The following is a 128,546-nucleotide window of genomic DNA, read 5'->3' as shown; positions in this document are numbered from 1 at the left end:
GAATAACTAGTACAAAAAAGGACTGATTAGATCACTACATTGCTTAAAGAATTTTGCCGGGATACCATCAATACTGGGGACTTGTTATTTTTAAGAAAATTAATACTTTGTCTAACTTCTTCCTCTGAATTGAAATTATTGAGAACTTGACAAAATACTGATCACACCTATAATTATTGACAATTGTTTATGTCATGGGTGGTGCCTTTTGTACGTCCTTCACGAGCGATGCAATATTTGCTGATCAATGGTTTCACAGACGGTCGGTAGTATAAAGTAAAATTATGTCAAGTCCACATGTCCGTGCAACAAAATCGCCTAATAACATAAACTGACATTCATCATACTGGTTTCGAAAATGTGACATATCACTTTCAATGTGAATAAATATATCGTCGTTGGAATATCTTGACGAGCCCTGGGGCGTGACATAAATCGTACCCAATATAATTGGCTGATTGGAAAGGTCTAATCTCAGTCATAAAACTTCATTTAAATCTAAACCACTATTAAGTTGTTTGACATGTTAACACAGCTCTTGTTTTACGAAACATGCAATTCAACCACTTGGCCTGCCCCTGCCGGGTAGACTTGAACGAATTACTTCAAAACAAACATAACCATCTAAGGAAAAAGCTCCCTTTTCAGTTGTCCAATTTTCAACTAGACTACTAATATCATACCTTCTAATAAATGAAATAAAATTGTCATCCCGCCATTGGTATTTGAGTCCTCTAACGTTCCAAGCAACATGGGATATTAAGTTCGTGTAAACAACAGGCTGTAAAATCGTTGACGTGCAATCAGCTCGTTGTTCTCTATGCTCGTTCTGTAAAGGGCCTTGGCCAGTCTCCTATAGGCGGAGTGAATGGGATTCTTAACGATAGTGCTGTCTTGGTGAAGTTTCAACTACTTTTCAAGTGAGATCATCGTAGGCAAACATCTGGCGGAATTTAGGGATATTGCCACTGCAGATTCAAAGTTCATATCCTCAGTCAAGTGATGTACGCATTTGCGAGTTGGCAGTTTATCGGCACGGCACGGGGATGGCACCGTCGTTTGCAGTAGCCTAGTCATGGCTAGTAGTGAGTTCGTCCGCGCGTGTTTCTTTTCGACTGTTCTTTCCGGGGGTAACCAAGATTGACATTTCGAGATTTTTGAAAGTCAAATCAACCTAGAATGAGAAAGGCGCAGAGACAGCTGAACGCGATTAACTTTGATTAAAGTGGCACTCCCACTTGGTAACATTTTTAAAACACATTTTTTTAGTGCCAACGGTCGATATTTGACGTGGCGACTGCGCGCGGATCGTGAGATATCTATAAAAACATGTCTTCAAAAAAATAAAAGTTTGAATTCCGGTGGCCCACCTAAATTCAGCTTCCGAACATCGTACGTTCGGCACTGGGGCCATTGTCAGCTAAGCTATGGAGTATGGGTCTACGCTTACGCTGCTGCACGCCACAGTACCACTTGCGTCGGTGATCGGTCATGCCCCGTGGGAGAAAAGTGAGTCTTACTGACTTGGCGAAAACAATTTTTGCTGATTCCACCAGAATTCGCATAGGTGACTAGCCCAGTTACGTGCGGTTGATACATAGCGGCCGCCGCGTGGTATGCATAGACGCATGCAACGCGCGCGGCGAACCACATGTACTGTGTGGCAGACGAAAAATTGTGGTCATCGGAGGCGGCTAATATTTAACAAGTAAAAACTGATGTTTATGTGGTATTGGTTAAAAATATAATACAACTGATTTAGAATAATGAAAACAAAAAAAACTAAAGAGAAGTTTTAAAAACTTACCTGAGGTAAAGGCATAATGTTGTACATAAAGTCTTTGCAGTGGGAAGTAAATTAATTGGGTCGTTCGAACTTATTGTAGACTCCCTAGAATATCGTCAATCAGCACAACAACAAACCTTCGGGGGATTTCGGGTCAAAATCAGAAACGATCGTAAAACTTCGGGATGGGAAAAATACGCTCGGGAAAAGACATGTTTTTATCGATATCTCGCGATCCGCGCGCAGTCGCCACGTCAAATATCGACCGTTGGCATTAAAAAATGTGTTTTAAAAATGTTACCAAGTGGGAGTGCGTCTTTAAGGGACACGTTTTTTCGTTTTTTTATCTGATTTGATTGACTAACCCTTTGCACCCTGCGGCCCTGGGGTGAAATATAGTGACCCTTAACTTGAAAGTGTTTGCAAGAAAAAAAGTTGCTTCTCCCGAATTTTCATAAGCAAAACCGTGAACCTCCCCTGCGTATCACTGTCCGTGTAATATTATGTTAATTGATATGTAATTTCTCATTTGACGTTTGAACTTTCAAAGAATAATTTTTAACCTTTACAAATAATCACTTATGTGAAATTCCAATATTAGATTTGTTGTTCACATCTAGCTCCTCTTTCAAACAACTTATTGTCATCAGGAACATTTTGTAAATTGTCAAACATTTATAAAAGCACAGGTTTAGCTAGGTTTGTATTGGACAAAACTATTCTTAGTTTCCTCATGGACTACAGTGTATAGTGAATCAACATTTCGGTGAAATTCCAAAATCAATTTTCTTGCACATACATGCACTTGTAATTACCCTAGTCTAATCAAGTACATTAATATCAATAATCAAGCATCTATAAATACACAGATTTAGCTAATTTTGTATTGGAAAAATATTCATAGTTCCTCATAGAGTAGAATGTATTGTGAATCAATATTTCAATATAATTAAAAAATCAAATTTCTTGTACACATATGCACTTGTAACCACACTATTCCGATAAGTACATTAAACGTCTATAAATGCACAGATGTTGCCAGTTTGACATTTGGAAAAATCGTTTATTGTTTTCTCATAGGCTTACATGTGTAGTGTGTCAACGGTTTTCGTGAAATTCCAAATTGAATTTGTTTTTACCCGTATATACTTGTAACCACTCTATTCTTGCTGGTAGATTTATATCAATTATCAAACATCTATAAATGCACACATATTGCTAGTATTAAATTTGAAAAAAAAATGTTCGTAGTTTTCTTATACTCCCAGAGACAGAAATAAGAGCATATCTACATGGTTCCAATATCTTATCTTATACTGATGCACAGTAGTCACTGGCAGACCATTGTCCTCCAACTTGTAAATGAGCAGTCATCGGTCAAAGTGACTCATAAGAACAGAGTAGTACTTCTATGAACTTGACAGTCAGTCAAAGTGACTTGTCGAAATAAGTGATTACAAAAGCGCTTGTCCCATTGGTATTCTTATTTATATTTGTTAATCCAGATTGTTTAAACGCATGTAATTACAAAGTCCAAAAACATTTGCAAGCACTTCATATAGCACCATATTTTTAAAAGTTGGAGATATTTTTCCATGTATTCAAATTGTTACAAAAGTTATATCGTGAACATGGCATGACACTTATTTCTCTTGGTCAACTAAAAAAAATTATTTTTTTTAAACAAAAGTGCTTTCCTCTTGTTATCACCTATTCATACAGAATAAGCCATGTTCTAGTCTGTTTTGTATACTTTGTTGTCGATTCTGTTCGATTTTTTTTTATAATCCTATACAAACCTTCATAAAATTTGACCCCCATCAAATTATTGATTGTAAAATTTGACCCCCGCTGAAGGTTTTTGTAAAGTCAATACCCTGATTTCCACTGACCCCCACTGCCCTTAAAAACGTTTTATCCCCAACTTTACGTGACTGATTCCGTAGGTATGAATGGCATATTGTGTATCAAAATTACAACTATATAGGATTTATGAGTCAGAGTATTCTCTAATTCATTGGCGTATCGCCTGGTAATCCAGGTAAATAAAACACGGACCGCCGGTGTATTGTGCAATCTGCTCAAATGTTTTCATCCCTGCACACCTAATGAAAAGTAAATAGAACGTCCATGGTATAATCCTATGAATACATAATAATCCCATAACATTTTCATTCGCTTGACACTATCCTATACTTTGTTTTTTCGGACAGTAATATAACTTCTTGCCTTCTGCTTGTAGTTATGTGGTTCCTCGAAAAACAACCGTATCATGTAATGTCAAGAAATGAAAAAAGCATGGGATTATTTATAAGTATCCATGCCTTCGTTCAACAGAATAATGTTCACGAACTGCTTTGTATATGTCGGTCTGTGAAGAAGATGCCATAATCTCCCCTTTCATGGGCAGATATTCATCTGAGTTTGACTGAATATTTTTGCTCTAAAAAGTTGTCGCTTAGCGGCTCATAGCAAATGTCGCGCATTGAATTAAACTTCGTTTATCCATCGCTGGTGAGTTTTATTTATTTTGAAGTCTTGTTGGATGTGGATAAATCTATATCTTCACATTTTGACGATGGATTCCAATTGATTCCATTTGATGAAAATTTTTATTTCAGTATGGACAGTTACAGACGCATTATGGAGAAAGCAATCAACTTTGTAGCTGACAAAATTGCGCGGCCAGATGTAATAACACTCGTCAGGAAGTTGGCTGCTGGTGACGAAAATATAACAAACATCGATACTTACATCAAAAACATCCAAGGCGAGAAAGAATCGGCAAGAGAACAAAGTTTCCAAATGCTTTCAAAATGGTGGAATATGACTGGAAATGAGGCGACGATCGCGACATTGATAGAAGGTCTAATGGAATGCAACGAAAGATTAACCGCTCAGGAGCTTGAACGGAAATTTTGTGGCAGTCATACCCACACAGGTAGTGTTACAGTAGATTGTATTATTCCCTAAAATAGTTCAATATAAAAAAAAACAATCACCAATGTATTTAAAGAACTACGCGGTAATGCGCATTTGAATGAGCAATTATCTACAATAAACCAAAGGTACCATAAGTTAACGCACTCAGGGTTCTCTACCTGATATGTAAGGCCTGATAAAAGTTGTGTGGTTCCGATTCCAAAAATGTACTTAAAAATGGTAGGTAAGAAACTGTGTGCTGTTTCATTTTAAATATCCATTCTAGTTTTGCAGTGTCCAAAACACTGTAGCCGTGTAAGGTTTTTCATAACACGTTTCCAAATTCGATGCGGTGTTTTTATGTCAAACATAAGAGGATGTCTGTTTGAGTGCCTCAAAAGCTGAACTAACTTCAGAAATCTAAACTGTTTATCTACTACCATAGTCTCGGTTTTATTACATTAAATTAGTATTCACTCACATAGTTAAATTTGTTGACATACAGCTAAATAAGACGACCAAATGACATGTGCTTATTATCGTTCTAGTAGCTTTTACACAGAAGGTTCATGTCATATGGGTTGATATTACCAAAAGTAGGTTGCTATCAAAAATATGAGCAGCATCCAACAAAATGATTTGGTCTCCAAGATAGCATTTGCCTAATGAAATCGAGTACACGCTTTGTTCATTGTCTGCGGTGTCAAAAAAAGATTTCCGTTAAGTTAGTGCGAGTCGTAGTTTTTCAAACTTCATTATCCTTATTTTTTTTTCGTTTCTGCATTTATGCATGGCCTTAATAAGTTTCGGATCAGTGGGTAAATTCAGGATAGCTCCGGAAACAGGAACTACACGATTTTCCCAGGATATTGGCGCAGCAGTAACCGGTATTCAATGAAGCTTCCCATATGTGATTGAAATGTTACTTATTGCCAGCAGCGCTTTTTCATTGCGTGCGCAAATGCACTGCTCACAGAGTTCAAGAAGATATACGTTTTCCATATCATAAAAATTAGAGAAGACGGCGTGAATCGTTCAGCTGTCATCAAATCGTTTCACTAAAAGTCAGTTATAATCTACTGAAAATTCTTCATTTTATATCACTGCCTTGCACCAACTCTAATTATAATTACTAAACAAAATTAAGGTGGAGGGCGAAGAATTTGGACGCGCACACGCTTTAGAACGTTTCTGCGCAGATTTAACTCCAGCCTGCCCCAAATGAGTTATTTTGCAGCGCATGTATTTAACATCGCCTGTCATTGTTGAAATTGCGCTTTTACCTAATTTTTTGACCCAGTGTCTTAGAAATACATGTGACCTATAACCTTGTCATATTTTGACCCCCTAGGAAGCTGGTTTTTATTCAATATGAGCGAAAAATTGGCATTTCTCTCCCATTTATATGGCGCAAATTACCCATTCACCTAGAGATATTGTAAAAAGTAGCGTGGTGACACCCTTTTATTAAAAATGTAAACTAAATGGTATTATGTCAGGAGTTTATTCGCCAAGTTTGGTCAAAATGACACCATTCAAAGCGACAGGAAGAAAGTTCGAAAATTATGTAGTGATATAATTTCGATATCGTCATTTTGTAATCGATACTTATGTTAAAATTTCTTCACAAACATCATGAAAACTATACATTCGATAGATATGGATCTTAAGTCTGGGCAATTATTAAAATTAACTAATTTGCTAAGCGTTTTATAATTGCTTTCTTTAGTTTAAGTGAATTATATCATTTTTATTTATTTCTAACGACGCCATTTTAACGTCCGTTTCCATGGAAACGAGCGTGGTGACCCCCATTTTTTATTTCATTTTTGCACTTGCACAACTCCCAAGGATATTTGTGTAAAGTTTCAAGAAATGACACCACAACTTAATTTTGACGTAATTCGTAGTACTTCACCTTAAGTCGTGAGTAAAGTCATTTGTATAGGTACACCGATTGACATCGAAATATGTCAAATATAAGAAAAAATATCAAAATCGTTTGTGGTGTCCCCTCCGAAAGTTATGTTACCAACTTTGGACAGAGCGAAAAACAAAGCATTTACTAAGACACATTTATCGACGGCAGTAGTTGACTTTTATTTACACATGTGCAACATTTTGCTTGATTTTTCCGAAGGTGATTTCAGGTCCATACTTGAATAAAGTCAGTTAATATGAATATGGTTTGTAGCACATTTAATTTTGTACAATTTTCTCATCAACTAATCGAGGAGTCTCCGACTGCTATCACTGGTCTCGGTCGCAGAGAACATCACGGTCCAAAATTTTCGCATGAAGAGAGGGCACTACATAACTTTTGAACTGTAATGAAATCTTTGCATCCAAAATAAGTAGTACCATGTGACCTTGAATTGACGAAACACGACGGAAAGTTAGCACGAGGTCATATAAATAGTTAACATCATGACAGAGGAGGCTTGGAAAAAAGTTCTTTAGTGCTTAAATATGAATAAACATATAATATGTTATATTTCCGTGAAGGTAACGTGGATAAAGCTGCGTCAGACATTCAATCTGCGAAATTGGAGAGTCTTTCTTCGTTCGCTCATCAAGAAGCTCAAGAGAGCATCCCTGAGCAAGAGTCAGGTAAATATTTACATGACATGTGAAAATTAACCTACAGCGTAAAGATTTTACTACATATATATAGATTTTTTAAGTTTCAGAACAGTTTGAAAAGTTAAATCCATAGAGTCTGATGCATTTCATAATAAAAATAGTTTATATGTGCATTCACTTCCTGAATGCTAGGGAATTCAGAAAGTTCAATTATGTATTTATACAATACTCAATGCATTTACATGCACAGATCTGCGGAGTTTCGACGTAGACGGTGTATGTGCTTGGCTGAGACGTTGTTCAATTGGTGACCAGACAATTTCAGTTTTTCGAGAAAATGATGTCAGTGGTAGGGACATGGTGGAAATAATCACCGAGGAGAGGTTGGTCGGTAATGATTTCAAGCTAAAGAGATTCACAGCGGCGAAGATCATAAAATATCGTGACCAGAAAATGAATACTGACCATACATCATGTAAGTATATGTACAGTGTTTGAACAATTAGACTTTTGCTTTTCTAGATCTTCCCTTCTCTTTCATTTTTCACTTTCTACATTTTTTGCATGATTTCCCATGATAAGTCAAATTTTCATAAAGCATGTTAAAGAAATGCTATATTTTGACGTAAGAATTATAGAAAAGCGCGACAAGTTATCGAATAGCTACGTTCATGTTAAGTCACTTCAGTCGACGTCAATTTTTCTCGATTAAGTCTGATACGCATGGACAAGCCTGTTGTTTCTGTGATTACCATAGACATGTCTGAAAAACTTCAGTGAAATCGATGTTTTCAACCACGGCAACCTTTAATTAAAGGCAAAGGTGGTAAAAGAGTAGATTCCATGTATTATTTTGTGGCAAAACATTATAATCAAAGCATAATTCATTATACGTTATACAAACTGACACCGAAATAAGTGTCAAACATCGAACCAACTGTCGAATTATTCTATATCCCATGTGATTCAAGTTATGTTACGAACGGTGGACCTTGCAGGAAACAAAATATTTACCCTGCAACAAGTGTTGATTGCAGTATTTCACTTTTGTTTATAAATGATAAAAGTATCAAGCTACATTTTCCGAAGGTGGTATCAAGTCCTTATGCTCACATCTGGCCAATGAATATGAATGTAGTTTATAACATACCTCATCCAATTTTCCAACAACTATTTTAATCAAATTTTCTCACCGACAGCTAGTTTCCTCTGCTCTTACCGGTCGCAAAAGTTGTCGCAATCTTCTTTAGGCGTTGTAGAGGTTCAGACAGGGTTCTCGATAATGTTCAAAATCCACAATTTTACCGGACTGAACACTTACAATTACCTGGTTTGGAAACTTTTGAACGGTTACGGTATCTTTGCATTTATCAGCGGCAAAACGATTAACATCACGTGAACTGAATTTATAAATGACGGTAGAAGGTTCAGACGATGTCAAACAAATGCTTTTGTAACATCATACATAAGTTTACAAAGGATGTTTGAAGCAGCTGTCTGCTGTTTGTAAATATGAATAAAACTTATATTGTATTTCCGTTAAGGCAACGAAAATAAAGCTTCATCACACATGCAACCTGCGAAACCAGATGAATGTGCATCAATAACAGAAGGAGGTCAAGAGAGAGTACCAGAGCAAGAATCCGGTAAATATATCAGAATATGTAAAAAATCACCTACAGCATACATACTTTACGAGAGAGAGAGAGAGAGAGAGAGAGAGAGAGAGAGAGAGAGAGAGAGAGAGAGAGGGAGGGAGGGAGAGAGAGAGAGAGAGAGAGAGAGAGAGAGAGAAGAAGAGAGAGAGAGAGAGAGAGAGAGAGAGAGAGAGAGAGAGAGAGAGAGGGAGGTAGGGAGAGAGGTTTTACTGGCGTTGATGATGGCAGCTGCAACCAGTAATGAGATGCTGTTCTTAACGACCATTTGGGACAGAAACGATTATTTAGGGAGTTTTTTAACACAACTTTGAGATGGGCTGTAAATTATCAAGTGAAAAATACCACCCCCAAAAATATTTTCCTGAAAGACGAAAGCGAAAAAATTGGTCGTTTTATGAAAAACGGAATTTTGAATGCTCTTTTAAATATTAAGCCTTTTAATGCATACGATGGATACTGGATACATACATTAAAATGTATGTATCCAGTTGTTTGATTCTTTTGAAAACACAGGTACAGATTGGTCCCTTTTTCTGTTAAGTGTAAAATAGAAATTTTAACGCAAATTTTCTTAATCATTAATATAAGGTGAAACCGGAGGTAGATAGATAGACAGATAGACATAATCTACTGAATGAAACTTTAAAAAGCAAGCATGTTTACATGCAGATTATTCTGACACTCACTTTGTGTCACACTTTTATAAGAATAGATGTGAAGAGGCCCAGAAAGCTAGTATACTTGAAATTACGTCTGGAAAGTAATCAAAAGGGTAACACACTTAAAAAGGTGAAGCATAAACTATAAATGAATTAGTATAAGTAGGTATTACTAGGTCCAGTGTAGATAATATGACTGAAAGACGAGTAAACACTTAAAAAATGCATTGGAGAACAGTTACTTTGACTGTTTAAACCAATATATACGAAGTGAGCATCAGTCTGAAAATGATAATGAAGGGCGGAAACTCTCTAATTGGGAAACTAAAATGCAAAATGAAACTCTCGCATTAACAAAAACAACAATTCGGTATACATTCATTGAAGAATTACATATTGTTAACTTTGAAAGAAAAATAAAACACTTATTCAAGGTTTGATAATATTTGGACATTGAAACAGGTGCAACGCACATGTCATTTAAGTATGTCCTTTACATTCAAAGGTATAAAAAACATTTGTTTCATTATCAATTCAGAAATACCTTTACCTTTTGAGACAACTACACAAAAGAAGTAAAAAATGCTGATCACTATGCAAAAAAGGAACGAAAAAAGCATTGCTCTTGATTCAATGGAAAAAAGAAAATTCAGAAATACTGAGAAATGATAAACAAACAAAGTTTAGGATTGGCATTCACTGTGACACGTGTGAAACTAGTAAACATCGGTCTAGAATTCAAGGTGTATGCATTGTTCACAGGTATTGCAACCACATGAAACACACAGCTTTTCAACAAACAATTCAGTCAAAATTGTCTGAGGCAAACATTTAACAAAATAGGTTGTTTTTTGAGAATTTAGACGTCAGATTTTTTTTATGAAGACTCAACAAATTGTTAATAACTCTTTCATACTACTTATGAAATAGAACAATAGCAAACCTGAGGAGGACCACCACAGTTTAGTATGTATTAATCACAAGTATTACAGAAAATTAGGGGAAAAAACCATAAAAATGGAAAGATTACACATTAAAAAATAGAAGTAATTCGCATTTCAACCCTGATACAGAAGGAGCAACAAAGAATGGCAGGGAGGGGATATTTCATGGAGATAGAAAATGCAAAACTCTGAATTAAATTTTAGGAATGAATTTTAATATTACCACAATGGTAATAGGTTTAATACCAGCAAGCCCAAAAACTACTAACTGCGCATGTATCAGTTATTGGCATAAAAACAATATACAACCTAATATATGTCATCGGTTTAACATTGAGCTAATCTGCAACACGATGACTTAACTCGGACGACTGAACACTTTATTTCCATGAAATAGAACCAAGTTGCTATAAAAACATGTGAGTTACACTATATTTTTGAAAGTTCGTCTTGTAAGTGCCCCGTATGTTCGTGTAAATTTAAAGGCTTGCATTCAGTGATATCTTCTGAGACAATAACATGTTTGTTTATCTATTTGTTTTGTAGCTATGATCAACAGATCAACAAGTGTCCAAGAAGTGTGCGGGCCTGGATCAATGCGGGCGACTTTTTGTGAGGCCATGGAAATATATATTAATAAAAAGGGTCAATGGGTTATATGTGATAATGAGAATCATAGGGTTCTGGTTATTGATCCAGTCAAACTCTATTGTGATTTAATCCTACAATTTGATGGATTCCAGATGCCATTTGATCCATTCGATGTACAAGTGGATGAAGATAATGACACGTACTTTATGAGTGATCACAATAATGGCCAAATTGTTGTAAGTTCAGATCAAAGCGAGATATTATACTGTTTTGGAAGCAATGAAGGAATCAAACCAACCGCCCTGTGCTTGGGTAGTGATGCCCTTGTATTCATTGGTGATGAAAATGGGTACATAAGAAAATATAAGCAATCTGGTGAACACATTGCAAGAACTGAAATGGGACAAGTCAGAGAGCCCTTTGGTCTGATTGTGAATGAGCAATGTATTTTTGTATCAGATGCTGATAGGAAATGTGTTCATGTTTTGAATCACCACATGCAAAGTATAAGAGACATCGGAAAGGGATTCATAATGAACCCATACGGTTTGTGTTTTGATCGCAAACAAGATGGCATATATGTTTGTGATTTCTGGGGGAAGAGAATAGTTCACTTCAATTGTGATGGTGAATTCCTCAGCTATAAAGGTGAAAATCAGTTAGAGGCACCGCGTCACATTGCATTGTGTAAGGATGATCCATACAGATTAGTTGTAACACAGTATGACCTTATTACACTGCTGTACATTAAGCAGACATAAATTTAACCACATCATGTCAACTCTACGGGAATATCCGTACTAAAATTATACAAATTTTTGACAAGTTTACATACAACACAACTGCAACTGTCAAGCTGTAAATGTTTATTTTAATAAAGATAATAATTTTGGTATTTTATGAAACAAATGCTTTTGGAGAAACAATTCAGTTTTCCTTGTCATTTTCTGAACGTCAAAGCAGTAAGAAAGCATTGTTCCTGCATATATTTTCCAGGATTTACCTAAATATCCTTATTTTCAAGCCTTTCAGCATATTAATTTGGACATCTGTGACCTACTAACAGTGCCTGATGCCTTTTCAGGGTGCAAAATTGCATCTTACAATATATAATATTCCCTGCAACCCATCAAAGTTGCTAGACTATTTAACGGTCGATCACTCACTTTTATACTATGATGTCACTGCAAGAGAGTACAAGGCACGGGAATTATATGGTTTTATTCCAGTACAGAACCCTAGACTGTAGTTAATCAGAATTCCACTGCATTTGAAAATCACACCACTCGGGGTAATAGTAGACACACAAACCAGTTGCAGAGATGGACAAACAGTGGCGATGGCATTGCAGTGATAGCATCCATACCAGCCAGGCTCCTTACCTTTATTGGCAATCGATAAAACGTTAACGTTGTGGGCCTACAAGTTGATAATAAACTGAGTGTTCTTACGTTATCAACATTCAACATTCAAAAATGGGTACACTCCTGCAGACAATAAAACTAATCATGGTTCAGTGGTTTTCAAATGTACAAAGTTAAGAACTGAGGATGATAGAATTAGTATAAGGATTAAGAAGGCTGTAACAGGTTTCATACTCATTGATGTTAATTAGGGACAAAGTGACATAGATATTAGTCCTTGGAGAAAACAATGACCATTAATTTGTCACTCAGCCACAACTGAGGAAAAATCTTGACATCTCTGCCATCTATCTCAAATACATCATTGCTTTGAAATCGTGCATTTTCCTGATATCATATATCCTAAATAATGAAGAAAGTGAATGGACAAGCTCTCAAATATTTGTTGCGCTTATTGTTTTGAGGTCAACTACGGGCGTGTAATTAAAAGAAATGCATAACTAGCTATAGTGAACCAGTTTCATCAATATACTGATAAGATCCCCTGGAATGCCTTTTGTGATCCCTTTCCTAATTTGTCATATATATTTTATATGCCAATGATGAGCTCAAACAACAACTATGGAGAGATATATTAAAACCCAAAGATAGGTTTCGTGGAGCTAAAACGTCTACAGAAAAGTGAAAGAACATTGTCTCGTGTTTACTCTTTAGTGTGCAAAGTATTGGCTTTAGACTCAGCTGACATATACATCGTAGAGACCCATTCACCATTGTACTATCATTGAAACCTTTCTTGACAATGATAGTATGAACAGAATTCGAGATGCAGGATTTTGCCATCAACAATCATTGTTGGATCCGATATCTACTAACATTAATTGATGTCCTCAGCAAATGTACCTTGGCTGTGCCGATTCAGACAAGGACCGTTGATGACACTTTGATTGCATTCAAGGGCATACTTCACACAACTAGTTGGCAATCATAAAATTTACAAACTGATCAAAGTTGGGAATTTACAAACAAAAAGATACAAAATTGGCTCTTGCATGAGAATATTCATTGGTTTCACATGTAAAGTGGTAAGATGGCCATTGTTGTTGAACAACTGGACATTGAAAGGACTGATATATGGAAGTATTTTGCTCAGAAACAAACAACACATCACACCAATGTGTTACCTGAATTTCTTGAAAACTACAACTGTACCAAGTATATGCATGAAAATATTCATGTAAAACCGCGATATAAGACGCCCCAGAATGACCATCAAGCACTTGAAGCACTTTATGGATATGCCCTGACTAGTCAGGGAAGAAAGCCAAAGTTAAACATTGGTGAGAATGTTCTAATAACAACGTACACAAGCATTTCAAGAAAGGGTACCTTCCGAACGAGTCAGAAGAACTTTTATAATTTCACTAATAATTTACTGAATGCGGCCAGTATGCAAATTAAAGGGCTTGCATGATGAATAAGTGTTCGGCAGCTTTTATGAACATGAACTGCCAAGTGTGACTGCTGCACCTGATACCTTGTACATGATATACATGGAATTGGGTAGAAATATATCGAAATGGTGCCGGTATACACACATATTGTCGAACTCGAGTATACCAGATCAATTTACATCAGGGCGACATAATTGGAACTTAATAAGCTGCTGATGTATGAAAAGAGTTCATGCCCGTATTTTGCTAGGTTTTTCACTCTGAGCCGCCCGTCCATGATGCTGCTACCATATAGACGCGGATAGCTTTATCTCCGAACTTCGATTTCTCATTACACGTTTGTGTTTGAATGTGTGTCTGGGCATGGAAGATTATTAGTCTGTGAGACACTTCTGAGTTTTCAGATGAGGTCTGAGTTATTTATAACATTCTCAGCCTGAATAAGAAAGTATTTGGCAAAATTAAGGATGAGACACGAAACATGGCCGTAGCCACCCTAATCGGAGAAATTCCCCATTCATCTGGCATATTTTCTAAAGTATATTCCCTGCAACCGAGGCTATCTCTCTTGGTGGATCTCACAAGCTGCAAGAACAAAGTCACGAAACTGATTCAACATGTTTTATGGAACTTTACTGTCATTTGTGATTATAGAACATGCTGTCAGAAACAGGAATTCGGAAACAACCATAAGATCCCCAGGTCTCCCACCTAGTACTTGTGTGACAACTTTGTTCTTTAACCAGCCAGAAAGTGCAACTGTTACAGTGGATGCATTCTTGGACGGGCCTGCTTCAGACGGTGCACATCTTTAAAATATTGTTACTCTGATTGGTGACGCAAATTCTGGTCCTGACCCCTGTCCTGCACATCATACTTCAATACTACGTACTCTAAACGTCCTGCACAATATTCGTTAGGATGCGGATTGAGTCAATTATTTGGCTAAGTTGGCGTTCATCAAAAGATATTCTTATTTCCGCCGCCTACTCTGAAAATTATACTAGGGGGGGAGAGGTTGATTTCCTGAAATGTTCCGTCAATATTATCCCAGACTGTTCCATCCCAGAGGCAGTATTCCTGAATTATGTCGCAGAGGCTGCCGTGGATCTGAGCCCTGCTAAAAGGGGTATAATTTGCCAATGTACTCTAGACTGATTACCTACGGAATGTCTAACAAAATGTGTCATTCTGTATAATATAAACTCCAAACGAATTAAATCAAAACAATTAAGCATAATCGTCTTGATACAAAGCAAGATTGGCAAATCTTTTATATGGTTTACTTCAATCCAAGCACTGGCGAGCATTTGAGTTTCGTCTTATACAATAATTATTACTCTGTGTATCTCATGTTTAAATATAACCCTAATGATGATGGTATGATGGACCGGACCTTAGACAAGAGTGTGCCAGCGTCTCCTGTAGCCAGGCAATCGAAAATTAGCATCCAAGTCGCCTGTTTTCTAAAATTCCGCTCTCTGCACCCACGCGCCACACAAGTCGATGGGGCGCGTAGGCGCAGAGCGGAATTTTAGAAAATTGGCGACTGTAATAACAGGCAGCCTACATGTGGGGACTTATGGTTGCGCTTCAGTGTGCTGGTCTCATTACTGCCAGATATGTGAAATGGGGAGGAAAGAATCAATAGTTAATATGGAAGAAGACAATGGAGACAGTGTCAGTGACTTGGACAGCGAATGAATTAGAGACATACCAGGTTACCGTGACTCGCTCTGGACTACTGAGACTACGTAAATGACTGGGACAGTTCCGAAGGAGAATACAAAATGAAGACCCTGCCAGGATGCCTGCAAATAACTTCACGTCACTGGACCTTTGACATCAACAACAGTTCACACACATGTGCAACCAATCAGCACAGCATAGCTAAACGCACGCATGACACCCACTGTCCTATCAGGTACCCATCACTCCATGGTGGGGAGAAGCAATGAGGAATACAATGCCTTGTCTAAGGACACATCACCATCCTGTGATCGTGCGTCCACTGCTCTAGCCACTGGCCCATGATGGCTCTCCAAGGAAGAATTTCAAAGTTAAGAATTATCACCCAATGGTATGAACATTAATTGTGCTCAAGCTCCGCTCCATCTAATTTACATTCAAATATGAATTGCTCACAGCACCTCGGACCGGTAATATGAATGAACATTTGCATCAATTTTCAATTGCCATTTTCCATTGCGCCACACATAAACGGTAAGAGTTTTCACACTCCATAGCTATTGTAATTTTATTTACCCTGACAAATTTATTTAAAACTTTGTTTACGACAAACACAAGTCTTATTCCGCTCTGATTTTTGTCTGTATCTTCTTTTGAAGACATCTTTTCACCTATGAAGTTCTATTTTTAGGACGAAACGTTGTGTCAACATTACCGACGGAATAGACAGAAAATTCACAACCAGACCAGTAGACGGTTTACCAAAGCCACGCTACGAATTCCGTCTACTGCAACTCAGCAAGTCTGTCTTTTTGCCAATCATACAACATTTTTCTGTCGTTAACGTTAGGCCTATTTCTCAGGCACTTTAATATTTGCACAGGTTCATTCGCTCCTTTATTTTTGAGTTTGGAGAATATCAGCCGGCTCCTCTCAGGATTGAATTCAAACGACAACATTTCATTTCACTGCAATACAGCCCAATGGCTTTGGTTTTAAAAATCGACAAAATATCTTTGAAGAATATAACTTTGCCATCTCTAATAATTTCTGTGGATTTTCCACATGTACACATATCAACTACAAATCGATCTCTAAGAATAGAAATTGGGTTAGAAACTGGTAGACAATAATTTACTAATATGTATTACCTCCAACTTGTCGCATAGGAACAAATGGGGTTGTCCGAAAGTTGAATAAGCAATGAAGGTGGGCAGCATCTGGCAACAATATCACCTGCTTTATTCAACAGCTTTATTTATCATATTAAAAGCGAAATATAATGTATTCATCCATGAAGAAAGGCAACATTCGAGTGATAGCTTCAATCCTATCTGGAGTAGCAGAACTTCTAATATTCAAAACTGTGAATTTTACAAAGGAAGTGATAAAGTACAGATATGCCTATTGCATCGCTATCATTTTCAATTCCTGCATTTGCTAATCTTATGATATTTGTATCGTTTTCAATATTATGTCTTCCGACAAAAAAAGAAAGAAATGCAATTCTACCAATTCTTTTTTATAGTTACACTCAAAGAAGATGTGTTCCAGGGTTTCTTCTTGGCAAACGCTGTGTATGGTATGCCCTGCACTGCACTGCACTGCACTACTTAGCAAAATTCTTCATCGTGTAACAGCGCCACTTGCGGCAGGGTACCTTAATATTACCCACAAGGCATTGTATGACCCGGAAAAAGTTCTGGTAGCTCTTACAACATGAAATGCAACGAGCGTTCGCAATCAAAGTAACTCCGTTGAGTGTCATACGAAGACAGCTGGCGAAGTAAAGGTACGTTTTATGAATTCTGCGTGATTTTTTTCCAGAAGGGCTGAGAAGCAGTGTTTGTTCTTCTGTAGTTGTAAAGGATTTTTTTCTCATTCGCAACAAGTAGCGTACATGAAGTAAGCCCTGCTACCTGTTCGTACAGCAAGGCTCACTCGACCACGGTCCGTACAGCCATGGAGGTAGGAAGAGACTACCTCCATGGTACACCTGATAGCTGCAGTACAGCAGCTCGAGGTTTTGCCTGGGTATTTGGGTCGGACGGCAAAACCAGAAAATCTGGCAAAACATCGAGAAGCTGTGGGACCACAGCTATGGGTTTTCAGACGGGATTCCTGCCTTACGCCGGCTGGTTTTGACTTTGACGATTTTTAACTCCGGGTTTAAAATCGTAAAAGTCAAAACCAGCCGGCGTAAAAGGCAGGAATCCCACCTGAAATACCATAGCTATGCACCCACACAGCTAAACCTCGGGCTTACCGTACTGCAGCTGTGGACCGAAAGAAATCTCCGAGGAGTTCCCAGTAGTGTAGTTTGCTGTCGTATGATGACTTTGTTGTGCCGTCAGACCGAATATCTGAAAGCAAAACAGTCGTCAATTTGAAGTTGCCAAAGATGCGAACGAATTTATCGATGCCCACTAGGTTTCTTGTGAAATTGACCCTCATCAGTCCGAATTTTACCGTGTTCTGTACTGGTTAATTTCAAGTGGGAAAATTTAAAGTGTGCATCAAGGCAAATGCGTGAGACAGAGTTGTGCTTGGATTTGCAAAAGAAGATCAATGGAAAATGGGCTTGTGGTTACTAATTCCACCACCTCTTTAGCACTTTATGCTTGATGTAAGTTGCTACATTGGAATATAACTAAATTACATACTTGCAAAGGCCGCACTTGACCCGGGTAGTCCTCGCGCAGTCACAGGCAGTAGGTCGCCACCAAGTTTAAGATGGCAAAAATCATAGCAGTGAATTTGCTGGTTCATGACAATCCATGTAATAAGTATAATTACTACATTATATACTTTATGGAGCTAAGACGTGATAAATGTATCTGATAGAAGAAGTAGACACTCACAAAGGATTAGTACTGTATGCAGAATAATACTTGAAAGCTATATCATAGGTTTATTTTTAACGTGTTTGATATACCGTACATGTAGGTCTGTTAACCCTTTTCCTGCCGAGCGCCCTTGTCCGTTATTTTGCCAAGTCAGTAGAAAACCGCCCCATAATATGTGCCTGCAAAAGATTGGCTCTCCTGCATGTTATCCTGCCAGGCATTTGGCAGAAATCGCCCATTTTCAGGGTAGTTTTAGCCGTATTTATACGTGTTAGACTTCGATAATTTCAACATGCCCGTAGACAGGGGAAGGAGCTCAAGGGTTACTGCAGAAAAAAATTGAGGTCACCGGCTTTGTTTGCCCCTGGGAGTGCGTCATTTTATTGCCGTTTCATGTTTATTTTTTCGGAAATAAACTCCTTCAGTATTACGCACGTCCGCTAGGCACAAACATCACCTCACTCGTCTGTTAGTCAGAGACCCTGAGGGTCGTGCTAGGGGTGGAGCACCACCGGCAAACCTGTCCTGTTTCCCCAGGGTAGGGTCAATTGAATACGTACCTGCAACGACTTGGCAGTGTAGCACAAAAACTACGTTTTTGCCGTTGTATTAACGACATGGCTGAGCCATTGAAGCACAGCTTCACGTAGTTTAGCCAGCTCAGTTGGGAGTTGGTTTACGAGTGTTACCGTTCATTACTGACTTAATCGAGTGGTCCTCAGTCAGGTACCGGTTTGTACCGACAAGGCTTGGGCTGCAGCTAACCAGTGATAACCAGTCACTACACCCAAGTCTTCAGTTCACTTTTGCGATGCACGGGTGCAACGCAATATGCTTCCATTGTTCTAGCCATCGACGTGTCCACATGCCTGGCAGCCATATTGTACTGCTAGCTGGTTTGCATAACAAAAGCAGTCCTTGCTAAATGCAGGCGGTATCCCCGTAGCAGACTACACATTGACCTTATTGACCTTATGAATTCTCTGTACGCAAACAGCGTACGTAGTTACCAATGCGTCGGCAAGAGGATACGTTTGCCTGCAAACCAGAGCCAATACTTCGGACGATGGAATAAATAAAAAATCCAAAGCTACGTCCATTGAATGGCACGGCCAAGGCGGTGAAGGACGTTGCCTGGCTTGAACTTGCAGAGCTGAAGCCCAGCTTAGTACGTCGGACACCAGTTTGTAATGGTATTTCCGAGTCGTTCACATCCGTTCCATCGGAGGAACAAGTCGAGCCGTCCCGTCAAAAATACGTTCTCATTTTCAGTCACGCACAACTGAATAAGTGACTTTCGTCTCGCACCATCGGCATATCTGCCAAGTCGTTTACAAGAGGTAGCCTTCCAGATTAGCATTGCCGAGTTGGTCAAGTTCGGCAGCAATCTCTATAGTGCCAGGCAGCCAAGTACGTCCAACTCCGCCAGAAAACGTCACCATGCTATCCTGCCAAGTCCGCTAAAAAGCGGTAAAAAAAACCCAGCCCCCCCGGGTGTGGGGGACTGGCGGACAGGTTTCTGCACCTTTCCCTGTCTATCGACTCCCTGCGAACCCATTTCGAGGGGAAAAGGCGTTCCTTGTCAGAAAACCTCTCCTCGGATGACCCCTAAAGGCACAGGGGATAGCAAACGTAGTGCCGTCGACTTGGCAGGAAAGGGGGTACCCAAAAGGGTCCGATTTCCACCGGGTTGGGAGAATAACGGTCACCAGCTGCTTAGATTCTGGCTACACCGAATTTCAAGCGGATTTGGGATTGATTGCATGATATACGCGGACGATACGCAAATTTATGTCATCTGCAATAGACCTGACGATATCCGGAATAACATTGAACTCTGTGTTTGACGACGTCCGCAGCTGGATGAAATCTAACATGCTTGCACTAAATGACAACAAAACTGAAGTTATTCACTTCTCATCAAGTCTAAAATCTGATGTGACAAAGCTAGACAGTCTGAGAATTGGTCAATGCGACATAATCCCTTCAGTTTCAGTCAGAAATCTTGGCATTACTTTAAGTCGGGACGGTAGCATGTCTGACCATATCAATATGTTGTGCAGAAATGGTTTCTTCTCTTTGCATAGAATAGCTAAAATTCGTAAACTTCTTGACAGATCTACAACTGAAAAACTAGTCCATGCATTTGTGACGTCCCACTTAGACTATTGTAACAGTCTTTTGTTTGGTATCCCTAGAGGACAACTTGCACGACTACAGTGTCTGCAGAATGCCGCGGCGAGGTTAGTTCTCGTACGCGCAAATTCGATCATGTCACACCCGTTCTCAAAGATTTACATTGGTTACCGGTAGAAGCTCGCATCAGATTTAAAATTTTGTTGCTAACATTCAAAATTATCCATGGAAATGCACCTATTTATCTGAGAGATTTATTAGAATTATATGTACCAGCTAGAGACCTGCGATCACGTGACAAATTATGTTTAACCCAGCCCCGTGGCAATTTTAACAAGACATATGGACAGAGAGCGTTTTCAGTATGTTCACCCTTACTGTGGAATGATTTGCCATTTGAAATTAAGACTGCCAGAAGTGTAGATAGTTTTAAGCGCAATTTGAAAACCCATCTTTTTACTCAGTTTTATGTGTAATTTTCTGTTTTATTTTTCTTGTGTGGTTGTACTTTTAAATTATTTTATCCAGCTATGTACAATGCACTGAGACGTACGTGTAGTGCATTTTAAACAATTTTAATAATAATAATAATTTTCACCGACTTGGCAGGAAAAGGGTTAATCATATTTGAGGTTTTATCAGCAGCTTCCTAAAAATGTTACAAGGTGCCAAGAAGCCAGGTAACCAAATTCTTGATTAATAGAAACTGACAACAACAACAAAAAGGTATAGTTTTTGACTTTGTTAACATTACTTTATCACCAGGTTTCACAGTTGCTGGACTCTGCTTCCTTCCTTGATTGACAAAGATGGCCAGTAACATAGCAACAATCAGCACACCAGCCACACCTCTGGATAAACAATACATCACCATAGAAACAAAGAAAGGTGGCAGAGTTGAGGAGGTGGAGGCTCTGGTAAGTTTTGCTGGTTACCATGGTGATAGACACAGTTCAGGGAAAATACAGATAAGATTGTAGGCAGTGTTACAATTGTTCTCTGAAACAAATATTGCAAAGTAAATATTTTTTTTTCAAACCTGCCCGAGAAATTTTGAATTCAAGAAAGCAGATATACATGCACATCTAGATATCACATTACTCGTCACAGTCTATCTTTTATTGATTTCATTTTGTCAGAACAACCATCAACAAGACAAGCTAGATCTTTATTTTATGTTTTAACCCATATTCTGCCACTATCAGTTCAAATTGGCCAAACCAGTGTAGCGTAGCATATCCCATGGGTGACTAATATTTCATTTGTAAACAGAGACTTTACAGCCCCAGTGCTGCTAACTTTCGATGATTTTTTCATTATTTTTATTTTATAAATCAATTGCAACTTCTTATTCTACTCCCCAAAGAATGTTGAAACACCCACTATTTAGCTTGTCAACTCAGCATCTATATGTGTAAAATGCATTGTTATTGTTGTCATTTGAATTCTAGTCCGGACCAGAAGTCCCTTTTCAACAATAACAATGTAGTTTACACACATATGGGCTGAGTTTACAAGCTTGATACTCTGTATATCAACATTCTTTAGGGAGAAGAACAAAGAATTATGGTTCACTTTCAAAATAAAAATGTTGAAATTATCATCAAAAGTTAGCATTACTGGGGCTTTAAACATTTGAAGGTTTCTCAAAACATAGGTACTGTAAACATATTTTTTGATATGACCCACCATGACATATATGCCAAGTAAGTAATTAGGTTAATATATACAATATGTTTTCACTCAATGCTGCACTTTACTGACTTATCAGATGGTAGGTTACACACCTGACAGGATAAAGGGGTTTACATGAGTGTTCAGAGTGAAAAAACAACAGCAACTCAGTGATGCTCTTTACAGTGAACCTCTTTTCAATGTTCATTGCAATATTGAAAACAATGTTAATTTTTTCCATTTAACCAACAAAACTCAATGTGCCGCAGTAGGGTTCTCCTAGACTTTTTCGAGAGGTGAAGTAAGAATTACTAATATGCATGATCATTAATATATGAACTAAAATTGACTTTACATTTTTGTAGATATAGGAGGCAATATATGAATTTACATAATTCAGTATGGTCTAAAACTTCCCCTTTGTACTTTTCACTTTTCTCAGGGCGTGTAGTAAATTCACAGTAAGTATATTTGACAATTAACTCACCTCATTATCTTCTTTCCTTCGTAGAATCCCAAATTTATTGAAGAGGTCGACTTCCTCAAGTACAAGCCGCCCCCTGATGATATTAATGATGCAGCATCATTGGAGGAATGGATTGACATACTATCAAACATTGAGGAAGATCTCCACTGGCTGCTTCACCAATCGCATCAGAAATTTTGGTGTCAGGTGAGTTTTTGAAGAAATGTGAACTTTGACCTCTGTGATGTACCCTGTGTAAGCCATGTCATGAACCCTTCCAAGGCCTGTGGACATGTCATTGAAATATATCTTGCACATGCATTTCATTACGGTAGAAAGTGCCTCGGGGAAAGATACGGAAAGCTCCTAAATAATACAATTCTTTTCTGATCTACCATTTGTGGGGATTCATTTTAAAGCTCTTGGAGTAAGACAAATTTTCACCCTCTTAGTCTTTTGAAAATTGAAACTTTTATTTTTTCCCCATACATGGATGGCGGCCATTTTGAATTATAAATATAGGTAAATGTTGGATAATTTGTTTCTCTACTTAGCATGGTGACCCCGGATTTTATTCTTGATTTGGTAAGAGTATGGCTGAAAGTTTAATTGAGGCTAGTTTGAACAAAAGCTTTAAATCTTTTGCTTTCACAGTGCATATACTACCTAAGGTCCAATGTACCATCACACTGGCTCTGATTATAAGTATAAACCACAAATAGCTTCTAGGAGAGGAATAAATCCAACTGACAATATGCGCCCTCAAACAAACTGTAACATATTTCTTTCTTTTAGGTTCTCTTTGATGATTCACTACATCAGTGTTTAGATTCCTACTTACGCTATGCTCCAAGGATGTTTGATCACGTGACTAGGTTGCCACAGTCTGCCATGGAGCAACAAAAATCTGTTCACAGGCTGGTTTTTATGACCTTCCTCAGAATGTCCACACATAAAGAATCCCAGGTAAGTTACATCATAGAAATTGTACACTTGTAGTACAGGGAGCAGTTTTAAACTGGGTTGATGTGGTAAGGACAGGCTGTCAGGATCAATGATGATGTCTTCCTTGTTCGTCATACAATCACACATTTCCATGGCACCAGTGCAACTGTACTATTCTAATCATTGCCAAAATAAAGTGTGTAAGTACGTATGGATAATATTTAGGAGCATTGTTGACCAGATACTATATGCATCAAAGAAATTCATAGCACTGTTGCCCATATACATCAATGACATTGAAGAGGCTGCTGCCAATTTACCATAGACTCGTACATCAATGACATTTGGGGCACTGTTGTTCATATCAATGACATTGGAGTGGCTGCTGCCCAATTACCATAGATTGGTACATCAATGTCTTTTGGGGTGCTGTTACCCATATATAGTCTAGATCAATGACATTGGGGCACCATTGCTAAAATATACATCAGTGACACATGGACACTTTTGCCTCTACATAACATCTTACACTTACACACTACACTACATCTTAAATATATTCCACCCGTCACACTCCAACATGTTAATCCAATGTCATCCATGAAAATCATGCTCCAAGCCTTTTATTTTTTTCTGCACTTTGTTCAGGAACATCACATCACTCCGAGTGCCTTTGGTGAGATCATCTACGAAAACTTCCTCTTTGATATTCCAAAATTGTTTGATCTCTGTGTACTCTACGGAGGCAACCACGCCCTCTTGAACAAGATGCTGACAAACATCTTCACGCAGCAACCCAAGTACAAAGATGACCTTGGCGACATTGTACCCACCTTCCTTCAGGTAGGCAGTGTCCATTTGGTGTTGAAATTTGTGACCGTCAGCGAATTTTTTGCTTTTGTGACGGTGAATGCAGAGAGAATGGTGATTGTACACGCACTTGAGAGAGATTTCCACTGCAGATGTTGTACATCACATGATGGCGATTAGATAGTGGCATTTTGTAAATCATTGTCAACTATGGTTTCTTGTTCTACTTTCCAAAGCATCTCTACATACACAGTATTAAGTTTGTCAGCTGAGACAGTACATTTGTAGACTGTATTGCTATACAAGTGATTTCTGGTCCTGACTGGAATTCAAATGTGAGCAATAACGGTGCATTTTACACATTTACATACTTTGTTGACAAGCATAATAGTTTTTGGGTGTCAACTTGGTCTTGAGAGTAGAACAAGAACTTGCAATAGACATAAAAAATAAAATTTACAAAAAACCATCAAAAGTTAGAGCTGTGCGTCCTTTAAATGTAAAGATACTGTAGAGTTCTGCTGCAATTTGTGTCGTTAACCAAAAACACATCTCATTGTACATGTCGATATCTTTGACTTGCTTGTTACAGGTATTTGATGGTATTAAGACCAAGTGTGGGCTATCAGACACTGGGACAGAGCCTCAGAAAATAACATCCAAACCTAAGCAGTGAGTACAAAGTTACCTCTAACGTCATTTCAACAAAGCAAATCACACTGTCACATAAAATATTAATATCATTTCTGTACTTTGCAATGACAAAGGTTAAAACTTGTTGGGAATCGAGTTTCCTTCCCCAAATTATTTAATTTCATAGACTGTTTTTCCATTTAGATCAAAAAACGCAATTTTGTGGCAAAAAATTGGGGAGGTCACAAGCTGCAGAGGATAGAAAATTTTTGCATTGTTAATTCTTATCATTGTGAGTATATTGATTTTCATCATAACATCCACGCCATTCTGCTTTTTGCAAGGTTTTGTTCATCTGCATCATAACATCAACTCAACAATATAACAGCTTGTAGAGATTCCTATCCTACTAGCTTTTGAATCAACAACGTGACAGCTTCAAGGCAAATATGCCACACTCGACTGACCGAATTTTCGTTTTTCTGATCAGAACTGTGGATTCTCTGAGCACAGAAGAGTTTCGCGACATCGTATTCTACCTGTGTGACATCGGTTTGACCCTGCTTGCATTCCTAGAGATCTACCCACCAGCGTGTAGGGTACTGCATCAACACACACTGGTCTCCAGGTAATGATTCATTTCCAGAGACAAAGTCTGTTGAAGACATGTACAAACATGTATATTTTTTGTCAGATTTGATAATGATAAATGTTGTATGTTTGCATATCAAACTTATGGATCACTGCAATTATCACAAACATTTTATATTATTGATGGTACGTCATCCTTTGTGTTGGTGGTACATACCGTATATGTTCGCTAATGTCATGGCGTTAGATTCATGTCCATAAAGATGATATTTTGGTATCTACTCATCAGCCCCAGTGATTGAATCACCTGTAAACTTTGTGTAGGGCTTTCAAACACAAATTTACATATCTGTAGTACATGTTACTGCCAAAAATCCAGACATTGAGGTATGACTGAGTGTTGGTGTGGACTGTGTATCCATCGATACAGTTAAAAGTATCTTTGGCAAGAACAGAAGCTGATAACCTTGACGGTTTATTTTATTTCCTCTTTTCATTCTACCTTTTTTGATTTCTGTTCTTAATTTTTTATTTTTTTTCCCACAGAATTGCAAATTTCTATGAAATCATAATACCCGAGGTTGAAAAATCTCTGAAAAAGAGGAAAGCAGATCATCCAAGGTAAATATCACAGCAACCAACAACAATTAATGTCCTGTTTACCAGCATGCCCCTCCAGTCCTGATGAAAAACATAAAAGTACAATAATGGTGACTGTTTGTACTGCATTGCTTACCCTTTCACCACCATGGTTTGTCCCAAATCCATTGTGTTCTGTGGTAAAGTTGGACCTGTATACAGGAAACGGGGGGTGAAAGGGCTGTTACTCTGTGATAAAAGTATTCTGACTTGACTATAGTAGAAACCCTCGCGAGCAGCAACAAAGATTTCAATAATGAGGTTCTGTGTGGTAATAACTTTGACTTTCAGAAGTATCATGATCAAACACAAAAGATAGCCACAAGTACGAGTTTTGGTAAACTTGGCTTTCAATTTTTGGTCTTTTTACGGAATTTCTCTTGTGTTTTCTCCTGTAAAGTAGTGTAGGAAAGCACTGAAATGTCCATTCAAGTGTTACCGCAATGGTGTTGCTCTGACATGAATGCTTTGTCCTTGCAGTCTGTACACTACATTGAAATCTAAACTATCTCAAGCCAAGAAATCCCTGGCCAAGCTCTGTCACCTGATTGTATCTACATGCTGCTTGCAACCAATGCTGGATAACAGGTAAGACATGAAGAGCATGTTTCCATCACAGGGGTGTGCAAAAAGTGAACTTCTATTGCATCAATGTCATAGGTAAAACCACGGTCAATTGTGGAGTGACCTTGGTAAAACTTCGTTATACTCTGTTGTTCATTGCATTACTGTATAGATGGTTTTCATTCAGAATTTGGTAAGGCTAAAAAAAAATTGTGCTTTTCCGATAACCCGACCTACCTTATTTTTTTACCTGCCTAAAAATATTTTTGAAAAAAAATTCCTGCCGACCTACCTACCTACCCTATTTTTGACAACCATGTTATCGGAACAGCACATTTTTTTTTTTTTCGGCCTAATGCAGTAAACATTACAACTTCGCCGATGCTAACTAGCCATGTATGCAACCCCGAAATTTCGGGGTTAGTTAATATGCTAAGCCGGTCGGAAGGTGTGAATCACGTACACATCGATAATACCAAAATCAAACGACTCGAACAGCATTTGCATGCAAGGCAGTGTATGGAAACGGCGACTATTTCTCCTGTAAAGTTTGATTGAATATTATTTTCGTCACAGTCCCTCTACAAGGGACTATGGTTTCGTGGTATTTTCGAATTCTGATACCACATGGCAATTGCGATGCGACATCGGTACAAAAGAACTGAAAAGACGCTTCATTATAGCACAAAAGCTGAAAATGGTCGAACGACGTAAGCACGGTCATCCACAAAAGCGAGTGGAATGACCATGGCGTGCAGACTTCGCTCAACTTCTATAGCTTGTAGACTTGACTGCTTCTAAAGTTTATATTTTACAAGTATAACTCCTATTTTCTTTCGGTCCGTACTTATGACGACATAGCGGCAGCTGTATACCTTACCTCACCCCACCTCACAAGAAAAAACAGAGACATTGTCTATGTTCTATTCGACTCGAGTGCATTGCATCCTGATGTAGCCTCGCCAGTCACAATCGTTTTATCAAACGTTTTGAATCAGACAAGGACTTCCGTCAGGAGAAAATCAAATGAAAATTTGTACCATTCTTGAGGTTGCTAATTCAGCAAACAACACTGGCGATAATTGTGATTGTCTCAGTTTTCAAACACTCCCAGCAGAACATTTACATCAAGCAGTGGAGACCGAATTCAATTTTTAAATAATCAAGTGTATGTAAAAATTGTAAAATTGAGAATCCCTTGATGACGCCGATTTTTTTATGCCGGTGATAATGAGGGGGCCGCGGGCCTCGAACGGAATGATGTTAAGTTTCAGTCGTAGATAAAGGTTTTCGGTTCGGACTTTGATTTACTTGAATTTTTGGTGATTCGGACTCAGTATTTGCTGCATCAAAGGGTGTAAAGTGTAAGATGAACGCTCATGACTACGGTATTTACGAGCTGGTCATTAAACCACGGTGACTTCACCATAATTTTGAATCCTATCTGCGGACGGCAGTGGATCACGTGGTCCATGCTGCTTATCTCTCGCCAAATGCCCTTGGCGAAAGGTTAGATCATGTTTTGTCTAAATAATGCATCAAAACATTGCAAAATTTGTTGAAACAACATTTGATGGACATTCATGATGGAGTCATGGAGCATGAAGAGGTGTCGAAATTATTCCTCTGGTAGTGATTCGCATGCTTTTTACAGAACTCGCTATTCAAATTAGATAAACATAATTATGCCAGCATAAGCCGCATAGACGCTAGAAGCGAGGACTGCGTTCATTTTTTGAACAGTGCTTACAAACTGCAATTTACCGGTGGTACACATTACGTTTGAAAAGTCCCCCTAAGATAAAAACACAGTGAGAGTGACAGTCACTGAAGGAAGACAATTTTCACGAAAACAAGGATATCTCTCAATGGGAGTTAAAGGCAACCAATTCCAATATCGTAATCCCCATCCTATGTTACTGCAGACATGCCTTCAAAATGACAAAGCTGAAACAGTTTTGTGACCATCACTGTAAGGGATATAATATATATATATTATATATATATATATATATATATATATATATATATATATAAATTTCCATTTCCACATAAATGTTGGTATTTTAGTCCTGTTTGTGAAGCGTAGCCTCCGTCGATTTTAAATTTCACTGAACGAACGCGGCGAACAATGATTGCTTCCTTGCTCCCTGTTTCTCTTCGTCTCTTTGTCTATCTACATGTATCTTCTCTGTCTTATCTTCATACACAGTCGCTGTCACAAAGAGAATCTATTTATCCACCCACATGATCTATGTATCTAGCTATTTGTCTGTCTGTTTTTTTATTTATGCTGTACTGGTCGAGAAGTTTTATAGCTTGTTCCTTTGTGAAAAAAACACTTCGAATCACTGGAAGAAACTGGATTGCGAAATGAATTGCCCGGTCAACTTCCGTACGGTTGTCGGACAAAGACGATCTCGTTTGTGTGAAACAGAGGACAAGGCGACATTTCACTTTTATATGATATCCGATATTTACGGCTACTAGACTATACAATATCGAAATTAGATTGGCTTAGCCAGATCTATAAAGGGCTGAAATCTCCGATATATATCGGATATTTACGCTCGATTTGACTGAATCTAGTAACGTCTAGTATCGAAGCTAGAGTCAGTCCTTGGAAGTCGGGTTTGGCCAGAACTGTGAGGCGGTGAAATCTCCGATATATATCGGATATTTACGCGCCATTTCACTGAATCTAGTATCGTCTAGTATCGAAGCTAGAGTCAGCCCTTGGAAGTCGGGTTTGACCAGAACTGTAAGGTGGTGAAATCTCCGATATATATCGGATATTTACTTGCGATTTGACTGAATCTAGTATCGTCTAGTATCGAAGCAAGAGTCAGTCCTTGGAAGTCGGGTTTGACCAGAACTCTGAGGTGGTGAAATATCCGATATATATCGGATATTTACTTGCGATTTGACTGAATCTAGTATCGTCTAGTATCGATATTAGAGTCCCGAAATCGCCGATAAATATCGTGTAAATATCGGAGATTTCACAGATCCGGCGTGCTGAGACACAAGGCAAGTAGTTCTAGTATTGTCTAGTATCGATATTAGAGTCAACAAATCGCCGATCAATATCGGGTACATATCAGAGATTTCACAGATCCGGCGTGCCGAGGCACGAGGCAAGTCATTCTATTATCGTCTGGTATCGATGTTAGAGTCCCCAAATCGCCGAAAAATATCGGAGATTTCACAGATCCGGCGTGCCGAGGCACAAGGCAAGTCATGCAAGTATCATCTAGTATCGATATTAGAGTCCCCAAATCGCCGATAAATATCGGGTAAATATCGGAGATTTCACAGATCCAGCGTGCCGAGTCACAGGGCAAGTAATTCTAGTATCTTCTAGTATCGATATTAGAGTCCCCAAATCGCCGAAAAAATATCGGGTATCCTAAATATCGTCGATTTCACAGACGTGGCTTCCCATGGAACAACCGCAGTTCATTCTAGTATCGTCTAGTATCGATACTTGTCCCGAAATCGTCAAACTTCGATACTAGATAGTAAATATCCGATATTTAAAAATTGTGCAAAGTCGTGCCTTAATGGTTAAACACTGCCGCTCTAAAGATACCAAACGTTTTATTCAGATCAGAAGGCATCCATGACCCACTGGGTTTAATCTCCGCTCCTGCTAAACAATAGCATCTCGTTGGCGTGTACACATGGCAAAAATAATAGATCTTTATTTCTAAGTTTCTCAAAAGAAGTTCAGCATTGTAATAAAGTGAAACTTTGATCATGACACACTAAATTAATATCAAGAGATCGTTAGGAAAACGGGTAATGATTGGATGAGGTGATCATAGCCTGGTAGTTCCAGAAAATTATCTGATTACATCCACTCTCTCACATGGAAATTTGAAAAATTGACATAATCTGCCTCGTAGTCGTTTTCGGGGCAAGGATATGGTGAACAGTAGGACGCTCGTTAGCTTCATTGCTTGTCAACAAGCAGAGGGTATGCAGGATCAAAATGTCAGAAAATAAAATCTTCCGGGGATGTTACTTTACTCATGGAGGTAGGAAGAGACATTGCAAGTTATTGATGCTATGCTCGGACATAGCATTCACAGAAGGACGATTGACACTCTTTAGCAACAGTAAAATTGCGCACATGCACACGTCACTGATATGAAAACCTAGCTTTAACTAATGTTTTACGGCTGAGAAGTGAGCCTTCAGTGCAGGTGTAATGTGATTTCAAAAAAAAATGGAAAAGAGTCCATGGAAATTTGCGGTGTAAATTTTCTTCTGTAGTACTGTTTGATGCGGACCATCGCTGGTGCAGTCAGTCAAAAATAAAGTCGTAGTCTTACACCATGGAGCTAGAAACGGATCTGATGATTTATACACGTCTAGGTACACATAATCAGGTGCCAATGTACTCTTGCTTTGCACGGCCAAAACCGGTATCGATTTATCACTGTGACATCCTCCAAGAAGAGACGTCCTTTTCTAGCTCCATGGGTCAACCCATGGAGGTAAGGGTCAGCCATAAGCTTAGTCCGTATCGTGTTGAAGACTTGAGGGTGAGCATATCAAGGTCCGCATTGCATAATGCTGGCCAGAAAATTCATCGTCAATAATCCCCTCATTAACTAATACTGTGAGCAAACTAACTTCATTTACACTTCGCCGCGAAATGCATACAGGTGGCGCTTTTCGCATCTGATTAACAGGCGTTAATAGGTGTCAAGTTAGCATCGGGGAAGTTGTAATGGTATTCTAACTGATACCAGTTTTCAATATTTTGTATGTGGGTACCAAAAGGTAATATTCTCTATCGATATCTCATACTCTTCAGTCCATTTGTCAAGGTAGACTACAAGAATCATAAGATGCGCACTTTCGAAGTGCGCCCTCAAGTGATCACTCAGTTGCACAATTTATGTACTGTTGCTTTCCCTGTCCTGCATTGCAGTGGCCAGCAGGAAGTCATTGCAGTGTATGTGGAAGACTACCTACAGGTGATGAGTTCATTGCTGTCAGAGAAACACTTCCTATGTCAGTACAACACAATGCACAGTGTACAGGAAGACGTTGAAATGATCCAACAACTCACTGGTGATATGTATCCTTTATAACACAAAGCTGACCTTTGACCTTATTTGTCATAATGATGTGGTATTTAAAAGTATGCCCTCCATCAACCATTGCAATAGTAATCGATTGATTGATTGATTGATTGATTGATAGGTTGTATGATTATTTTCATCATCCAACCTGAAGAACCCAATTAAAATGCAGGACTCGATAACCATTATTTTTCAAGTAATTATCAAGGGAGAATTCAGTAATTTGTCTATCAGATTCAAACTCACAGTGTCTGGCAGCAAGTCACCTAGTGGAGACACCACAGTGAAAAGCGCTCAACTAAATCCCAACCATGAAAGTAGAGTGGATGAATAACTGAGCTAAGTAGTTACAATTTCCTGACTGCATTCCCTCCACATGCTGTATAGTTCATGAAGCATTTGCGCACATAGTGTAACACTCCTTACACAAACTCAATCACAGCAGTGAATACATTGCTAGACTGTGTTTCAGAAGAAATGAAAAGTAAATTACTGGGCTTGTTGTTGGCTCAAACAACAAGTTACGGTACGCATGAGTCTCAAAATCAATTAAATACCTCCATTCTTGGTTATGGTACATTTTCATGCAGAATGTATCCCTAGTATCCTTTGATAGTGACTCTGGTACCCATGTTGATACCCAGGTCTTGAACTTACCACTCTCCAATCACAAGTAATACCTTGGTTTCAGTATTTTTCAGCATTCAGTCATCAGTTAGGTGATCTTACTACTTCATTACATCATATCCGCTACAGCCAGTGCTTAAGACATCTTGCATAGTTCCATATTCTCACTGACATTGCTTCACTTCATGAAAACCTATAACTTCCTAAGCTCATCAATGCAGAGATGAAACTCGCATACGTTTCATCTTGGAGGCAGTGAACTCAGCCACAGCTATGTTTAAGAAGAGGAAAGGCCCAGCCAAGGAACAACCCACCGTACAGAACGCGGTGATCTCCAACCCTACCAGCGCACAACAAAACACAATTCCTGAAGATTTTGAATGCGAAACCACCTACCATGCTGAATATGTAAGTTGAAAGTACCAAAGTAAAATTATTTGTTGACAACTTTAATAGTGGTTTTAATAATCACCCGGTGTGCCTGTAATGCCAAATGAAAATATACAGTGTGTACCATTACAATTGTCAAAAATGATAACCCTTTTCCTGCCAAGTTTATATTTGATCATAAGGTCAAGTTGGTTAAAGCTAGTGAAGCACAAATGTCCCATTTGGTGCATTTTAACAAAAATTTAACAGTTGAAGGCCCCTGAAATCACAGATACTATAAACATGATTTTTATGGGCTAAAGCTACTGGAACAGATCGAGCCAAATGGGTGAAAATACGTATGGTTTTGGCTCAATACCGCTTTTACTGACTTAGCTGATTTGGAAGTGATACTATCTGGCAGGGAAAGGGTTAAAGGCCCAGTAACTCATCCCTTACAATGTTTTTAGTGTTTATCAAGTTTCTGTATATGTCTGCCCTCTAAAGAAGTGTAAAATACCCTGTATTTGGCTTTCCAACTAACAATATTAATGCTTTACATGCATTGGTATTGTTAACAACTTACTTTGTGTCTGGATACACATTAAGTTATGAACATGGACATTTTCAGATATTACTTCTGAACGTCAACATTTCATGTTCATTTTGGACACAAGCATTCTGCAGTGACTAGCCAGAGACCGTGTGTTTCACCATGTTGTAGACCAATAAACATATCTTTGATATAGCGAAAAAATAGCAATGGAGAAAAGAAGTTAAAATGTCTTTTTTGCTGTCTTACTTTGCTAGAAAAAACCATGGAAACGTAGTCAAAGAGTTATGAATTGACCAGTGTAACTACAGTGTGGTACACATAGATCGCACATGTCTACTTGCGATTTTTTATTGCTCAAAATGAATGTTTACTACCAAAGTGTTTTATTCTGAAAGGAGTCTTTTTTGTTGTTTCTCTGTTCTTTCAATATCTGACCAATCAGGGTGGAGGAGCGTGTGCAGCCACAGTGTCTGGTGTGGAGCTAGAGTCTCTGGTCTCATCAGTCAAAGATTTACTGCCAGACTTGGGAGAAGGCTTCATAATTGTGAGTAGCAGATGTTGCATTCAAACCACTGACTTTGATTGGAATCTTTCACTTTTGTCAGATGTTACTCCACTTTAAATGTTTTGTTAGTCTTCGTGGATGAATTCAGGGGGACGTATAGATTGGGCTCCATATGTTCGTGTTTCTGTGTATCCGTGCAGGTATCTCAAACATGCCTGCTGAGCCAATTCCTGTCAAACTCGGCACAGTACACCATGGCAATAATACAAGGCATCTGATTTCACTCCACGTTCTGTGTTTCATTCTGGCTTATTTTGTTCCTGACTGTATAACATTCCAAACTTTAGTGACACAACTGTCATAGTTCTTCATGTAGCAGTATGGCGGGGAAGTTTGTCTTCCTTCCGATATTTTCAGAAACAGTGGTTTTTCTTGGCACATTGTTCATGCTTATGTTTCAACTCTTTTTTTCGCCTTATATTTTGTTTATACCTTGCTCTGTACATATGCTGTAGTATCAGCTTGTCCTTTCAATAAAATGATAACAAATTCAGATAGTAGGGCACACTTCTGTTAGGCACAACCATTAATGTCTGTGTCTCTCTTTTGAAGACGTGCCTGGAAGAATACAACTTCGACACAGAGAAAGTCATCAATAGTTTACTAGAAGATAATTTGACACCAGCACTTCAGAAACTTGACAGACAAATGACAAGGTGAGCAGAATTCTGCATCTTCTGAATATAATGTCACCACAGAATGGGACTTCTACATTTTGTATCAATATGTACAGATGGACTACAGATCTAATTGATGTTTACTGTCTGGTACCAAAGTCACCCTATGGGCTACACACGAAAATGAACATTCTCAAGTATAACTGTTCAGTTAACCCTTTTCCTGCCAAGTCCATATTTCACCACCAGGTCAAGATGGTTAAAATTAATGAAACACAACGTATTCCATATGATGTATTTTAACATAATACTGTACATTTGAAGGCTGTTGAAAACATAATGCTGTAAAGTTGATTTTTTTTGGACAAAAGATGCTATAACATACCAAGCCAAGTGGGTGAAAATACGTCATGTTTTGGCTCAATACCGCTTTTTACTGACTTGGCTGATGGGGAAGTGATACAGTTATTACTGTCTGGCAGGAAAAGGGTTAAAGTCATACATACCTGTATGTATGTTTAATCTATACATTTTGTCCCCGGGATGAAAAGGTATGCCCTTGAAATGCCCTATCCAGATTACACAAATAGAACCAACATCAGTGCTTTCAGGGACAAGGGGACATGCTAATTGCGTGACAGGGGTTCTGAATTTTGAAAAGCATGATGATTTGAACTTTTTATTTTCAATGCCAATCACTGTATATGCTTTCAAGCTAAGTTTGTATGGTTCTGTATAAAATGCAGGGCAGTATCACACTGCACCGCCAGAAAAGACAACATTTCCACAATGTTACACTTCATATGAATATTCACGTCTACAGTATGTACTGAGTATAACATTCAGAAAGAACCTCAGTTAAAACACAAATTAAGCCAGTATTGCCCAAAGGTCTTATGCAGGATCTCCACGCTCATTGAAAGCCCATGAATTTTGTAGCCTTCTTGAAAGTCCTGGAAAAGTCCTTTAAAATGATGATGGGTTCTGGAATCTTCTTGAAATTTGATAATCCAACCACAATTTTCAAAAATGACAAGATGATCAGTAGTGATATCATGAAAATTATTTGTAAAATGATATATAACGATAAATCATAAAAATGATATCTAGAAAGTGTTTTTTTTACCTCTAAATGTTCTAGAAAATTGCTAAATCAAGTCTTTGAAAGTCCTTTAATTTTAAATGACTTTGAGTGTATGGACAGAGTATATACCTGGTATGGCATCGTTACTTGTGTTGCATGAGTGCATACTAATGCACACATGTAGTAACACACAGTCACAAGCGTGACTAAATGCATACATACCCCACACATACTACATCACTTGCCACTACAAGAACTGCAAGATGTCACCACCTTGTCCGTGTTTCCATCCAACAGAGATGCCATTGAGGAGAAACTACAGACAGCTGATCACACTCTCCTGTCACAGAGACAGAACATCTACGACAACGATGACTTTGATGTCTTCAACAAAGATGCAATCGACAAAAGCAAGATTCACCAGGGAAAAAAGTAAGTGTTAAGATGTATAGCTTTTCTGTGATGATTCCGTCCTCAGTACAGACATATAGATGAACCATTCTTTTATGTTCACCAGTACATGTATGGTGTTGATGTGTTGGTCAATATGTAAATGAATCTCATCTCAGCATTCAGTGCAAGCTGGAATGTCAACTGTTAACAAAAGACAAACCTTTTCATGCTTAACCCCTTGAGCGCCAAAGTCAATTTCTCACCCTTATCAAATGTACCTAAGTCAATTTTTGTCAGATTTTTGCCAAAATTTTGATAAAAAACCATGGCCAATCAAATGCTGTGTTCATTGGGTCCAAAATTATCAGAAAAATTACAGAAAAGTTCATAAAAATTGGTTAAATGTTCCACTGAAATTTTGGTGGGAAAAAATACAGCACTCAGAGGGTTAAACCCACGTTTATAGCCATGTATACCCACAATTATACATGAGGCTATGAATGTGTGTTTATGTGCACAGACACACACACACTCACACACACATACACACACACAGAGACAGAAACACACATTCTCTCTCTACACTTTCTGTTTCTCACACACTATAGCTTGATAGAGTCTTCCCAGGACGGTAAGTGCTAGATGCAAATAAATTCTTCCTAACTAATAATGTGTGAAACTCGGCAGAGCAAAATTTGGGTGAAAATATGAAACCTTCACCTTGCAAACATAAATCAGTGTGTATGATCTACAATTTTATCCAGGCCAAATGAATTCAAATGCACATTGATATTTGGTTCCCAATGGTAACATCAGACACTGCACATGTACAGGTTGTCTTAACAATTTCAAGATTAGGCATTTCGACATAATTTTGGATTCCAAAGAAGACATTGTTTGACAGACAGAACAAAAATGATTGAAAATGTATGAAGAGTGCAAGTTACAGGAGATAGAGGGAAAAATTGTTTGTGGAAAATGCTCTAGACATGTATGCCTATCTGTACACATGTGATAGAACTCTGTGTTGCTGTTTTGTTCAGGAATAAAAACTACAAGTCAGTGCTTGAAGATAAGAGTGACATAAAGGCCATGAAATCCCGGGTTATTGAGGAATATGACGTCATCTATGATACCATGTATGATGACGAATACGATGACACATACGATGACAATGATATCGGTGCCAATGATAACGACTCGGCTGATGAACTGTCTACAAGAAGGCAAGTACTGTTTCCAGAATTTCTGATGTATTGTCTCATTAAGGAAGTTGTCTTCGTCCTACACAAAATACTATGTTGTACTGTTTAACAGAATAGTTGAATGTAGTCCTTCACTTCACCAAGACCAAGCCAATTCTAGCAAACACATCATACCAGTTTAATGATGGCGCTAATGCAGCAATCATTGGTTAAGATGTGAAAATAACAGTGCTATTTTCGCGGTATAGCATAGTTGGAACGTCCCAGCTCTCAGTTAAAACTTTTCCTTACATCACACCAGATTTTCAATATACTTTTAAACCTCCATAGCCATTGTTATACCACTGGGCTTTGACCAGTACTTTACATATATGCACTTGTTTTAAATATAGAAAGATTTTAACAAAATAAAATAACGAAATGTTTGACTATTTTACTACAGACCATTTACAACTCCCAGAATTCTCTCTGATGGCAAGAATGACAGATGGTCAGAAGAAGAGGTAATGCTTTATTTTCAAATGGAGTGGTTCCCCCCACCCTAACCCCATCCCCACCTCCTTAGGGAGCGTTCAGTTTTTACGGCCTGGGGGGGGGGGGCGGCAAAATCTTGTCGCCGGTATTCAAAAAAATATAGACCCCCCTGCATTTTTTGTGAAAAAAAGATGACCCCCCCCCCCCCCTTTGTCAGACGAAAAAAATTGATGACCCCCCCCCCCCTGAAAAATAACCAAAACCCATATGTCAAATTTACCCGCATGGTTTGGATTTGAACTCCGGTACGCGGCGCACTTTATTCGATGCCAGTGCACAAACTTCTCAGCCACATCCATTGAACGTCTGTTAATTAGGACGACTGTAAGGCAATTTTTAACTTCAATTCCATAGACAACTCATGTCCATGGACATTGTATAAAGTAAACTTTATTGGAGTGGTTTGCCAAAGGCAGCCCTCCGGTTAAGAGGGTCATGGGCCATTACGTAAAGTCAACTTTATTCTAGTGGGCCACCAAAGGTGGCACGCCGGTAAAGAGGGTCGATCATGGCTATTGCATAAAGTAGACTTTACTTGACAGGGCCGCTGAAGATGCGCGGCCATTACCATTATTCAGTGCGTGATCCCAGGGGTCCCTCAAAAATGTTTCTAATACAAGCCGCGGCTTCAATTGGGAATTTTACGGTAAGATTGCCGTGGGTATTACATAAAGTCAATTTATTGTAGTGGGCCGCCGCAGGCGGCCCGCCAGTAAAGAGGGTCAATCATGGCCATTGCATGAAGTAAACCTAATTGGAGTGGGCCGCCAAAGGCGTTTGCCCGTTAAGAGGGTCATGGGTAATACATAATGTATATTTATTGTAGTGGGCCGCCAAGGCAGCCCGCCGGTAAGAGGGTCGATCATGGCCATGGCATAAAGTGAACTTTATTGTTGGTATTATGTTTTTGAAAATGTGGTGACCCCCCTTTCCTACCAGTGAAAAAGCAATGACCCCCCCTTTGTGGATTCCAAAATTATGATGACCCCCCCTGGATTTTGCCCCCCCTCCCCCCGGCCGTAAAAACTGAACGGTACCTTACCCTTTGAACATTCAAAAGCCAGTGGTTCAGGCTGGGGTTAGGAATACGTTTAGAGAATATGTCCATTGGATATTTTTCCATTGTTACTGTTATAGACTACAGTGTATCTGTTATAGACTACAGTGTAACTATTATAGACTACAGTGTAACTATTATAGACTATAGTGTAACTATTATAGACTACGTGTAACTATTATAGACTACAGTGTAACTGTTATAGACTACAGTGTAACTATTATAGACTACAGTGTAACAGTTATAGAATACCACTAGCTAACCTTTATCCCATGTACAGTATCAGTATAGATCTGTCTACTATACACATAGCCACTGGACATCGCCAACCATATAGTTTGTGCTAGGATTGGTGGGTAGGGCTTGAGTGAGTTTAACTAATAAATTTTGTGCCTCAAAATTAAAAAGTTTATGCTTTAGCTCGAACTGCCCTCAAGTAGACTTTCAATTATTCTCTTTCAAAGTGAAGAATAAAAATCGGGAGTCACCATGCAACTTTTGGTACAAGAGACACAAAAACTCAATTTTTACTGATATTTGAAATTCAAAAATGGCCATCATCACTACAGCGTCTGCTTGTAAAAAAAATGCATGATTATTGTTTACCCTTGTATTTTACTGTGATGTAGTCTATACATGTACGGACTGAGTTGGCAGGGTAAATACTGGGTATCTCATCGTGCTTTTTGGAGTTGAACAAGGAACATACCTAGGTTGACATTAAAGGGACAAAATCGGCCATTTTTTCATGAGATTTGTTTGATACGAGATACTACTTATATTGTTTGACATGTTGAAAGATACTGAGTGAATGGGTGAACATTCATATATTCGGCCCAGGTTTTAGACTCGATACATGAAACCATCGCGAAAATGAATTAATGGTCATGACCATTATTTCATTTTCGCAATGGTTTCATTTAATTTGTCTAAAACCGGGGTCAAATATATGCATGGTCACCCATTTGTTCAGTATCTTTCAACAGGTCAAACAATATAAGTGGTATCTTGCATCAAATAAAATTAATGAAAAATGGCTGACTTTGTCCCTTTAAACACAAAATAGTGAACAAATCATCAAACGTATCGGCTATTGGCCCTTAAATCCATATTATTTCAGTATGGATGATACAGTGTGTTCATTTGCAGTTTAATTTTTGCTTTTTAGCTTTATTGATTGGACGGTTGACTCAAATCTATTCTGTATCTCCTACTTTTGCATTTCTTCAGGATCCTGATGAAACACCCATAACAAGAGCGCCCCCACGAGACCAATTTGTACCAAACCCAGCGGAGCTTCGAGAAAAGCAGCAGGACAGAATGCATAGGTCAAAGTACAAAGGTCACGACAAGAAGCAGTCTCTGGTTGGCCAGCCTAAGGGCAAGGGTCAAAGTACAGAGACGGAACGAAACAGACGACAGAAAGAAAAGAATAAATCAGCCAGAGCAAATCACAATAGAAAGATGATGTCAGACAGGAAAATGAATAAAGGAATGTTTTAGTTTTTGGAATCTAAATAATGATTTTTCAATTCATACAGTTATTATTATGGACAGATCATCATCCATACCGGTCAGTGGTTATAAAGGAATTGTTATGAATGGTGACATTTTGCATTTGGTAATCTGGACGAGGACATCAAGCATCTCAGATTAAGTTATTTAATGTGAGTTGCAATTCAAAAACGACAAGCTATTTCTCTTGTTGGTTAGGCTCCAGTGGCTAGATGTCTTCCCATGTCTGATAATTGCATCAAACATTTCATGAGCTCAGCCTAAAATGTGGGGTAAAAAGAGACAAACCACTCATACTTCAAAGTGTGAATCAAACCATGAATGATAATTACATTAGTTTTCTTGCCAAACACAGATTCAAAGTCATGGACTGTTTGTTCAACACTGATTCACATAAGGCTAAAGTTACTTGTAGACAGCTCTACTTGAAAACTAATAATATTGAGATACGGAACAAGACTATAATTTTGCTGAATAAAAGTCACTCAATACTGTTTAAGTCCATGAGAACTGTTTGTGTTGCCTATTTCACAGTATGTATGTTTGATTCAAAAGGGTTGAAATAAACCTGGAGTACAAATTCGGACCCAATACTCAAATCACTATATTTAAGTATTCATGTATGAAAATGTTTTACAAACATGAATAGGTAGGTAGTTCACACCTCAAAAATGAAAAACCTTTAATTCTGCTCCAACTTTTCTCGAGCAAACTATCAACAACTCTCTTTCAAAAGCAAGAATAGAGCTTTTGGGTCACCAGGCGAAGTTAGGTACTAGAGAAACAATTGCCCAAAATAATATATATATATATATATATATATATATATATATATATATATATATATATATATATATATATATATATATATATATATATAAATTTGCAAACTGCCACTATCCCTGTGTTTATCTCTACGGGGGGAAAATAGAATTCCTGATTTTCACAAAACTAAGCTGGTGAAAACTTTATTTGCTCCATCAGGTTAAAAATGAACCTCCACAACTGGTAGGCCAAAATACATGTAAAAGTTTGAGAGTCAGAATATGTGTCTCAAGGGCGTATTCTATCTGAAACAGGCAGATACAGCGATAATTACAAACTGTTAATGAAAAATATTTAATCATGTACCTCCAATTGGGCTCTCTGTATGTGTTTGTGTTCTCTGTGACACTAAACCAGAAATCAAAAGACAAATTGAAAATGTGCCGAATGCATGCATCAAAATAAAACCCATCAAAATGAAATACTGGAAACTGCTCTGCTATCTTACATAGCACTGATACACATGTTACATATATTAGGCTAAAACAAAAATCACCGCTATTCTAAACGTTCAAAATTGTAACACCAGAACAGTACTGATCAAGTATTTCAGCATTCATTTGTGCATGAGAACAGACAGGGAGGATAAGAGGGTTTCTGGTCATTACTTCCTACCGAAAATTGGGTAATGGCATGCATTTTTATTTTCATTTTTGGGGGCTCCAGTCAGTCACTTTCCTTTCAAAACAGTGAACTCAATGTCCGTTTACTACGGTATATGATATAATTATGGAATAAATCACACCCAGTGACTGTATCCTGTTCCCACGAGATTTTGACTAATTCACAACATATTAAGTGGTCAAAAACGAGTCGTATACCCATTGCTGATGTTGTTTATTGCTATTTTTAATATTAAATTGAAATTCGAGCGTGAAATTTCCAGCTGAGAGCTTTGGCTGTACCAAACATGCTATATTTTGAATATATTACGGTATCTTTCATGTCTCGACCAATCAGATCGCAGTGCTTGCGAGATCAATATATTTGTGTGATATTATGTATATTAGACCTTTGGTTTAACCATTGGTAAATCTAATACGTCTAATCCTATGGTAATTTTTCATCTGTTGTGACAATAGTAGCTCTATTGACGATAGAATTGCACTTTGTGCGCCCGACACAAATTACCATCGAACCACAGGACTCTGTGTCTGAATCAGCTGAAGCCATAGCTTTACACATGACATAATGGCAATGTTAAGCTGAGAAAGATTATGCGTTCATAACTAATTTAAGTAAAAATCCATGAGTATGCTGATTATAATCAGTTTATTATATTTTACCAAATATTCTAAATGACCTTTAAAGCTGTGGAAGAGTCGATGTGTTCCCCCATATATTCCATTTTTGTGTGCTTAGAGAGATACCACAGTAGTATGGACACTCCTCTTTCATGATGTCACAGTCATTTAGGGTGTCGGGAGATAGATAATTCGCACAGCACTGCCACTGGCGGTTTCGGTCAATTGTGTCATACACTTCAAATTGGAACAACATTTTGATTTAGGCATAGAATGTTATATGATACATATATTTCTAAACAAAATCTGCATGTCAAAACCGACAGCTATTTGTGATCAGTATCTTCAGAAAATTACGAATACAAGAGCATTTAACTTGAGAATGTATGATCACAAATTGGCAGTGGCGCTTTTGACAGATAAAAGGGTGGTGTGTGACTGGTCATGATTTTAGAAAGACTGGTCGAGATTCGAAAAGGAACGGACAGGCTGAAGACAACACGACATGGTGAACATTTCTTCAAGAAAGAAGTATTTGCACAGCTATCATATCTTCATCGGAGCTTCGTTTTTGGCTACGGTCAATGAACTTTCATGTAACACCTTTAATTGGAGTTTGACGATCATCAGCTAATTTCATTGCGTTGTAATTTGACTTGTGAATTCTTTGATTGCGCAATTTCGGAATTTCAGATAACAAACTCATCGGAGCAACCGTAATGACAGCACCTGTATCAACAATTTGATTCATTATACTAACATTGATAACATTAATACCTTATACACAACTATCATCAATATTCATATTACATTCACTCTTAACTTTATCATTTATTCCCTTATCTGGCCGTTCACAGGTACCATCCCCTTGATTCTTTATCCAAACACCTGCCGGCTTTATTTTTTTTCTTGCTATATTCGCCCCTCTGCCAGACAGTTACGAGCAATATGGCCAGGCTGACCGCAATTGTAACATACTTTAACACTTTGCCCAACATTATTATTATTATTACTTGGACATGAAGAGCTAATTTGCCCGACCCCTCCGCAATCATAACAATTTAAACTACATTTTGATTTATTTGCCGATTTTGGAAAGTCTGTTGTCTCCCATTGTTCCTGAAATGTTGTCCATTGTTCCATTGATACGAGTAAGTGTTCTGTCTAAGAATCATCGTCCTCGTATTATTGGCAGTTCTGGTTGTCTGATGAGCTGGTGTAAAATCGTCAACTTTATCGTTGACACTGTTTTTGGGGTTTTTTTTGTTTTGTTTTTTCCTAAAGCTTATCAGGTTGGTCATCTCAAAAACAGAATAAATGCTTGCTAACAAAACAAGTAGCCTAATATGATCCGTAGTCTCCCGCTTCATTGTCGGTAAAGATGGAAAAGAGAAACAGTGAACATTATTGCCTGAAATATCACTACGCCTTACCTCAAAAGTTTCAGTTTGCTTATGTACGTATACTCTTTATTGATCAATATCATACATGGTCGGAATAACAGACCGTATTGACCTTCCAACAAAAAATTTACTGCCTGAATTCATCGTTTATAGGTCACCATGGCAGGAGTGTATTTGCCTACCGTGTACCTGACGTAGGGCAAATGGTCACATTCTCTCAGGTCTTAAACTCATATTTCCAGGCAACATCAGACTGGGGTCACTAGACTGACACCTGAGTTTGCTTTGTAATCAACATTGTGGCCCATATTTGACAGAAGACTATTGTTGCCTGAATACTGCGGTTATAGGTCATCGTGACTGTAGCCCACGTGCGTACCTGTCATTAAACAAGTGGCCACCTGCTCTCGAGTCATAAACCTAGACGGTTTCAGGCAACAGTAGACTGCTGTCAAATATGTACCGCAACTGTTCGTGAAGAAAGATACTCAGAAGATTTCTTTTTTTACTTACGAGCGTTCAGCAGGACATCGTTCGCCAATAGGGAGTCTCGTAGGCAAACACCATTGTACTGAGTAGCAGGCAACTTTAAATAAGTCCAAACTGGCTTACAGCGAATATGATTCAGCTGTTTTGAGGCGGCGTTTACACTTGCCATGAGAAATGGAAAAGCGTACAGCAAAGAGATAGCAGTGGAGACTTGACAGGAGGTACTTTGGCATTATTTTGGCAGGAAAGTGGGAAGCGATGAAATTTCCTGACAGGCCTTTGGTAGAGGAGAAAACGAGTATCAAGGGTAAATTAAATTCGTAGCAGAAGGAGATTATAATGAGATTTGTTCAGAGGAAATTAAAGAGTATGATCTCAAAAACAATTGCGCATGCATCCGCCATGTTTCCAAATCGAAAGCTGCATATTTGTTATATCTAATAACAATAGTGCCAGTTAGGAAATGCAATTTGTAAAAAAAAACATGCACGTATACTCCAGTAGGCATCAATAACAGTTGTAATTTGAAACCGCATCAATCAAGAGCGAATTGAAAGCATTATGCGCATGCGTCGCATACAAATTCAAAAACCTATTCAGCATAAATCCAGATTATATTCAAGAAAGACCTAGGTCGTTTTCACTGAAGCCGTAGAAAGCCCTTTTATGGAACAAAAGATTGTCTTGTATCAATTCCCAATTTGTCCATTCCCTATTTTGATAAGTCTATTCAATATCCAATGATCTCCTTCGAGTCTTTCTCGAAGGATAGGCTCTAACCTTGTATAATTATTGGTATCTATGAACTCAGGCGAGGGGATCAGTGGATGGGACTCCGTCCGTCCAGTGTCATTTCTCTGTAAATGTCGTTGAATATATGTGACAGTGATGTCGCACAATGATTTTGTAAGACCATTGGGCGACCATTATGTTGATATTTCTGCGAACACATTCATTACTACGGTATATTTGAACTGTACTCACTCAAAGTTTTTGTAGGCCTACAGACACACGGACATAACTTGCAGGGTCCCAAGGAGTTACTTCTGCATGGGTTCGATATTATAATACACGTAGTGGTAAATTGTAGTGGTTTAGGGTAATATATATATATATATATATATATATATATATATATATATATAATATATATATATATATATATATATATATATATATATATATATATATATATATATATATATATATCTTTTGGCATGACAACCCTTTTGGCATGACAACCCTTCATGACATTCATGTCTTTAACTCGTTTAATGCTGGTCAGTACGACAGCTCACACTGTTTGCAATTAACATCATTAGAGATGAGCAAAATTTGTAAAGACAGCACAACACTGCATACATACACCCCAATACTCTATCATAAAGAGTTCAAGGTAGACACTCAAGAGTTTATCAAAGACACCGTATACGATTCTCAATACTAGATTGGCGTCTGATTTGCACAGTTCTTAAGGCTGCACAAGTAATTTTTTAGCTCCATAGCCATATGTATATATGGCAATGGAAGCTATTCTTATAGGCTAGGGAAATGTCTGTATGTATGTATGTCTGTATGTCTGTATGTCTGTATGTCTGTATGTCTGTATGTCTGTCCGTCAACATCAAAAACTCCAAAACCGCTGTACATTTCATCTTGATATTTGGTGTGTACATGGATGATGGGCTGTAGATGAGATTTTGTTCAAATGAAGTTGTCATTGCCAAAAATATGCAAATTAAGTGAAAAAATGTAAAAACAGTCAAAATTGAAAAAACTCAAGAACCACTGAGCAGATTACATGAAAAATTAGCATGTAAGTACTTTGGGCTGACATGAAATGATTGTGCACATCTTGGGTCAGTATCTTGGACTTGCTATTTTTCATGAATTTTTTTGGTAATTTTCTCCCATTTTTGGGTCAAAAAATCTCCTGCTCTGAAACCACAAGTCCGATTGATTTGAAACTTGGTATGGAAGTGCATAGGAGTGACCTTTCCCAAATTTGGGCAAATCGTGGTGAAATTTGCATATTTTTAGTTTACACGTCCATAGACTCCCATGTATAAGGCAGATCTCCATAGACTCCCATGTATAAGGCCACGAAAAATAAAAAAATAGTTTCTCATCGTATTCATATTGCAAAAAGGATGCAGTGACACAATTTTAGTCCCCACGGATGAAGTCCAGTGAGCTTATAGATTGGGTCATGTCCGTCTGTTCGTCCATCCGTGAGTCCATCCGTTCACGCATATATCTCGGATATTTTGACAAAATGTCATGTGACCTTGATGACCTTTGATCTCAATATACATATTTGTCCATAACTCAGTAACCACAAGTGCTACCACCCTTCATATATGGTATGATAGGACAGCTTATGACGCCACATATTGTACCTCATTAATTATGCACATATCTAATTTTGAGCGAGCCAATAGAGCTAGAGGTCTGATTTTTGGTATATAGGGATAACTTAGCAAAACAATTTTTTTGACAAAATGTCACGTGACCTCGGTGACCTTTGACCTCAATTATACATATTTGTCCATAACTCAGTAACCACAAGTGCTACAGCCTTCATGTATGGTATGATGGGACACCTTATGACGCCACATATTGTACCTCATTAATTATGCACATATCTAATTTTGAGTGAGCCAATAGAGCTGGAGGTCTGATTTTTGGTATATAGGGATAACTTAGCAATACAATTTTTTTGACAAAATGTCACATGACCTCGGTGACCTTTGACCTCAAATATACATATTTGTCCATAACTCAGTAACCACAAGTGCTACAGCCTTCATGTATGGTATGATGGGACACCTTATGACGCCACATATTGTACCTCATTAATTATGTGCATATCTAATTTTGAGCGAGCCAATACAGCTAGAGGTCTGATTTTTGGTATATAGGGATAACTTAGCAATACAATTTTTTTGACAAAATGTCACGTGACCTCGGTGACCTTTGACCTCAAATATACATATTTGTCCATAACTCAGTAACCACAAGTGCTACACCCTTCATATATGGTATGATGGGACAGCTTATGACGCCACATATTGTACCTCATTAATTATGCACATATCTAATTTTGAGCGAGCCAATAGAGCTAGAGGTCTGATTTTAGGTATATAGGGATAACTTAGCAAAACAATTTTTTTGACAAAATGTCACGTGACCTCAGTGACTTTTGACCTCAAATATACATATTTTTCCATAACTCGGTAACCACAAGTGCTACACCCTTCATGTTTGGTATGATTGGACACCTTATGACGCCACATACTGTACCTCAATAATTATGCGCATATCTCATTCTGAGCGAGCCAATAGAGCTGGATGTCTGATTTTTGGTATATAGGGATAACTATAGGAGAGAAATTTTTTGACCAAATGTCATGTGACCTCGATGACCTTTTACCTAAAATATATGTTTATGTCAATAAATAAGTAACCACAAGTGCTGTCCTTTGTATTTAGTAGGATGGGAGACCTTATGACAACACACGCTTTACCTCATTAATTATGTACACATCTAATTCTGGGCAAGCGAATAGATCTAGAGATCTGATTTTTGGCATATAGGGATTAATTAGCAATATAATTTTTTTTTCAAAATGTCATGTGACCTCGATGACCTTTGACCTTGATTATACATATATATGCATATTTCAGTAACCACAAGTTCTATACCCTCCAATTTTGATAGGATATTAGACCTTAAGATGTCACATCTTGTACCTCATTTATAATGCGCATATGTATTTCTTGGCTGGCCAATACTGCTAGAGGTCTGATCTTTTTTCCCAATTTAGAACCATAACTTAGACATGCCTCATGTGTTTCAAATTGGGAACAATGACATAGACCTATGTGCCCATAGATCTCAACATATACACTCCAGTGATACTTCTTAATGACCACATTTTCCTGCCTCATCAAGACTAATACTCCTATTGCAAGTGGGGACTATGTCATTGTAAATGACTTGTTGAGTTAATGGTTGTATCACAGTATTCGATATATCTAATTCTGTATTTTTTCCATTTTATATTCTGAATAATTACATTAACATATTTCACTGTCTCCAGTACATTTCATTTAAGTATTTTCACTTCATGCACTTTATCCCTTTCACACATGTTCAAATATCTGACCAGAGAACAAACACTAAATAGTCCAGGATGGGAGCTACAGTGTCATTGACGCTATTTTTCATACATACATACATACGTACGTACGTACGTGCGTGCGTGCGTGCGTGCGTGCGTGCATGCATGCATGCATGCATGCATGCATACATACATACATACATACATACATACATACATACATACATACATACATACATACATACATACATACATACATACATACATACATACATACATACATACATACATACATACATACATACATACATACATACATACATACATACATACATACATACATACATACATACATACATACATACATACATACATACATACATTTTTCTCTGTCGAAGACATACATTCCGGCTTTGAAGGGCGAAGAGTCTTTCTGTGTCTCTGTTGCGGTATTAGGGTCACCTACTATACACATATATTTATCATCATGGCAAACACCAAACTACAAGAAAACTGCTAACAGTTGTTTTTTTCAATCTTTTATTACTTATTTGAATTTAACAAACGAATCTTTATGAGCTACTATCGGACTTTACTTTAAAAATCTGGCTATTGCATAAAATAGTTTTCTCAAAACGTAGTACCATAGATAATGACACACATCAAACATCTGACTTGTCAAATCTGTGAAAGGCAAGCATTAATATTCATTATACAGTCACGTGAAATATATCATGAAAATCAAGAAATATTTTGGAATGCGAAACACATTTATTTTTTTCTGAAATGCAGATTATTCGGGATTCAGTCAAGAAATTAATCTACTGGATGTGTTTGCTAAAATGCACAACTTGTGTAAAAAACATCATGAACGTGAAACTCCTGACAGGAAGAAAAGAATTCGATAACACTCAATACTGACACCAAGTAAAATGTTTCTATGCGTATTGAGGGCTGATCTGATACGACGTACGCGTTCTGTGCTGTATAAAACAATTAAATGAGTTCAAATCCAGAAAGTTACAACAGTACATTGTTTTAAAGAAGATATAGCTTTGAAATATCTGACGATCATAAAAAAATATATAACTGTTGGTTTCACTGTCATGCTTTTGAATACCTAACCGCATTCCGAAGTCACGAGTAATACTATGAATAGAAAATGCTTTTGACTTGTGAGACATATAACCCACAACCACGTATTACCATAATTAAAAGTACAATACAACGAAAAATTAAATGCCAGATTCAAAAACGTCTTAACACGATAGATAACACTTCATCAAATCATTTACGATAGCAACGTGGCCGAGGAATTCATAGAGGGCTGGCTTTAGAATACAGCCCAGAAAAAAATTAATGCAAGTCAAAAACTATAATATTCGGAAATAACATACTATTTTTTTGGAAAGTGTCGTTATATTTGGACAATTCTGAATACTTTGTATAATTTTTAAACTAATCCTACAATAATCATGATCTGAAAATATCTATATATATGATAAGAGTGACCAGAAATAGTGTGAAAAAAGGCATTAGGTATACGGCTAAGTAGTGGGAAAGAAAAGAGTAAACAAAAAATCACAAAAGTCTTCAATATTTCTTGAGTTAACATAGCAAAGTAAAGGACTGGTATAAACATGCAGCTATACTGTTTCGGGTACACACGTGATAACAAATGCTAATTCCTGCACGCATCAGTGAATGATAATCTTGTATGCATATAAGCTTACTGTGATCAAAACAATGAACACAGCTAGCTTGCAACACAATAGTCTTACTTAGCAACCGTATACAAGGAAAAAGTAAATTAAAAAACAAGCGAAAACATCTACAATCCAATTAAATGTCTAAATATATACTCTTGTCACGGTATCGTTTAAAAATAAACTGCGATAAAAATGTCAAACTCTAAGAAATACAGTCCATTACAGATACCAATATGCTACGTGCACTTCTGCGCTGAATAAAGCCAACCTGACCAGCCTGACGGCAGAAATTGAAATAGCGCCACCTATCATGGGCTAATGAACTAGCGTAAGAATTTTACACTAATGTGAGTCGGTATGTTGTACATCTCATAAAAACAGACCCTTTTCAAAAACGGAAATAATTACAAAGGTACTGAGGTCTCTTTTCTGTTTCTGAATCAATAACATAACACCCAGCTGTGTTATGTTTGCAAATTCGAACTTTGATATTTTTTCTGGGACTACTTTTTACTGTGGAAGCTATCTAATGAGTAAAGCGTTCGCCTTCAGTCAAAACATTAACAGCTGACAGGTTGCCAGCTGAAGTCATGTGTGGATTTACTCCTGGAATTTTATAAATCTGACGATGTTACAAGAAATCGGAAGGCATTATTCTGACTAGGATGAGTCTCAGAGTGTGTGGACATTGTTCAGGTAAGATCTGATGAGTGTCTTTCTTGAAATCAAAACAAATATGAGAAGATTTCACAGCGATGCTTTGATGAATGTTTACAGTGAATACAACTGTCATTGCAATGCTGTACAGAATTAACAAATGTATTCTGTAAAAAAATATGAAAATTTCAACCGATCACTTTGATTGCCACGTCATAAACTTAATTACATCAAGACGTGAAATTCTAACCCAAACATGACCAGGAAAATCTGGACATTAACTCAGAAATCTAGAAATCATGTTGAAATTTGATTGAATGTTGAATGGAAGTCATGTCAATACTGGACATTCTGCAGAAATATCAAAATATCTCTTCATAAAAAAACATGAAAATTTCAACTGATGACTTTAATATTATGATTTTCAAATTCTTCACATCAAGAGGTAAAATTCTAACCCCAACATGGCCAGGAAATTATGAACATTTCTCTGAAAATAGAAATTATTTGTATTCTCTGTGTCAACATGTACAAATCAAAGCAAACCTGAGCGCAATTTCTCTACAGTATTCAAAATATCACTCTGAAAAAATTATAGAAATTCAGCTGATGTCTTAAATTTTATGATTTTCAAATCCTTCACATCAAGAGGTAAAATTCTAACCCCAACATGGCCAGGAAAATATGAACATTTCTCAGAAAAATGAAATTATTTGTATTTTCTACATGTCAAAACAGTTGCGTTAAGTAAACTTGATCACAATTTCTCTACAGTGTTGTCAAAATATCACTCTGAAAAATTTATAAAATTTCAACTGATGACTTTAATATTATGATTTTCAAATTCTTCACATCAAGAGGTAAAATTCTAACCCCAACATGGCCAGGAAATTATGAACATTTCTCAGAAAAATGAAATTATTTGTATTCTCTGTGTCAAAACAATTGCATCAAACAAACCTGATCACAATTTCTTCACATTTTACAAAAAGTTGACTCTGAAAATAATACAAAATTTCAACCAATGACTTTAATTTTTACATTATTGGATTCCTTACATCAAGATGAGAAATTCTAACCCCAACATGACTAGGAAATTATGAATAGTTTCTGAGAAAAATGAAATTATTGACATTGTTCATGGCATCAAAACAAAGCGGATTACAATTTCTTCACATTTTACAGAAAATTCACTCTGAAAAAAATACAAAATTTCATCCAAGGGTTTCAATTCCACTTGGAGTCATTTCCTGACATCATAACGAGAAATTCTAACCCAAACTTGGCTGAGAAAATATTGAGTTTTGATGAGAAAATCAGGAAAATTGTGTCAGTCATGGTGATGATGTGTTTGTAGGTTGTTCAGTTGTACAATTGTATTTGCTGCAATATTTGCATTGACTGTCTTCTCAGATTTCTTACTTGTAAATGACCTTGACAGTGGAATCACTGACATCTGAATAAACTATTCTACCGTCTGTAAACACTGCAATGTAGTAAGGGTATCCATCTACAGTTACAGTTTCCTGGTATTCACCCTGTCTATCAAATTTCACTATCTTCCTCCAATCTGCCACATAAATATTGTCTGCATTGTCAACTGTAACTCCACATGGATTCTCTAAGTGATCACTTCCAAATTGATTCAATATTTCAAGATTACTGTCCAAAACATAGATACAATTTACATCACCACGACATGACACTATGAGTTGATATTTGCTATTCATGGTCAGAGAGTAGGGCCCACTGAGTTGTTGACTTGAAATAATGTCCCCATCTCCATTACATTTGATTACACAGTCTGCAATGTAGTCTGCTATGAAAACATTTCTGTCTTTATCAACAAATACACCAGTGGGGTGTTCCAGTTTACCCATTGCTATTATTTGTTTCACTTCACTCTTTGCATCACTCACTACAATGCATTTGTTGCCATCATCCGCTGTGTAATAGTCACCATTGTCTGCCATTGCTGTGTCTTGTGGACTGAAATAGTTAGGTAAGCCATGAACTGTGACAGATGTTAGAATCTGTGCAGTGTCTGCTGTTACTGTCTTCACACTGCCAGGCCGGTCCCCAGTTCCATAGTCACAGACAAGTACATGTCCATTGTGGTTTATTGTCAATCCCTCTGGGTAAAAGTATTCTCCTGATGATTCCATGCCATCTCTGGACAATAAAACCCTGACAGTGTTGGACAGTGGTGTACCTTTGGGTGTAAGGTAACAATTTGTAAATGTAGGTCAAAGGTCAACAGCTGATAAAACAATAGTACTGCCATTGAAACATGGTTTTTTGACATGAAGGTGGCAATTTCTTGAAAAAATCTTATCAATTAAAAATTAAATATGGTAAAAATTTTACTAATTTGCATAATTAATTATATTTCACCGATAAACAAATCGTTCAGGCTGGTAATTGTACTTTTTCACCAATTTTTAAATGGTAGTAATTGTTGAATTGAGAAACGACAATGAGTTTTGACATTCTTGAGATTTTGGTAATAATTAAAATTGCTCTGATCAAGTAATTTGAATAATTAATGAATTTAGGCAATTAGGCTTTATCTCCATTGCAGATTGGTGTAATATGCTAGAATTGTGTGGAATTGTTACTGAAGTCATGGCAGTGCCATTGTGTTTCTGTTCAGTGAATTTTATCTCTGTAGTAATTACCAATTTGCATAATTAATGAATTTAGGTAATTAGGCTGTATCTCCATAACGGATTTGTGTAATATGCTAGAATTTTGTGGAATTGTCACTGAAGTCATGGCAGTGTCATTGTGTTTCTGTTCAGTGAATTTTATCTCTGTAGTAATTACCAATTTGCATAATTAACGAACTTGGGTAATTAGGTTGTAACTTGATAATACTTTGGTGTAATAGGCTACAATTTCATGGAAATGCAGCTTACATCATTGCACTTTCATTGCATTTTGTCTTGTAACTTTTATTTCTACTATATTACACATTTGCATAATTACATTTGCATAATTTCTACTATATTTGCACATTTGCATTATTGTATCTCAATAATGGTTCAGTGTCAAATGCTATAATTTTGTGGAGTTGTTTCTTTGGTCATGGCAATGTCATTGCCTTTGGTCCAGTGAATTTTATCTCTATGGTAATGACTTAATTGCATAATTAATGAATTTAGGTAATTAGGCTGTAGCTCAGTAAAGGTTCACTGTAATATGCTACAAATTTGTGAAATTGTTTTTGAAGTGATGACAATACCATTGCCTTTGTTCCAGTGAATTTTATTTCTGTAGTAATTAGTAATTTGCATAATTAATGAATTTAGGTAATTAGGCTGTAGCTCAATTATGGTTTGCAGTGTTTCATCCATGATGGCATCAAAAGGGGGGATTTTTTACCAGAAAATTTAAGGGGAATTTCACCAGTTAATGTGTTCTACTTGTATATCTAAGTCAGAAACCATTGTATGGGCGGTGCGGGGGCAGGGGCGGGAATCCCCCATCCCTCTCTCTTGATGAAACACTGGGTTCGGTGTAATAACAATGTTGTTACCCTGTCACTGAAGCTATAGCAGTGTCATTGTGTTTGTCTAGTGAATTTTATCTCTGTAGTAATGACTAATTTGCATAATTAATGATTTTATGTAATTTGGCTGTAACTCAATTATGGCTTGGTGTAATATGTTACAATGTTGTAACCTGTCACTGAAGCTATAGCAGTGTCATTGTGTTTGTCTAGTGAATTTTATCTCTGTAGTAATGACTAATTTGCACAATTAATGAATTTAGGTAATTAGACTGTATCTCAATAACGGTTCAGTGTAATATGGTAGAATTTTGTGAAATTGTCACTGAAGCTTTTGCTGTGCCATCACATTTTATCCTGTGAATTGTATTAATAATTATTAATTTCCATAATGACTATATACCAAATAGGCAATAGTTTGAATGTTTTTGGTAATTGTTGATGTTGGTTGCAGTAGTATTGTCTTTCTTTATTTTCTGTCCATGGTGTTTACTAATTTACATGTAGCTAGTTAGACAATAACTCAAGAACAGTACGGTCAATGTTGGATACCACAAATTAAATCATTGTACACTCCATATTTTAAATTTTGTTTGTATCTGTATCATGATGTATGGATGTATGTTTGCATAAATGGCCAGTTTTCAGCCTGTTTACTCTCCAAATACACATGACCACATTTAATTCGATTGTCAAAAATAATAAAGCAATTTGCATATCACAAAAAGCAGCTAGTAAGTATGGTTTTTGGCAAGAAACAAGAGGATATGAAATTCTGTAGAATGTCAGAGCTATTACAAAGTGTACAGCTGTTGTCACTTTCACTTCCTGATGGTTTTAGTTCTTCATTTTGATTCCATGTTTTGATTTATTCCAGTGTTTTCACATATTTTACACAACAATCTGACATCACTGCACTGTGACCTGACACATAAACACAGATATCATCATGGAGAGTGCTTTTCACTCTAAACCAGATACAGCATTCTGAAAAATGATATGAGTCAAGCTACACAAAAAGATAACTTAATAGTTAAAATGATCAATTTTGACATTTTGATATATTATGAAATTGTACTTTATCAGCTATCATTTATTGTGCTTCTTTGTAAAAATAGGGCTCCCTAACTTTGCAAAAATGTACTTCAAATTTGACTCCATAAGTTAAACCTTTAGAATGACCAATGTCCTTTCATCAAAAGTGAAAAGACAATAAACTGTACAATGGTAAGCTGTGGGAATGTATAAGTGATTACTCTGAAAATCCTTTGACATAGATTTCCTTTAATTTTTAATTCCTGTGTTTACAGTGATAAGAAACTTGTGCATATTATCAGGCCAAAAAAAATAATAAATAAATTATCCTGTTCCGATAACAAAAATAGGGTAGGTAGGTTGCAAAAATTTTTTTCCAAAATATTTTTATTTTTAAATATGCATTTTTCAGGGGTTCAGGGCGGTCAAACACTGGCCACAACATTTCCAGAAAAATGTATCATACATATAAAAGGAGCAAATAAATAAAGACATCATTGTTCAAGCAAAAATCAAATGCCAAGTAATAAACACGTGATTTTATGGGTTTTGTCTTTCTTCGTTTTACTTAAGTGTTTACGTAGCTCTAAAAAGTTTCGGGTCAGCAGGTAAAAAATAGGGTAGGTCAGGTTATCAGAACAGCACAATTTTTTTTGTTCGGCCTCATCACAGAGGTACAGGGCCACTTTTTTGTGGGGAGGGGGGAGGGTGTGGGCATACAACTTCACTTTGCCAGATCTTTCTAATTGACCTTTTAATTTGTATCAGTTATGAGAAAGGGAATTATATGGAAAATCCCTAAATACAATGCTGAGTTATGTCAACAGGGTATCAACGCTGTTCACATTAACAATACCTTGTAATTGCTGGCTGCTGTCAATTGAATGTGTGAATTAAATCTAAAGTCAAGCCTGTTTTTAACTCTTGATTTTCACAGGTGCTTCATTAATTGATTTTGAATATATAAATTTAATATGTACCAGAGTTTAGGTGTTTGAAATGTATTTAATACACTCTCGGTCTCTGGTGTACATAATTGTGTTGATGGCCTATACCAAATGTAGCCTTCAGCAAAGGGCTTTTCACCTATAGAGGGCGCTGTGCAAATGACACCACGCTCAAAATCAAAGTCAATGTCTGCTGTACACAAGTTGTGTTTATGTTAAACTGAGTAGGGTATCTTTATTTCATAAACTATCAGCATTTGAGAAACATTGAGAATTAAGAAATTATCATCATTGATAAAAATTTCATTTTTAAGATCAAAAACATAATTTGCCAAAGGCTAAGCTGGCTGATTAGTTTTTCATATGATTCAATTGCAGCAGAAATAGTTTTCAGCAAAATAAAAACGAGGAGGAGTTTGAGTTTAGGAATCAATGAGAAACTGAGACATGAATGAACATGTTCAAATTGTAATGAAAGATTTATAAGGGCCATTTTAACTAGGGCTTTTTTCTGATTTTTGGTCAAAAAAAATTTAAAACACTCATATATTAGCATAGAAATTTGTATACCACTTCCATCATGATTCATTAAATGGCCCAAATATGGTGTGTTCATACAATACTGTGTAGATGTACTTTGTTGAAAATATTAAAAATTGTGCAATAGAACTGAAAAAGCCATAATAGCTGCAAATTTTATGCAATATTTTCATAATTTTATTGTCAAACTAAAGTTGGTCATATAACTGTGCTAACTGAAGGACGTGCATAGAAGTATCACTGCTCACTGATTTGCACCATGCCTACATATTTGAACAGGTCAAATAATAAACAGGTGTCACATTCATAAAATGGTGCCCCCAATGGAAAAGTACAAAAAGTACAGTATTTCCTGCACATACCCATTGTGATCATCCAAGAAACAAGCATGATGCCATTTACTTGAATGCACAACACAGGATTGCTGGCATTTTGTTGTTGTAATCTTTGTTTCTCTGTCACGTGATTAGTTTTGGCAGGAAATCTAAAATGATTTTAAAAGTTTTAAATTTCCATGCCACTTTCAACACTGTGTTTCTGTTTTTATGGGTCTTATTCAAAGAAAACTCTTTGAAAACTAAAGATATTTTTAGATCAGTTTATTTCACATTCACAGCTATCGTCACTTTGATTACTAAAAGTATTATGAAATACCGGTAATGTGCGAGTGAAATAATCTTTTATTTTTAAGCCTTTCATTGGATTTTTAAGGAAGTTAAATAGATATTTCCATTTCTGTACAAAAGTATTTGTAGCACAGTTTTCAAATGTGTAGTGTAGACTGTCAGGGATACACACTGCATTGTAATGGAATGACGTGACATTGACACATTTCAATGTCATTTTTGGACAATATTTTCTTATAAAAAGACTTCTTTGAAGAAATGGAGAACAATAGTTTACTGCTTGAAGACTTTGAATTTTACATTAATAAAAGTACATGTACTGTGTTTAGGTAGCTTTTATGTAAACTACATTTTCATTGATATCTTTCAGGAAGTGATAAGGACTGAAGGCTGGACTGATAGATACAGAGAAGATGACTCCAGTGAGATAATCGATCACAGTAATACTTGTAATGCTGAATCTGCAGTGGAATTCTACTTGGACTGTGAGGGCAGTATTGATGATGGTGACAACAGAATGAATCACAGCTGTCACAGTTTGAAACTGATGGTGATGGATATTCTGATTGACTTGTAATGATGAATCTGCAGTGGAATTCTACTTGGACTGTGAGGGCAGTATTGATGATGGTGACTACAAAATGAATCACAGCTGTCACAGTTTGAAACTGATGGTGATGGATATTCTGATTGACTTGTAATGATGAATCTGCAGTGGAATTCTACTTGGACTGTGAGGGCAGTATTGATGATGGTGACAACAGAATGAATCACAGCTGTCACAGTTTGAAACTGATGGTGATGGATATTCTGATTGACTTGTAATGATGAATCTGCAGTGGAATTGTACTTGGACTGTGAGGGCAGTATTGATGATGGTGACAACAGGGGCGCGTTCGATTTGCCCAATCGTGATTGTGATTACTATGACGTCACTGATCAAAGCGAGGCTGTAAACAAAACGGGATAGCACGATCATGTTTACATGTCATGGCTGCCCTCAGCACCGCCGCTTATTTCTACTTTCGTAGTGTAAGGGAAATTTTTAATTTTCAGGCTTACTTTTTGTTTTCCGAAGAAGATGATGATGATGACAGTTTGTTCTTGCTATGTCGTGCAAAAGAAAGGAAGGCGAGAGTGAAAATTACTGGTTATGCCGAAAATGTAGTTCCGCAATATCGCCTGGACGATTTCAAGCGACATTTTCGTCTGCATCGGGAAACATTCGATATCGTACAACGCTTGCTAGCAACCAACTGTCTCGTACAACATCGCCGGGGAAGACCGCCTGTTGACCTAAGCAAGCAGTTGCTAATAACTCTTTGGGTTAATGGCAATCCAGAATGCCTGAGGTCCGTAGCTGACAGATTCGGAGTGAGTGCGTCCACTGCATACGTTACTTACCCAAGAGTTTGCGTGGACATCGTAACTCATCTGGCACCACTTGTGATCGTCTGGCCAACTGAATCCCAACAACGGTTACGGCAAATAATGGAGAAGTTTGAGCAACATCAAGGCCTTCCACAATGCATAGGTTGCATCGACGGGACACACATCCCGATTAAAGCTCCAAGCGAACGGGTATAAGTGTAGGATTCATAAATAACCCATGAATAATGTAGTTTTGCGTTTATTTTTTTGGTTTCGATCAGTCTTCAGAATGAGTTGGTCTGAATATTTAGCTGAAAAATTTCGATCATGGAAGTTCATGAAAATATATTATGCACTTTTGCAACCTTTGAAACTACACACCTGAACAGAAATATTTGCAACTAGAAAACAAAAATGCGTCTTGAACTATTTGATTAAAAGGCAAAACAGAAAGCGAATGGTTGACAATGATATGACTTGTTTTAGTAAGCGACCAGCAATGTGACGTCTCTATCTTTACCCCCATAGGAAGAAGATTACTTGAATCGCAAGGGTTTTCATTCCATTGTTCTTCAAGGTGTTTGCGATGCAGATTATCAGTTTACTGATATCTACTGTGGATGGCCTGGCTCCGTTCATGACGCCAGAGTGTTGAGAAATTCTCCCCTCTGTAACGAAGCCCAGACAACCGAGGAGGAGTGTTTTCCAGGAGGTGCATATTTAATCGGCGATCAAGCATATCCACTGAAAACATGGCTCATGGCTCCCTTTCGTGATACAGGTACATTGAATCACGCACAAAGATCGTTCAACAAAAGGCTCAGTGCGAAAAGACAGCGAATTGAACAAACATTTGGATTGTTGAAAGGACGGTTCAGAAAACTTCGTGTCACTATGGATGTCGATGTCATCGAAGACATTCCAACCATTGTCAGTGCCAGTTGTGTATTGCACAACATATGTTGTATGGGTGAGGAGGATTTCCTGGAGTACTTGGATGGGCCACACGATGAGGAAGTTAACAACTTCGAGAATATTTTCCAACATGATGCAGAGGCTTTGGGAAAAAGAAACGAACTAGTCGCGTTATTGTAAAAGGAGGAATGAACGAGTTGAACGAACGAACGAACGAACGAATGAATAAATGAATGAATGAATCGAGGGGGAAAGTATGGGGTTACAAGGAAAATGTTACGGAGGAAGGAAGGGATACTTGATTATATATGAACATTGAATGTGTATTTGCAGCTGTCATAGAATACATCACTGAGCAGCAATCATTTCACAGACAAATGTCCATTTAAAACGTTAACAATTATTTATCAAAAGTATTTTAAGTAGTAAGATTTAGCTTATGAATCATAATCATCACCTTTTTCCTTTTTTAACAAATCTCACTTGACAACTATGGTTATAAATATATTCACGCGCGATTGTTTTATGTATTAAAATTTTGTGTTGATAAATTAGAAGCATTTCTGGCAATTTTAATATTAAATGTTGGTAAACTGTTTAAATAACTTTGTTATAACTTTGGTTTTGAATATAATGTTATAGAACAATGCAAACATTATTGGTAATTTTAGTATAAAGAATCTGTAAATAAATTGGCTGACAGCTTTCTATACTGATTTTAAATCAAAAATATTTATTTTGCTTATAGAATAGCGCTAACATTTTTTAACTAATTTATATTAAATGTATAAGGAATCTGTAAATGAGTAAATTAGCTGACAATTTTCTTGTAGAAATAAAGTTATCGAAATTGATTTTAATGTGATGCACTTCTTATCCCCCCATCCCGAACCAAAAAAACAAACAACAACAAATTTAAACAGACCCGCCATATTTGAAATTCATATAGGCCCTAAAGATGTACCAGTAATCCAGCCGAACTTAAAGCAGAAAATGGAGAAAGAAAATGTATTCCCGGTAACCCGACCAACTCTAGAAAATCGCTTGCCCCAGACTTTGTTTTCGGATTTTGAAAACCTTCTGTAAAATATTGCTAAATTTTACTAAATTGTAGCGTTTTTGGGGGGTCCTGATAAAAATGGGAAAAATAAATTGACCGACCTACAACCCAAATTTTCGAAAGTACGTTTCATGAAACACGCAACTTTTTAGACTTGAACAACTAGCTGAAACTAGATTTTTTTTCATTTTAATCTTCAAATTACGCGTGAATTTTTCAAAATTTTACTACATATTTTGGGTCGCATCCTATACATACCCTTCTCGGTGACATGTTACATAAAACCCAATGTTTTACTGTAATGAACGGCCTTAATCAATACCAGGTAGATGTTATTCTTTTTCCCCTTCTATTTATACATCTCCGATCCGGGTAATTGATTGTACTCTGTTGTCCCTCAGTTATAAGCTTTAGAATTTGCATAAGTGTCAAGCAAAAATGCTGTCAATTGGCCAAACAATTAAGTTAATCGCACCAGTTATCAGAGTTTCAATCACAGTGTTCTGTTTTAAACGCTATCTCATAAATAAAACAACTACACCAGTCGAGTAATAATGTACAATAACAAAACAATTTAATGCACCGTATAGAACTGAGTACATTGATTTTCATTGAAAATTTAACGTTAACAAAAATTTGAAATTTTACGTATTACAAAAGATCATCAATGACAAGCAGATACGCAGTACTGACTTGTCTCCTGAGTACATTCAAACACAGCATGGAATATTTTAATTAACATTGAGTCACATGAACTCCATTGTCTCGAATATTAAAATCCAAACGATAAAAACAATTCCAGGATTAAAATATGAAACTTCTCTTTCTTAGTGATTCGTTTTTCTGACATAGTCGGAATTATGTTTCATGAAAATCACGTAGGCCTCTCGCCTACTCATATTATAATGTATTAATTTAAAATCAAACAAAAGTTAACAACGAGAAAACGCATATGAAGAATTGATATATCTTTAACTTTGAAAATGTGTTCAAACTGTTCAAATCAGTTCAATTCTTCTCTGCCATCTTCGAGAATATATCAAGGAATCGATTCATTGATCATAGTATTGTCTCTGTGCCACCTTTCCATCATCTCTTTCTTTTCTGTCTCTCTCTCTTGTTTCTCTTTTCTGTAATCCTCAAATGCGGCAAGAAATGAGTCCGAAGCGGATGTCCGTCGTTTTTTCTTCCTCATCCTTGGTTCGCGTTGATCACTTCCAGCTCCATCCGCAGTGCCATCCACTGATTCTGCCTGAGGCAAGTCACCCTGCCCTTCCTCCCTACGTTCGAATCCTTTGATATTCGAATATACAGTAGGAGGATGGACAGAATGACTCATGCCATAAATACGAGCAAACTCCTCGTAAAATGGGCAGCTTTTTCTGTTGTTGCCGGTGGTGTTATTGTGGTCTGTCGTAGCTGTAAAAGCCGCCTTGAGGTTCAGAAATTTGCGTTCACAGGAGTCGGCCGAATAATTGTGATTCCGTTCGATAAGTTTGTCCGATATCTCTTTCCATACAGCCTTATTTTTGATGCGAGGATCTTTCATTTTTGGTACCTTACCTTCATATAAGTCGAGCAGAAGCAACACAGCTTCGCGGGTCCACACGGTTCGTGGCGATAAACCTGCGGCCGCGGACTCAGGCTCGTGATCAACCAAGCTCGTCGATGGTGTATTAGGTGATTTGGTTGGTCTGACTGTAGATTTCGTTGGCAGTGGGTCTGGCTGTGGGCATGCAGAACTAGACAGTGCTGGCGGTGTTACTGAGTCAGCGTGATGACTGGTTGGATCACCCTCCGCCTCCGGCATTATTTTCACAACTTTACTGCTGGCAACATGGGGATATTTTAGTTTTATCACAGCAATGGCTGTATCTCTATCTGTAAAATACATACAAAAACACGATGATGAAATTACCATTCACATAATGAAAGTTTTGAAAATGCACGATCCTTGATTCCCAAAAATGATATCCATTTATGATTTACCAAAATGACAGAGCAGACGATATTTGCGTTGCCGCAAAAAGAAATAGCTGGAGCGTACACATATAGGAGGCCTTTCGCCGCCTCGAGCACTTGCATTTTGTTCATTTACGAAGAAAAATTACTTTTTCTATTCACGAAAAAGTAGAGTAAATTAAATATACGTCTCACAACTTACCTCGCTTAAAAAGATCACTGTACAAGTCAAATTCTACTTTAGAAAGCTTCAAATTTACCGCCGATCCAGCGCCACCAGTGTCGTCTGCCATCTTGTAATCACAACAATCACGCTCCGGAGCGTGATTGTTGTGATTGTCAATCATGATTGTTATTGGGCGTATTCGAACGCACGATCACGATCATGATTGGCCAATCACAATCATGATCGCAATAATCGAACGCGCCCCTGAATGAATCACAGCTGCCACAGTTTGAAACTGATGGTGATGGATATTCTGATTGACTTGTAATGATGAATCTGCAGTGGGAATTCTCCTTGGACTGTGAGGGCAGTATTGATGATGGTGACAACAGAATGAATCACAGCTGTCACAGTTTGAAACTGATGGTGATGGATATTCTGATTGACTTGTAATGATGAATCTGCAGTGGAATTGTACTTGGACTGTGAGGGCAGTATTGATGATGGTGACAACAGAATGAATCACAGCTGTCACAGTTTGAAACTGATGGTGATAGATATTCTGATTGACTTGTAATGATGAATCTGCAGTGGAATTCTACTTGGACTGTGAGGGCAGTATTGATGATGGTGACAACAGAATGAATCACAGCTGTCACAGTTTGAAACTGATGGTGATGGATATTCTGATTGACTTGTAATGATGAATCTGCAGTGGAATTCTACTTGGACTGTGAGGGCAGTATTGATGATGGTGACAACAGAATGAATCACAGCTGTCACAGTTTGAAACTGATGGTGATGGATATTCTGATTGACTTGTAATAATATATCCGGAGTTGAAATTATAACGGACTGTGAGGGCAGTATTGATGATGGTAACCAAATGCCAGTTAAGAAACTGATAGGGATGGAAGTTCTGATCAAGACACTGACAAGCATAAACATTCCACTCTTGATGGCTGTAATGGTGACATTTGTGTACTACAGAATGAATGACAGCTGCCAGTTTTGACACTTATAACAATGGATAATCTGATATAGACACTCACACTCACAACATCAGAGATGCCACTCTTCATGACTTTAATGATAGTGACATTTGTGACCAAAACCACAGTTTTACAGAAAATAAAATTACATGGTCAAGTGGGATTGATAACTTCTCCATTTCAAAGAGACTGTGTATGCCATGAAGTGAACACATGTAAACATACAGGATGTAGAAATGATGTGACTGGTACAGTACTGTGATCATGAAGTGATATAGTTCAGTGTGTAATGTATGCCAGTTGTACTGTCATTTACAGCACATTTTGGATTTCCTTGTTTCTCCATTTTCTAGATGTTTTTTATTCTGCTTTCTGCTTTAAGCCTTACTGAGTCAAAGCTTCTTTCAGTGTAAATCATTTGCAGTACACGATTACATGTCAGAAAATACAGATTTCTCTATGTTGAATGTAAGATTAACCGTTATCAGGACTCATGAACACTCTCAAACTTAATGAAGATATACTGGCGCATGTAAATATATGTCAAATGCATTATATCGTTTGTTAGGGTTAGGATTAGAATTAGAGTCTCAGGGATGCAGTTAAGAAAATATATTGCATATTTATTGTGCAGTGTTTCCCTCAATTTCAAAATTTCCTGTAAAGATAGAGATCTGAACTATTCTGATAAGTTAAAATATGTATGTATAAATTTACATGTAATAAATTCTGTTATCCTTTCAATGTTGGTAATAAGGTAATATGGTACTGAATATTTCATCTTTTATAAAAAATAAATTTTTATGCTTAAGGGGTTTGTATATCTCAATTATGATACAAAAAACTCATAGCATTGTAATAATATGGTACATAAGTATATATATATATATATATATATATATACATATATATATATATATATATATATATATATATATAACTACTAATATATATATATATATATATTAGTAGATAGAGCACTCTGAGATTGTTGGGCAGCCTCTTGCGTAATATAAGGGGCGTTCACTGTTGGCACTATGCTTCGCTCATGGAACGTATTGCCGTTGGAGCACTCTGGTGAGTCAATATTTTCAATCCTCAACAATGTGTAACCGTACTCTCTGTGCCCAAGTTCAGAGGTTGCCATAAAGCCATTATGGTGATAACCGGGAGGGCACATTGTATACATTTTTGTGTATATATACATATACATATACATATACATATATATATATATATATATATATATATATATATATATATATATATATATATGTATGTATATATGTATATGTATGTATTATGTACAATATATATATATATATATATATATATATATATATATATATATATATATGTATGTATTATGTACATGTATTTATGTATGTATCTATGCTTGCATGCATGTGGGTATGCATGTAGGTATGCATGCATGTGTGTATGTATGTATGTATGTATGTATGTATGTATGTATGTTTGTATGTGTGTATGTATGTATGCTTGTATGTTTGTATGTATGTATGTATGTATGTATGTATGTATGTATGTATGTGTAAGTGTATATATGTATGTATGTTCCGGTATGTATGTATGTATGTATGTATGTATGTATGTGTGGATGTATTTATACAATTATGCGTGCCCGGGTAAAGGTGTGTCTGTCTGTTTGTATGATTATGTTTGTCTGTGTACAGTAAAAAGTTTAGAATCATCTGACTTATAAAAAGGGGGAATGAAGATTCACATCTCGCTGAATGTGGAGTTTGGTGCTACTGAACATGTCAATCCCAAGTTTGAAGTTTAATAATGTGGAAGTGGTAGAAAAAATTTTTGAACAATAGTTAATCTGAGTTTTAATATCAAATTAATATGTATCTTACAGGGTAACTTTCTTTCGTTTTTTCATTTTGATATCTTGTTTTATTTAGTTTCAGTGAATTTTTTTTCACGAAACTTAACATAAAATTAAGTGGAAATATAAATTTGCAGGATCTCACAGGTATTTTCATTTACAGAGAGTCCTGTTTACTGTTAAATTTGAGAAAATACTGCAAATTTTATGGCTTGGATTTCCAACTTTTACTTAACATATGAGCCATGCTTATCAAAGCACTGAGTGTAGTGATCCCAAGTACAAATGTTTCTATGATAAATTAAGATTTAAAACCAAGGAAACGATTTTATATCCTTGCAATTTCGCTTCTTTGCAAAGAAATAGTATCTCTACAAATGATGTTTCGAAATCACCTAATAAACATTTTATTGGGTTCAGTTGCAGTAAGCTTTTTGAAACACGTTAATATGATATCAGCATTTATTGTACTGCATAATATACAAACTGATTTGCTCCGTAGGATAACTTAAAGTACAATTAAATTTTGACTAAATTAACTAGCTACAAGCAAAATATCAATGTATTTTTGATAAACTTAAGACTCCTGAGCCACAGGCTTCATGACCCCATTAACTGACAATTTTTCTCCAACCCGCTGTTCTCCACATGTCCGTATTAATTTTTTTTGCGCTTTTCCGTATTGAAGGAATAGAGCGAGATACAGTGGTTCACCTTTCCAAACATGTCATTGCTACATAGATCTACCTACCTCTTCCGACCTGCCTCAACTGATGATAGACTTCCTTCTGTTCATCAGGAATATCAGCGTCATCAACGATTGCCTGGATACGCTCCTGTAGATCCTCTTGTTTTGCAGTCAAACAGGCTTGGCGGTCGCCTTCCCTGACCTCTTCTGAACCAACTTGCTGAAACGCTCTATTATGTCTTGTTTGCATTTGGTAGGAATGTCAAAGTCATGAACAATGTTCTCAACATACTCCATGAGTACATCGCCCTCTATCACCAGCTTTTGATCAGGCTTGCCGGTCTTGTCTGGACCCAAAGGCAGGAACTTCTGGAAAGCCATCATCAATTCTTGCTTTATTTCTACAGGAATATCTACTTCATCGATTATGGCCCCTGTGTTTCGGACGAACTCTTGTCGCTCAAAAACCAATTCAGAATGAGAGGCATTCAGTTGTTGTAATTCAGTCCGTATCTTGATCCATTCATTCATAAGTTCATCAAGTTCAGTTTGTCTATCTCTCTCTTGTTTCACTGACATTGCTTGTAGGACATCTCTGTCTGTAGCTTTCCGTCTTGTTGTTTGTTGTCTCATTGTAACAGTGGGCTGTTCTCTCAGAATGTCTGATTTGATTTCCTCATTCATCTCTTCGATGACTTCAATAGGCAGATGGTAGATGTCCTTACCTGAATACAGATGTTAATTACAATCGTACACGATAACTGAATTCATGCTATGTCATAATGAACTCTTAAAATCTCCAAAGTCAAAAGTGGGGATTGCAAGGGCTAATCATATCGCTTTTAATATTCACAACTTTGACAAAACCAGAAGGCCTACATCCGGACGAAAGGAAGGATCAACACAATAATGTTTGCAGACAAAGTTATTACTGGTTTGGAGTCGTAAATCAGTAACGATCGATTGAGATATTTTCAACATTTTAGATGTCACATGTATTTAAGTCACTTCACCTTAAGTTTTATGTATACAGTAAATCACAAGATTACATATATGCACTTGCACACTACCTAAAACCCCTGACCCGAGGTTTTTCTACACAGTGTAGGCAAGATGGGATGGAAGTTGTCTATGGTCGACCATTTTTTACATGTAGACATCTTTCAATAAGTCGAACGACATCAACAACAGCTCGTTTGCAATAATATTGGTGAAAAAGGGTCAAAAGATAGCGATAATGTCCCTTTAAATACTGCAGTAACATTTATCTACGGATCCAATTACCAAACAACATTATGCCCCACGCGTAATGGTGGAGAAAGACACGACGTATCTATCCACGCACCTAATCGTTCATCTGCATCACAAATGTTTTATCCGTCTTTCCCATACTTATGATTTATAATCGCCATTTGAACATACCTTCCAATTCCTCCTGACATAGCAGATACTCTTCATAGTCTATCGATGTTCCTAAGGACAGATAGAGGGCTCCAATTTCATCCAGCAGACTCTCAGACAGGAATGTACTCTTCACCATCCTGTAGAGACTTCCACTTGAATAGTCATCCATCAAAGACTCCAGGGCTTCCGATGACTGGCAATCCATGATATAGGAAATGCTTCCTTCGCCTATATCATGTAACTCCATATGTTTATGGCGTTGGTCTAGTTGTTTCCCAACCAGTACAGCGTTTTCTTTTGTTTGTTTGTTGGAGTAGAAGGCGGCAGCAACTTCCCTCACACTTTTACCTCTCTTTGGAATGATACCGTCTGGTCTCACTTTTATTTCAATTTGACCTGAAGTGACCAATAAGAGTATACTTACATTTTATTGTCCTATTTTGAGCACGGTTCTAAGAGGAGTATTCCATTTAATGGCACTCCACGAATTGTTGAATCGAGAAAGTTATTTCGCAGCCATTACTACAATACTCAGCAAATGTTTTGTTGAGACTAGCTCAGTGCTAGTGAATTCACTGATTTTACTTTGCATAGTATGCAGATACGTTGTACGATATACGTTCTCGTCTTTTGCAACCATAACGTAGCTTCGTTATAAAGAAGATCTTCACACTGTAATTTCCAGTTTCTAGGCTAACCAGGTGATATATTGCAAATTCGTTGCGTATCACTTACTGACTTGCCAAAGTCCATGAAATAATGAACTTTATTTTGTATGAAGCCTCAAAGACTATGAAATCTTATATTATTATTATATATTATTCGAAATGCTTCGTATATCATATTATTGATTTTGTTTCGTAGATGAAATTTTCCCTTATTTTTCCCAAAAGCATACGTAAAGGATAAATCTCTCGACCTTCGTTTGGTTCAATAGACATTCGGTAAAAGCCCATCAAAGACTTTTTCATTGCAAGTGAAAAGAGGCGAAGTAATTTGTTTTAAAAATATTGTAAATTAATCGTTAATGCAATCTTTGAAAATGAAATTAGTAGAAAGCAGATATCAATATTCATCAAGCCATAACTAACAGTGCGTGTACGTGCTTTGCCTCGTCATGACAAACCGGCGTATTCAAAACGAATAAGCCAATGCATAGTAGGCGCATATGTCATTTGTCATTTATATGCTTCCCAATCGGTGGAATATTGTCACGATATTGATTATATTCCACAAAAGGGGCGCTGTAATTGGTCTTTGGCGACGGAAAAGTAAAAGATGCTAAGACCAGAATTCATCATTGAGCACATCAGCATTACTCAGCTACCCTCATATGGAGTTCATTCAGCCTTCAGTGATTACAGGGAGGGTTGGGCGGGGATTCACGTTTTTTTATTGTCTAAACTGTGACCCCAATGCCCTGTAGACTTTTCTAAAGTTTGAACACCCTCCCGATTCTAAGTTGGAAGTTTGAAATGTTGGCATGACCATGCCAAATCAACTTCAATGTAGACTTCCATGTTTACCCTGTATTCTCACCCTTCTTTGTTTTCCACTATATTTTCACTTTTAACTACAGTCATATATTAAATAATCAAATATGCATTAATGCACCGATATAATTAGTTTTGTATTGAAAAGAAGTGTTACGGGTTTCCCAACAGACACTCCATATATAGAGAATTGACAATTTTTTGTGAAATACAATCTGTTGCACACATATGAACGTCTAACAACCCAATCTGGTAAAGTACATTCATATAGTCAAAAATATATTAACACACTAGTTAGGCCTAAGCTAATTGAGCAAGAAGTTAACAATATTCACTTCCGTTTATCTAATCGAACCAAGTGTATCGACATTTGGAATTATTGTGAATCAGCTATGCATTTTAGCTAACGTCGTAATTTTGAATGTTTATCCTATAAATAAGAAACTAAATGAGAGAATAGGGCTATCTGCCCCCCCTCTCTCTCTCTCTCTCTCTCTCTCTCTCTCTCTCTCTCTCTCTCTCTCTCTCTCTCTCTCTCTCTCTCTCTCTCTCTCTCCTCTCTCTCTCTCTCTCACTTGAAGTACAATGATCTCTGTCGCTTAAGTTTAATGCATCTCTAGCAATCTTCAGACTGATGGATGAGACGTAACATTATATTGTGGTCTTAGGTTGTGATTAATGTCATAAATCTTCGCTGTTAAACAAAGCCTCGAAGATGCTTTCAAATTTCGCCTCCAAATAAGATTAATCTATTAATTTCCTTACCTTCCCGTCGTATACTTCCGGTACTTAATTTCTTTTCCATGGAAATGTCGACTCCCTTTCCATCACCAAGTGCTTTGGATTTCAATAGTAATTGCTCTCTATCTCGTGGTTCAACTGCTCATCAAGCAAAGGTGATTAAATTTAATATATTGGCATTTGAAATCTATATATTTATAACTTACAGATACCTCAATCCCAAGCAGCTGACTATTAATGACAATACGTAGGTCCGTACGTACAGTACACAGTACAGTACACAGACAAACATAGTCATACAAACAGACAGACACACCTTTACCCAGGCACGCATAATTGTATAAATACATCCACACATACCTACCTACCTACCTACCTACCTACCTACCTACCTACCTACCTACCTACCTACCTACCTACCTACCTACCTACCTACCTACCTACCTACCTACCTACCTACCTACATACATACATACATACATACATACATACATACATACATACATACATACATACATACATACATACATACATACATACATACATACATACATACATACATACATACATACATACATACATACATACATACATACATACATACATACATACATACATCATACATACATACATACATACATACATACATACATACATACATACATACATACATACATACATACATCAGGTGCCGCCAACTGGTAAATTTCATGAATTTCGCAAAATCATCACAAAACATGTTTTGAAGGCTGATATACCGATTTTTCGTATTTTTGACCTTGACCCAAAATTTGGAGGGGAAAGTAGAGCTGTTCGTAACTGCCCTCCCACTGGCATACACGGAAAATATGCCCTCCCACTGAATTTTGATGCCCGCTGCCCTCCAGTATCTATAGTCTGCCCGGTCCCCACACCCAACAACGTTTCATGCTCCCCTCTGCCCTCTTCCCACTACTGAAATTTCCCATTGCCAACTAGATGCCTACTAGGCAACCCAGATCAACGCAAACCGTGGGAGCAGCTGGCAGTATAGCTTGGAACATTGCTCCCCTCTAAGTAAGGCGCTAATCTCCCCTCAAGTTCAATCAACCACGCCGCTTTCCCCTCCCTCTATGTATCTTCCGGTGCCCACTGTCAAAAATTTTCTCCCCGCCCACTGAAAATAGTGAAATTTCTTCCCCGCCCACAGTAAATATAATTTTTTTTCTCCCCGCCCGCTATTAGTTTTGAAATTTGCCCGCCCGCTGAAAAACAACGCACAGACACCTTTTTGCACGAACAGCTTAGTTGGCGCACCTGATACATACATACATACATACATACATACATACATACATACATACATACATACATACATACATACATACATACATACATACATACATACATACATACATACATACATACATACATACATACATACATACATACATACATACATACATACATACATACATACATACATACATACATACATACATACATACATACATACATACATACATACATACATACATACATACATACATACATGCGTACATACATACGTACGTACATACATACATACTTAAGATGATAATGTGTACATTGAATCACAGATAAACCATAAATTAATAGTATGAGATCTTAATACGAATATATTATTCATACAATTACTGAATAAAAGAATTTGTTATTTTCTTACCTCCACGAAACTGGTAGAAATAAAATATCATTACGAATGCCGTAAAGAACGATGCTAGAAGAAATCCCTTGACCTCACCAACTAATGCTGTGATGGCCTCCAAAACAGGTAAGATTTGTCTACACGGAGTATGTCGTGTAACGCCGAACCTTGAAGACGTTCTTATCCTATGACCTTCGTCAGGTAATGAAACTTGGATAGGTTCATCTTCCGTTGAAGGAGGTAGATTTCCTGCAAAGGAAAGTATATTAGTTAATGTGTAGAGTATCCGTAATCTGAACTTAAAGGGACATTAGCTGTAACTTTTGACTAATTTTTCACTACTCTGTTTCAATGTATCAACTACAGAATTTTACTATAATCCGATCATCATGACCAATGCCCGGTGTCCTGCTTGCCAACACAGCCTGTATACGTGAAATGACCATTGTTATTGTTGATAAATGTATTCTAGTCCGGACCTGAATACAAAATTTAAACAATAACAATGCAGATTACACTCATATAGGGTATATTTATGAGCTAAATATTAGGAATTTCTCCATGGTTCAGGGATTCAAACCAGAAACTGCAGATGATACACAGAACAAACAAAATTTAAAAATGACCAAAGTTACAGCTAATGGATCTTTAAGTTTTATGCCTCTTGCAAACTTAAGAGAACAGTCACGGGTTTCCCTTTCTCTCAGAACGTTTTTCAAAGGAAATCTGCTATATGAGGTCAGAGAGCTACAGTCTGCCAACTTAAATTGTCTCAATATGTAGCCTCAAAAACAAACACTGATTTTGGACATTAAACACTTCTTAAGACAGGAGTGTAAAGGTACGCCTAAACAAGGAATATTACAGTGCTCGATGCTAAAAGCCGAGCGTTGTAAATAATAACTCAAATTACTTCAAGTGGAAATAACATCTGTTACCCAAATTTTATGCATCAAGCAGTATTCAGACAGACTGTCAGAACTAAACGGATCCTTAGCTCTGCAATCTCATTTATACAGACATAGGACGTGCTATTATATTTTGTTCAAGATTGTGTTAAAAATTGATTGATAATAATAGTTTTTGATATCAACTCTGAGTATTTGTTAGACATCGTAGATGTGTCAGCATGGAAAATCTCTAGCATTTCCGATATACAAAGATATAAAGTAAGTAATTAAGTAATAAATAAAGACATAGTAATTCGATGCTTTGTTAATCAATGACCTTGAAACGTCGAAGGCTTTTGCGTTCTTCAGAGACCATAGTATCAGTAACAGATATTATTAATTTGTACTTGATGTAATTTGTGTTATTTTTATAAGGCTAAAGTAAGTAATTTCTTTGTTTGGGTCCGTGCGGGTAGGTTTTTGGAGATATTTTGGAAAAAACCACAAACTTTCCTTTCGAAATTTCGCCGTTGATGGCGCTGTTTGTCGCAAAAACAAGTCGTGACTTTTAACTTTAAAGTCAAACATTCCTTTACGGCAGTCAATTTCACTAAAACACCAGGCGTAACGTAAAACGGTATCCTCTACACATTTACCTCTGTCGATAGTCGCTGCCTCACGTTCTCGCTGTCTGTTGTGGCTTTGCCTTCCCGATGAAAAAATTGATGAAAGCAGAGAAATTGTCGAAGTTACAAAACAGGAAAGCTTTGCACAGCTACTTAAAGGCATTGTCACTGTGAGCCATCGGGACTTGAACAGACAGAGATTCAGTCGGCCGACTTAAATTAACTTGGGTGCCACGATGGTACAGGTGACTCTGAGAGTAAAAAGCTAACGGCAGACTGAAAAATCGGAAGGTGTTGAAGCCAATTCTAGTTTATCTGTCTTTCAGTTTTGCCAAACATTTGGTTCATTTGTCCATTTTAACTTGGAACAAAAAGCATAGACTCTCAAAGAAGGGTCTTATAGTATGTAAAACAAACCGGTCAGTCCTGTAAACAAAATGCCTTTGACGTGCTGTTTGAAAGTGCAAGGAAAAAAGATATGAGGAGACTGGCGATTATGAAATGATTTCATTGACTCGATTTGGTTTAAAGGAAAGGTGCTGGTTTTACGGATGGTCAGGAGGAAACTATTGGTAGGACTTTGGTCAGGAGGAACATAGGGAAGACTTTTGTCGATGTCACCAGTGTCTTGTTCTCTCTGATGCACCATCTTTCAAACATTACACGCAGAGGCCCTAGGTTACCCGATCTGTTTGGTGTTTTCTTTCTGAACTTGGGCACATAAGATAGCTACAGTATACTTTTGTAGTGCACCATTCCTCAAACTGCCCAGATTTAAGTAATTTGATAAGGCCGTCAAGGTGCTGTGCAATGGTACTGACATGAGGACACATTCAACGCACAATAAAGAAATCTAAAAATAATAAGAGAAAAGCAAATCTTGACGAATGACTGTGTATTTTGACCCATTTATCATGAAAATGCGTAAAGCAATAATACAGTGTGTCACACTATGGCAGGACTATTCATATTCTTTGTGAAAAACTGTCCAATGGACCCTTTTCATAAGTCTAGCGGCCTCATGTGGGCACTGTGAATTTGAAGTCAAAATGGCCACAGGAGGGCGCTAGACTTATGTAAAGAGTCGATAAAGGCAAACTAATTTTGTGTTAAATTTTCTCTATGTGTTTTATGACCGCTTACCAGCGTACCTTTTACGATTTTGAGTAGACGCAAAGCAAAAAAATACTCGCTTTGGCCTAACACTCTGCTATGACCATCGGAAACTGTAATCTACCTATCAACCTATTATCTATCTATCTATCTATCTATCTATCTATCTATAAATTGATAGATAGACAGATAGATAGATAGATTGATAGATAGATAGATAGATAGATAGATAGATAGATAGATAGATAGACAGATAGATAGATAGATTGATTGATAGATAGATACTGTTGTTATTCGTAGTATGCTACTCCTATTTTGTCATAAAAACTCCCACCTGTACTTGCTTGATCAACGAACTCGTCAGATAAATTGTCTTCTTCGTCTGCGCTCAGTGCTGCTGCTGCTTCAGTAGGTAGCTCAGGCACAGCTTGAAAGCAAATGATACGTTTAAAGATAATACAATTTATCGTTCTTTATATATATATATATATATATATATATATATATATATATATATATATATATATATATATATATATATATCGATGAAGTCCATCGGTATTATCAAGAGACGAACAAAAACAGTTATTGCTTATTGCTTGTGACAGTATGTTTTTCACACAAGACGATGATTGCTTTATCGAGCAAAGGTTTATAAACATCATGGAATGAATTATACAGCTATTTTACGCCTTCTACTGGAATCAACAGGCAACCGAAGATCTTTGCAGGAAGATAGTCTGCAGAAAGATTGTGTAATTTAGATATTCCAGTGCACCACAGTGTTTTACCTTTCCTGAAATATTACCTGTACTGTCTCCATCCTCTTCCACACCAGTTTCATCCTCTCTGTCAGAGATCGTTGAGTCGCTGTCATTAACTGAAATCTCGTCGTCGTTGCCTACAGACGAAAGTAACATTTGAAGAATATGTGAACGTTCAAAATGAAAAAAATGCAGTTGATTATATAGTGTAATAGTCACATTGCTACTATGATTCTCATGCAGTGATACGTTATCTTAAATTCAGTTTACAAGTCCCTTTATGTTAACGGTGAACGTATTATATAGATTCAGGAAAATTGGCTCGGGTAAAGTGAACAGTTTAAGCGTTCTGGTATTCAACATTAACGGGCGACATCAAGATTCACGCACGAGTACACATTCACCCCCGCAAATACAAAATAGAAAAGCAAATCTTGACAAATGTCTGGGTTTTTTTGTACTCATTTGTCATGAAAATGCGAAAAGCTATAATACAGTGTGTCACACTACGGCAGGAGTATTCATGTTCTCTGTGAAAAACTGTCCAGTAGACCCTTTTTATAAGTCTCGCGCCCTCCTGTTGCCACTGTGAATTTGAAGTCAAAGAGAGGCCACTGGGAAAAATCTGGGCAGCGGCTAGAGGGTTCCCCCCAGTGGCCACGCTTTGACTTCAAATTCAAAGTGGCCACAGGAGGGCACTAGACTTATGTAAGAGTCAATAAAGGCAAACTAATTTTGTGTTAAATTTTCTGTATGTGTTTTTTGAGCGCTTACAAGCGTGCCTTTTAGGATTTTGAGTAGACGCAAAATAATAGAATACTCACTATGGCCTAACACTCTGCTATGAGCATCAGAAACTGAAATCTATCTACCTACCATCTATCTGTCTATCTATCTATCTATCTATCTATCTATCTATCTATCTATCTATCTATCTATCTATCTATCTATCTATCTATCTATCTATCTATCTATCTATCTATCTATCGATCTATCTATCGATCTATCTATCGATCTATCGTCTATCTATCTAGTTATCTATCTATCAATCCATCCATCCATCCATCTATCTCTCCATCCATCTATCTATATTATATGTAGATAGATAGATAGATAGATAGATAGATAGATAGATAGATAGATAGATAGATAGATAGATAGATAGATAGATAGATAGATAGATAGATAGATAGATAGATAGATAGATAGATAGATAGATAGATAGATAGATAGATAGATAGATAGATAGATAGATAGATACTGTTGTTATTCGTAGTATGCTACTCCTATTTTGTCATAAAAACTCCCACCTGTACTTGCTTGATCAACGAACTCGTCAGATAAATTGCCATCATGTTCTGCGCTCAGTGCTGCTGCTGCTTCAGTAGGTAGCTCAGGCACAGCTTGAAAGCAAATGATACGTTTAAAGATAAATACAATTTATCGTTCTTTATATATATATAATATATATATTATATATATATATATATATATATATAGGCCTATATATAGGCCTATATATAGGCCTATATATATATATATATATATATATATTATATATATATATATATATATATATATATATATATATATTGTTATGTAGGTCATTTTCCCCTGCACTCCTTCTGACCTGAGTTTAATTACTCCAGAACATTATCAAGGTCACTGCCCTTAATGACCTCACAACCTTGAGTAGAATTAGTCATTTTTGGAATGTTCTGGAAATTTAGTTACCTGTGTAAGCGAGATAATCTTAGAACAGTAATTAACATGTCAATAAAAGTTCTACATTGTTCTTATATGCTCTTATGAAAGCACATGGGTATAAATAGGACGTGCACAGGCTGCAGGCAGACATTTTGGGATCGTGTGTCTTGCGTGTTACTTCAAGACTTTGGAAACTCCAGCGTATTATTTTCAAGACTTTTCAAGACCTTCACTGCCAACGCTTGTGCAATTTCAAGCCTGTAAGCCAAAGGACTGTTCATTCATCAGACTGACCGTTATAACTCTGAGACTGGAGCTTTGCCGTCCCAGCTGAGATAAGTAATCTGTGCACTTTTACAGTTTGTAATGTATCGTTTTATTCGGAAACCGCTGAGTTCAACCTTTTGTTCGTAACAATATATATATATATATATATATATATATATATATATATATATATATATATATATATATATATATATATATATATATATATATATATATATATATATATATATATATATATATATATATATATATATAACTCTGAGACTGAAGTTTTGCCGTCCCAGCTGAGATAAGTAATCTGTGCACTTTTACAGTTTGTAATGTATCGTTTTATTCGAAACCGCTGAGTTCAACCTTTTGTTCGTAACAATATATATATATATATATATATATATATATATATATATATATATATATATATATATATATATATATATATATACGGTTATTTTATGCCTTCTACTGGAATTAACAGGAAACCGAAGCAGGTTGCAGGAAGACAGTCTGCAGAAAGATTCTGTAACTTAGATATTCCAGTACACCTCAGTGTTTTACCTTTCCTGAAATATTACCTGTACTGTCTCCATCCTCTTCCACACCATTTTCATCCTCTCCGTCAGAGATCGTTGAGTCGCTGTCATTAACTGAAATCTCGTCGTCGTTGCCTACGGACGAAAGTAACATTTGAAGAATATATGAACGTTCATAAAATGAACTGAATGCAGTTGATTTAATAATGTAATAGTCACATTTTCCGCAATGATTCTCATGTAGCGATACGTTATCTTAAATTCAGTTCACAATTTCCATTTATGTTAACAGTGAGCGTATTCTTCAGAATCAGGGATTGACGTCGCGCATATTTAACAGTTTAAGCATTCTTGTATTCAACATTATTGGGCGACATCAAGTTTCACGCACGAGCACACATTTCCTCCCGCAAATACACACACACTTCCCAATTCAATCAAAAGACAACAGACCGTGTATTGATACCTTTGTTTTCAACAGTGGGGTCTTTTTTTGTATCCTGGTCATTTCTGTATGCAGAGGTTTCTTGCAGATCGGCAGTTATAGATGTAACAAAGCATTCATTGCTACCCTGTGTATCCCGGGCGACTTTTTTCTTTATGTGCTCTCTTATTATCTTTGCACGCTGAAATACTGTCGCCTTCTTCGTTATGACCGACACGATTTTGGCTTTCAGATCCTGTGGGTCTTCACCCATATCTATCGCACATTCTGTCGCTTCGAGCATATCTATGTGTTTACTGACAATCTCATCACTGTGCGACCCTTCAGGATAGACTACGGGTATCGCTGCGCACATAGCTGCCAGAGTCAGGTTACCATAACTTGTCGTAGATGGCGGAATTAATACAAGATGAGATGACATCAGTTCACTGTTAAGTTCTTCAGTAGTTGTCACGATTTTAGGCGTGATCTTCAATCTTGAGCTCCGTGTCAGCTTCTTTGCTATCTCTTTTCCCTTATTTGGTGGCATTCCTATTATTTTCCATACAGTCGATGTTTTGTTGAAGTCATATACGAGATCAGCAGCATCGTTTACCGCCCTTATAGCAATATCAAGCTTTTGGGGGTCTTCAAACTCGTATTCCTGGACAACGGATATAATTTTGAATTTTTCGCCTTTGAGTACCGGCAGTATATCTGATCCGGAAGCCGCTAAGTATTCTTTGTTTATCATTGGCGAAAGAAGCTGCTGATTGGTTTTCTGATAACGTCGCTTGTATTCTGCATGGACACTTTCTCCAAGAGAAAATGAACACTTTGCCTTTTTAATTCACGTGGCATGATTCGCTTCCGAAATTCCAGTTCCTTTTGCTGCACCCGACAATTAAGGGGGTTATGTCATCTTTGTCAAAGAGATTGATCAGATAGCAAGACGCCTTCGGAAACACCCGTTTCAGGATTTTGAAGGTTGGTATTGAGGTGAACGCACTGAAGCCAAACACGAATTTGACATTTGTCAACTCTTCCAAATGAGGATAGTGTTCCCTGTGGTACAACAACCAATCGCTATGTGGCTCCTTGACTTCAAATACGCCTGTTTTTGTTGGAAGCTCAAGAGTTACATCGAGCTTATCCGCCTCCTCTTCTTCTTCTGGTGATGCTTTTATAGCTGTACAGTGGACAGATATGTCCATCTCCTGTAGTAGTTTGATCACTACATGAAGAGCATCGGTGATTCCTCCATGAATTGATGGACCCCATCGGTCAGATACGATCAACGCTTTGTCTGCCATATTGCTGTCAACGAAAAAAGGAGAAAATATGTTTGGTATTCATAAACGGTTCGATGTGTAAATACATCGCAGAGATCTCATTTATTCTTGCGGGTCTCCTAACAAAAATACTCTTGGCTTATGGCTTCCACAGGCCAAATTAGCGGTTTCATCGTACCAGTCTTAAAATTAGATACTTTAAAATGATATAATAAAACCGGACTCAAAATATATGATATACTATGGCGCACCAGTAATCGTCATGTGAATTTATAACTTGTAGGGTATAAGCTTAATGTATCGGCTCTTTCATGTTTGTCTATCTTCAAGTCATTGGGCATATTTGTATCTGTCAGTTTATCAGGGATATTCTTGCTCTCAGGCAGCGTATAATAAGGATGATGAGACGACACAATTTTTGCCAACTGATTTATTTCGAAGAATTGATGGCCATTTTGTCGATTCAACTTTGATCTAATAAACGTCATGGTTATTCCAATGTGGTAAGCTCAGGAGTCTTACGGGCCCATTACAAAAATGGTGATTTTTATGAGTGCACAAAATAACACCATGGTCTTCAACTGCCGGGTATAAAAAGCAAAAGTGAAATGTGTTAGTTGATTATTCTTTCTCCTTGAAATGTTTCGTTATTGATGCACCCAACTTAAAAAGAAATCGCTCACGACGAACTATGATGCGGTGTGGCCAATTGACTCCATGACAAACTGGGTCAAATGAAACTGATATCGTAATACTAATTAGTTTATACTATAACTTTATACTGTAAAGAGTCCATATACTTTTCATAAATTTATGGCTTGCAATCTCCATGTAGCGAGTTAAAGGGACATAGGCTGTAACTTGTGGCAAGTTTTTCAGTATTCTGCTTCTGTATATCAACTACCGTGTCTGACCCTAATCTGTTTGTTATGCAGAAATTTCGAGTATTCTTTCAGTCAACACAGCTTGTAAGTGTGTAGTGATCATTGTTTATTGTTTACCATTCTCGCGAGCCAGAGCAATAATTTCCGCTCCGCTGACCTACGCAAACGAGTAGCGCTAAGCTGTTGCCGTAAAGAGGCGCGTGGTTACGACGATGTTGTTTACAAAGGGATTCCGTTCCGGACCTAAATGCAATCTCCAACAATAATAATGGAGATTAAACTCGAATAGGCTGTGTTGATAAAGCACAGTTTAGGGATTCAATGCAGAAAGTGTAGGCAAACAACGAAACAAAGTTCTAAAAAATAGCCAAAACATACAGCTTTTGAGCTTTAAATGACGGACTATGAATAAACTGTTGAAAGATGAAGAGAAAAGATGCTTGTTATTTCAAATCTTGATCCATTATAATTATATAGTAAAGTATAACAGTTTAAATAAAGAAACAAAAGACCCTGCGATATTTTGCGTCCAGGCAATGTAAACGTAACACTTTAAAGCTGTGAAATACGATTCATTTAAGGAATAGTTTTTTCATCTGTAAGTCCCCGTACGTAAATGACATGATTCGCTTAACCGTTCGTTTCTAATACCCCTGTATCAATTGCAACAGGCGAACGCAAACATAACTGAAGGCACTAGGTCTAACGTACGATTTGGTGTTTAATGTCTGTTCTGAACAGATTCCTCATAAAATTATTATCAAAGGTTAGTCGGAAATGTCATAAATACGTCATCGTGAAGATTATACGTCGCAGCTGCAAGCTACCTTATCGCACTGTAACCCTTAACCATGTCCATATCAGAATACAGTGATAAAATATTTCAAAATGTGGGTAACAACTGACGTCTTTTCTCTTCATATCACACCATAGAGGGCGTAAGTGTCACCTTACTTGTAGCCGTGAGAAAATTAACCTACTTTTATTGAACGCCTTCTCTGGTTGTTTTACACTATTTTTTCATAGCCCTGACTCTTGCAGTGACAATTTACTGCTGCAGTACAAAATGTATCAACGTCAGGATACAATTTGTAACGATATACCATGTTATTGCCCTACCAGCTTACCTTTTGGTTTTGCTGCCTCGTCGTCCGCCATTACCATCGGAGCGTTCAACACGTTCACTCCCTTTGCTGTCGGAAGTACTAGGTTTTACATCGGAGCTTGCCATGCCGACTCTTGATCAGAGCAAATCAAGTCAAAGAAATCTGAGGCCTAATAGGATGACGTAACTCTGATCAAGGAAAGCCGAGAAAGGTCGGAGAGAAGGACACGAACAAAACTGAACTGTGTCAGAGCTGCAGACCTCGCAAAAGAGGCCTCAGTAGGTTATTAACTTCCTTATGTCGGTGTAGAACAGCGACGTGCTTCATAAATAATTCATGACGTGTGTTTCATAGAATATCTGGGGTGCAGAGCCGGTCGTACAGAATGTGCCACCGAGTCCTGAAATTGATCTTGACTCATTGCATTCATATCGAAGTAATTTTTTTACCAAAAAAGGTGTCATACATACCGTAATAATGGCAGCCAAAGACAAGGCACTCTATTTTGACCTCTTATTTATGTAGTTCCGACTGTGCCAAGTTACCTAGGTAAACATTGTACAAAAGTGGTACTTTATTTTGTCAACTGTGACCACCCAGGAAAAGCATGTGACAAATTTGACTTTTCGTACAGTGAAGGCCCAGGCGGATTTCTAACATGCCTTTACCCTTCACAACGCACTTATGCGTCTTTAATCGCAAAATTGTGGGGCAACTGTTTGCATATTCATAACGCATTCAAATCTGCTGACCTAGATATTTGCATTCGAGAGAGCTGCATTCAAAACAATCATTGACCCGTTTAAGTGAGCCCGGAAGCCATGACCGGTAAACATAAAGCCGATCGGTGTTTCACTGACTACCTAAAAAGTCTCGATAGTGTTTCAAGAGCAGGATATCTCGAGAAAATCAGAGTAATTGGTAACCTAAACCCATACCAGCTCCAGAAAAGTTATTGGTCGTCAGATGACGTCGGTGAGTGGCCAGATATTACATATCCCGACATCATGTCTCTACTCACAGAGTGCCTACACCTTGGAAGACCTCAAGGCGTACAAATCTCTCCAGTCGTATAACTAATTTATTTATACTTTTTGAAAGCCCATTAATATTAAGTATGAAAATGTATACTAAATCGATAGAAATAAATACAGACTTATATATATATATATATATATATATATATATATATATATATATATATATATATATATATTAATGTTTATGTATATATATATTTACCATTTCTTTTCATTCAAGATATATATAAATAAAATCTGTCTCTTTCCCAAAATAGTAAGTAGTTCAAAGGATCAAGCGACCGTTAGTACGTTGGCACGGGCATGGCGTCTCACAACCAGTAGTTAGTACTTCTAATATCAAAGCCGTAAGACATGCATCCCTTACTTTTGCTACAAAGATGGCAGCATTCTTCTACTCCATTTACCTTATAAGCAAATCCATCGATTATGTCCGGGCCATGTCTTCCGGTGTAGGATTCGAGGTCGATATCCCGATCTGAGGATATCGGCAGTTATATGTTAGGGAGCCTTCAGTAATTACAGCGGGTGGGCCGGTGGAATTTCGCGCACACCTGTACCGTAAAATGTGACCCTCCCCCTTATCCTCCTGTCTAAAATGTGACCCTCCCTTGTCCGACATTCTAAAACTTGACCCTCCCCTTAACCAGAGCGGTATTCTCCCTGGAATAACTGAAACAGTATCAGCAAATTTACATAACAATTGGTTCAATTGTTATGTTAGGGACAAATTACAGAGGGGAGGGCCGGCGTTTTCGGAGGACAGTCGCAATTTATTTCGCAAGAATGTTTTATTATAAAGAGATATGGTATTTCATACATTTGAGGGAGGGTCACCATATTTTGTGCAATTATAAGAAGGCAAGATGTGGCTGATTTAGTGCTTCATCCAAAAATATCAAATCATAATACATGGAGTCTATCAGGCAAATTATTGACAATTTACCCCCACAAAACATGCTATATCTGTATATTATATGTGTTTGGTATTGTATTTAAATTTACTTTGCTTGAATTGGGAAGTAAAATGTGCATTAATGTGTAGAAGAAATTGGTTTCTGAATTTCATCTAAAAATTTGGTTCACTATCCATGGTGTCTATGATGAAACCATGAATAGTTTTTTCCTATACAAAAACAGGTAAATCTTTGCATTTGTTTACTCTTGATTATTGATATTAATGTTCTTGATTAGACTAGAGTGGTTACAAGTCTATGGTTGTGTAAGAAATTTGATTTTGGAATTTCACCGAAATGTCGATTCACTATGCATGGCGGTCTATGATGAAACTATGAATAATTTTTTTCCAATACAAAACTAGGTAAATCTGTGCAAGTATGTGCGCTTGATTATTTATATTAATGTTTTTTATTAAACTAGCGTTGTTATAAGTCCATTGTTGTGCAAGAAATTTGATTTTAGAATTTCGCTGTAGTCTATGAGAGACTATGCACAATTTTTCAGATATAAAACTGACAATATCTTTGCATTAATGTACATTTGATTGATTGATATACACTTTCCCACCTGTTGCATATATTTTTTTCGCTTGTCTTTCATCAGTTTTAACTGTTCAAGGTGTTTAATGTAGGATACCACTGCATCTTCTTTGCTTGTGAAATTTGTGGGTAATGTGTACGTACTTTGTTGATGATATCCTATTCAGGAAATATCACGCGGACAATCAAAGTTTTTGCCATAAAATCAGCTTCTGTCAAAAGTGACCCTCTCCCAAAATAGGTTTATAAAAAGTGACCCTCCTCCTTGAACGGTTTTCTAAAAAGTGACCCTCCCCAATTCCCCCGGTCACTCTGAAGGCTCCCTTACTTCACCGCAAGCAATGAAAACAGCCACAGATTTGTTTCATTTATCTAAAGAAAATCAGTCAAGCTGCAACAATTCAAATGGTCGATGGAGCGCAGAAGACTGTTAAATTGTAACAAGTGGTGTATTAAAACAGACCTCTGTAGGTGGAAACGAAAAAACAGTGAAAATTAACCTGTCAAACTCAGGCATTCTCACTACAAGTAGGGAGACAGCTATGATTAGATGACACAAGGCAAATTGTGTGTCAATCCTGTGTTCTTATGAAACACCCGGTATACTCTGTACACTCTAGTAAAATCTGTTATCGTGAAAGAGGCAAGCATCCAGTGAATTGCCGAAAAGTTAATCAATAGATAGTAAGGTTTGAGGTTCTAATCGCCTTCGCACTTTGATCTTACTCACAGTCCTATCAACAACAAACCGAACAGACATCACAAAGAATCTTATTCAAAGCCGCATCACATGGCGACATCAATACGCCATATGCAAATTCAGTATGTATAAATAGGAGACATGGCCATTAGACTTTCTCCTCATTGCAACACAGTGCCGAGCGGATACGCCATGGTTTCACCTCCTCAACCCACGGCCGCTGACCAAGCATTCGTTGCAGTGCATACAAGAAGACTATCGGATAAACAACTACTAGGAGACCAAACCACGGCCGTAACTCTAGCTTTCACAAACTAACTAGCGACAGGGGTAGCCCTCCTCGGCGAATTATACACCGCAGGTAACGTCTATATTCCCGTTAAGGTTGGAACTAGTGTTAGGATACATCATGCTGAGTTGTCTCCACTCCATGTTGGCGCCTCCTGTTCGGGCTTCATATAGATTATAGAGTTTATACCGTTTGACAAGCCAGGTCACTCTCGCCTTTCCACTTTCCTTAGTTCAGTCGAGTTTGCCGGCTTTTTCCTGAGTGTCTGTTTTCTCTTGCTCATTCTCTCTTGCGCAACAGCCCCTCCCTTACCTGTCAGGAATGTTCTGCATTTTCAAATGTCCCGCCTTTGTCTGTTTCTTCTTGCTGTCTTACCGCATTTTGCTTCTTTCCCGCTCTTCTTAACCTCTTTTGACCTTGGGTTGTGCTATGTAAATAACATTTTCTTGGTCATTCTGGGGGCACAGTTTGGCTCAGTAGTTACCAGTGTGTGGCCGCCAGCGCATTTTGCTAATTCTTATTCTTCATGATACGGTACTTTAGTCTAGCGAGCTGCTAGTTGCAACACTGATAACAGTTATCCTCTAAACCACGATTTTTCTCTCTGTAATATTGTGGGTTGGAAACTAGCATCCCAATGTTCGCTAGACTAGGTATTTATTCCCATGTTCGGTGAGTATGAGCCAAAAGGAAAATTACATGTCTCAACAGAGGTGCTGTCAGAATGTATGGGTATGAAATCGGGGCCAGGTAGTCGACCCGTAGAGGGGTTGCTGCGAGGGTGCCCCCGAGTGTCTTCACAAAGGTAGGGCTAGGTAATCTACCCATTGAGGGGTTACTGCAAGGGGTGCGCACGAGTATCATTGAGGATGCACGGGTAGAAAAAATAAGAAAAACATCCCCTCATGCAGGGAGGGTCCAAAGTACCCTTGTGCACTTCGGCTTACATGCAGCCTTGGTTTCGAGGTCCCGTCAAGATTGTTACTACGCATTGAGACTAGGTTAATGTGATACAGAGCTACATTTCTTAAAAGTTCTGTTCACTAGAATTTATTGAAAACTATAGCTTTGATTACTATGAAGAGAGGACCAAAAACAAATACGTAAAACACTTTTAAGTATTTAAGCTTATATTTGTCCAACTTTGTTGGCTACATTAGAAGCTGTAGGGTCAAAAAGATTTTATTTGGTCATTAGACATTCATGAAAACATGCCTTGATTGTAATAGCAAGAAACCAAACCAAGAGACACGTTATTATGCTAAACCTTATGTTTGTCCAAATTATGCAAAAAACTTGTTAGGGGTTATCCATAGCTATACACTACATTAAGAATGTTTCGTCAATATACGGTTTGTTTAACAAATGTATAGATTCATAAAGACACCAGCGGCCAAGAACGCCCATAGCTGCTGAGTTACTTAGGGTTTTTAGTTATGTAACGATTGTCTTGCGGTTCACGCACGTACGTACGTACATACATACGTACATACATACATACATGCATGCATGCATGCATGCATGCATGCATGCATGCATGCATGCATGCATGCATACATACATACATACATACATACATACATACATACATACATACATACATACATACATACATACATACATACATACATACATACATACATACATACATACATACATACATACATACATACATACATACATACATACATACATACATACATACATACATACATACATACATACATACATACATACATACATACATACATACATACATACATACATACATACATACATACATACATACATACATACATACATACATACATACATACATACATACATACATACATACATACATACATACATACATACATACATACATACATACATACATACATACATACATACATACATACATACATACATACATACATACATACATACATACATACATACATACATACATACATACATACATACGTACGTACGTACGTACGTATACGTACGTACGTACATCCATCTTACCAATACCGATCTTACAGGTGCAGTACATGGTTGCTGTGACTACCAGGGAATCAAATTTACATACTAACAACACGGTAGGGGAGACAGTGTTCTTTCAGTCCTCTCTTTGCTTTCAGCCTTGCTTCACAGCTTCAAAAGAACTATTGTTACAACATGAATCTTTGAAGGGAGCACCGGTTAGCTTGTAGGCCTTTTTCGCTTTGCGTGTGAGTTTCTAATAGTCAAGTTATAATGACAAATCTTTTGTTAATGTGACTAACAGTCAAACAAAGGCCGTGTTAGACACCCACTCAGGTTATAACCCCTTGCTGGGCTAAGCAAATTTGCAGGGTCAGGCCCTTAATTTTGAGGCATCATGGGCCAGTGGCTAGAGCAGTGGACTCACGATCAAAGGATGGTGAGTTCGAGCCCCGGCATGGCTGTGGTGTTGTGTCCTTGGGCAAGGCACTTTATTCCTCATTGCTTCTCCCCACCCAGGAGTGATGGGTACCTGGTAGGACAGAGGTTGTTATGTGTGCGTTTAGCTCTGCTGCGCTTGTGGCTGCACATGTGAGCTGTTGTCTGCTCCCAAGGGAGTTGAGTGGTATAATATTAGGTCCAGTGACCAGGGGTAATAATAATTGTAAAGCGCCTTGATCACATCTACTTGTGGATATGTGCGCTATATAAGAACCAAATATTATTATTATTATTATTACATGACCGGACAGCCCATCAAGTGGCGATCCTAAATTTATGTCCCGTGTGCCATAAATTTTGGAAATTGTAACACTCACAATTAATCTTTGAAAGAGTGGGATCCCTTTTACATATTTTACCAACGACTCGCAACAACATATACGCCCATTTTCAACCTTGATTTAATTCAGTGATTGACATTTTACAACAGTACAATATATCCTTTAAAAGATCACAGAAGAGGCTGCGCAATGGTTTGCAAGCTCATTTGCAGCCATAAAAACTATCCTCGGAAAACTGCTCCTTGTATTCCTTGGGATAAAGTTCATTACCTGAGTGTCAAATCTCGATATTTAGCGACGTGCGAATAATTTTCTTCAAAAAAAAACTCAACACGTCGACCAGTACGGCTTCTTGTCTCGTCAAAGTTGTTGTCAGACAAAAAATTAAATTTATAAATGATAACGACAACTGAGCCATCGGTGATGGCTCTTTTCAAGAGCTCTGTATCATTGCCATACATGCATGGAAAGCGAAACACTTGTGACAATGCTAAAATTATATTGATTGGAGAGGATTTCGTGTGTCAAAAAATATTGCCATAAATGTTAATTTGTGAAAACGTTTCCCGACGTGTGGTGTATTTCTATAACAGAAACCTAATGTTTAGATGTAAGAATCTTAATGTTTCAGTTTCAATAATTTCTTCTGGAATAAAGAGTTCAACGCATCTACAGCAGATCGAGGCCTAAGTAGTGAAAAAGTAATTCTTAACTGCAAAATCAAAGTGGTTGCTTTAATAAATGCAATGTTACAATCAAACCGTATTCTCTGAATTAAGAAGATAATTTACAAGAGATTTACAAGACATGTTTGAAAAGAGACACTGTTCCTGGATTTAATCAATTTACGATGAAGCATAAAACCTCAATTGCAATTACGCTTTATAATTATTTTGCAGGCTGTTCACGGCTTGTTGCCTTCTTCCGTGTACTTCTTTCTTTCGTCATCCGCGGCTGAACACACAGTATCGACTTCTGTGAAAAGAAAAACGAAAAAAAGTTATGAAATGGTTTGCAAGTACATCTTCTGATTTCTAGAACAGCATATACAGATAGGTGTAAAGAGGAGTACTCCGTATTGAATAGCGAGTCATGGAATCTGCTTATTAAACAATTACAATAATTACAATAATTTAGTGCGCGCCTCGGAATTGAAAAACTGAAACTTTGCTAACATTTTCTTACGAAAACTTCAGAAAACCTTTCGAAATCAAAAAGGAAAAAAAATCTGAGGAACTATAAAAAATCTGAAACTAAAGAAATAAATAACCGATATTTGAAATTCTGTAAATGGCTGCCATCCCTTCTTACCCAATGAGAAGACGGTAAATTTTCGACATTCAAAAAATAAGGCGATAAGAACTTTGTTTACTCCAGGACCTTCAAAAATATGCCGCGAGAAATACTGACAAGGAAAGTATAGTACAAATCAAAATACATCAACCGAGGACTACCCTACCCCAGACAGTAGCTATAATGGTATGTACGATGAATTTTCAATGAATCAAAAGCCTTGTCCACGCTGATTCACATAATGTTGAAATGAAATTGAGACAATATTCTTGCATATTCTCGCTTATCTCCAGACGTCAATCAGCGAGAAAAAGGGAAAACTAGGTTTCTACGCATCACAATTCAATCGAGGCAGTTAACATGACGCGTTCTTCACTTACCCGTCAGTTTCATTAGTTTAGGAATGAAATCATTCCAAAAAGCACACTCATCGGCTTTCAGTGCTCGTTTGTTTTCCATCTCCAGTGATAATTCTTTGTACTCTGATCCGGGTACTTTAAACAACGGCCAGGTCTTCAGCGATGAATCTTCACCGGTGCAAGACAGGTTTGGATCGCTAACAATATTAGAACAGGTGAGATGAGTAATAAATATTCATGGAAAGTTTGCAATATACACAAGTAAGTAACTTAACACAAAGTTGCGACTATCAATAAGATCTGTGCTTCAATTGCTTTTACAGTCAAATATAGGCATCATTTTTCGATTTGAATTGCATTACGAGAGAACAATGTTGATGTTAGTAACTTGTCTGTCACAGATACCAAGTTTTATTCGGCAGGTAAACCTTACGAGGACACGTGTCTTAAAACATTTAAATATACTGCATTATATTGAGTTACTACAATACACGGATTTCAAAATTCGTCGGAGGTTTCGTATATCATTAAGACCAGACGTGCCGACGACACACACAAAATGAACTATAACCCCATGAGTATTTTCGATTGCCATTCCATTTTTCCTTAGAAAAACAAATTTGTCTTTCCACAGTGGAATTTATTTTGAAATGCCAAGTTTTCAGCTTAGTAGTACAGCCCCTATATGTGTAGTTTAAAAAAATTGTTTTTGCCAATAGCAAAAATTTAGTTAAATTCCCTTTTAATTTCGCTGTACGTTTCGAATTCCCTACCCATTGCCTTCGCCTCTTACCCAGTCTTAGCAAAATTGGTCCAATATTTCATCGTCTGCAGGGACATGGTCACCTCCTCCTCGGGCATCGACCAGTCTTTCGAACCGAACACCCCTCCGAATACAAACTGCAGGTCTTCGCCATGAGCCGCTTTCATCCACTTGATCCGCCATATGGACTTTGCCGGTACATGGGTCATGTGATAGACGTACACGTTGTTGCCTGCGTTTGAATAAGCACGTGCGGAGAGAACGGACGGACAGACGAAGAGGTGGTCTCCCAGCATTTGATTCAGAGCCTCGATGTAATCGGCTTCATCTGAATCGGCGTCCTCCCAGTTGACGTACATTAATTTCACGGCATCGAGAACGGCTTGGTTTTTCTTGAGAGGTGCCGACAGAAACGCGGCGTATGTCTGCTCGTAAGTGGCCCTATCCATGGAGATTTCCGTGTCGTTGACCGAGTTTGGGAAAAGCATCGGGAGAAACATGGTGCCCTCGTCAGCGTTTGTTCCGATAATGAGATCCACATCTGTTTTAAGTGATGGCTCCCCGTGTAAGCTGGTTCTTGGGCATCTCGGTCAGGAAGTGACCGTCGATGAACGGCGAGAACGGTAGCATGGACATATCACTGCCTAGTCCAGTGACATTCGCAAGAACACCCTTCAGAACAGATAAAAGTAAGGAAAGATCAAAATTAACAGGATGAATAAACCAAATACCCATCACTGGTGACATTTATGTTACCTTATATAGAGTTTTCACAAAGATTAAGCACATAAGTTATCAAAAACTGCCATTGACTTAAGACTTAAATTTCGTATTTCTTTACTTCCATAACTCTTTAGAATATAGCACGTTAACTAAATAGAAGTCACTGCAAACACCTACATAACAACATCGGCCTTGCTTTCCTTCGAGGACATCAACAAATATTTCAGAAGAAAATCAACACTGGGTAATACCATGACTCATATTCCCCCTTATTTCAGACTTTCATAAAATAAAATAGTAAATTACTCAAAATGAAAGCGTCAAACAGACAATGCATTAACGTATATCCTGCCATAGAAACTTGTCCGCTAATCTACAGACAGACAGACAGACAGACAGACAGACAGACAGACAGACTGCCTGCCTGACTGACTGACTGACTGACTGAGGGACAGGCTGGCTGCAGGTAAAAGACAGGAATACATGCATGGAAAAACAAATGCATAACATTTAATATGATGCGAAAGTTTTGACCAGTGCAAAAGATTACAACACTTACAGTTGATATATCATTTGGTTCCCTGAAGTCGTCAGCTGGAACCTCACGTAAACATTGGACCAGCTCCTCGGTGGTGTCTTTCTCACATTCCAGCAGTTTGCCAAGACCTTGGGAAATCTTGGTTGCCAAGGGAACATCGTCACTGGTGACTGCGGGAAAAGTAGCTGACCCACTCTGTGAACAACAATATCATACAGTGAAATTTCTGTACTGGGTGATATTTTTAATTTCACCTTTGCGAACTGCCTGACTATGTGAGTAGATACGCTGAGTTATTCAGATCAAGGAATCACAGTACTGAGTTTTCCGCCCTGGGAAGGTAGTTCTAAGAATTGTCCCGGAGGCAATTAGAAGCCCTGTATAGCGATGTACTTCGTTGCTTTCATTGAGTTTTATGTGTTGAGTGTTAATATGTACGTGTTTGGTTTTTGTTGAATTCCAGCTAAGTAGCGAGGTCGCAGACAAAATGCAAATACACTTGTCCTGTATTATTGATATGTTGGTTATTGAATATATGGTGAAACAGACTGATTTGTATAGGAGCGACAGGAAAAATTAACCCATATAAGAGTCAAACGGACGAAGGAAGTAGTGAGTGTACTTATTTGATAAATACCTGCATAATTGCTCGATGGAACAGACCATTTGTCAACGGGGACAACACGAGATATTCGACGCTAATAGACCCGGCACTTTCACCAAATATAGTAACTTTGCTGGCGTCTCCTCCAAAAGCTGTGGACGAATAGTCAAAGAACAGACTGATTCATAATTGAAACGTGGAAAAATCTAACATCTATTCATTCTGGAGTTATAACCTTTCATGTGCTTTTATTCTGAATGGAATATTTCTCTTACCTGCTATGTTTTGTTGTACCCACTCTAGGGCAGCGACCTGATCCAGCAATCCATAGTTGCCAGGCGCATGCTCGTCACCTAGGAAACGATGAAACAAAAGGCTAGTTGCATATGCTTTTTTCAATAGTGATCGTGACGACAAGAGGCACTCTGCTGACATGAATTTGAAACGACATCCAACTCGCAATCGAGTGTTCTATATTTTTTTATTATAGACGATCTCATGTGCCGAGTTCAAAGTGCAAGATATTCGTTTGTGTATCCATTTACATATCGATGAACCCGCAGGTTCACGTAAGTATTTGTCGGTAACAATATAGTTTGTTTTATGCTGTTAAAATAGACATCCCCTGATGCCTTCCTCTTAGGATCATTGTGAGTGCATATCTAAAGCTCAGTCTATGATTTGCTACAGTTGATCGGTTCATTCAACTAGGAAAGAAAGAACCATGATAGAGAATTTAAATCACGGATAAAAACACAGTCTCAGTATCATATCACCCGATTGGCGTTTATAGGGGCATCGCTAATCAAAGTGGATACAACTGAGTATATGGCAGGTATTTTTCGTCAAATCGATTACATATCGCATATATTCAAAGCGGTTGTACGTCGAATATTTTATGTGACGTTATTTACCTGTCCGATGGCCGCTTACTTATTGAATGATGACGTCATATATATTGCCCAATCAAAGGCGAAACTCCAGGGGCCAGTGAAATTCTCAAAACCGGTATCGTACTTTTTATCACAGTAAAATGAAATCTAATTTATGTCAATCTTATCTCTCGACGTATCTGTCTCACATGCTTCCCGTATACTTACCTGTGGTGAAGAAGCCGAACACACCCAGTCGATAGTTGAATGACACGAAATCACATCACCCATCGACGCCAAAGCTGTGGCGTCGTACACGTCGTCTTGGGTACCGGAACCAATGACGAATCCACCGCCATGAATCCACACCATGACAGGCAATGGACCAGACTTTAAAAATTAAAATGAAACAATGCATTAATAACATTTACATTAGCAGATGCTCATCAGCCATAATAGTGTCTTCAATGCATCTCAAATCGCCTTGTTATGTTACTACTGATAAATATTAACACGGTTGGAACTAATTTGGGATAATGGGATTTTCATATTTGTCAAATTTCTCAAAAGTGTTTGGTGCCCCACAGCTGAATGTTGCAATATTAGAAATTACTCATCAAAACAAGTGTGTAACTTGAAAACAAAAGAAGATGAGCTTACATTTGCAGATTAAACCGACATTACTTCACCATCCAATTATCCTAAATTAGTTCCAATCGTATTTATTAATTCATTCAATGCTAGGGATTTAATTTTTCTCCTCGTTGATCTTCACTACAACCTGCTACTGGACTGACATAAACCAAAGAACCAGTATAAGCTAAGTCATTAATCATACAATATATACATAGGTAGGGGTGATTTTCAAATTCGTTATAAACTATATTGTGACTATAACAAGGAAAGGTGCCAATCCTATTAGAGATTGGGGTAGTGCAAGATATCGCAAAATGTTGAGAAGACCAAACAATAATTTACATTGCCTTTGGTGATTTACAATATTTTCAACATTGGTACTTGCAGTTCGGCAGTCAATTTACAACTATCCACATTATAAAACTTCGTTGAATAATCAAGGCAGTTATCACTATGGTTGAGTGTAATTATGACCTTAGTGGGTTACATTTAAACGAAACGTAAATATGTTCAATTGTAATCAATCAAAAACTATCCCCACAAGAATGGCTAGAATCACTTTCCGTTCCTATCACAGATTTGGTACAATATGACAGAGAAAGTCGTACAAGACATAATTATATGTATGCAGTGTATGTATGTATGTATGTATGTATGTATGTATGTATGTATGTATGTATGTATGTATGTATGTATGTATGTATGTATGTATGTATGTATGTATGTATGTATGTATGTATGTATGTATGTATGTATGTATGTATGTATGTATGTATGTATGTATGCATGCATGCATGCATGCATGCATGCATGCATGTATGTATGTATGTATGTTATGTATGTATGTGTCTGTCTGTGTCTGTGTGTATGTATGTATGTATGTATGTATGTATGTATGTATGTATGTATGTATGTATGTATGTATGTATGTATGTATGTATGTATGTATGGTATGTATGTATGTATGTATGTATGTATGTATGTATGTATGTATGCATGCATGCATGCATGCATGCATGCATGCATGCATGCATGCATGCATGTATGTATGTATGTAAGTATGTATGTATGTATGTATGTATGTATGTATGTATGTATGTATGTATGTATGTATGTATGTATGTATGTGTCTGTCTGTGTCTGTGTGTATGTATGTATGTATGTATGTATGTATGTATGTATGTATGTATGTATGTATGTATGTATGTATGTATGTATGTATGTATGTATGTATGTATGTATGTATGTATGTATGTATGTATGTATGTATGTATGTATGTATGTATGTATGTATGTATGTATGTATGTATGTATGTATGTATGTATGTATGTATGTATGTATGTATGTATGTATGTATGTGCGTGTGTGTGTATGTGTGTATGTATGTATGTATGTATGTATGTATGTATGTATGTATGTATGTATGTATGCATGTGTGTGTGTATGTATGTATGTATGTATGTATGTATGTATGTATGTATGTATGTATGTATGTATGTATGTATGTATGTATGTATGTATGTATGTATGTATGTATGTATGTATGTATGTATGTATGTATGTATGTATGTATGTATGTATGTATGTATGTATGTATGTATGTATGTATGTATGTATGTATGTATGTATGTATGTATGTATGTATGTATGTATGTATGTATGTATGTATGTATGTATGTATGTATGTATGTATGTGTGTGTCTGTGTGTCTGTGTGTATGTATGTATGTATGTATGTATGTATGTATGTATGTATGTATGTATGTATGTATGTATGTATGCATGCATGTATGTATGTATGTATGTATCCATGTATGTATCCATGTATGCAATCTATGTATAAACAATTCTTTTGATGTAATAATCTACTACAGACATAGACGTCCTCAAGAATTATTTTGTTGTAAAACAGTAGAGGACCCCCTCCAAACTCATACCTTAGACATCACAATAAAAACGCTTATTTGCTGTCTTGAGCAAGAACACTGGTATTGGCCAGAGCCACTATAAAATAGTTTGGCAAACTTGCATCGAGGATAAAAATTTAATTTTGTGTGATGGAGGAATCACATAAGTTCAATACGTATTGCTGTAACTTGCTCGACACAACTTCCATCCTATCCGACCTTTGTTATATTTACAATGTGTATGAACCAACTGAAAAGATCACGAGGTCATTTACAGTGTATTCATGAACGTGTTTGCACATACGTATGTCCTGCCTGTCGATTATCGTATTGTGAAGAACGCAGTTAAAACTTATACTCACATCAGTCTGCGGTGCATAGACATTCAAATACAGACAGTCTTCATTCTGCGGCTCATCAAGGGGAACAAATGGATTTTTATACTGGATACAGGCGTACCCAACCTTCGTAGCATCGTGCACTCCGTCCCAGGGACCTTTGGGTTGAGGTGCTCTAAATCTGAGCTTACCGACCGGCGCTTCGGCGTAGGGTATTCCTTTGTAGACGTGCACTGTGCGTTCTACATCGACGTCCTTGTGCGCGAATTGTACCGACTTGCCGACAACTTTTCCCGCCTTGACTTCAACCATCGGGTCGTCAGCGGCACTAAGGCCTATAACGGCAAGAAGGACAACAAATCGTACAAACATGATTGTCGTTATGGTTTTATAGCGGCCGAGATGTACCTCCTCTTCACCGGAGCAACTTGAGAAATTTGACCTGACCTTAATACCCTGGTTAAAATATTAATAGAATCCCAGTAGTCACAGATACGAAAACAGGCCGTTGAGGGCGAAAATTTATAACGTGAAAACATTTAAACATATTACTCCGCAGTGTTGAACTTTTCTTTCTCGAGATATTATTATCCCAACGATTGTACTACAGCAGTGTGATGTCCATATATTGCACCAGCGTTGGCGTATTTTGGCATCATGATATCTAATTATTGTGCCACACCGGTGTATTATTTAGATATTACTCCACATTACTGCAATATCTAGATATTGCACCACACCTGAGCAATATCTAGATATTGCACCACACCTGAGCGATAAATTGATACACAGTTTTGAATTCCGTTTCGTTCTCTTTCGTTGACTGTGTATCTTTACGATGACTTGTTTGGATACATTATGTTTTCCCTGCATTCTCAAGGCCTGCCACATCTACAACATTCATTTCTTGTCAGCTTGCAATCATGTTTATATAAAGACAGGTTTTGGGTTCTCAGATAAACAAAATTTGTCGACATCTGTCTGTTGTCGACCTTTTTGTCTGTCTGACAACATACGAAACGGAAGCAATTCTATACTCTAAAACAATATTTTGAGTCGATTCTAAACATGAAAAACTTACCTCGGGTAACTACTGTGTGTGATAACACATTAACGAAATCTACAATATTTCTGTATTTCACATTTATTTAAGGTAGAATGTGTCTTAAAACAGGCACTAGACCCTCAACTTTTTACAATACTAGGACTTTGCTGGCCTATATCTTTAAGGTAGTATGCACCTCGAAAGTGAAAGACTAACTTAAGGCCGTTGTCAGACACCCATTCAGGTTATAACCTCTTGCTGCGTCGCTAAGCAACTAGAGGGGTAAGGCCCTTGAGGATTGCATGTCCGGACAGCCATCAAGTGGCGATGCTAAATTTATGTCACGTGTGTCATAATTTTGGGAATGATAACACTCGCAATTAATCTTTGAAAGAATGGGATCCCTGTTATATATTATACCAAAGACTCACAACAACATATACGCCCATTTTCATTTTTGATTTACTTCAGTGATTGAAATTTATTACAAATTACCTGTACTGCAACAGTACAATTAACAGATCACAGCAGCGGTTGCGCACTGGTTTACAAACACATTAGCAGCCATAAGAAACTATCCAAGGAAAACTGCTGCTTATATTCCTTGGGAAAATGTTCATTTACCTGAGTGTGAAATCTCTATGTTTAGCGACGTCCGAATACTTTTCTTCAAAAATAATACTCAACATGTCGACCAGTACTGTGCGGCTTCTTGTCTCGTCAAAGTTGAAGTCAGACATCGGATCAATTTATACAAATGATAATGACAACAGAGCCATCGGTGATGACTCTTTTCAAGATTTTTTTTCACTGACACCGATGGAAAACTGAACACTTGAGACAATGCAAAAAGTGATTGGAAAGGATTTCGTGTGTCCAAAAGTATCGCCATCAAATTTAATTTGTGATAATGTTTTCCAAAGTGTGCTGTATTTCTGTTACAGAATTCTAATGTCTAGATGCAAGCATCTTAATGTTTCAGTTTCAATAATTTCTTCTGGAATAAAGAGTTCAAGGCATTTACAACAGATTGAGGCCTAAGTAGTGAAAAAAAGTAATTCTATACAGCAAAATCAAAGTGGTCGCTTTGATAAATGCAATGTTATAATCAAACTTTGATTTGGTGAAAACCTTATTCTCTTAATTAAGAAGATAATTTACAAGAGAAGGAGAAGACATGTTTCAATAGAGACACTCTTACTGGATTTTGTCCATTTATAATGAAGCATAAAACATCAATTGCAATTACGCTTTATAATTATTTTGCAGACTGTTTACGGCTTGTTGCCTTCTTCTGTATATTTCTTAGCTTCGTCGTCCGCGGATGAACACACAGTATCGACTTCTATAAAAAAAATAACGAAAAAGGTTATGAAATGGATTGCAAGTCATGTCTTCTGATTTCTAGAACAGGATGTGCAGATAATTGTGCAGAGGAGAAAATATACTCCTTATTGAATGGCAGTCATGTAATCCGCCTATTAAACAATTAAAAGACTGAAAATTGCTAAAATTTTCTTACGGAAACTTAAGACCCTTACCTTTCGAAATCAAAACAAAGGGCCAATGTCCCTGAAGCTACTGGATACAAAATTAAGTATTTCCTGACTGTATAAAATTGTCTCACTAAGGTCATACTAGGGACCTGTAAACCAAATATTAAAGCTGTCTGACCAGCGATTTTGAAAAAAACAAGCGACCCGACAGTCGACAGAGCTCTGCTGTGTTATGTAGAGAATAACTTTTTGTGACACATGTATTGATGAAGGTGGATATCTTTGATAGCTCATTTCAGGATGGCCTGACCAAAAATGGCAAAATTAGCTGCAAATATACAAAATTGAAGATTTCATCATAATTTCAATATATTACATTACGATAAATCCTAGGAACATGTATACCAAATATCAAAGCTATCAGATGAGTAACTTTTGAGAAACAAATATTTTGACCAAAAATGGCAAAAATTGACCCCAAAATACAAAAATTGAAGATTTCATCAAATTTCAATCTATCAGACTAAGACAACTCCTAGGAACCTGTATACCAAATATCAAAGACATCGGACAAGTAATTTTTGAGAAACATATTTTTTGACCAAAAATGGCAAAAATTGCACCAAAAATACAAAATTGCAGATTTTATCATATATTCAATATATCATATTTAGTTCATCTGTCGGAACCTGTATACCAAATATCAAAGCTGTCAGACGAGCGGTTTTGATGAAATAAAGTTTTGACCAAAAGTGACCAAAAAAATCCTTAAAAATACAGATTTGCATATTTCATCACAATATGAACAAATCTAAGTTGGGTTATCCCTAGGGACCTGTATACCAAACAACAAAGCTGTCTGACCTGCGGTTATGAAGAAGATATTTTCCAAAAACGGCTTTTTGTTGCTAATTTGCATATTTTCAACAATATCAACAAATTAAAAAAATTTCTCATAATCATATTTTTCATCTACACAACAAATATCAAATCAGTAAGTACTGAGGTTCTCAAGATATTTGAGTGGACGGACGCCTCACAAACGGACATACATAGTACATACATACATACAGACAGACTGATGACAGACGCCGGACGGATAGCCATCTCAATAGCTTCTATAGACTATAGTCTATAGTAGCTAAAATGATTTTAAAAAATCGGAGAAACCAAAAAAAAAGTGGAACTAGAGAAATAAATCACCGGTTTATTAAATTCTATAAATGGCTGCCATCCCTTCTTACCTTAAAAATATTCAAAAAATAAGGCGGTAAGAACGTTATTTACTGCAGGAGCTTCAAAAATATGCCGCGAGATATACTGACAAGGAAAGTGTGGTACAAAAATCAAAATACCTCAAACGAAGAGTATTCTACCTTAACCAGTAGTTACGATTGTACGTACGATGAATTTTCAATAAATCTATAGCCTTGTCCAGGCTGAATTCAAACCCATGTTGAAATGAAATTGAGACAATATTCTTGCACATTCTCGCACATCTCGAGACGTCAATCAGCGAGAAAAAGGGACAACGAGGTTTCTACGCATCATAATTGAATCAAGGCAGATAACATGGTGTGTTTTTTCACTGACCTGTCAGTTTCATTAGTTTAGGTATGAAATCATTCCAAAAAGCACACTCATCGGCTTTCAGTGCTCGTTTGTTTTCCATCTGCAGGGATAATTCTTTGTACTCTAATCCGGGCACTTTAAACAACGGCCAGGTCTTCAGCGATGAATCTTCACCGGTGCCAGACAGGTTTGGATCGCTAACAATATTGGAACAGGTGAGATGAGTAATACATATTCATGGACAGTTTGCCATATACACAAGTAACTTAAACAAAGCTGCGACTATCAATAAAATAAAGTTGCGACTATCATATAATGTAGCCTCGTGTTTTCGATTTCCATTCCATTTTCCTTAGTCTTCAAAAGTGGAAATTATTTTGAAATGCCCGGTCTTCAACTTAGTAGTGCAGCCCCTGTATGTGTACTTTTAAAATACTGTAGTTTTTGTTAATAGCAAAATTTTAATTAACTTTGCCTTCGCATCTTACCCAGTCTTAGCAAAATTGGTCCAATATTTCATCGTCTGCAGGGACATGGTCACCTCCTCCTCGGGCATCGACCAGTCTTTCGAACCGAACACCCCTCCAAATACAAACTGTAGGTCTTCGCCATGAGCCGCTTTCATCCACTTGATCCGCCATATGGACTTTGCCGGTACATGGGTCATGTGATAGACGTACACGTTGTTGCCAGCGTTTGAATACGCGCGAGCAGAGAGATCGGACGGGCAGACGAAGAGGTGGTCTCCCAGCATTTGATTTAGAGCCTCGATGTAATCGGCGTCATCTGAATCTGCGTCCTCCCAGTTGACGTACATTAATTTCACGGCATCGAGAACGGCTTGGTTTTTCTTGAGAGGTGCGAACAGAAACGCGGCGTATGTCTGCTCGTAAGTGGCCCTATCCATGGAGATTCCCGTGTCGTTGACCGAGTTTGGGAAAAGCATCGGGAGAAACATGGTGCCCTCGTCAGCGTTTGTTCCGATAATGAGATCCACATCTGTTTTAGTGATGGCTCCCCGAGTAAGCTGGTTCTTGGGCATCTCGGTCAGGAAGTGACCGTCGATGAACGGCGAGAACGGTAGCATGGACATATCACTGCCCAGTCCAGTGACATTCGCAAGAACACCCTTCGGAACAGGTAATAAAAGCAACGAAAGATCAAAATTATTAAGATAACTGAACTTGATATCCATCACTGGTTACATTTATGTTATCTTGCATATAGAGTTCTAACAAATCTTATGCAGCTAAGTTATCAAAAATTTCCATTGACTTCACACTTAGATTTTGCAGTTCTTTACTTCCATAACTCTTTCACAATATAGGGTCGGTGTGTCCCACGTAAACTAATAGAAGTCACAGCTAACATCAACACAAAAGATGTCGGTATCTGTAACGGAGCCTTCAGTAATTACAGGGGGTGGGTTTGGGGAACGGGGGTCATTTTTAGAAAACTGTCTAAGGAGGAGGGTCACTTTTTATAAACCTATCTGGGGGAGGTTCACTTTTAACAGAAGCTGATTTTACAGCCTAACATTCGATTGTCCATCTGATGTTTCCTGATATTCTCCCTGTACAAACATGATAAATCAAAAGTCTAAAAATACACAGATTTAGCTAGTTTTGTATTGAAAAAAAAACCATTTTATTCAAAGTTTCCTCGTAGACTACTATGTATAGTGTAGTAACATTTTCTGTGAAGTTCCAAAATCAAATGTCTTGCACACATATATATAAATGTACAGATATAGCTTGTTGTGTGTGGGAAATTTTCAGTAGTTTGCCTGATAGACTCCCATGCATACACACACACATACATACATACATACATACATACATACATACATACATACATACATACATACATACATACATACATACATACATACATACATACATACATACATACATACATACATACATACATACATACATACATACATACATACATACATACATACATACATACATACATACATACATACATACATACATACATACATACATACATACATACATACACACACAAACAGACAGGCACAGATAGATGGACAGACAGACAGTGAGACAGACAGAGAGACTCACTTACTAAGGGACAGGCTGGCTGCGTGGCTGCGGGTATGAGACAGGAAGACAAACATGGAAAAACAGAAATGCATAACACTTAATATGGTCTTAAAGTTTTGTCCAATCCAAAAGATTACAACACTTACTGTTGATATATCATTTGGTTCCCTGAAGTCGTCAGCTGGAACCTCACGTAAACATTGGACCAGCTCCTCGGTGGTGTCTTTCTCACAACCGAGTAGTTTGCCAAGACCTTGGGATATCTTGGTTGCCAATGGAACATCGTCACTGGTGACTGCCGGATAAGTAGCTGACCCACTCTGTTAACAACATTATGATACAGTGAAATTTCTGCACTGGATGATATTTTCAACTTCACCTTTGCGAACTGCCTGACTATGTGAGTAGATACGCTGAGTCGTTCAGTTTAACGAATTTTCCGCCCTGGGAGGATAGTTCTAAGAATTGTCCCCTAGGCAATTTGAAGCCCGTATAGTGATGTAATTCATTGCTTTCATTGAGTTTTATGTGTTGAGTGTTGATATGTATGTATGTGTTTGGTTTTTGTTGAATTCTAGCTAAGTAGAGAGGTCGCAGACAAAATTGCAAATACACTTATCCTGCATTATTGGTATGTTGGTTATTGAATATATGGTGAAACCAGACTGATTTGTATAGGAGCGACAGGAAAATTTAACCCAATATAAGAATCGAACGGACGAAGGGAATAGTGAAAGTAGTTATTTGATAAATACCTGCATAATTGCTCGATGGAACAGACCATTTGTCAACGGGGTCAACACGAGATATTCGACGCTAATAGACCCGGCACTTTCACCAAATATAGTAACTTTGCTGGCGTCTCCTCCAAAAGCTGTGAAAGAATGGTCAAAGAGCAGACTGGTTCATCATTGAAACATTGAAAAATCTAATCTCTATTCATTCGGGAGTTCTAAACTTCCATTTACTTTTATTCTGAATGGAATATTTCTCTTACCTGCTATGTTTTGTTGTACCCACTCCAGTGCAGCGACCTGATCCAGCAATCCATAGTTTCCAGGCGCATGCTCGTCACCTGCAGGAAAAGATGAAAGAACAGTGTCATGTGCTTTGTTTTCAATCGTGATTGTTATGTCAAGAGGAACTGGTGCGCTCTTCTGGCATGAATCCGAAATGACATTTATAGACGTTCTCACGTGTCGAGTTGAAAGTGCAAGATATATGTTTGTGCTTCCATATGTATATCGCAGAAACCACAAGTTCACGGTAAACATTTGTGATTAATTATTTGGGTTTTTTGATTTGCAGTTTACACATGCAGTTAAAACAGACACCACGTTAGTGCATGTTTAAAACCCAGTCTACGAATTGCAATAGAAAATAATTGATCGGTTCATTCAATTAGGACAGAGAGAAGCAAGATGAAGAAGTTAGTGCACGGACACAAACACTGTCTTAGTATCACTATACTCAGTGGACGTCTATCGGTACATCGCGACTCGAACTGGATACAACCAAGTATACATGGCAGGCAGCTTTTTATCAAATCGATTACATATCGCATGTATTCAAGACGGTTGTACATCGAATATATATTATGTGACATTATTTGCCTGTCTATTCAAAATTAGTATGGGATGATAGTCATGTCGGCTTACTTATTGAAAGATGACGCCATGTATAGTTTCTTGTATTGCCTAATCGATACTAAAAGTCCTTTGGCCAGTGACGTTTACAACATCGGTATCGTACCTTTTAATCATGGTAACACAAATCTTCATCATGTCAATCTAGTGACGGATCTGTTCCCTGTGCATCCCATATACTTACCTGTGGCAAAGAAGCCAAACACGCCCAGTCGATAGTTGAATGACACCACAATTACGTCACCCATGGACGCCAAAGCTGTGGCGTCGTACGCGTCGTCATGGGTACCAGACCCGATAGTGAATGCGCCACCATGAATCCACACCATGACGGGCAAAGGACCAGACTTTGAACATTAAATTAAGTAACATTAAATAATAAAATTTCGATTACGAGATGCTCATCAGCCATGACAGTGTCTCATGCATCTCAAACCGCCTTGCGATGTTCGACAATCTATTAGTATCACACGAGGTGTACTACTGGTAAATATTAATTTATTCAAAATTTTCGGGACGGAATGCTAGGGCTCTAGTTGGTCTCCCCTTTTGTATGTGTGTGTGTATGTATGTATGTATGTATGTATGTATGTATGTATGTATGTATGTATGTATGTATGTATGTATGTATGTATGTATGTATGTATGTATGTATGTATGTATGTATGTATGTATGTATGTATGTATGTATGTATGTGTGTGTGTGTGTGTGTGTGTGTGTGTGTGTGTGTGTGTGTGTATGTATGTATGTATGTATGTATGTATGTATGTATGTATGTATGTATGTATGTATGTATGTATGTATGTATGTATGTATGTATGTATGTATGTATGTATGTGTGTGTGTGTGTGTGTGTGTGTGTGTGTGTGTGTATGTATGTATGTATGTATGTATGTATGTATGTATGTATGTATGTATGTATGTATGTATGTATGTATGTATGTATGTATGTATGTATGTATGTGTGGTATGTGTGTGTGTGTGTGTGTATGTATGTATGTATGTATGTATGTATGTATGTATGTATGTATGTATGTATGTATGTATGTATGTATGTATGTATGTATGTATGTATGTATGTATGTATGTATGTATGTATGTATGTATGTATGTATGTATGTATGTATGTATGTATGTATGTATGTATGTATGTATGTATGTATGTATGTATGTATGTTATCTTTGATAGGTGTGCATGCATTAATGCATTGATGGGTTTATGATTTGACGGACACATAGAAAGAACTCAATTTATTTCATAAATGCTGGATTTCTTTAATTTTGGTTAGTTCTCCGAACTTTAAGATGTGAAGTGTGCCTATAATTCGGTGTACGGATGCTGCGTGAAACAATGTGGTCTGTCTTTGCTTTACTGCTTTTTACATCGGTAGCGTTAACAGACATCTCTGATATGCAGGGGAATAAAGTAAAATAAATTTTTTTTCAGATCTACTTCGGAGTCAACTATTAGGTAGTCTTGTCCTCCATGTATGTTTGGGCTTTTTGCTACAATTTTTGCAAACATCAATAATTGTTTTGGGCAATTTTAGAGACACGGTGATCAGTAGTTTTGGAAATACATAAAAATAAAAACGTTAGCAACTAAAGACACATACGTCCTCAAGAATGATAGGTGTGATACAGCATAGGACCCCTCCCCCTCAAACATCATAAATTAGACACCATGGTAAAATATACTAATTTGTTATCCTAAACAAGAAGAGGTACTGTTTCACTATAAATTGGTTTGGCAAACTTGTAGTGGGGATAATAATTTTGTGTGTTGGAAGAATCACCTTACTTTGATATATTGCTGTAGCTCGCTCGACCCAATTGCCACCAAAGCCGACCTTTGATAATGTGTGCGAACCAATTGAAAAGGTCACGAGGTCATTAACAATGAATGTAATGTACGCACATACGTATGGATGGATCACCGTCGCTTGTTTTCTCCAATTCCGCTCTGCGCCGTTGCGCACTTGCTCCCCCATGGACAGAACGGTTCGCCTCACGTGTAAATACACACGTCTATGGGGCTCGTAGGCGCAGGGCGGAATCGTAAACAACAGCGACAAGTGTGATTGATATAATTGTAAAGCAATGTTGCCTGTCGTTTAACGTAAGCTTAGGCCTATATTTGAAGACTGCAATTAATATTTGTACTCACATCAGTCTGCGGTGCATATACATTCAAATACAGACAGTCTTCATTTTGCGGTTCTTCAAGGGGAACAAGGGGATTTTGATATTGGATACAGGCGTACCCAACCTTCCGTGCATCGTGCACTCCGTCCCAGGGACCTTTGGGTTGAGGTGCTCTAAATCTCAGGTCACCGACCGGCGCTTCGGCGTAGGGTATTCCCTTGTATACGTGCACTGTGCGTTCTACACGGACGTCCTTGTGTGAGAATTGTACCGACTTGCCAACAATTTTTCCCGCCTTGACTTCAACCATCGGGTCATCAGCGGCACTGAGGCCCATTACGGCAAGAAGGACAACACATCGTACAAACATGATTGTCGTTATGGTTTTATAGCGGCCGAGACGTACCTTCTCTTCACCGGAGCAACTCGAGAAATTTGACCTGACCTAACCCCTTCCTACAGAATCCCAGTACAGTCACAGATACGAAAGCAGGCCGTTGAGGGCGAAAATTTATAACGTGAAAACATTTAAACATACTACTCCGCAGTGTTGAACTCTTTTTTTCTCGGAAAATTATTATCCCAACGATTGTACTACAGCAGTGCGATGTCCATATATTGCACTGGCGTTGGCGTATTTTGGCATCATGATATCTAATATTGTACCACCACGGTGTATTGCTTAGATATTGCTCCACATTATTGCAATATTGCACCACACCTGAGCAATATCTAGATATTGTACCACACCGAAGCGATATCACCACACCTGAGCGATATATAGATATTGCACAACACCTGAGGGATTTCTAGATATTGCAACACACTAGTGCGATAACTTGATATGCATTTTTGCATTCCGTTCCGATCTCTTTCGTTGACTGTGTATCTTTACGATGCCTTGTTTGGATACATTGTTTTCCCTGCATTCTCAAGGCCTACCACATCTACAACATTCATTTCTTCTCAGCTTGCGATCCTGTTTATATAAAGACAGGTTTTGGGGTTCTTAGAGAAACAAGATTTGTCGACATGTGTCTGTTTTTACCTATTTTTATCTGTCTGACGACAAAAGAAACGGAAGCAATTCTATACACTAAAACAATATTTTGAGTCAATTCTAAACATGAAAAAATGCCCTCGGGTAACTACTGCGTGTTATAACACGTAAACAAAATCTGCAATGTAGAATGTGTCTTAAAACAGGTACTAGACCCTCAACTTTTTACAATACTAGGACTTTGCTTGCCTAACGTTTAAGGTAGTATGCCTCTCGAAAGTGAAAGACTTTAACTTTTGCTCGAATTTTCCTAAAGAACTAATTCAACCATTCTCTTTCAACGTCAAGAATAAAATCAGGGATCACCGTGCAAACTTTGGTACTAGAGAACAAATTACTCAAGACTTACTGATATTTGAAATTCAAAATGGCTGTCATTCCTATGTTAACTCTATGGAGAAAACTACAATTTTCGATTTTCAAAAACTAAGACAGTGAAAAGTTTTCTAATTCCAAGGGCTTTAAAATGAACCCCCACAAGTGGTAGACCAGGAAAGAATTGGAAAAGTTTGAGAGTCCATATATCCATCCCCGAGACACATTCTTAAGTGGGGCAAGTGAAGCGAAGTTATCATCGTCTTACTGTTGTGACACTTCACTTTAATATTCCCGACTATCAACACAGATGATAGAAGCAGTTTTTTATTTCAAATATCGACGACTTGTAAATAAATGTGTTGTGTGATCTCCGATTTCTGTTCATCATCGTAAAAAGGTTTAAAAGGTAAGAAAGGTTTAAAATTTTTACGGTAATGTTTCAGCTAAAAATTATAACCCTTAGTTTCGAGGCGCATACTCCATCAACAGACCTATACAAAAATAAACACTTTGTATATTTCTTACTCACCATGTCAACAAATTTATCATTGACGACACAAAAACAAATTCAAAGGCACTTCATGTATTTAATTGTTTTTCCAAACATACGATTTGTACATCTAATCATAAATTGAAATCAACAGTACAGCTTTAAAAAGCACAAAGTTACATTCTAAGACAAACGCCAGGTCTACGTAAAGTTTACGATATTTGAAAAAAAGATGAGCACTGCACCCGTGTTATCTCTGTGGGTAACAAGTAGCCGATCAGAAAATGTTGACACAATTTTGGTGTCCAAAAAAACTGTCCCGTGACTGATTCTATGAGCAATGAGCTCACTCATCATGATTACGATTGATGAAAAGTCCGTAAGACGTAACCCTTTCAACAACAAAGGCTTATAGTGTATCTTGTTTTAATGACTTTGAGAAGAAAAGTTAAGCATATGTGAAATTAAAATGAAATGGTGAAATCCAAGTTATAGTCTGAGTTAACAACAGGTTTTCCTTAGAGGAACTTGAGCTATAATATTTCATCATACTTACGTTATTTTTGTTCTATGAACAGTTTCTTCTAGTCTCTCCCGAAATAGAATTAATACCCTGATGGGTCTTTGACAAATGAATTCTGCACCGGGCTATAAATCAGATGTGGACAAAACCATCGAATATTAACTTGTCGACTTATAATAAACTTCATTGTCCTAGCAGTGCACCCCCTGGTGACAGGTGTTCGGACTCTAAAAACCTTAACAATATCGAATTCAGTCTGTAACTTATGGGGGACTCATTTTGAAGCTAATGAAGAAAAAACTTTCATTGGCTTATTTTTCTGAAAATCGTCTATATATATATATATATATATATATATATATATATATATATATATATATATATATATATATATATATATATATATATATATATATATACAGATGTGCTCGAGGGAAATTACAGTGCTCGATGCTAAAGCAGAGCGTTATAAATAATAACACAAAATTACTTCAAGTACAAAGTAATGATACCTGTTACTGTTTAGTGGGTTGTTCAAAACATCACGCTAATAAGTTATCTTAGACGTATCTCAATGAATTCGTTTGATTATCAATGTTTAGATAGATATTTACTTTACTTGTACATAACAGCGTACTGTACAAACAATTATAAACAAGTCAGATCGTCGTCACCCTATATTCTATCACGAACATACCGATCTTACAGGAATGCCAAAATTGATTGGAGAGGATTTCGTTTGTCAAAAAATATCGCCATCAATTTGATTTGTGAAAACTTTTTCCAACGTAGCGTGTGCTTTATTTCTATGACAGAAACTAATGTCCAGTTGCAAGCATCTTAATATTAGTTTAAATAAGTTCTTCTGGAATGAAGAGTTCAGCGCATTTACAAAAGAACGGGGACAAAGTAGTGAAAAAAGCAACCCATAAGTACAAAAGCAAGTGGGTCGCTTTACAAATGCAATATTACAATCAGACTTTTATTTAGTGAAAAACTTATTCTCATAAGAAGTTAATTTACAAGAGCAGGAGAAGACCTGTTTCAATAAAGACACTGTTACTGGATTTTGTCAATTTATAATGAAGCATAAAACATCAATTGCAATTACGCTTTATAATTATTTTGCAGGCTGTTCACGGCTTGTTGCCTTCTTCCGTGTACTTCTTTGTTTCGTCGTCCGCGGCTGAACACACAGTATCGACTTCTGTGGAAAAAAAGGTTATGAAATGGATTGCAAGTCATGTCTTCTAATTTCTAGAAGAGCATTTGTAGATAGGTGTGAAAAGGAGAAAGTATACTCCGTATTGAATGGCTAGTCACGTGATCCGCCAATTAAACAATTAAGGCAGTGCGCCCCTCGGAATTGGAAGACTAAAAGCCTTGCTACAATTTTCTTTCGAAAACTTAAGACCCTTACCTTTCGAACTCAAACATGAAAAAAATCGGAGAAACTAAAACCCGGGAATTTAATAAATAAAAACCGGTATTTGAAATGTTATAAATGGCTGCCATCCCTTCTTACCCCAATAAGAAGACGGTAAATGTTTGAGGTTCAAAAAATTATGCGATAAGAAGTTTAATTTATTTACTCAAGGAGCTTCAAAAATAATATACTGACAAGGAAAGTATACTACAAATCAAAATACCTCAAACGAGGAATATTCTACATTAAACAGTAGTTATGATTGTACGTATGATGAATTTTCAATAAATTTTAAGCCTTGTCCTCGCATATTTCAAGACGTCAATCAGCGAGAAAAAGGGAAAACTAGGTTTCTACGCATCACAATTGGGGAATCAAGGCAGATAACATGACGTTTTTTTTCACTGACCTGTCAGTTTCATTAGTTTAGGAATGAAATCATTCCAAAAAGCACACTCATCGGCTTTCAGCGCTCGTTTATTTTCCATCTGCAGGGATAATTCTTTGTACTCTAATCCGGGTACTTTAAACAACGGCCAGGTCTTCAGCGATGAATCTTCACCGGTGCCAGACAGGTTTGGATCGCTGACATTAATAGAACAGATGAGATGAGTAACACATATTCATGGAAAGTTTGCCATATACACAAGTAAGTAACTTTAAAACAAGGTTGCAACTATCAATAAGATCTGTGATTCAAGTGCTTTTACAGTCAACTGGAGGGCATCAGTTTACGATTAGCTTTGCGTTAAGAGAGAAGAATGTTAATGTCAGTAACTTGCCTGTTACAGATACCAAGTTTTTATCGACAGGTAAACCTGATGAGGACACTTGTCATCAAGGTATAAATATACTGTACTTAGTTTACTTACTACAATACACTGATAACAAAATTTCTGAGATTTCGTATACCATTAAGACTGTACGTGGTGACGACACACATGTTAATTGAAGGTAATGAACTCTAGCCTTGTATTTTCGATGTCCATTCCATTTTTCTTTCGCAAAGTAAATTTGTTTGTCCAAAGTGGAAATTATTTTGAAATGCCCGATTTTCAGCTTAGTAGCATAACCCTATATGGCATTGTGTACTTTAAATTTTTTTTTGTTAGGCCTAATAGCGAAATTTTAATGAAATTCAACAAGATTAGAACTAATTTGGGATAATTGGATGGTGAAGTCATGTCGATTTAATCTGAAAATGTAAGCTCATCTGCTTTTCTTCGTTATGAGTAATTTATAATATTGCCACTTTTAGTTATAGGGCACTAACAATTTTGAGAAATCTGAAAAATATGAAGATCTAATTATCCCAAATTAGTTCCAATCGTGTTACTTCACTTTAATTTCGCAGTAGTTTAGAATTCCCTGTAGCTAGGTAGCCGTATCTATGCCTCCGCATCTTACCCAGTCTTTGCAAAATTGGTCCAATATTTCATCGTCTGCAGGGACATGGTCACCTCCTCCTTGGGCATCGACCAGTCTTTCGAACCGAACACCCCTCCAAATACAAACTGCAGGTCTTCGCCATGGGTCGCCTTCATCCACTTGATCGGCCATATTGACTTTGCTGGTACATGGGTCATGTGATAGACGTACACGTTGTTGCCAGCGTTTGAATAAGCACGTGCGGAGAGAACGGACGGACAGACGAAGAGGTAGTCTCCTAGCATTTGATTTAGAGCCTCGATGTAATCGGCGTCATCCGAATCAGCGTTCTCCCAGTTGACGTACATTAATTTCACGGCATCGAGAACGGCTTGGCTTTTCTTGAGAGGTGTCGACAGAAACGCGGCGTATGTCTGCTCGTAAGTGGCCCTATCCATGGAGATTTCCGTGTCGTTGACCGAGTTTGGGAAAAGCACCGGGAGAAACATGGTGCCCTCGTCAGCGTTTGTTCCGATAATGAGGTCCACATCTGTTTTAGTGATGGCTCCCCGAGTAAGCTGATCCTTGGGCATCTCGGTCAGGAAGTGACCGTCGATGAACGGCGAGAACGGTATTGTGGACATATCACTGCCAAGTCCGGTGACATTCGCGAGAACACCCTTCGGAACAGGTAACAGCAAGGAAAGATCAAAATTATTAAGATAAATGAACTTAATATCCATCACTGGTGACATTTATGTTACCTTGCATATAGAATTCTAACAAATCTTATGCAGATAAGTTATCAAAAACAAGTCATTGACAATGACACAGTCCCCACTTGTTAATGGGTACTTTAACTCTTTTCCTGCCAAGTCCATATTTCACCACCAGGTCAAGATGGTTAAAATTAATGAAACACAACATATTCCATATGGTGTATTTAAACATAATACTGTACATTTGAAGGCTGTTGAAAACATAAATACTGTTAACTTGATTTTTTTGGACTAAAGATGCCAAGCCAAGTGGGTGAAAATACGTCGTGTTTTGGCTCAAAACCGCTTTTTACTGACTTGGCTGATTGGAAATTGATACTGTCTGGCAGGAAAAGGGTTAATTACAAGTCCTCTGAGAGGACTACTGTAAGCTGCCATACTAATTACAAAAGTCATTAAAATGAATCAATTAGTAGTTAATCGACAGGATGCTGCCAAACATTTTTGCATCCTATCCTAACACTGACAGATTATCACCGATACCATATTTCATAAAGTTTGATGCAGTTCTTTGGACATTCACCCTAAAAACAAAAATCTATTATGTAAATGGAAACTAGCAATTAATCTACATATATATGATACCACTAAGTATCATTGATTTGTATTTACAACACTATGAGATCAAAATCTGTACCAAGTTTCATCAAATTTAACGCAGTATTTGTGGATATATCACTCTAATTAGGAAAGTTCATTACATATGCAATTACCAATTCATTAATTTGACACTGATAAATGTCTTTTTCACTGTTAAAGCAATTTGACCTCAACATCTGTACCAAGTTTCAGGAAATTTGTTGAACTATTTCTTGACATATCAGGCTTATTACCAAAATTCATTAAATATGCAAATAAGCAATTAGTTGATAAGAAACTGCTACATATCTTTGCACGCCATTTGACTACTGGAAGGAAAAAATCTGTATCATGTTTCATTAAATTTGATGCAGCATTATTAGACATATGACAATATTTATGAAAGTTCATTAAATATGTAAATTAGAAATTAATTGACATGATACTCCTTAATGTGTTCACATAGTATTATAATGCTGACAGATCAACATCTGCACCACGTTTCATAAAATTTAAAACAGTATTTCTGGAGATAGCCCACTAATTAGGAAAAGGAACGAAATATGCAAATTAGCAATTAATTAACATGATACTGCTAAGTGTCTTCGTACACTATTGTAGGGCTATGTGATAAAGATTTGTGCCATTTGTTTCTTTAAATCTGTTGCAGTGTATTCTAGACATCATCCTAATTGCAAAAGTTCATCAAATATGCAAATTAGCAATTAATTGATGCAATACTGACATATGTCATTGACTGATATTAGAACTCTGTGTGAAAAAAATCTGCACAAAGTTTCATCAAATTTGGCACAGAAACAGAAACAGCGCTCTAATCCCAAATTATGCAAATTAGCACTAATTATGCATGCCACACCAATATAAATAGACCTGCATATGTATGCCATAGTGTAGTATCCTTGTAACAAGTTTAAAAAGAATTGGCAACAGGCATATCTCAGATATCTGCATTTATGAGCCCCTATGCATGGACACAGCATTGATATTAATACCATCCTGGAACCCCAGTGGATCATACCTGGGGAGCCTGTGGATGGATATCAAATACAGGAAAGAAAACGGCCTTCACACAGTCATTTTTGATCGAATCATTACAAAAATCGGCATGCATATATATGTGATAGGGATTAATATATGTACCAACTTTCAATGCAATCGCGCGCCCGGCATCGCTGTGAAATTTACGTGAACGAAGGCACAGTCGTCAAATATAGGAAACAAAATGGCCGCCACGCAGCCATTTTAGACCGGATCAAAACAAATTCAATGTGTATATGTATAACATATAGAGTAATCTATGTAGCAAGTTTGAATGGAATCGCTCCTAGCATCACTGAGAAATTTGCGTGAACGGACGCACGCACGCACGCACGCACGCACGCACGGACGGACGGACACAAGGACATGACCAAATCTGTAAGTCCCCCCGGACGGTGTTCGTGGGGACTAATTACCATTGACTTCAGACTTAGATTTTGCAGTTCTTTACTTCCATAACTCTTTCACAATATAGGGTCGGTGTGTCCCACGTAAACTCATAGAAGTCACAGCTAACATCAACACAAAAGATGTCGACATCTGTCAGGGGGCCTTCAGTAATTACAGCAGGGTGGGTCCCGGGAACGGGGGGTCATGTTTTAGAAAACTGTCCAAGGAGGATGATCACTTTTATGAACCTATCTTGGGGGAGGTTCACTTTTAACAGAAGCTTATTTTACAGCCTAACCTTCGATTGTCCATGTGATATTTCCTGATATTCTCTATGCACAAACATGATTATCAAAAGTCTAAAAATACACAGATTTAGCTAGTTTTGTATTAAAAACAAAACTTTTTATTCAAAGTTTCCTCATAGACTACCATGTATAGTGTTGTAACATTTTGTGTGGAGTTCCAAAATCAAATGTCTTGCACACACATGGACTTTCAACCACCCTAGTCCAATCATGTACACTTGTATGCAGTATCAAACGTATATAAATGCACAGATATTGTTAGGTTTATTTTGGAAAAAATTGTTCATAGTTCTCTCATAGACTACCATGTATATTGAATTAACATTATTAATGAAATTGTACACACATGCACGTTTCACTTCCCTCTTCAAGCAAAGTACATTTACATACATGTATATATATGCAAATATATATAAATGTACAGGTAGCTTGTTGTGTGGAAAAATTTTCAGTAGTTTGCCTGATAAACCCTCATGTATTATGATTTGATATTTTTAGGTAAAGCGGTCAGCCACATCTTGCAGTGGTTGGGGAGGGTCAAGTTATAGAATGTCGGACAGGGGAGGGTCACATTGCAGACATGACAGTCAGGTGTGCACTGAATTCCCCCGGCCAACCCCCTGTAATTTCTGAAGGCTCCCTAACGACACTGGTCTTGCTTTCCCTCGAATATATAAACAAATATTTAAGAAGGTGAATCAATGCAGGGTAAGACAATGACTCATATTCCCACTCTAAAAAACTTTCATAAAACAAAATCACTAAAAATCAAAATGTCAAAAACAAAATAGTAAGATTACTAAAAATCAAAATGTCAAACAGGCGATGAATTATTATATTTCCTGCAATATAAACTTATCCATTAATCTACATACATACATACATACATACATACATACATACATACATACATACATACATACATACATACATACATACATACATACATACATACATACATACATACATACATACATACATACATACATACATACATACATACATACATACAGACAGACAGACAGACAGACAGACAGACAGACAGACAGACAGACAGACAGACAGACAGACTGACTGACTGACTGGCTGACTGACTGACTGACTGACTGACTGACTGACTAAGGGACAGGCTGGCTGCGTGGCTGTGGAAATGAGACAAGAAGACAAACATGGAAAAACAGAAATGCATAACATTTTAATATGGTGTTAAAGTTTTGTCCAATCCAAAAGATTACAACACTTACAGTTGATATATCGTTTGGTTCCCTGAAGTCGTCAGCTGGAACCTTACGTAAACATTGGACCAGTTCCTCGGTTGTGTCTCTCTCACACCCGAGCACTTTGCCAAGGCCTTGGGATATCTTTGTTGCCAAGGGAACATCGTCACTGGTGACTGCCGGAAAAGTAGCTGACCCACTCTGTTAACAACATTATGACACAGTGAATTTTCTGCATTGCATGATATTTTCAACTGTACCTTTGCGAACTGCCTGGCTATGTGAGTAGATACGCTGATTCGTTCAGATCAAGGAATCACAGTACTGATGTTTTCCGCCCTGGGAAGGTAGTTCTAAGAATTGTTCCGGGGGCAGTTTGAAGCCCTGTATAGTGATGTATTTCATTACTTTCATCGGGTTTTATGTTTTGAGTGTTAGTGTGTATGTGTTTGGTTTTTTGTTGAATTCTAGCTAAGTAGAGAGGTCATAGACAAAATTGCAAATACACCTGTCCTGCATTTTTGGTATGTTGGTTATTGAATATATGGTGAAAACAGACTGATTTGTATAGGAGCGACAGGAAAATTTAACCCATATAAGAATTGAACGGACGAAGGGAATAGTGAATGTAGTTATTTGATAAATACCTGCATAATTGCCCGATGGAACAGACCATTTGTCAACGGGGACAACACGAGATATTCGACACTTATAGACCCGGCACTTTCACCAAATATAGTAACTTTGCTGGCGTCTCCTCCAAAAGCTGTGAAAGAATGGTCAAAAAGTAGACTGGTTCATAATTGAAACATTGAAAAATCCAATCTCTGTTCATTCGAACACGATTGGAACTAATTTGGGATAATTGGATTTTCATATTTTTCAAATTTCTCAAAATTGTTAGGTGCCGTATAGCTGAATGTTGCAATATTGCAAATTACTCATAAAAACAAGTGTGTAACGTAAAAACCAAAGCAGGTGAGATTACATTTGTAGATGAAATCGACATTACATCACCATCCAATTATCCCAAATTAGTTCCAATCGTGTTTTCGGGAGTTCTAAACTTTCATTTACTTTTATTCTGAATAAAGTGTTTCTCTTACCTGCTATGTTTTGTTGTACCCACTCTAGGGCAGCGACCTGATCCAGCAATCCATAGTTTCCAGGCGCATGCTCGTCACCTGCGGAAAAGGTGAAACAACAGTGCCATGTGCTTTGTTTTCAATCGTGATTGTTATGTCAAGAGGAACTGGTGCACTCTTTTGGCATGAATCCGAAATGACATGAAATGACGAAAGGACGTTCTCACGTGTCGAGTTGAAAGTGCAAGATATATGTTTGTGCTTCCATAAGTATATGGCAGAAACCACAAGTTCACGGTAAACATTTGTGATTAATTTGGGTGTTTTGATTTGAAGTTTACACATGCAGTTAAAACAGACACCACCTTAATACTTTCCTTTAAAGATCATCGTGGGTGCATGTTTAAAACCCAGTCTACGAATTGCTATAGAAAATAATTGATCGGTTTATTCAATTAGGACAGAGAGAAGCAAGATGAAGAAGTTAGTGCACGGACACAAACACTGTCTTAGTATCACATTACTCAGTGGACGTCTATCGGTACATCGCGACTCGAACTGGATACAACTGGGTATACAGTTTTTTGGCAAATCGATTACATATCGCATGTATTCAAGACGGTTGTACATCGAATATTTTATGTGACATTATTTGCCTGTCTATTCAAAATTAGTATGGGATGATAGTCATGTCTGCTTACTTATTGAATGATGACGCCATGTATAGTTTCTTGTATTGCCTAATCGATACTAAAAGTCCTTTGGCCAGTGACGTTTACAACATCGGTATCGTACCTTTTAATCATGGTAACACAAATCTTCATTATGTCAATCTTATCTAATGATGGATCTATCCCTATGCATCCTATATACTTACCTGTGGCAAAGAAGCCAAACACGCCCAGTCGATAGTTGAATGACACCACAATTACGTCACCCATCGACGCCAAAGCTGTGGCGTCGTACGCGTCGCCATGGGTACCAGACCCGATAGTGAATGCGCCACCATGAATCCACACCATGACGGGCAAAGGACCAGACTTTGAATATTAAATATTAAGTAACATTAAATAATAAAAATTCGATTACGAGATGCTCATCAACCATGACAGTGTCTCATGCATCTCAAACCACTTGCGTTGTTCGACAGTCTATTAGTATCACACGAGAGGTGTACTACCGGTAAATATTAATTTATTCAAAATTTTCGGGACGGAATGCTAGGGCTCTAGTTGGTCTCCCCTTTTGTATGTATGTATGTATGTATGTATGTATGTATGTATGTATGTATGTATGTATGTATGTATGTATGTATGTATGTATGTATGTATGTATGTATGTATGTATGTATGTATGTATGTATGTATGTATGTATGTATGTATGTATGTATGTATGTATGTATGTATGTATGTCTGTCTGTCTGTCTGTCTGTCTGTCTGTCTGTCTGTCTGTCTGTCTGTATGTATGTATGTATGTATGTATGTATGTATGTATGTATGTATGTTATCTTTGATAGGTGTGCATGCATGCATGCATTGATGGGTTTATGATTTGACGGACACATAGAAAGAACTCAATTTATTTCATAAATGCTGGATTTCTTTAATTTTGGTTAGTTCTCCGAACTTTAAGATGTGAAGTGTGCATAATTCGGTGTATGGATGCTGCGTGAAACAATGTGGTCTGTCTTTGCCTTACTGCTTTTTACATCGGTGGCGTTAACAGACATCTCTGATATGCAGGGGAATAAAGTAAAATAACTTTTTTTCAGATCTACTTCGGAGTCAACTATTAGGTAGTCTTATCCTCCATATATGTTTGGGCTGTTTGCTACAATTGCAAACATCAACAATATATTGTTTTTTGGCAATTTTAGAGACACGGTGATCAGTAGTTTTGGAAATATAAAAATAAAAACGTTAGGAACTAAAGACACATACGTCCTCAAGAATGATAGGTGTGATATAGCATAGGACCCCCCTTAAACATCATCACTTAGACACCCTGGTAAAATATACTAATTTGTTATCCGAAACTGTTTCACTATAATAGTCCAGTCAAAATAGGGTTAGACCCACCACAAATTGCAACAGAATTTTTTTCTTCAGAATGCATTTCAGAGAGGTACCCAGAACAACATATTAAAAGTTTACTCGAATCCACCTTGGGGAAATATGTCTAATTTGCATAAATCAAATATGGCGGCCAACCATCCAACAAAATAACATAATTTGCTATATATCACATGTTAAACAAGCTATTTCAGTGATTTCAAAGTCTGACACTAGTAATTTGGCCCAGGGAATCATTTTGGAGGTATAATGTTCCTTATAGGTACTTATTAATTTGCATAATTCCAATATGGCGGCCAACATTCCTACAAAAGACATTTTCGGTCGATACCAAGTATTAAACAAACTATTTCAGTGATTTTAAAGTTAAAAGTACATTTCTTTTGCATGGAAAAACGATTTTTAAAATGCTATGATTTGCATAGGTAATTTGTTAATTTGCATAAATTCAATATGGTGGCCAACATTCCTAAAAAGGACATTGTCGGTCATATACCACGCATTAAACAAGCTATTTCTTTGATTTTAAAGTTTTAATATTTTTCTTGGGTATGAAGAAACACTTTTAGTGGCTCAATTTTTACAAAGGCCCTTTGATAATTTGCATAAATTAAATATGGCTGCCATATTACTGCGTCATGGCTTAATAGCTTCTAATATGTATAACGTTTTGGTATAGTTTTTTAGCACTAGGAAACTATCAAGAAGAAACTGTTAAGTCCTTGGACATTCACTTTTTAATTTTTATTATTTTTCTGTATATGACGACTGTTAATGAATGTTAGTCTTCTGAATGATATATTCTCTTTCTAAATTTAACATTGAATTCATCTGTGTGCGGCATTTTCGTAATTTGTAAGGGTGTTTAACATTCTACAGTGACAAAGCATGTAATCTGTAATGTTTACTGTTAAAAAAGACGTGTTCAAAATCTTTAGTTTTTAATTTAGACTGAACCCCCTTCTTATGGATGGGTGCATCTTTATAAGATCCCTTAAATGATAGGCAAGAAGTCATCATACATAACAGCAAAATACAATAAACACAACAAAGCTAAAAAAACAGAAAAAATGATATGACCGAAATAAAAAATGTCGTAATACACACAAATTGAAACTTAGCACTATTGCAAACAATGTCAGATTCATAACAACTTTTGGACACACAAACTCAAAAAAACTGAAAACTGCATGCTTTAGCAAAGACTTACAATTAATCCAAACACAGAATCCAACTATTACACAATGCAAAGAAGTACATCTTGAGTCATTTTTCCAAGTGTCATTTTTCCAATGTACATGTTTGTATCGTGTAACAGTTGGATTCTGTTGGGCTAATGAGTTGTTTGAATTAATTTTAAGTCTTTGCTAAGCATGCAATTTTCAATTTTTGTGAGTTTGTGTGTTGATCAAGTTTTTAAGAGTCTGACATTGTGTGCATCAGCGCTAAGTTTTAATTTGTCTGTATTGTGGCATGTGTTTTTTTTTTTTGGTCACATTATTTTATTTTTTGCATTTTTGTTATCTTTATTGTGTTTATTGTATTTTTGCTGTTATATGTGATGACTTCTTGCCTATCGTCTAGGGGGGTGTACCAAAGATGCACTCGTCCATAAGGAAGGGGTTCAGTCTAAATTAGAAACTAAAGATTTTGTCCACGACTTTTTAAAACAGTAAACATTAAAGATGATATGTTTTAACACTGTAGAGTATAAAGCACCTATAAAATCACAAATAATGCCGTACACAGATGAATCCAATGTTATATTCAGAAAGAGATTATTATTAGATGACTGACAATCATTAACGGTTGTCATATTTAGAAAAATCACAATAATTAAAATTGCATGACTTTCTTACATCTCATTAGTAACGCACATCAACATATACGTATTTTAATCCGTTCGGAAGTCATATATGTAAGTCTACCAAATTTGCTTTAACATTCTTTTCAAAATACAATATATTTATGGAGTATTTTAACGAATTCAGGTATCACAGACACCTATTGAAATAAACTTTTATTCGTCAATGGATCGTTATTGTAAGTAAATTTATTGTACAGTCTCCACATTTTTGAAAAATAAATGTTCAAGGACTTAATGTGGAGCTGCATGTTGCCAACACAGTTTTTTTTCGAAGGAATATTTCTCATCTAAGATAACAAGGAAACCCGTACAAACTATTTTGTGAATGTAATATTTCATTTGAAACAAGAGTATATCCTCATTCTAAAATGGCATGGGCTGAACGACTGACACTCAAAAAAGTGCTTAAAATCATGGTTAGCAAAATAAAAATGCCTCTAATTCAAAATGTAAGAATTTTATTGCAAAACAAAATAGTTGTTTTGTTATATAGCATTGAAAAACATAATACGAAAATTTCAGAAAATATGACCCCGCCAGAACTGAGTTATATTCTTTGGAAATCTTGAAATTTGGATAAAAGGGAAGCAGGAATTCGGGTGATTTGCATACATTTGCATACATTGACCCTTCTATATCATGCAACTTACGACCTGCTTGCCAAGCTAAAAGGTGAACCTAACCAATTTTTAATCTTGGGTTAACAAATTAATAAAAATTGGAAGAATATTTGCAAAAATATATTTTGAGCAAAATACAGTGCGTTGGGTGCAGTGCCCTCTTGACAGTTTTTTCTTGATATTCCTATTCCTAAAAACTCTACCATAACCTTATTTATATTAGAAGCTATTTGGGCATTAATTTGGCAGCCATATTTAATTTCTGAAAATCATCAAAGTGTCTTTTAAAAACATTGAACCACAAAAGGTGTTTCTTCATGCTCAAGAAATATAATTAAATTTCAACATGGCTGAAATAGATTGTTCAATACATTTTATGACAGAAAATTTCTTTTGTATTGGATTTATGCAAATTAACGAAGTGCCAACGCAAATCATTGCACCTAAAAATCATTTGTCCATGCCAAAGAAATATACTTTTAACTTTGAAATCACAGAAATAGCTTGTTCAACCCTTTGACTGCTGTAATTTTTTACACCAAAATTTTAATGCAATATTTTACCAATTTCTGTGAACATTTCTGTATGTTTTTTCATAATTTTGGACCAAATGGATATCATATTTCAGCAGTTTAATCAAAATGTCGGCAAAAAGCAGAAAAATTGACTGTGATACATTTTATAAAGTTGACAAAATAGACTTTGGCGCCCAAAGGGTTATACATGGTATATGACAGAAAATGTCTTTTGTAGGTATGTTGGCTGCTCTATTGGATTTATGCAAATTAACGAAGTACCTATGCAAATCATTGCATCTCGAAAATTGTTTGTCCATGCCAAAGATATACACTTTTAACTTTGAAATCACAGAAATGGATTGTTTACCCTTTGACTGCTGTAATTTTTTACACAAAAATTTTAATGCAATATTTTACCAATTTCTGTGAACTTTTCTGTACGGTTTTTTCATAATTTTGGACCAAATGGATATCATTTTTCAGCAGCTACATATTTTTATCAAAATTTTGGCAAAAAGCAGAAAAATTGACTGTGGTACATATTATAAAGTTGACAAAAATAGACTTTGGCGCCCAAAGGGTTAATACGTGGTATATAACAGAAAATGTCTTTTGTAGGTATGTTGGCCACCATATTGGAATTATGCAAATTAACAAATTACCTATGCAAATCATAGCATCTCGAAAATCGTTTGTCCATGCCTAAAATATACTTTTAACTTTAAAATCACTGAAATAGCGTGTTTAATACGTGGTATATGACCGAAAATGTCTTTTGTAGGAATGTTGGCCGCCATATTGGAATTATGCAAATTAATGGAGTACCTATATGAAACATTATACCTACAAAATGATTCCCTGAGCCAAATAACTAGTGTCAGACTTTGAAATCACTGAAATAGCTTGTTTAACATGTGATATATAGCCAATTATGTTATTTTGTTGGATGGTTGGCCGCCATATTTGATTTATGCAAATTAGACATATTTCCCCAAGGCGGATTCGAGTAAACTTTTAATATGTTGTTCTTGGGTAGCTCATTAAAATGCATTCTGAAGAAAAAAATTCTGTTGCAATTTGTGGTGGGTTAGGTGCCAAACTCTCGTAGATTGACGGACTAATAAATTGGTTTGGCAAACTTGCAGTGGGGATAATAATTGTGTGTGGTGGAAGAATAACCTTAATTTGATATTTATTGCTTTAGCTCGCTCGACCCAATTTCCACCAAAGCCGACCTTTAATAATGTGTGTGAACCAATTGGAAAGGTCACGAGGTCATTAACAATGAATGCATGTACGTAAGTGCACGTACATACGTATGCATGGATCACCGTCGTTTGTTTTCTCCAATTCCGCTCTGCGCCTTTGACGAACGGTTCGTCTCACGTGTACACACACGTCTATGGGGCTCGTACGTACACGCAGAGCGGAATCGGAAAAAAACAAGCGACAAGTGTGATTGACATAATTGTAAAGCAATGTTGCCTGTCCTTTAAAATATATTTGAAGCTAGCTGTGATATCGCAGCGGTAGTTGTGGCGTATATCGAACGCGCTCGGGTCATTGGGGTCATCGCAAAAGTTCCGGACTGTGACGATCACCATGACCCGAGCGCGTTCGATATAGCCTACGCCACAAGTAATGAAGTATACCACTGCAATCTCACAGCTAATTTGAAGACAGCAATTAATACTTGTACTCACATCAGTCTGCGGTACGTATACATTCAAATACAGACAATCTTCACTTTGCGGTTCTTCAAGGTGAAAAAGGGGATTTTGATACTGGATACAGGCGTACCCAACCTTCGTTGCATCTTGCACTCCGTCCCAGGGACCTTTGGGCTGAGGTGCTCTAAATCTAAGGTCACCGACCGGCGCTTCAGCGTATGGTATTCCTTTGTAGACGTGCACTGTGCGTTCTACATCGACGTCCTTGTGTGCGAATTGTACCGACTTGCCAACAATTTTTCCCGCCTTTACTTCAACCATCGGGTCGTCAGCGGCACTGAGGCCCATTACGGCAAGAAGGACAACAAATCGTACAAACATGATTGTCGTTATGGTTTTATATCGGCCGAGATGTACCTTCTCTTCACCGGAGCAACTTGAGAAATTTGACCTGACCTTACCGCCGTTAAAATATCAATAAAATCCCAGTATAGTCACAGATACGAAAACAGGCCGTTGAGGGCGCAAAGTTATAAAGTGAAAACATTTCTATTGCACTGGCGTTGGCGTATTGTGGCATCGTGATATCTAATTATTGTACCACTACGGTGTATTGCTTAGATATTGCTCCACATTATTGCAATATCTAGATATTGCACCATACCAGAGCGATAACTTGAAACGCATTTTTGAATTCCGTTTCGTTCTCTTTCGTTGACTGTGTATCTTTACGATGCCTTGTTTGGATACATTATGTTTTCCCTGCATTCTCAAGGCCTGCCACATCTGCAACATTCATTTCTTCTCAGCTTGCGATCCTGTTTATATAAAGACAGATTTTGGGGTTCTTAGATGAACAAGATTTGTCGACATCTGTCTGTTGTCGACCTATTTTTATCTGTCTGACGACAAAAGAAACTTAAGCAATTCTATACACTAAAACAATATTTTGAGTCAATTCTAAACATGATAAAATTCTCTCGGGTAACTACTGCGTGTTATAGCACGTAAACGAAATCTGCAATATTTCTATATATAACATTGATTTCAGGTAGAATGTACTAGACTCTCAACATTTTTACAATACTAGGAAATTTCAATTTCTCAGTGGAACATTAACGGTTGGACTGTAAAGAATCATGATAAAGAACTACTGGAAAACATTATTTTATGTCAGAAATCGGATATCTTTTGTCTGAACGAGACTCACTTGAGAAGAGCACACCTGGTCTGGTTTCATTCGCGCATCTGGTGGTGTCGGTATCCTTGTAAAGAAGTCGTCGTTCAATTTGTTTTCTGTGTCCATCATTGACAAAAGTCGTGATGGTGTTGTCGGTCTCACATTTGTCAACAAGTTTACAGATTATAGCTTTTTGGTGTTTACATGTTATTTGTTACCCTAGAATTCTACTTGGAGTAGTGAATCAACTTCTTTCATTAGTCATTTGTCAGCTCTATATAAATTCCGATGTTGATAATATGACTTTTTGTGGTGATCTAAATGGCAGAGTTGGTTCATTGCTAGATTATGTACCAGATATTGATAATATAGGTGAAAGATGTTGTATAGACCATACTGTCAACAAACATGGAGAAAGCCTTATTGAGTTTTTGAAAGACATCAAAATGTGTATTGTGAATGGTAGGATTACTCCTGCCAATGATAATTTTACTTCAATTTCTCATAGAGGTAAAGCGGTAGTTGACTATTTTATTCTACCGCACAACAATATTGAGTATTGTAGGAATTCAAAGTGATACCAGTATCTCAGTTAATGATTGTTTTAATTTGCATGGACTTTTAAGTGATCGTGCTGTCCCAGATCATTCTATTCTTTCTATTGTGTTTTCAACGTGCGAGGCTTGCATGCGTCTTCAAATATGTCCACTAGTGAAGCAACACAAAGAAAGTACAATACTTCAAGTATCCCACCTAATTTCCTTGATTCTGATATGTGTAGGCATGCCATAATTCAAATCGTGGACACTATACAAGCTAGCCAACAAAATCAATATGTCATTGATAATTTGTATGATTCTCTCTGTCAGTGTATTTTTCATGAAATGGACTCGAAACTTGATTCTCGAGATTTCCTCCTACTTGTTCTAGAAAACGTAAAACGTCTAAACCATTCTGGTCGAGTGAACTTTCCAGTCTTTGGAAAGATTTAAGGGAAAAAGAACGTAAATTTCTGAATAGTCATTGTTCTAAAAGAGTTGGTCTAGTTTTGAAACACGAGTTTTTGACAGCACGAAGAAAGTTTGATAAAACTTTTCGAACTGCCAAGAGAGAATATCATCGTTGATGTCTAATATAGAATGTTTAAATGCGTCAAATCCAACAGAATTTTGGAACCAAATTAATAAGTTAGGACCTAGGTGTAAGAAGGACATTCCTTCTGAAGTTTATGGTGACGATGGTATGATAATTAATGATATTAATTTTGTTTTACATAAATGGAAAAGTGATTTTGAGGGATTGTATAATTTATCTGATATCGAGAATGAATCGACTTTCGATGATTCTTTTTATACAAAAATCATCGGTGCTAAAGCTCAGTGTGAACAAATGTATCTAGCAAATAATGCAAGTCTTAATGTGTATCTGAATAGTGATATTTCTCTACAAGAAGTTGTCTATGTTGTTAATCGCTCTAAATGCAACAAGGCAGTTGGTTCAGATAAAATCCCATACGAGATCTTAAAGAATGATCATGCGATTAACATTCTTCATCACCTTTTCCAACTTTGTTTTACTTCTGGTAGAGTGCCCTCACAGTGGGGAAAGACAGTAATCAAACCCATCCCAAAAAGTGCTCTATCTGACCCACGTGTCCCGTTAAATTACAGGGAGGTCAGTTTATTGTCTAACATAAGTAAGCTTTACTCTGGTATTTTAAATAATAGATTAACGAAATACCTTGATTTAGAAAAAATAATAGTTGACGAACAGAATGGTTTCAGAAAAACAAAAACTTGTCTTGACCATATTTATGTCCTTACATATATTATACGAAATAGAAAAGCTCAAAATTTACCAACTTTTTCTGTTTTTGTTGACATGAAAAAGGCTTTCGATTGGGTTGACAGGGACTTACTGTTCTATAAATTGTTGCAAAATAATATTAATGGGAGTCTCTATGAGTCTATTAAAGTATGTATTGTAACTCTTTATCATGTATTAATGTAAACGGAAACATTTACGTCTTGGTTTGCAACAACTTATGGAGTCAGACAAGGTGATGTACTTTCCCCAACACTTTTTTCTATTTTTATCAATGATTTAGCAATTAAGATTAATGATTTAGCTTTAGGTATTCCAGGTAGTAACTCATTAATTAATATTATGTTGTATGCCGATGATATTGTTATGCTTGCTGAAAATGAGACAAATTTACAAAAGATGATTGATCATCTACAAGATTGGTGCAAAAGGTGGCGTATGATGATGAACAAGTCCAAAACACAAATTGTTCATTTTCGAAATATGGGACAAATGAAAACAGACTTTATTTTCCAATTTGGTGGTACAAATCTTGACGTAGTTTCTCAGTATAAATATTTGGGTTTAGTTTTGGATCAGTTCTTAAATTTTGAAGTGACTTCTGAAACCCTAGCAAGTGCTGCAGGTAGAGCTTTGGGATCAGTTATTTCTAAGATACACATGTTTAAGGATTTTAGATATAACACTTTTACAACTCTATTTCATTCTTGTATTACTCCAATTTTAGACTACTGTTCTTCAATTTGGGGCTACCGTTTCTCTTCAAAATGTGAGTCAATTCAAAACAGAGCGATTAGATATTTTCTTGGCGTCCACAAATTTGCCCCTATACTTGGTATAAATGGAGATATGGGTTGGGACCCTTGTCTATTAAGGAATAAATTGAACATGGTAAGACTCTGGAATAGATTATTTGAAATTATCTGATATTTGAAATTCAAAATGGCTGTCATTCCTATATTAACTCTATGGATAAAAATACAATTTTCGATTTTCAAAATAACTAAGACAATGAAAAGTTTTCTCATTCCAAGGGCTTTAAAATGAACCCCCACAAGTGGTAGACCAGCAAAGAATTGGAAAAGTTTCAGAGTCCAAATATCCCCGAGACACTTTCTTAAGTGGGGCAAGTGAAGCGAAGTTATCATCGTCTTACCGTTGTGTCAATTCAATTTAATATTCCCGACTATCAACACAGATGATAGAAGCAGATTTTTATTTCGAATATCGAGGACTTGTAAATAGATGTGTTGTGTGATCTCCGATTTCTGTTCATCATCGTAAAAGAGAAAGGTTTAAAAGTTTTGCAGTAATGTTTCAGCTAAAGATTAGTAACCCTCAGTTTAGAGGCGCATACTCCATCAACAAATGTATACAAAAAATAAACAATTTGTATATTCCTTACTCACCATGTCCACAAATTTATCATTGCCGATACAAAACAAATTCAAAGGCACTTTATGTATTTTAATTGTTTTTTTCCAAACATGCGCTTTGTACATCTAATCATTAATATAATTGATATGAATGTACAGCTTTAAAAAAGCACACAGACAAATGCCAAGTCTACGTAAAGGTTACTATAATAATCGCAATCATACCAATCCATAATCCAATAACAGTAGGTCAGAATTCGTAAGACAATAGTTGTAAACATAGACACAAAACAGCACAGAACAGACAGTAAATAGACGGTACACAAACAAAGTCATATTCATGAAAGAAAGATATATTGACCTCTGGCCAGAAGACCAAGAAGTGATGTCAGGTGTTTCGAAAATAGTAAGCGCATCCTGCCCCACATGTGGCACCCGACATATATCAATCTATAAGTCAGATAGATATATTTGAAAAAGATTGGCACTGCACCTGTGTTATCTCTCTAGGTAACAAGCAGCCGATCAGAAAATGTTTAAACTATTTTGGTGTCCCATAAACTGTCCCGTGACTGATTCTGTTGCCAATGAGCTCGCTTATTACGATTGGTGACAAGTTCTTAAGACGTAACCCTTTCTAACAACAAAGTATCTTGTTTTAATTACTTTGAGAAAAAATGTTAAGCGGATATGAAAATAAAAATGAAAAGGTGAAATCCAAGTTAAGTAAAAGGATCTTGTTTTATATTCTGAGTTAACAACAGGTTTTTGGTAAAGGAAAAAGAGCTATAATATTTCATCATACTTACGTTATTTTTATTCTATGAACAGTTTCTTCTAGTCTCTCCCGAAATAGAATTATTACCCTAAAGGGTCGTTGACAAATGAATTCTGTCCCGGGCTATAAGTCATCAG

The 128,546-nt window shown here is 37.1% G+C and overlaps 7 protein-coding genes across 8 annotated transcripts; 1 reads left to right on the top strand and 6 right to left on the bottom strand.

Annotated features, from left to right (window-relative positions):
* Positions 1-17,335: 17,335 nt before the first annotated feature.
* LOC139130181 (activating signal cointegrator 1 complex subunit 2-like) lies at positions 17,336-41,087 on the top strand. The gene is made up of 17 exons (XM_070695922.1): positions 17,336-17,442; positions 21,398-21,549; positions 22,818-22,979; positions 23,568-23,738; positions 24,366-24,560; positions 25,120-25,199; positions 25,651-25,788; positions 26,298-26,372; positions 26,871-26,978; positions 31,897-32,046; positions 32,899-33,085; positions 34,045-34,146; positions 34,720-34,823; positions 36,166-36,300; positions 37,305-37,487; positions 37,909-37,969; positions 40,288-41,087. Exons 2-17 carry the CDS (start codon positions 21,442-21,444, stop codon positions 40,558-40,560), a joined length of 2,232 nt encoding a protein of 743 aa, XP_070552023.1. The 5' UTR covers positions 17,336-17,442; positions 21,398-21,441; the 3' UTR covers positions 40,561-41,087.
* An 11,315-nt stretch (positions 41,088-52,402) lies between these two features.
* LOC139129350 (uncharacterized) lies at positions 52,403-79,088 on the bottom strand. Its single transcript, XM_070694984.1, has 10 exons — positions 78,377-79,088; positions 77,953-78,045; positions 76,696-76,788; positions 75,430-75,522; positions 74,956-75,048; positions 72,011-72,241; positions 70,351-70,464; positions 68,111-68,488; positions 66,752-67,413; positions 52,403-53,235 (listed from the first exon to the last, which is right to left on the bottom strand). The coding sequence occupies exons 1-9, from the start codon at positions 79,086-79,088 to the stop codon at positions 66,860-66,862; spliced, it is 2,361 nt and encodes a 786-aa protein (XP_070551085.1). The 3' UTR covers positions 52,403-53,235; positions 66,752-66,859.
* LOC139129351 (tripartite motif-containing protein 3-like) lies at positions 52,442-53,188 on the bottom strand. The gene has a single exon (XM_070694985.1). It carries the CDS (start codon positions 53,186-53,188, stop codon positions 52,442-52,444), a length of 747 nt encoding a protein of 248 aa, XP_070551086.1.
* Positions 61,581-63,415, bottom strand: LOC139126980 (uncharacterized). Its single transcript, XM_070692901.1, has 2 exons — positions 63,193-63,415; positions 61,581-62,909 (listed from the first exon to the last, which is right to left on the bottom strand). Exons 1-2 carry the CDS (start codon positions 63,335-63,337, stop codon positions 62,068-62,070), a joined length of 987 nt encoding a protein of 328 aa, XP_070549002.1. The 5' UTR covers positions 63,338-63,415; the 3' UTR covers positions 61,581-62,067.
* On the bottom strand, positions 79,086-81,885 carry LOC139130180 (uncharacterized). Its single transcript, XM_070695921.1, has 2 exons — positions 81,638-81,885; positions 79,086-79,651 (listed from the first exon to the last, which is right to left on the bottom strand). The coding sequence occupies exons 1-2, from the start codon at positions 81,739-81,741 to the stop codon at positions 79,180-79,182; spliced, it is 576 nt and encodes a 191-aa protein (XP_070552022.1). The 5' UTR covers positions 81,742-81,885; the 3' UTR covers positions 79,086-79,179.
* Positions 81,886-88,607: 6,722 nt separating this feature from the next.
* Positions 88,608-106,355, bottom strand: LOC139130179 (fatty acyl-CoA hydrolase precursor, medium chain-like). 2 transcript variants are annotated; one of them, XM_070695920.1, is made up of 8 exons: positions 105,924-106,355; positions 103,940-104,102; positions 103,107-103,184; positions 102,865-102,983; positions 102,256-102,429; positions 100,529-101,169; positions 100,062-100,237; positions 88,608-88,869 (listed from the first exon to the last, which is right to left on the bottom strand). In XM_070695920.1, exons 1-8 carry the CDS (start codon positions 106,269-106,271, stop codon positions 88,799-88,801), a joined length of 1,770 nt encoding a protein of 589 aa, XP_070552021.1. In that variant the 5' UTR covers positions 106,272-106,355; the 3' UTR covers positions 88,608-88,798. The 2 variants fall into 2 exon arrangements, with proteins under 2 accessions (XP_070552021.1, XP_070552020.1); XM_070695919.1 differs by lacking the exon at positions 88,608-88,869 and adding an exon at positions 97,418-98,317.
* Positions 106,356-107,846: 1,491 nt separating this feature from the next.
* Positions 107,847-123,710, bottom strand: LOC139130178 (cholinesterase-like). The gene is made up of 9 exons (XM_070695918.1): positions 123,285-123,710; positions 117,381-117,543; positions 116,525-116,602; positions 116,066-116,184; positions 115,446-115,619; positions 111,126-111,766; positions 110,128-110,303; positions 108,713-109,499; positions 107,847-108,483 (listed from the first exon to the last, which is right to left on the bottom strand). The coding sequence occupies exons 1-8, from the start codon at positions 123,630-123,632 to the stop codon at positions 109,429-109,431; spliced, it is 1,770 nt and encodes a 589-aa protein (XP_070552019.1). The 5' UTR covers positions 123,633-123,710; the 3' UTR covers positions 107,847-108,483; positions 108,713-109,428.
* Positions 123,711-128,546: the final 4,836 nt, after the last annotated feature.

Source organism: Ptychodera flava, chromosome 3 (assembly GCF_041260155.1).
Source record: "Ptychodera flava strain L36383 chromosome 3, AS_Pfla_20210202, whole genome shotgun sequence".
NCBI lineage: Eukaryota > Metazoa > Hemichordata > Enteropneusta > Ptychoderidae > Ptychodera > Ptychodera flava.
This window is presented reverse-complemented; position numbering and strand designations above follow the sequence as displayed.

Excerpts from the sequence above, each read along its gene's own strand:
- LOC139130181 (XM_070695922.1), top strand. The coding sequence starts at position 21,442 with ATGGCCAGTAACATAGCAACAATCAGCACACCAGCCACACCTCTGGAT. Across the intron at positions 26,373-26,870 it reads AGGAAAGCAGATCATCCAAG|TCTGTACACTACATTGAAAT; the intron begins GTAAATATCACA and ends TTGTCCTTGCAG. Across the intron at positions 34,147-34,719 it reads TGGGAGAAGGCTTCATAATT|ACGTGCCTGGAAGAATACAA; the intron begins GTGAGTAGCAGA and ends TCTCTTTTGAAG.
- LOC139129351 (XM_070694985.1), bottom strand. The coding sequence starts at position 53,188 with ATGGAATCATCAGGAGAATACTTTTACCCAGAGGGATTGACAATAAAC.
- LOC139126980 (XM_070692901.1), bottom strand. The coding sequence starts at position 63,337 with ATGATTGACAATCACAACAATCACGCTCCGGAGCGTGATTGTTGTGAT. Across the intron at positions 62,910-63,192 it reads CAGTGATCTTTTTAAGCGAG|ATAGAGATACAGCCATTGCT; the intron begins GTAAGTTGTGAG and ends TGTATTTTACAG.
- LOC139129350 (XM_070694984.1), bottom strand. The coding sequence starts at position 79,088 with ATGATAAACAAAGAATACTTAGCGGCTTCCGGATCAGATATACTGCCG. Across the intron at positions 76,789-77,952 it reads AGAGGATGGAGACAGTACAG|CTGTGCCTGAGCTACCTACT; the intron begins GTAATATTTCAG and ends TTTGCTTTCAAG. Across the intron at positions 75,523-76,695 it reads CGTTGATCAAGCAAGTACAG|GCAACGACGACGAGATTTCA; the intron begins GTGGGAGTTTTT and ends TTTCGTCTGTAG.
- LOC139130180 (XM_070695921.1), bottom strand. The coding sequence starts at position 81,741 with ATGGCAAGCTCCGATGTAAAACCTAGTACTTCCGACAGCAAAGGGAGT. Across the intron at positions 79,652-81,637 it reads CGAGGCAGCAAAACCAAAAG|CAATATGGCAGACAAAGCGT; the intron begins GTAAGCTGGTAG and ends TTTCGTTGACAG.
- LOC139130179 (XM_070695920.1), bottom strand. The coding sequence starts at position 106,271 with ATGTTTGTACGATGTGTTGTCCTTCTTGCCGTAATGGGCCTCAGTGCC. Across the intron at positions 103,185-103,939 it reads GTTTGGCTTCTTTGCCACAG|GTGACGAGCATGCGCCTGGA; the intron begins GTAAGTATATGG and ends CTTTTCCTGCAG. Across the intron at positions 88,870-100,061 it reads TAAACTAATGAAACTGACAG|AAGTCGATACTGTGTGTTCA; the intron begins GTCAGTGAAAAA and ends TTCTTTTCACAG.
- LOC139130178 (XM_070695918.1), bottom strand. The coding sequence starts at position 123,632 with ATGTTTGTACGATTTGTTGTCCTTCTTGCCGTAATGGGCCTCAGTGCC. Across the intron at positions 116,603-117,380 it reads GTTTGGCTTCTTTGCCACAG|GTGACGAGCATGCGCCTGGA; the intron begins GTAAGTATATAG and ends CCTTTTCCGCAG. Across the intron at positions 110,304-111,125 it reads ACCAATTTTGCAAAGACTGG|CGATCCAAACCTGTCTGGCA; the intron begins GTAAGATGCGGA and ends TATTAATGTCAG.